Here is a 111079-nt window from a genome sequence, read left to right on the forward strand (position 1 = left end):
TGAGTCAAATCAGCTAGGGTGAAAATTGGGTTATTGATGTTGTTTACTTATTCATTCATTCAAATATTTGCTGAATTCATTCATTCAGCAAATATTTAAATAGACTGTTATTTGCCCGACACTGTTCTGGATTCTAGGAATTGAGGAAAGAGACAAGATACCTATTCTCTTGAAGCTCACATTTTATTTTATTTTTTATTTTTTTAGGTCCATTTTATTTATTTTTTTACATTTTTTTATTGATTAAGTTATTACATATGTGTCCTTATCCTCATGTTATCCACCATCTCCCCCACTCATGCCCTCACCCCCCTGTTGTCTGTGTCCATTGGTTAGGCCTATATGCTTGCATATAAGTCCTTTGGTTGATCTCTCCCCCTTACCCACAACCTCCCCTACCTTCCCTCTGAGGTTTGATGGTCTGATTGATGTGAAGCTCACATTTTAATTGGGGGATGAGGAAGATGACAATAAATTTGAAAAAAATAAATACAAATTTCAAATACAGGTATAGCATGGAATTATGGCAGGTTCAGTTCAAAGACCATCTCAATAAAACAAGTATTGCAATAAAGCAAGTCATAATCTTTTTGCTGGTAGAGGCTCCTGCCTTCATTTGTATGTATAAACACACACACACACACACACACAACACACAACATCTGTGAAGATCAATAAACGGAGGTATGCCTGTGGTGGTAGGGGCCAAGAAAAAAGAATGGTAAAAAAGGACGAGGTATAAAGAGTGACAGTCGCCGAAACCGGTTTGGCTCAGTGGATAGAGCGTTGGCCTGCGGATTGAAGGGTCCCGGGTTCGATTCCGGTCAAAGGCATGTACCTGGGTTGCGGGCACATCCCCAGTGGGAGATGTGCAGGAGGCAGCTGGTCGATGTTTCTCTCTCATCGATGTTTCTAACTCTCTATCTCTCTCCCTTCCTCTCTGTAAAAAATCAATAAAATATAAAAAAAAAAAAAAAAAAAGAGTGACAGTCAGGGGGTGGCTACTATAGATTAAATGATGAGTGAATACTTTTTTAAAAAGGTGATATCTGAGCTGAGCTGCAAGGAATGAGAGGAAACCTGTCATGTGAAGATCTGGGAAGAGAGTGTGCCAAGCAGAGGAACAGCAAGTACAGATTGTGAGGTGAGGTCATGCGCTTCGAGCTACCGAGGGAAGACCAGCATGACCAGAACATAGTGATCAAAGAGAGTAATGGGACATAAGGGCAGACACATTGGCAGGAGGCCAGCTTATATGGAGACCAGATCATCTAGTGCCTTGTGGACAGTGGCAAGGAGTGTGAATTTTATAGGTGCAATGAGAAACGATCAGAGTATGTTCAAGCAGAGAAAGGGTAAGGTGTGATTTCTATGATAAAAGAAGCACTTTGGCTGCTATGTGGAGAATTATGAAAACAGATTGATGTGTTAGAAAGTGATTGCAGCATCTCAGGCAAGAGCATATAATGGCCTGAAGTAGAGTGTATCTGTGAAAGAGATAAATGGATGAATTCAGAATACATTTTGGAAGCAAAAGGTAAATGACTTACTGTTGGGTAAGGGAAGGAAATTAAGGATGACTCCTGGATTTTTGGACTAAACAACTTGGAGGAAATTGGGTGGAGTGGAGGTTTGGGAAGTTAAAATTTTTCTTTAATTAAAAAATATTATTGTGGTAAAAGACACATAATGTGAATTTTATCATCTTAACAAGTGTACATTCAGGGGCATTAAGTATATTTGCATTGTTGTACAGTCATCACCACCATCTAGAACTCTTCATCTTGCAAAACTGAAACTGTACCCATTGAACAATAATAACTGCGCATTTTTATCTTCTCCCAGCCCCTAGCAATCATCCTTCTGTTTTCTGTTTCATTGAATTTTACCACTCTAGGTACCTTATATAACTGGGATCATACAGTACTTGTCCTTTTGTGACTGGTTTATTTCACAGCATAATGTCCTCAAGGTTCATCTGTGCTATAGCAAATGTCAGAATTTTCCTTCCTTTTTCACACTGAATAATATTCCACTGTATCTATATGTCACAGTTTGTTTATCCATTCATTTGTTGATGGACACTGGGTTGTTGTGGATAATGTTGCTATGGATATGAGTGTAAAATATTTCTTCAAGGCCCTGCTTTCAATTCTTTTGGGTACTTCTCAGAAGAATTGCTGGGTCATATGGTAATTCTATGTTTAATTTTTTGAGGAACTGCCATACTATTTTCTACTGGGACTGTACCATTTTATATTTCCAACAACAGTGCACAAAGTTTTCTGTTTTTCCAGATCCTCACTAGCACTTGTTCTTTTCTATGTTTTTAATAGTAGCCATCCTAATAAGTGTGAGGTGCTATCTCATTTTAGTTTTAATATATATTTCCCTAATGATAGTGATGTTAATTTCATGTGTTTATTGGCAATTTGTATATTTTCTTTGGAGAAATGCCTATTCAAGTCCTTTGCTCATTTTAAACTCAAGTCGTTTAGTTGTTATTGAGTTGTAGGAGCTCTTTATTCTAGACATTAAGCCCATCAGCTATATGAATTGCAAATATTTTCTCCCATTCCATGGGTTCCTTTTCATCCTATTGATTGTGTGTCCTTTTATGTGCAGAAGTTTTAAATTTTCATGCAGTTCAATTTATCTATTTTTTCTTTTGTTGCCTGTGTAAAAGTTTTATTTAAAACATAAAAATAAACATATTTAAATATATTATATTTTAAAGTTACTTTAAAATATAAATTTGGAGACAGCTGGATATATTTTAAATTTGGAGACTGACGGTCATAGGAGAGGTCAGATAAAATATAAATTAGGGAGTTATCCACGTGTGGATGAAAAAGGGTTCACGTACTAAACCTGACAAGATCAGGGAGGCCTGCATGGTGGGCCTTAAAAAGTCAGAGACTGAAAGTAATTACATAGGATGGTCTGAACATAAAAATTCCTAACTAAAAGCAGGCCTGTAGCTTCCTTGACAAAGGTCAGTCTTTACCTTAAGTGAGTCTGTCTATTGTCTTTATAAAAAAGATATTAATAATTTTATATTGTTAAAATAATATTTTGAATTATTACACTATTTATTAAAACTGTTTCTTTTTAATTTTTTAAAATGATGCCACTAGAAATCTTAAAATTACACTATGTTGGTCGCATTATATCTACCGGACAATGCTAGTGGTTAACACTAATGTGAGACTACCTGGTAATAAGGGGTGGTGGGTCATAGCCTACAATGGAGGGAAGTAACAGGCTCTAATAGGCCTACCCAGTACCCACCAGTGTAAAAGAAGTAAGTGTCTCTCCATTTTACTTTTACCCAATCCCAGAGATTTCCCTGCTTTGCTTTTTCTCTCCTCTCTAATCTACCATCAGTGTGTCTCACGTAACCCTCCTTATGTCTTCTCCTTTGAATCTAATGTATAAAATAAGCTGCAAAACTGCCGTTCACCAGAGCATTTTCTTAATCTGTTGAGATTTTGCTTCTTAGCAATTGTCAGTTTGGCTCAAATAAACTCATAAAAATCTCTACAGGTTTGGATGTTTCTTATGATCGATACACATAGGGATGGTATTTATAGCCACGGAGTGAATGAAATCACCCACCCAAGAGAGAAGATCTATAGGAACTAGGTCTCCCTGTGGGATGGAGTCATTTTAGAGTTAAGATTCCTGCCGAAACCGGTTTGGCTCAGTGGATGGAGCGTCGGCCTGCGGACTGAAGGGTCCCAGGTTCGATTCCGGTCAAGGGCATGTACCTGGGTTGCGGGCACATCCCCAGTGGGAGATGTGCAGGAGGCAGCTGATCGATGTTTCTCTCTCATCGATGTTTCTGGCTCTCTATTTCTCTCCCTTCCTCTCTGTAAAAAATCAATAAAATATATTTTAAAAAAAAGATTCCATAGGAAGATATCAAGAAGCTTTGACTGAGTTAACTTTGTGTAATATAAGTTATTGATGTTCTTCTGAGGTAGGTGCTAGGTTCAGGTGGAAATTAGAAAGCCCTGGGCAAGTATTAAACCTGCTTGCTTTTGTATTATTACAATAGCATTAACAATAACCCATGGCATCAGTGAATCCTCACAACAGCTCTATGAGGTACAAATTTGTATTGTCCTCACTTTACAGATAAGAAACAAAAGAGAAGTTTAATAATTTACCCAGTTGCTATAGTTAATATATGGCAGGTCCAAATTACAAATCTAGTTGGTCTGCCTCCAGGCCTTCACTCTTAACTATTAATGCTATATCTCATTATCCTGAAAAATGAAGTCTAGCCCTTGGCCCTTACCCACTGACTACATTTGGTCTCCTTGGGTTTCATATCACTATAGTCACATCTTTGTGGTGGTGAATGGTCCAAGACAGATGGTACTGATCCTGTCACCTTACCAGTGATGGCGAACCTTTTGAGCTCGGCGTGTCAGCATTTTGAAAAACCCTAACTTAACTCTGGTGCCATGTCACATATAGAAATTTTTTGATATTTGCAACCATAGTAAAACAAAGACTTATATTTTTGATATTTATTTTATATATTTAAATGCCATGTAACAAAGAAAAATCAACCAAAAAAATGAGTTCGTGTCATAGGTTCGCCACCATTGCCTCAGGCTGACCTAAAGTCTTTTTTTTGAGCACTGGGTTTTAACACTGTGCCAAGTTCTCATACACCCCCAAAAAAGGAAAAGAAGGTAGATGGACATAGCATACTAGGATCAACAGAAGTTGTCATGTGTTTTATTCCCTTTCTTCTTCAATCTAGACACTATGGTCTTTTGCTTCAGTCAATCTCAGTTCCTCCATTGTCTTGTCATTCTGCTCACCTGGACTGCAAAGCCCCAAATCCAGCCATTAGTGCATATCATTCCTACCCTGGGACACTAGAGAAAACCACACAACCATGTGAATTGGTTTCTCTGCAAATTTACATTTCCAATCATGGCTGTACCCTCAACCCACTTGACTCTGCCAACCCACATGTTTCTCCAACCGTAACGATCCCCCTTCTCTCCTATATCTTAATTCAACAGCTTTGATTGAGAGTGAAGAGTAAAATGGTTTGGCTTATCTTGGGTTGAGATTTTGCAAGATGAGTAAACAAAAGGATGAGGGTAGTGGTGTGAGTGAATTGAAGAGATCTTGAGGTATAGACTGGAAGGTAAAGGAAAGGATGTCAAGGTCAGAGCTGAAGGATCAGGAGGAAAGTAAATGGTCCTGGAATGAGATGGTTATTGTGACTGATGAGGCCATTTAGGGTGTGTCCTTGGCAGGAAGGAGTTGAAATACAGGTTAAGGTCAAATACTATGAGACTGAGGTGTAAGATTACTTAGCCTTCTGAGCACAAAAGGCATCACTACCCCTGGCTGGGTTCCAGAGAGCTCATAGAATGTGGACAAGCAACTGGGCAGATTGTTGGTAATAGCAACCAGAAAGCAGTGTAAACCTCAAAGGAGGCATTTTGTAGATGTGAAGCTGAAGGAATTATGGTTTGGAAACAGGAAAATGCTGAGACCTTACCTGGCCCTGAAGTTCATAGAAAGTGATAAATGAACAGCCTCTATTTGAGAGACAGGAAGAACCACGAGGGAAGTGGAGTGGTGGGGAAGCCAGATCTCTGTCAAGGCCAGGATGTAGAGAGAGCAACCAGGACTATACTTGCAGAAGGAGAACTGTTTGTCCACAGTGGAATGGGTTTTCACTGTAGCAGGGAAAGCAACCGTAGGAGGGTGAGATGGTGGGCTATGCAGGGACAGAGAATTTGACTTCAAGAAGGATTATATTTGCCATGTTGGAGAAGGATGGTCTCAAGGTCCTCAAAACTGGATTTAAGACTTCTCTGTGTTCAGAGGCATTGGGTGATAGTTCAAATCCTCATAATATTTTGCAATCCATTCAGTGGCCTATTAAATATATAAACTCAATGTTAAGGTAATTTGCCTCAGCAAAGCAAGTTTGGCTTGGTCCCAATCAGGGTAGAGGTGACTGCTGCTCAAGTTGTGTGGAGGAGGAGAGCTATAAACATACCCGGGCCCTAAAGAAAATGACTTGACCTGAGTTTCAGCTCCACATTGCTCAACCCCAAGTGGGAGGCATTGAGCTAGTTGCTGTGGCCACAGTAAGAGTTTATCATCTGGCCAGACTGAGCCCACTAAGAGCAGGAACTTTGCATTTTCCATAATCTTCATGTTTGCTTTCCAAGACCTCACACTTAGTTGACACGCAATAAAAGTTTTTATTTTTATAACATCTTTATGATTATAAAAGTAATTTGTGTTATTTGTGAAACATTTTTAAGATTGCAAAGAGTTTTATTTAAAAATAAACTTACATTTAAATATATAAATACTTTAAAGTTATTTTAAAATATAAATTTGGAGACAGCTGGATATATGAGAGTGAAGGTCATAGGAGAGATCAGCATAAAATATAAATTAGGGAGTTATCCACGTGTGGATGAAAAACGGTTCACCTACTAAATCTGACAAGATTAGGGAGGTCTGCATGGTGGGCCTTAAAAAGTCAGAGACTGAAAGAAACAACATAAGATGGGCTGAACATTAAAAATTCCTAACTAAAAGCAGGCCTGTAGCTTCCTTGACAAAGGTCAATCTTTACCTTAAGCGAGCCTGTCTATTGTCTTTTAAAAAAGATATTAATAATTTTATATTGTTAAAATAATATTTTGAATTATTACACTATTTATTAAAACTGTTTCTTTTTTTTAATGATGCCACTGGAAACCTTAAAATTACACTATGTGGGTTGCATTATATCTGTGATAAACATCTATGTGCATAAATATTTCTTTTATCTCTGATGATTTCCCAGTGGTAGAATTAATACCTCAAAAAACTCCAGCATTTTAAGGCTCTGAAAACACTTTGCCAATTTGTTTTCTAGAAAATAATAAAATAATTTACATTCCCATCAGAAGAATATGAGAGTGCATTTAATCATACTCTCATCAATATTAAATACTTTCATTTTGTTTATTATTATTTTTAAAATTTATTTGTTATTTTTTAAATCCTTTAAAAATCTTTATTGAATACTTTCACTTTGTAACCTTTGCAATGTAGTAGTTGAAAAATGGCATCACATTGTCACTTCAATTAATATGTTTCTGGTTACTTGTGAAGCAGAACACTTTTTTGTATGTTTATTGACCAATGTTTTCTTGTTTGAAAACTAATTTTGGTCCCTTTAACTATAATAATGAAAATATAATACATTTGTTCATTTTTTTCAACAAATATTTATTGATCATCTACTATGTGCCAACCAAGGTTCTAACTCCTGAGGATACAGAAGTGGTCTTCATGGACTGTGAGGAAGCACTTGGATGAGGAAGGAGAAGGACAATAAACAAAATGAAGAAGTAAATAGGATGTCAGAGGGTAATAAGAACTATGGAGAAAATTGAAGCAGGGATGGGTAAGGTCAGGACAGAGGGCTAAAGGGATACAATCTTCTATTTATATTAAAGCCTAAGTAACTGTTAGGACCAAATGTCCAGAAAGACCAGTCAACCAGTCGCTATGATGTGCACTGACCATCAGGGGGCAGACGCTCAACACAGGAGCTGCCCCCTGGTGGTCAGTGCGCTCCCACAGCAAACTTCCCATGGCTGGCTGGCGGCATTGGCAGCTGGTGTCTGTTCCTTCTGTGCCTGACCATCATCTTTGGCCCTGGAGTGGGATGAAGAACCACAGTTGGGTGGCAGTGGATCCCTTTCCCGGGGGACAGGGGCTGGGAGCCAACCTCCCTCGCCCTGTCCCGCCCCCTGGCCGGCAGGCCCGGATCGGCCTGGCCTTGATCAGCCCTGATCGCCGGCCAGGCCTAGGGACCCCACCTGTGCACAAATTCATGCACCGGGCCTCTAGTTTAAAATAGAGTGGTCAGGTAAGGGTTAATTAAGCAGGTGACACTTGAGCAAAGACATAAAGGAAGTAAAAGAGCAAGCTTTGCCGATACCAAGGAAGAGCACAGAGTGGGGGCACAGAGAGTAGGGCCCTATAAGCCAGGCGAGCATTCATTCTACCCATTCAGGATCATGGCATGTCTCTATTCAAGTCTTAATAAAATGGAATAATTTCTTCATTTAGGTTTTATATATTTCTTAGTAAGGTTATTTCTAGGTATTTTATATTTTTATGATTATTATGAACAGAACCTGTTTCTCCCCCCCTCCACCCCCACACACATATTTTCTAGCTGGTTATTTCTAGTACATAAAAGTGGAAACTTTTTATATGCCTCCACTTAACCTGAATCTATTAAATATAAGAATTTTTAGTTAATTGTCTTGCATTTTAAAAAATAGAACATTGCCCTAGCTGGTTTGGTTCAGTGGATAGAGCATCGGCCTGCATACTCATGGGTCCCAGGTTCAATTCTGGCCAAGGGCACATGCCCAGGTTGTGGGCTCGATCCCCACAGTGGGTGACATGCAGGAGGCAGCCAATCAATGATTCTCTCTCATCATTGATGTTTCTATCTCTCTAGCTCTCTCCCTTCCTCTCTGAAATCAATAAAAATGTATTTTTTTTAAAAAAGCCAGTAGTAAAAAAAAAAAAAAAAATAGAGCATCATTATATGCTCCTCAATATTGGTAATTTTGTCTACTTTCTACCAGTTTAACTTCTTATCTACATTTTATACTATGACTACAGTTACTAAAACTTACTAAAAAATGTACAAGAGTTGCTAAAAACCTATATCCATAAAATTCCTGTTAATGGCATGCCCCTAGTGTTTCACTCTAACATGTAGTGCAATACTGCATGTTAGAGTACTCAGTCAGTCAATCTGAGGTTGATATTCATAAGCAAGGGCAGGAACTTGCTTTATAGACCTAACTTTAAAAGTAGTTTTTATAAATCAGGAATTTGTCTTGAATTTAACCAAATACAATTTTGGCATATATTGATCACCTTGGTCTTTGAACTACCAAAGACATAACTAATTGAGTACTTGTCTTTTTATAAACAGATTTTTAAAAGTCATCTCTGGGGGCGGGGGGGGGGGAAGGGGAGGAAAATGGGAGATATCTGTAGTACTATCAACAATAAAATATATATTTTAAAAAGTCATCTCTTCCTATATAATAAAAAGCTAATATGCAAATTGTTCCCATGGGCAGGAATTTGACTGACCAGGAGATGTGCGCTGACCACCAGGGGGTGGCGCAGAACATGGCAGGCATTGGCGATGCAGTGCTGGCAGTAGGCGGCAGTGGAAACGCTGCCCGCCCCAATGGGTCCAGGACTGCGGCAGGATGGTGGAGCAGGTGAGCGGGTGGTGCCAGGCCAAGGCAGGTGCGAGTGGGGGCCCCGGTTGCCCCACAGATGGGCCCTGATTGCTGGCCAGGCCTAGGGACTCTACCCGTGCATGAATTTAGTACATTGGGCCTCTAGTAAAATATAAAGCACCCATACAAACAGCAATAATTATCACATCCTTACTTTTTGTATTTAGAAAAAGCTTTAAGAGCATTTTACATTTAGGTGTTTAAATATTCAAATATCTATGTATCAAACATAACATTTTTTTTTTTTTACCAAGCTAGAGTTATAAAGTATTTTAATTAAAATAAATATTTACCAAAAGATAAGCAGGCAAGGTCCCCAGCTCCCAGAGGCTAATGGCCATATGGGGGTGGAGTGGAACCCCACAGAGTGAGGGTAACAAGTACCAGGAGAGCACAGCAGAGTGAACAGTCACTGCTGGTGGGAATAAAGCTCAAGGAGAGCTCCTTAGGAGTCAGCATGACCTCCTCTCTGTGGGACAGGCCGCCTCGTACCCGGCAGGGAAGGTGGAATGGCCATCAGACAGGCTGTATCAACAGGGAAATAAAAGCAGGATAAAGCTGCTCACCTGTATCCCCAAAGACAAAGCATAAGCTATTCTAAGATATTTCAGTGGATTTTAGGTAACAGTCAAAATGCAGAAGCAGTGTGTCAGTAGGATATAAAATATGTGTTAGGAATATGGCAGTCTAGAGAACAAATTCTGAGCCTATCAGAAAAGTTCAAGATAAGGATTTCAAAACAATAAGTGTATCAGGATGTTACATCAAAGCTTCTTTTGAAAAATGTTCAGACAGCCCGGGCCGGCGTGACTCAGTGGTTGAGCGTCGGTCAACCTCTGTATGAACCAGGAGATGACAGTTCAATTCCTGGTCAGTGTACATGCCTGGGGTTGCAGGCCCCATCCCCGGTTGGGGTTGTGCAGAAGGCAGCCCATCATCATCGTCACTGATGTTTCTATTGCTCTCTTGCTCTCTGAAGTCAATAAAGATACATTTAAAAAAGAAAAACGTTTAGATAGTGAAAGTTAACATTCGGGGATAATCATTTTGAGGATGATGCCACCAAGCAGCACATTACAAATTAGTAGCTGCCTATTTCCACGCACACACCACGGCCTTGGGTGTACTAAAGGGTCATCAGTAGCTCGTCACCATGCTGCCCTTAGAGAAGCCACCATCAATGAAAGCATGCTGCCCCAAGTCTCCATGACTAACTGCTTGCTGTGCTATCATCTCCAACTAAACCACGGTGCCACATAGAGCTGACATTTATTTTCTGAACTTATGGTAGCTTTTATCTTTCACGCCGCTCATTCATGGAGCAGAGGTTCCGCGATTGCCGATCAGAAGCACCCTGGGTGGAGTGGATGCAGCTGCACACTGTGCTTGGGAAGGTGTATTGAAGGAAAGAACTGTTTTAAAAGCTTCCTAGATGGTTGTCTTGGACTGCCTTCTTCCTAGGTGCTGACCCCTCTTGGCTGTGGGGCACACAAACCATCTCTACCGATCTGTTCTGCGGTTTTCATGATTCTCTGTTTACCAGTAAAATATCTCTTAAGCCAGTCTTAGGACATAGAAGGTTTAGTCATGTGCTCAAAGAGAGCACAAAAGTGGATCTTTTAATAGTTTGTGAGCTGTAGCCCCTGCATTGTAGCTGGGAACTGCTCTGATTCCCTTCTTAAAAGCCAACAGGTGCCCAGCCGCTGTGGCTCAGTGGTTGAGCGTCGACCTATGAACCAGGAAGTCATGGTTTGATTCTTGGTCAAAGCACAGGTTGTGAGCCTGATCCCCAGTAGGGGCGTGCAGGAGGCAGCCAATCAGTGATTCTCTCTCATCATTGATGTTTCTATCTCTCTATCTCTCTCTCTCTCTCCCTCTCTCCCTTCCTCTCTGAAATCAATAACAGTAATAATAATAATTAAAAAAATAGGAGCCAGGCTATTTGATCTCTTGCAAACACTGTTAATCCTCTTAAAGGAGTGTATAAAATTTTCTGGCTAGGAATGCTGCATATAGTCATTTGATTATAGCAGTATATGAATTCACTGTAGAAAGGACTGTAATTTTGAATGTGCCGGTTCACTTACACACACACACACACACACACACGCATGCACGCACGCGCGCGCTGTTGTTACCTGACAGTGTGTGAATACAATGACACTTTATTTGGATGACAGTCGTATGTTTGGAAATGAGTGTTAATCTTTATGTGTATTATCTAGTCCTTAACCAACACATTTTCAAACAACCTTACAAACCCATTTCGCTGGACTCATTAGTAAGGTGGACTCTATAGAAATGGTTAGTTTTTTTTAAAAAGGAGATGATCTGGAAGAGTCCAGAATTTGCTACATGACAAGCATTTCTCAACAGCAGGGCCCGTTTGGTTACAGTCAGTCCATTTCATCAGGAAAAGCTTTGGTTTCTTCAGGGTCTTATGTCTCTGTTTTTCAGTTCACCGAGTGGGGTAGAAATTTTTATCAGAATGAAGTTATTAGAACTTTGGGGTTTTCTTCATTGTTCATTGAATCTCTTGTTTTTTTCCCAGACCTGAACCTGAAAATAAGATGCATGCTAAAGAAAATTAAATATTCACAACTCTCTTCTTCACAATTCTAAATCGACACTGGAAAACATTTCTTCAATGAACAAGTAATGATTGTAACTCTAATTAGAACCTAGAGCTAATACTTTATTATTTTGAATACTTGGAGTCATTTTCTTAATTAAACATAAGCGAAACCCAGAATTTACACTCTTTTCATTTCCCTGAGGGAAGGATAGATTGGTAAGAATGAAGTTCTCGTGAGTTAAAGTTGATATTGAACTGGTTGTATCACTACAAGAAAATAGCTTATCAAAAATATGCACCTTTTACTATGTGTTCTGTCAGAGATCAGAATCCATTCACATGACAAAGACTTATCTTTATCATGGCCAGGCACTGAAACACGTTATCTCATATAACCTTACTATACTGAAGCTTAGTGAAAATTAAGTTTACCCCAAATTAAATTTCCCCAAATTTTTGCAGTAGATGTGGGATTTGAAGCCAGGCAGTCTCGTTCTAGAATCTAAATGTCTCCTACCAAACCACTTACCTTTTAAATGTTTGCCAATCTGTGATATCATAGAAATATTATATATATATATATATATATATATATATATATATATGCCACTGAAATGTCCTTTTCTGTAAACTGCTTGTTCATGACTTCTGCTAAGTTTTCCTACTGAGTTGTTTGTCTTTTCCCCTACGAATCACTAAGAGCGTTTGTATATTAGGTATACCAGCCCTGGGTTTGTGTTGCATGTTGCAAATATTTTCCTTCTGCCTTGTTGACCTTTGTCTTTGTTTATGGTTTCTTTTTTGCTGTGCCAACAATTTCTAAAATTACATAATTAGATATATCAATCTTTTCCTTTATGGCTCTTTGCTTTTCAGATTATGCTCAGAAAGGCCTTCTCAAAAGTAATAGAAATATTTTTCTTCCAGCATGTTTATGATTTTACATTTTTAGGCCTCAACTTTCACTCTTTCTGGAATTTATATGGATGCATTTTGAAGTAGGACTCAAGTTTTTATTTATCCAAAATGGCTAGCTGAATGTTCTAATATATTTTACTTAATAATCTAACTTTTCCCCACTGCTTTTGAATTGCTACTTTTTATCATATATAGAATTCTCATATTTTCTTTCTTTTTAAAAAAAATATATTTTATTGATTTTTTACAGCGAGGAAGGGAGAGGGATAAAGAGTTAGAAACATTGATGAGAGAGAAACATCAATCAATTGCCTCCTGCACACCCCCTATTGGGGATGTGCCCGCAACCAAGGTACATGCCCTTGACCGGAATCGAACCTGGGACCTTTCAGTCTGCAGGCCGACGCTCTATCCACTGAGCCAAACCGGTTAGGGCTCTCATATTTTCTTGGGTTTAATTCAAACTCTATTCATTGATTTCTATTCCTATACCATTAGCACACTGTTTTCACTACCAGTGTTTAATAATACACTTTATTATATGATAGCGTTACTCTCCCTAGCCATTCTTGCATATTTATTCTTTCTGAGATATTTTTATATCATTTTTTAAAGTTCCACTTACCATTTCACTTTCTGCATCTCCTCTAAGGACTCTGGTAGAGTCATTCCAAAACTTTCAGGGAAAAACAGGGTGATGATTCCAATCAGGATAGTCAGGCTGCCCATGAGGATGTAGGGCAGAACTTGGTTGTAAGCACCTGTAAGGCACGGGACATAGTTAGAAAAAGGAATTCTCCAGAAGCTCTCGAGCATCATTTTGTAAAGGTGGCAAACACTGCTTGACAGCAGTTATAAACTGGAACATTTTCTGAAGTTAAAAAGTATGCAAAATGCACCATTTGTTTTGCATTATCAGAAGGTCTTTCATGTCAACTGCTATTCTCTAAGCTGCTATATAATCATGTATGACAGATGTTCCTTTGGTAGAAATATTTGCCTAGCAAAGTTCTCCTCTGAAGGCGGAGGTAACTGGAGAAGAGGGAAAGGGAGGACATGAAGGGGAAAGAGGTTGACCAGCATGCTGCAGGTACAGGTACTGGCTATCATGATCGGTGTGACCTTTGCTTTGACCCAAACCAGTAGGCTGCAGTGGAAAGCTAGGTCCACGGAGTCATGAGACTTGGGAAAAAAAATCTAAGTAATATGTTCAATCCAATTAAAAAAAAATAAATGTTAGGCACCGCGAAAGCAGTGCTTTGGTTTCTTTTCTTTTTTCTTTTTTGGGCAGCATTTATAAGTCGTGGTTTTATAAGTAAGTGGAAGAACCATTTCATCTCTCCTTTATACAATGTCACTCAGGAAAATAACAGATCCTTATTTTGCTTCCCATTTGCATAGAGAGATTATAGAGGAACAACACACCCAAGAATTTTATTTGACAAAAAAACAACCCAAAACATTAATCTTGAAACTGTTCTGAGGCCTATGTGTCTCTCCTCAGTACAGTCCTTAATGAGGATTAGGCTTGGAGAACCAGATCTTGCATCCATTGAACATCCCACTAAAGTGCCTCTGAGGTGTTATTTCAGCTTGAGAAACTTGGTTACATAAAAACTAAAATTTTCTGCATTGCAAAAAGTATTATAAAGTAAAAATGTAAATGATAAACTAGGAAAAATATTTACAACATATATACAAAGGGCTATTTTTTTTCAATTACAAAGACCTCTCACAAATCAAAGATAAAATGTTGAAAAAAAATATTAAAAAGATGGGCAAAAGACATGAACAGTCAGGTCACTAAAAAATAAATAGAAGGTCAATAAATATATAAAAAATGCTCAACCTCACTCTAATTAAAGAAATGAAAGCAACAATGATGTCCACTTTTCACATAACAGATTATCAATGATTAAAGAATTGGATAATCCCATTGCTGGTGAGGATGCAGAGAAATAGGCATGTATTGATAGTTGGATTGTAAATGGGTACAATATTTAGATGTCAATTTGGCAATATCTGTAAAATTTTTAAATTGTTCCAGCAATCCATGAATCCAAATATACACAATCAAACCAATAAAGGGTGTAGGACACAGGGAAATGTTCATTGCAGTAATAACAAAAACCTGGACATGGCTTAAATGTCCATCTGTTAAACCTAGTTACACAGATTATGTATATGTGTACATTGGAAGATTAGGTACTAACGAAAAAGAAGGTAAAAGAACTGTGTATACCAATAAAGATAGTCTGATACAATGTTAAGTTAAACAAGTTGTAAAACTATATATATACAGAATATCTGAAGGGCTACTCACCAAACTGTTAATATTAATTACTTATAGGGGTGTGATTTAGGGGACTGAGAAAAAAGAGATAAACTTGTACTTTTTTCAGTACTCTCTATGCAATGAAAATATATTACTTGTATATTTAAAAAAAGAACAGATCAATAAGCTATGTCTCACCAAGGTACACGAAGTAGGGAGCGATGATGCTGCCCACTCTGGAGGCCATGGAGGTGATCCCCACAGCCATGTTTCTGACCATGGTGGGATAGAGCTCTGCAGTGAAGACGTACAGCATAGAGAAAGCAGAGGTGACCCCGAATTTCCCTAACATCACCAGGCCAATGGACAAGAAGTTGTAATCTGGAAAAGAGACCTAGTGTAAACAGAGGTGCTTTAGAAGTGATATGTTCTCAACTTGGTTGCTTTTATGGTTCTCTTTGCTTGAAGGAGCATGTTTTTCACATTGTAGAGATATTCCCCAAATAACACTTTCTATTCAAATAATTGACATGGACAAAGATGGAGAGTGAGGGGTTGCCTTGTGCTTGGCTCTACTATTAGTATAGATCAGCGGTCGGCAAACTGCAGCTCGCGAGCCACATGCAGCTCTTTGGCCCCTTGAGTGTGGCTCTTCCACAAAATGCCGACTTCTGCACATGGGCCACAAAGTTTCAATCGCACTGTACGTGCGCGCCCGCACGTGGTATTTTGTGGAAGAGCCACACTCAAGGGGCCAAAGAGCCGCATGTGGCTCACAAGCTGCAGTTTGCTGACCACTGGATCATTTACACATTCAGTGACCTTTGTCCACTTTTACTCGTTACAGCACTTTCATGGTAAGTCATTAGCATGTTAATATAGTTAAGTTTAATCTTCAATGAGAAGAACCAATGCTTTCTATCCTGTTTAGTATTATTAAGAAATACATATTCCTTTTTAAAAATATATTTTTTTTATTGATTTCAGAGAGGAAGGGAGAGGGAGAGAGATAGAAACATCAATGATGAGAGAGAATCACTGATTGGCTGCCTCCTGCACGCCCCCTACTGGGGGATTGAGCCTGCAACCTGGGCATGTACCCTGACCAGGAATCGAACAGTGACCTCCTGGTTTATAGTTCGACGCTCAACCACTGAGCCATGCCATCTGGGCAAGAAATACATATTTCTATGTATAATACTAGGTATCAATAATCTATTGCCTTAACAATTTAATAGTATGAGAATGTTAGACATAAGGGGAAAGGAAGCATATGTCCCTTTGTGTGCTCTTTATTTTTAATTTAACATTTTTATTGTAAGTATTACATATGTCTCCTTTTCCCCCCTTGACCTCTCCCCGGCCACTCCCATCCCCCAGCACATGCGCTCACCCTCCCACTGTCTGTGTCCACTGGTTATGCTTATGTGCATGCATACAAATCCTTTGGTTGATCTTTCACCCTCCCCGCTTCCACCCTCCCCTGCCTACCCTCTGAGGTTTGACGGCCTGTTCGATGCTTCTATATCTCTGGATCTGTTTTTGTTTATCAGTTTATGTTGTTCTGTGTGCTCTCTATCTAAAATGTTACAGACCCTAAAAATCACTGAATTTATACTGGAACTAGCATGAACTACTAACTGTTACACTTGAGTACACACCTTAAGTAAAGGTTAGAAAATACCAAAAAAATTGGGAATCAGGATTGTGTCTTCAAGAAAGAGGTTAAAGGGGTTAGGTGAAGGTTTCCATGACAGGGATGACCGGGAGCATTGTTTTTCCTTTTCAGGTAATGATTTCCAACTCTCCAAGCTGACTCATCTATTTGAGGGGTGTTGTTCTGAACATGGGAAATTACAAAATTAGCTATCATTTGTCTAATTGACTTATGAATGGTATATGATGGGAAGGATACATAAACAGGGAGCAGTGACCAATAATTAGCCCAAATCAAGGTGTAGGTCTTTTCTGTTAAGCTGTTACTATTGGTTAACTTCTTACCTGCAGGTACCAGTTGAATTAAGAGAAGCACGCCTCCTCCGAAGAACAGCACCCCAGCTATGATATACCGCCTGGGCAGGGTTCGCAGGAGCAGCCAGGCTGTGACGTAAGCTGGAACTTCGATCAGGGCAGAGAGGAAACAGTTCAGGTAGGCATCTCCATGTAAATTAGGAGAGTTGAGAGACAGAGCGAAGTAACCGACCGAGGTTAGCATCCTAAAAGACAGCAGACACAACAAAAGTGATAAAAGGATGGTATGACTCACTCTAAACTTTCATAATGGTCAAGAAATTGTCTAGATTCTGTTTTCCTATATGTAGCCACTATAGGCTATTTAAAAGTAAACACATTAAAATTAAATAAAATCAGCCCTGACCGGTTTGGTTCAGTGGATAGAGCACTGGACCACAGACTGAAGGGTCTCAGGTTCGATTCTGGACAAGGGCACATACCTTGGTTGCCGTCTAGATTCCCAGCCCTGGTCAGGGTGCATGCAGGAGGTAATCTATTGATGTGTCTCTCTCACATCGATGCTTCTCTCTCTCTCTGTCTCTCCACTCTCTCTAAAAATCAATGGAGGAATATCTTCGGGTAAGGATTAACAACAACAATAAAAAAATTTAAAAGAAAAAAATCAAAGACTCAGTTCCTCCATCGCACTAGCCACACTTCAATTGCTTAATAGCCACATGTGGCTAGTGGCTACTATAGTGGACAACACAGATAAAACCATTTTCATCACTGCAAAAAATTCTATTGGACAGCACAAGTCTAGATATACCAGTACACGACAACACCTACCCTGGTCTAGTTAATTTTATATTTCAATATTTCCTGAACAGTTTGTACATCTTCATTCCCTTAGAGCTATTGTTTGAAGAAAGAATGTATGTCATGTCAGTGAACATAAAATCCAGACTTCATTCTTACCAAAAAACAAGAAGGAAAAGGAGAAACATAGGTAATACTGTGGGATCTACTTATAGTAAATTCCAAAGGTTTAGTAAAACTCACTTTAGGGAAAGAATGGAGACCCATAATGCTTCAGAGTATTACAAAGTGCACACCATATATCCTGTCATTACAGTTAACGTCCACGGAAAACCTTCTCTGTGGAAAAATCACTGCCCTATGCAGAAGTTTGCTTATTATTCACATGAATGAAAGCAAAGGATATCTGAAGAAACTTTTCAGGACACTGTTAGAGATTTTTAAACCTACTTTATTAGGTTGGGTAGCACAAGGGCTATTCCAAAATACAACAAAAATTAAACTTGATTGCTCTAGGAATCCTGATTTTCACATTTGGTAATAAGAGCAGCTTAGATAAAAACCAGTGACTATGCTGACAGGTGTGAACTAAGGAGGCCTACAGTGAGGGAGGAAAGCCAGGTGCCTGGACACATTTGCTTAATTCAGTCATAAGCTCTGTCATCGGTTTCCTCGAACTGCAAAACGGGATGGCCCTAAAAATAGACTAGCTGCAGTCTGAACCTACTAGCTATGACAATCATCTTTCTTTCTGTTGCCATCATGGGATAGGCATGTTTTTTTTTCTTCTTCCTCATTTCTTGGCAGATCTATTATTAAAACTAGTCTACAAAGTCAATTCATTATTTCGATGCCTTAAAATCTCTCGGTATCCTGCTGGTGTGGCTCAATGGTTGAACGTCGATCTATGAATCAGGAGATCACAGTTTGATTCCCTGTTAGGGCACATGCCCAGGGTTGTGGGTTGATCCCCAGTGTGGGGCATGCAGGAAGAAGCCAATCAATGATTCTCTCTCATTATTAATGTTTCTGTCTCTCTCGCCCCCTCCCTTCCTCTTTGAAGTCAATTTAAAAATATATATATATATAAAAGAATTTTTAAAAAATCACTTGGTAGTTTGCAATTGGCAGGTATAAAAAGCTTGTCAAAACCTTAATCTGGGCCCTTGCCAGGTGGCTCAGTTGGTTGGCACATTGTCCTGTACACCAAAAGGTTTTGGGTTCAATACCCAGTCAGGGCGTGTACTTAGTTTGCAGATTCGATCCCCAGTCGGGGCCCATAAGTTTCTCTCTCTCTTTCTCTCCACACCACTCCATCCCCCCTCTCTAAAATCAATAAACATACACTCCAGTGAGGACTATTTAAAAACAAAAACAAACTCCAATCTAGGCAGTAGGGGATTCAGGTTATTCTAATCTCCCTGTTCAATTGCCAGTATAGCTTCAGGAAGTAGGAGCTGAATTAGAATCTTGGCTTCAGGCACCAAGGACATCATTAGCCTTAATCCCAATGGAGGGACCCTTTCCCCGTGGGCCACAGTGCAGCAGACTTTATTGTTCCCTGTGACTTATTTTTTTTAGTATCCAGTTCCATGAATTGAATTGAGGCATCTCCAAATAACTTAAAATTTTACTAGTGGCCCAGTGCACGAATTCGTGCACATTGAAAGGAAATTAATTAGAGAAATATTTTAATATCGCCATTCGCCCTTTCTCTATAATAGAAGTGTCAATGAAATTCACAATCAACAACAGACCGAAACACACACGTGCGATTGGTGCCAGTAAGAGCTTTCTATGTATCGCTACACAGGCGAGTCAACTTAGCCTTTTATAGGTATAGAATAAACTTGCTTAATTAGACCTCCTTTTTGATTTAGTTAAACTTTTCCAGCCCAGTGAAGCACCCCAACTTCTCTTTCAGGTGTCAGCAACACAGCAGTAAATATCAACACGAAGCAGATTATTATTGTAGATCACACAGGGAGAACAAAAGATAAAATATTTAACTGCAGCAGTGTTTGACTATATTCTGTGCAGTGAGAAAACCTGAAGTCATTTTCAAGCTCCACCATTTTTTAATTCTTTTCAGTTTGGTCAAGTTTCTAAGCTTTCTAAATCTCTGTTTTCTGGCTAATGAAAAGAAAATAGTATTCCACCGAGTCTCCTATCTACCTACTCCAGGACTTCTGTGAGGATCAAATGAGATGAGGCACAGGAAAATGCTTCACAGACATTTTGTTAAAGTGTAAAATGTTTGCACCTGGCTATAAAGCAAGTCATGTTCCTGGGCTGAAGAAACTGCAAGGAGGCTAGTTGCTAGGGAGAGGAAGCTGGGCATTGCTACGTGACGTCATTACCCGGCACCCACAGCCACTGTTTCCAGGCTGGGCTGTGGGCTGCATTTTGCGCCATGAGGTCTGCTGCGATTTGGTGGGCTGTTGCTCTGGGGTGGTGGTGGGGCCTGTGTCCCACTTGGGAGAAGCCAAGTATTGCTTTGTGGGCTCCAGGTCTGTGGTGCTGTTTCTCTGTAAATGGCCAGTGTGCATCACGGCAGCTCCTGCATTGAGCATCTGCCCCCTGGTGGTCAGTGCATGTCATTGTGACCAGTTGGACGGTCAGACACTTAGCATATTAGCCTTTTATATATATAGATCATATTTATTTTGTCTCACGAAGACCCAGGCCTTGTCCTGATGTTCCCCTGAATTAAAGAAAATTAGTCGTATACTTATGTGCTGTATATCACACTTCCAGATCACTTATTACTTACCATAGCAGTATAGACATAATGGTTATTGTGGCAATATTTCTTGTCCTGAACAGGTCCAGAATAAAAACTTTCTCCTGCTTCAGGGGTCTTAGCTCCTGTAGCTAAAATAATGCAAATAACCATGAGATTAAGAGCTAGTGAGGAAGTATCTTTGGCCATGACAGCATGGGAAAAACTTATGCACTTTACCTTGAATATGCTTAGAAATCAGGAATTCTCGGGGAATAAGAGCATGTACATATATGACGCTTTATTCTAACACAAATATTTGTGGCTAATTTAAGACAGAAGCCTTTAACATATATAACATTGGCTCCACTGTCTCTTATAGAAAGCCTAACTGCTAGCACAGCCATTCCTTGCCTCATGCCAATCACTATGGGCACCTGAGTCACACTGAGTTGTGATCCTTGCATTGGTAGGGCTATATGTCTTGAGGTCCCTGTCTGCTTTTTATACTTTCCTTGTTGAGTTCTCTGAGTCAGAACAGACTTGAACAGATTTGAGTTAACTGTGGGACCTTGGAAAAGTTACTATTTATCCTTTCTCAGCCCCCATTTACTTCTCTGTAAAATAGGATGCCCCCAAAAACTGTATACACACTTTGAACAATTAATTCCAATGGGTTAAATCTGAAAAGAAAGAAATATCAATTGAGCTATCAGCTGTTAAGTGTGTATACATTTTGGAGGGACACTATATATATATACATATTCCCCACAATATATATATAGAGTTGAGAAGATTAAATATAGCTTAACATATACCTGAACTATGTAAATGCCCAATACATTTTAAATGTTAACATTATTACTGCGCCATTGAGAAGATGCTAGCTGTCAGTGGTGAGTGGTAATTTCTTACTGCTGTCAATGGGCTCCCCTCCTTTACTTAAACAACAACAACTTTATTGTTGAAAGATTACATATGTCCTCCCCTTCCCCCCATTGACTCCTTCTAGCCTGCCCCTGCCCCTTACCCCAGGCCTTCACCACACTATAGTCTGTGTCCATGGGCGATGCATATACGTTCTTTGGTTAATCTCTTCCCACTCACCCATCCCCACCTACCCTCTGAGCCCTCTTTTACTTTTAATTTACTGATGTTAATTTGCTATGAGTTAGGAATCCAGATAACCAAGCTTATTAGCATTCAAACTAAAAAGTTACAAGGCTCTGGGGTGGAGAATCTCTGTGGGATAAAGTGCAAGGACTTTATGGTGTGTGTACAGTGAGGCTGAGGAAGGAGGTTCAATAATAAAAGAAGTGAGGGTGCCAGCCGCCTTTGTAGCTGGTGTTCCCCAGATATTAGCATCCTTCTCTCAGGAATAATCAGACGCCTCCTCATGCAGCTCACAGGCATATTACCTTGTTTCTTCTATGCTACTTGGAGCATGCTGCTCTGTTACGACCACAAAGCAAAGCCCCTGCATCTCTGAAGGGAACCTGGAGGGCTCTGGGAGTAGTGCTATGCACAGGTGGGACCTGTGAGTCAGGCCTATGCTGACATTTGGTGCTTCCACAGGGCCCTTGTGAAAATGCAGATTGCTGGATCCCACCTGAACCTGCTTAATTACACACTCTTTCTTGGGGGCGGTGGGTGGCAGATGCCTGGGAATCTGAATTTTAAGGTCCCTTGAGTGATTGTGATAGGCAGCCACATTCGGAAACTTCAGGATAAGAACATTCTTATATCCAGTGCTCATGCTTGGCCTGTGGGAAGCCACCAAAATGCCTTTGGACCAGGCACCAAGCAAGTTGGAGATGCTTCAGAAAGGAAATCCGAGAAGCTTGAGATTGCTTTCCAAATGATACTACTTTTCATTCTTTCCTGTCCAAGTTAACACCACTGCTCCTCGTATCAGGTAAAAAAGCCCAGGTAAGTGCATGCACTTTTGCACTGGAGACACCGAGTGAGACTTCTAGCTGTGGACCCTGGGAAAATTACTTAACTTCTCTGTACCTCGGTTTCCTCTCTCGAGAAACAGGCATATGGCTAGCATGAGCATCTGGCAGATTTGCCATCACCATCCCGAGCAGGCTGCACTTGCTGGCACAGGGCTCTGCAGATCCTCCTAAAGAAGATTCTACCTGGGAGGTGAGCAGGGGCGGTGACTGGGCCTTGAGAAAGCACAAGCCCCCTTCCCCTCCATGGGCCCAACCAGTTCAGGTCCAATGTGCCTCACGGCAGGAAGAAAGGCAAGCATTTAGGAGCCAGTGGTTCCGGATTGCGAGAGGGATGTCCGACTGCCGGTTTAGGCCCGATCCTGCTGTGGGATCGGGGCTAAACCGGCAGTCGGACATATCCCGAGGGGTCCCAGATTGTGAGAGGGTGCAGGCTGGGCTGAGGGACCCCCTCCGCTCAATGCATGAATTTCGTGCACTGGGCCTCTAGTATATATATAATATATATTCACCAGTATGTAGCTGCATCAATGGTATGGAGCAATACCAATAAAAAGTTGGAGATGAACTTGCAAAAAGGAAGGGAACTAATGTTTAGTTAACACTTGTTTATGCTAAGCAGTTTACATATATTATTGCATTTAATTCACTCACAGCTCTTTATAGTGGGTTTTATCTCAGAATTTAATCATCGTTGTGTCTCTAAGGCCTTGGACAGAGCCTGGTACCTGGTGGGCACTCAAAATACATTGAATTAAATTAAATTCCATTAAGATCAAGAATGCGTGACTGACCCCAAGAGAAAACATCTGCAAATGCTTACCTCCACAGGATCAAAAATCACTGCCGGGACCGCTACATTGTTCATTTTTGCAGCTTTTTGGATGATATCTTCAGCCTCTCTAAATCTTCTCTGGGATATCAGCCACCGCGGAGATTCAGGAATAAACCTAGAATTCATTTTTAATGGTTTATACTTTTTCACAAAGGCAGGGTTTGACACTATTAACCATAAGTTGATCCCCAAATAATTTTTATTTTGTAAAATTCTAGTTTGTTTGTTTTAAAGCTGAGGCCTCATAATATTTCCATTGGTTATAGGAATAAATAAAAGCGCTTTCACATTTCAAAGTTCTGAGCAAATCACAAGACTGATCATCAGTTGTATTTGAAGCCAGGAGCAGTGCGAGGTGTAACATTAACTGTGCAGGGGTTTAAGCCAGGGTAGCTGGAGACGGCCATCGAAAACTTAATAGCCAAGTGTGGCTCTTAAAAGGAAACACAGCCCAGTGTCGCTCAGTGTGTCTGTGCCTAGGAGACTTCCTGGAGCCCCAGCTGGTGCTGCGCTCAAGTCTATGTGTTAAGACGGGCACCTGTGCTCCTCGGGCACTTCCTGTCCTCAGTGGAGAAGGTGGGTGCCCTGACTCCTCCTGTGGGCTGTCCTCCTCACCTTCAACAGAGCCCCGGGTCAGCGATCCCCCAAACCAGATTTGGGGAGACAGCCAATGTTGTCTTTTTTTTAATGTCTAGAAAGTTAATTTTAAAAATTATACAATCTTCCTACATTTTAATTGATGGTCAAACACAGTTGACTTCTTTCCTAATTTTTCTATTTTTTCTTTTTCTATTTATTTTTATCATGCACATATTTATTTATATTTTAACATTCCTTCCCAGTTTTTATTTCTTAGGATTCCTTAGCCATTCTTCTGCCGGCTCTTGTTTTCCTTACCTATTCATCAGTACTTAGTTATACTAGAAAGTAAATTACGTGTAGCAGATACAGAGGCCTCCTATACTTAAATGGGCCCCTCCAAAGCCTCAAGAGGAATGACCTCAGAGCAAAAGACAACTGATCAAATAGCCAACCCCAGCTCCCTGTCCCAGCCTCCCAGCACAATGGCTGAAAACTGAACCCAGTTTGCATTTTTCAGAAGATGCCCTTACGTGGTCCCCGTTGCAACCATGATGATGTCAGGTCACTGACCTTCAGTAATTAGAGCTGGGCTGTCCAGTACAGTAGCCACTAACCACACGCAGCTCTTGAGCTAGTGTGACTGAGGAAATGAATTTTAATTTCATTTACTTTTAATCAATTTTAATTTAAAAAGCAGCCTGTGGCGAGTGACTCCTGTCTTAGTGCAGAATGAGGGGTCTTACTACACAGTCACAGTGTACATCAGGGCACTTTGGCTTCTGGGCAGTATCTTTCCCCAACCAGGTTGTTCTAAAAATATCCCATCTTTCTTACTACAGGCCCTGAGGGCCATCATTGGCCTCAGGTTCCTAATGTGTAGGCAGCTGGATATTGCAAAGCTTTCCCCACGTTGCATCTATGGGCTCCCTCCCCACCCTCTATCACATACTTCATTTAAACTTGTGGGCAAGCCTTTTAAAGGGAACTTGGGGCATAAAAAAATCCCCAAGCCACCTGCAATGACTCTGTTCCCCTCCCATTTCCAGCCACGCATTCAGGCTGACTGCAACCCCTACTACTGAACTGCCATGGGTTTTGGTGTACGAAGAGTCAAGTCTAGCTGATCACTTATAAAGTCAGTGGAGCACCACGCGAGGTTGTACACGATAGTCTCTCTGTAGTTTTAATTCACAATGAACAGGGGAGGGGGTTGCTGGAGAGTCTGTGTCCCTCACTGACGGGTGGCAGAGAGCCCGGCAGCCCGAAGCATCCCCACACCATCCCAGCCCAGCGTTCCAGCATCGTAAGGACAAGATGTTCAGAACAAAGTGATTTTGTTTTTGTAGGAAGATGGTAAGACTATTGTTTTAACCTTGCAGGACCAGCATGCAGCTTGTTAGTGCTGGCCCTGGACGGCGTCGGTGTGGGGCAGTGCTGGCCCTGAACAGTGTGCCCATAGCCAGGAGCACTCCCGGACCAGCCAGTGAGCAGCAGAAGATAGGACTCTCCTTAGGGCAAGAGTGAGGCTGCTCCTCATGGGATGGGCCTTCTCAGCTGGAAACTCAAGGGGCTGACCTATCAGAGTTATTCCTTGCTGTGCTGTTTGGTTCTGAGGGAAAGATCCAAGTCCCACAAATTAAAATCCCTACTAATCTCTTAGTTAATCAGAACCCTTCTATTTTTATTCTCTCTCTCTCTCTCTCTCTCTTTCTCTCTCTCTCTCTCCTTTGAGAGAAGTATATAGTTATAAGTTTGCTTATAACATTTTTAAAAGTACTGGTCTCTTATGCCAAAAGGATGAGAGCCAGGGAACATAAATTATTAAAATCATTCATCTGAAGAGGCAGAAAATAACCTATGAATAATCTTGTCTTGTATCTTCAGAGAGCACTGGGTCACCAAAAGCATTTACACTAGATTCAGTTAGCAAGGAGTTGTGGGTAGAGGGTGTGATGATGATGATGATGGTGACTCCTCTTCCAGAAAATGGCCCTTGCTTTCCTCGGAGGCAGAGCTGTGCAGATGATGGTCTGCCCTTATTCACCATAAGCTTTCCTAATCATCAGACTGGGTTCCAGAGGAAACCTCCAAATCAGAATAGTAGCTAACCTTTCACACACTGTCTCTCACATTCCAGGGAAAGAAGGGGGAAAAGGTGCTCTCTCCCCCCATGCACACCCATGCCAAAAATTTACACTGGTAAACCATAGAGTTTTAGAGGTCATAAGGAGATAGTAGCTTGGAGTGGGTCCAACCTGAGCCATCTGGTTCAACAAGGCCAATATGTGCTACCTATCAGCCTCTATGGCTGCACAACACTTGCAAGATAACGGACTTCCAGGCACCTCTCCAGGCAGCGTGTCCACAGGACAGGGCAACCAGGAGGGCTAGTCTAAATTGTGAGTTCCAAAAAGTGATCAAAGGAGCATTCACTGTGTGCAAGTAGGTAGGACTCAAACAGTTTGATAAAAACAGTCACTGCTGGGATATTTGTTGTTGCTGTTGTTAATCTTCATCTGAGGATATTTTCCCATTGATTTTTAGAGAGAGTGGAAGGAGAGAGGGGGTGACATTGATGTGAGAGACACACACATCAGTTGCCTCCTGCACATGCCTCAACTGAACCCGGGGATCCAACCTGCAACCGAGGTACCTGCCCTTGACTGGGAACCAAACCGGAAACCCTTCGGTGCATGGGCCATTGCTCTAACCACTGAACTACACTGACCAGGGCACTGCCGGGAGATTTGATTTCGATGTCCTGAAACCAAACAAAAAAGGAGAGAGAGGGAGAGGGAGAGGGAGAGGGAGAGAGAGAGAGAGGGGGGGGGGGGGGGGAGGGAGAGAGAGAGCCAGGCCCAGCGATGGAAGAAATCCCTTTTCCTCTTGCTTAAAGGTGAAAAACCAAAGAAATGGGGAATCCCCAAAAAGAGGGTGTGGCTGGGACCAGATTCCCTTTTTCTTAATCTGCTCTCTCACCTGAAATCTCCCACGGAACCATAGAGGGAAAACCTAGGATTAGTGATTTTGTGATTGTGTGTTTCCCATACTCATGTGTCAAAATGGGGTTGGCGGGTTGAGGGAGGAGAGAAGAGGTCATTTCTCTGACAACTCACTAAAGGGAAGTAATTCTCTTGCCTTTCTAGATAAAGCAGATAAATAGGCACTCCTTAGATCAGTGATGGCGAACCTATGACATGCTTGTCAGAGGTGACACGCGAACTCATTTTTTTGGTTGATTTTTTTTTGTTGTTAAATGGCATTTAAATATATAAAATAAATATAAAAAATATAAGTCTTTGTTTTACTATGGTTGCAAATATCAAAAAATTTCTATATGTGACACGGCACCAGAGTTAAGTTAGGGTTTTTCAAAATGCTGACACGCCGAGCTCAAAAGGTTCGCCATCACTGCCTTAGATGCTGGAGGACAGAAACTACATTAGTTGAGTCCATAGGGAGAAAGAGAGCTCCTAGAGAAAAGTGTCAAAACACCTGGGGTGGGAAGGGCGGTGGAGTTCTAAACAACAAAACCCAACAAGACCATCTCCACAAATAAAAACCACCACCAACAGCAGACAAGACTGGGGAGGGGCAAAGGCTGGATTTCCTGAGAAGGTGCTTCGTGGGACAGAGGAGAATTAAACCCCAGCACACAGACCCACCCGGCCAGTCTCTGGGCTTTGAGGCCCAGCCTCAGCCAGCTCCAGTGAGATCACACCGGGGTCAGCACCAGGCTCTCAGCTCCAGGCTGTGCTGGCCAGCAGCAGGGGGCTGTCTGGGGCTGAGCCACACTCACCACCATAGCGGGACGCACAGCAGCCCCGGCACGGTCAGCGCCAGCAGCAGCATCCGCCAGTCTCTGATGAAGTAAGCAAACAGTGGCAGCAGCATGTAGCCAACTGCAAAAAATGTGCACACTCCTAACGTAGAGAATATAATACGAACTGACTTGCCAAGAATTTCTGTTCCTGTTCAAAACAAGGGAGGAATATTAGCATTTTAACTCACTTTAATATTTGCTTTATACATCATTACCTGGCAGTTAGAGTCAAACTGTAGTCACTTACAGAAGGGAAAAGGCGTTTGTTTCATAGCCCAGGGCAGGAGTGGTCAGGGTGGAGGAAGGTGGGAAGTGACTTGAGACTTATCACCTTATGGAAAGCTAAGTTTTCATTTTAAAAGAGCCATAGATTTTTTTTTTTTATAAAGATCATTTCATGTCTTAGAAATAGCAAACCCAGCCCCAAGAGGTAACCTCTTCTGGGAATGCCACATTTCCAAAACCAGAGCCCCAGGGTGAGGAGCAAGAGGTGGTCCAGGAGACAGTGGGGGCTCTTTTGAGGCGCTTTGCGGGGGCACCGTGCCTTGAGCCTTTCCCACTGTTCTCCACCGCACAGACACAGGCACTGGAGAGCTCAGTCACTGAGTGGTGCTCGGACACTCAGCCTCCCGCAAGCCCTGAGAAGTGATACACGGGATCCAGCTGGCTCTGGAATGTGCACAGAACAGGCCCCGGAGCCAGGGGCTAGTTCCTCTGCAGCCACATTGTGCCCAGGGATCAGCCCCAGGCAGACACAGGCCGTTTAGACCAGGAAAGAAAGAAGGCGCAGTTCTGCTGGCCCAGCAGACAGCGGCCCTGGAGCTGGCCACACATGCAGGGAACTCCACTGAGCTTTCCCAGAACAGCACAAAGACCCAAGACTGCTTGGTGTTGGGCCCTGTTTTGGGAAAGGACATGCAGGTGGCTGTTGGGTCCTGCTCTGCTCAGAGCCACAATGGCTGGCGTGGCACCAGTTCTCCCAGAGACGCCGCCCGCCCTTTAGAATCCAAGAACAAGCTCCCTCTGTTGTCCCGAAGCTCCAGGCCCTCTCCACAGAGTCCACTCGTGGTCCCCAGGGGCGGAGATCTGGCCAATGGCAAGCGCTCCGCCTTTTGTTTGAGGTCTTTCCACCACTACACAGAAGTAGCCCGGAAAATACAAAATAGACCATTCAAACATCATTCAGGTTTGGCGTTCAAGACAGGTTTTCTCAACCATGTTTAAATGCCCTAATCACAGACTAAGGAATAAGGGACTAATTACAAAGAAGTAGTAAAATTACTGATTTCCCATGCCTTCCTGTTCCAGCCCCTGCCCCACTTCTTCCTTACTCAGCCTGACTGAGCCATACGCCTCTGAGGCTCCCTCTGAAACAGCCATTTCTAAAACCAGACTGATAGACATGGCCAGTACTGCGTGCCTCTCTCATCCTAGAGCCTGTGGACAAGAGACCCAACCACCCAGGCATTTCTCAGCCTCTAAATTCATTTCCAAGGATCGGGCCTGACCATTTTGAGGATCATGAATGTTATTTCCAGATCTTTTCTTACCGCATTAATGAACTTCCTACCACTCCATAGGAAGACTGCCCATGCCATGGTTTCTAAACACTTTGCCTGTGATTATCATGACATAGAAATGAATGGGGGGTGTTTTATTCCTGAGCAGAGATTCAGAAGTGAAGTGGCAGAGGATTTGATTGCGGAGAACAGAAAATGCACAGGACCATGTGAGAAATCTTGTAGACTCATGAGGCCAAGGGAGCTCCCTCATAGTTCCATGCCCCTGATCAGAGAGAGAAGTTATACCACTAGATTCCTGGATCATCTCCCTCTCTAAGTTTGGGTCCCAGGCCAGAACAGAGTTGTTCTGACTTTGCTGAGTAACCATGGGGGACAGATGCTTCGTAAATCCACCTCTTTGCCTTTCTGTGCATGGAGCAATGTGGATGGCATGAACCTGAATACTTGCTTGTTAGCACGACCTTCTGCTCTCTGACTTTTAGATAATCACCTTCCTAAACCATCACCATCATCACCATCATCATCATCTTCATAGCTAGCATTTTTTTTTGAGTAGGCACTTTGTGTCAGGTTCCAGATTAAGTGTTAACCTGTATTATCTTTTTGAATCTTCACAATAATTATAGAAGAATATTACTTCTATCTTATAATGTAATCTGCTGAGACTTAAAGAGTTGGAATACATTGCCTAACTTCACACATATGTAATAAATGGGGCAGCCAGGATTTAAGTCTGGTCTGTTTTTTTTTATAAATATATATTTTTATTGATTTCAGAGAGAGGAACTGAGAGGGAGAGAGGGATAGAAACATCAATCAAGAGACAGAATCACTGATTGGCTGCCTCCTGCATGCCCCCTGTTGGGGATCAAGCCCACAACTTGGGCATGTGCCCTGACCAGGAATTGAACTGTGACCTCTTGGCTCATAGGTCAACACTCAACCACTGAGCAACACTGACCGGGCAAGTCTGGTCTGTTTGACCTATGGGTAACGTCTAGAAAAAAATAATCTGGGGACAGAGCCTAGGCCCTATCGAGCAGACCTTCAACTGAGATTCTGGAGGAGACACACGTGGGTGAGGCCATATCTCCTTTCAGAAGGGAGGATTTGCATTTTATTTGCCTGGGCTGGTCTTTGAACCAGCTGGAGACCAGTTGGTCTTGGTCTGGTAGGGCCTCTGAGTGCCTCTCAGGAGTAAAACTCTGACATCTAAGCTAAAGAGGCATTTCGGCCAGAATGTTTGCCCACTGATTGCCACCACCAACTATCTGAGCACTCTCTCCAAGAAGGAGGGACTCAGAGAGGGCCAGCCTCGCTTCCACACTGATCGGGGCCTTTCTGTGGTAGTCAATCACGGATCCAGTCAGGCACTACTGAATCCATTCCCTGTGGAGGCAAGACCTGCCCCTCCATGAATGACCAACAGAGGCCTGCCGCTGACACCAGGCCAAGAAACAAGACCATGGTGCAGTCGCCAGGATATGAGGTAGGACCCAGGAGTTCCTGGGCTCCTTGATGCTCATTTGTTATTCAAGTGACTCACAGTCCTACTTTATGAAGTTAATTACTATGGGAACTGAGATAACGTATGTAAAGTGACTTGTAGAGTGTCTGGCATATGGTAGGTGCTCAAGAACATAATTCCTTAATTCTGGTCAAACAGTTGAAATGTGCTAGGTGTTAGGGGAATGATGGGAAGTACAGTGCCTTTGACCAAGAGACCCAATGGAAGGCAGCAAAACCTCTCTTTGCTCCCCAGAAAATACTCAGAAGTCTCTTCAAATTAACAATATTCTCCTGCTCAGGGCCTCCTATCTCCCCTCAATGAACCTTCACAGATCATTCTAGTTACAAGTAACCTTTCCTGTCTCTGCGTATACCCATAAAAGTTACCTGCACCCCCCACTCCTGCCTCACCCATGATGACCCATGTCCTTAGTAATAACTGTATTCTCAGCCTCTGCCAACCAGATGTGAACTCTTTGAAAACAGGAGTGAGTCCTTGCTTCTTCCCTCACATAGTGCAGTGCAAACAAGGGGTGTCAGCAAATTTCTGCATCTTTTTAAATGTATTTCTACCCCATTTCATCCCTTGAAGATTTTGAATGTAATAAAATGATGATATCATTAAAATAATAAATAAAGGGTAAAAGTTATGTCCTAGAGTAAAGTATAAAAATTTGCAACTGGTCACTTTGGAAAACAGTCTGTCAGTTCCTTAAATGGTTAAACATATATTACCATAAGACCCAGCAATTCCACTCCTAGGTACATACTGTAGAGTACTGAAAACATATCCACAAAAATATCATACTTGAATGTTCATAGCACATCCTATATAATAAAAGCCTAATATGCAAATTGTCCCCTCTACCAGAGTTCAACCGGGAGTTTGACTGGGAGTTCGACCAGGGGGCGGGCCAGCCGTCCAAGCATGGGAAGGGAGGCCCCAGCTGGCAGCTGGCAGCCCCTAGGGACCCTACCCGTGCACGAATTTTGTGCACTGGGCCTATAGTTATTCATAACAGCCCGAAAGTGGAAACAACCCAGATGTCCATCCACTCATGAATGGATGAACAGTATGTGGAATGTTCTTACAATGGAATATTGGTTCATGCTACAACATGGACCAACCCTGAAAATGTTAAGTGAAGGACTTCATCACAAAGGCCACATATTATAGGAATCCATTTCTCAGAAATGTCCAGAATAGACAAATCCATATAGACAGAAAGTACATTAGTGGCTGTAGGTGCTGGGGAAAGAGGGGAATGGGGAGTGGCTGCTAATGGGTACAGGGTGTGTTTCAGGGTTGATGAAGCATTCTGGAGTTAAATAGAGTTGATAGTTGTACAACATTGTAAGTATACCAATAACCACTGAGTGATAAACTGTAAAGGAGTATTATGGTATACAAATTATATCTCAATTTAAAAACATTTAAAAATATGTGACTGATAAAGGCTGCATAATTGGTATAGTTAAATTTCAATTTTTCCTGAGCTTTCTGGTAGCCAAAATAATAAAGGAAGATGCAATCAGTTGCATACTTATCAAAGGAACTATCAGAGCTTTAAATAGTTCAACATATTGGAACAAGTACTGCATAGGAGGTTGATGTTAGGAGTACTGGGAAAATATTAAAATTAATGGATCATTCCAGACAGGAGGCAGTTACGTGTGTGAAATAAATTTAAGCAGCTAGTTATGAGGGATGCCGCTGGCATTTTACCCACAAGGCTGTGGACTAGTTGAAGGCATTATTTCTGGGAAACAGTAATAGGTTGTAACAGCAGCTGGAGTGTGGGGAGGGTCAGTGTCCTTTGTCCTGAGTGGTCATTTCCTCCTAAACCAGCCCCATTCCTCCTCTCCAGGGGTAGCCCCTTTATGTTCCCTTGGGTAGCACTGCTCTTCTCGCAGTGACTCTGGCAGGCTTCTTAAAAAGCAGAGCAAGGAGATCCACTTCTGCACCACTTAGAGAATGGGAGTAATTCAGCTCCTTGAATTAATGTTACTGTGAAGACTCTTAAAACTGGAGATCATCACCGGAGAGTCTTGCCAACTCTTCTTTAGAGCCAGAGGGCAAAGTGAAGGCCTAGACAGAACTGGTGAGCCCAGACTCCAAGCTTTGCTTTATTTTAAAGCAAAGAAACTCACCATGTTAGCCCTGAAACGCCAGAGGGAGCTGCTGTGCTGCGGGTAAGCCAATGCCCTGTACTGACTGGTCCTGTCACCTCACCACACCCCAGGTGCTGAGGAGGGAGCCCGCAGGTTCCAGGGTCAGGTTGGTTTTCAGTGACTCTCTTAAGAAGGTTCAGACCTGAGAACCCAACACAAAGTGTCTCGTACAAGGACACAAAGTCAGCAGCTTCCCACAGAGCACAGCTGAGTAAAATTACAGCCAGGGAGGCTTGCGAGCACCCTACAACAGCCCCAGGCCCAGGCCGATGCTGCACCCAGCGTCCTGCCTGCTGATCCTGGCTGGTACATCTAGGCTCTGACTGATCTTCCTTCCCCCTGGCCCTCTCCCTCTTCTCAGCATGGGCAGCAGGGAGGGGAGTAGGTTGTAGTGTCAGGGCCAGCTGGGCGGGCTTCCTTGCAGGACACGTAGGGTGGGCTGCCCCGGCCTCATCCGGTCATACAGGGAAGGCTCCCTGGCCCCCGGAAGCACCCGGTGCCACTGGAAAGGCGGATCTCACTGCTGGCCACTCAGCAGAACCTGGCACAAACCCCACCTGGCTCCCAATCCCAATAACAGGGCTTCCCTGGCTTCACCACAATTCTCTGCCTTCTACTTCTGATGGTCCTTTGTGTCCTCCTGCCAGGGTGTGCTGGCCTCTGGCCGAGCTCTCTGTTTTGAGGAAGCCTGTTTAGTCTATGGTCCAAGCAGAGTCATACATTGGGCTTCTCAGATACTGGGAAGGTCACCACAAGGAAGACAGATTCTGGGGAATTTAGACAATGAGAAGGATAGACTTTGCTGTGCTCCAAAACCCTGTGTCCTTGGGGCCCATCAGACAATTTCGGCCCCAAATTCCTCCAATCTCTGGTTTCCAGCATCATTGTCCTGAAGGTCTTTGTCCCTTATACAAATGACTTTCTTAAAAAACAAACAAACAAACAAAACAAAAAAACCACTTGCTCCTCTCTTTCCCCCTACAGGGAAGAGAGAGGCCCCCTTCCTGCTGGAGCCGGTGAAGAGGGTGCTATCTACCAGGTCCATGTGGCTTCAACATGCCCTCCCCTCCTCCCCTATCTAGACACCGAGGCTGGGCCCATGGCAAGGGCTCTTCACAAATGATTAAAGGAGTGGAATTTGCATGATTCCATCTTGGCAACCCGACAAAGGGTGTACACATCCTCAACTAAGAAAACACAGCACCTCCAAATCCAATGACTCATCCACACTCAAAAGGGATTAGAATCATCTTAGCAGATCGACTTTTGAGATAAGAAGCATTGTGGTGCACTGCTAATAATTACACTGTGACAATAGGGATAAACTGGGATAGCAGTGAGCCCACAATGATATATTATCACACTAGACATGGCATTTGGTGTCTGTTGTTCCAGAGGTGTCCCCTCCTCTCACCTGTTCAGAGAGCAGGTGGGCTCAGAGAGCCTGTTAGGGACCCTCACGCCTGTGGAGTCCCTGATCAACCTGCGTGGAGCTCACCTCACTTCCTCCCAGGAAAAGCTGGTGAGGGCCCTGGGGACCTTCTCGTGGCCTTCAGCTTGCAGCCTCATATTCCAAAAGCAAGGCAGCTGCTCAGAGACAGGACTACTATCAGCAACCAGGCTGGTCCTGCGCACAGCTGATACCAGTATGCTCTAGGGGGAGAGCCAATCTGCTCAACGGTGGCGGGCTGGCACTGAACTCCGGTCTGATATGTGCCTCTCCCACCTGTGTACTGGCCACACCAACTCTCCTAAGTCCCTCCATGGGCTATGCACAGCTACCAGGAACACTTTTTTGCCCTGACCCAAGCAGAAGTCTCAAGCTTCCACAGCTCAGATCACAGAAATCCCTCCCCCTATGCCCCCCCCCCCCCCGCCCCACTTTATGCCTCTCTCAAGCCCTGTGCTCCTGAAATGTGTCTCAGTTATTATGTAGCTGGTTCCCACCAACCTGAACTCTTAGTTGCCACATTTCAGGACCCGGCACAGCGCTGGCTCCCTGTGAGCGCCTGCCTTGTCCATGTCTGATCAAAGAGCCTGTGGCTACAGGCCCCCCACCCCCACATCCCAAGCTGATCCCATTTTGGAAGCACAGCTCATAGGCTGATGTGCTTCCTTCTGCGCTGGATAAGAGCACTCCCCGTGCCCTTTTCCATACCCGCCTCTTCCCGGGCCTCTCAGAGGGGTAGCAGGAGGAGCCCCGAGGGTCAGAAGCCATTCCTACCTAGAATGAAGGCGACCACATAGTTGGAGATCTGGCCCATGCCGACAATGACAAATAACACGGTGAACATCTCCCAGTTGGTGGAGAAAATCTGCAGGAAGCTGAAGGCAGTCTGCACAGCCATGGTTGCAAAGAGGATGCTCTTCCTGCCAAACCTGTAGAGGACAGCACAGCACAAAACATGGCCCGGGCAGGTCACGGAGGCCCTGCAACTCGGGCGTGTGGGAAGCACCGAGTCAGGCCCTGCTGTAGACTTCATTCTGGGGGAGGGGGTTAGGACAGACTTTTCTCTCTGCCATCCACATCCTCTCAGGTGCCTCCTTGGTGAGGTCTCAGGCATCCATCTGCCCAGGAGTTACCTTGTGAGAGTCTAAGCCTCCTGCGGAACCTCCACATTTCAAAAGCACAGAGCAACTCATGCAAGGACCACGTGGAAATCACTTGAGAATGAGCCACAGGTAGAAGCTGCCACCACATTTCTAGAAGGTAGGTACAGCACAGACAGCAGGCACATCTCATATCAGCAACACAGGACCTCTCTGTGTCCAGAACCAAGACTCCCTCTATGGCAGCTGTCTTCAACCTTGGCTGCACTTGGAATCGCCTTCAAAAAATGCTGGAGCCTGCACCCGCCTCCCGAGATTCTTTTGTCTGGGATGCAGTTTGGACATTGGGATTTAAACGATTTTTCCGAGTGAGTCTAATGTGCAACCAAAATCGTGAACCACTGCTCTGTGGGAAGTGTAGCCTCCAGGAACGTTCATTAGTGACCCTGTAGTTGGCTTAAATCTTAATTTCACATTTTGGTAGTGACCGATGGGAGAAATGGATCACAGATGTTAGCAGAACAGTCTCCCACCCCATTTTCCAAACTCAGGTCTCAGGCTGTTGAGCTCGGGGTCCCATTCGGCTTTGCAGGAGGCACAGCCCCCTCTCTGGGAGTCTTCCCAATGGCCATTTAGCATTCCCACCTTCCTGCTCTATCCCCACAGAACATTCGGGGGTCAGTGGGCATTTCCCCTGGAGCTGTGATGCCTTCTCCTCAAGACTGTGAGCTGGAGATCAGCTCTGTGGCCCCCGTGCCTGGTCAGGGCCCGGTCCACAGCAGAGGTGGTGCACATTAGCGAGCAGTTGCTCACTGCCTGGCCCTGACTCTGGCTGACGGCTGTTTTCGGATAGATCATGTCATCCAAGAGTTAGGGATGGGGTGGGAGGAGTGGTGATGACAGTGTACCTTTTTAAAAATAATATAATTTTTTACTGATTTCTGAGAGGAAGGGAGAGGGAGAGGGAGAGGGAGATAGAAACATCAATGATGAGAGAGAATCATTGATTAGCTGCCTCCTGCATGTCCTCCACTGGGGATTGAGCCCACAACCCAGGCATGTGCCCTGACTGGGAATGGAACCATGGCCTCCTGGTTCATAGGTTGACGCTCAACCACTGAGCCACACCGGCCGGGCAGCAGCGCACCTTTTTTGAAGAGTTTGGTAATTTGAGGATCCACTTCCCAGTGGGTCCCGGAAAGGGGCTGGGTGTAGGAAGAATAGGAGGCATCATGGCTGCTCCTGTCACGGACTTGTTGGCCTGAGGGGCCTCCTTTCTCTGGGTGGAAACACCTTGCATTCAGTTCATTCCCAAGACAAACAGGGATTGACAAGGGGCCCTATCCCACCTTTCCTCCTAGCCCCCTTACCTGTCTGACAGCTGTCCGGAAAAGAAGGAGCCAAGGAGCACGCCCACGAAGAACAGGGATGTGGTGAGCGGCGTCTTCCAGTCTTCCTTACACACCAGGTTCCACTGCCGGGGAAACAGCATGAGGTGTGAGCCCGCTTCCCAGCGGCCCAGCCCCAGCCCAGCTCCGGGGGACAGCAGCACAGCAGCCAAGGGCAGGCTGGCCATTGTGCAGAGGACCCTGGGGTGGGCTCCAGACTCCTTTTTACTGGGGCAAGTCACTGTCCTCCCTGAGAGCCCCCTTCCCTTCTGAAAGGGAGTGTGATGCCCTGGCTCTGCTGGCATCACACAGTGAGGGTGAGCTGGTGACCCTCAGCCGCACAGTGGCATGAAGCAGAGGTGGCATGTCTACTTCAGGAGGCATGTCTGCACCACGGAGGGACGGTGTCAGAGCGCGGAGCGAAGGTGTTAGAAACTCCTGAGGGGCGGGGCAGGGGGCATGGTCACTTGGTCCAGGTATAAAGTTTCCTCGGCCTTGTTGAAAGTGCAAGTGGTCCCAGGGGGTCTGTGATTACATGCGCTGAGGAGACTCCTCCGGAGAACCCTGTGCTCCCTGGTCCGTTCACACCAGAAGCCTGGACCGGGCCCCACTGGGCCAGAGGGGATGTAGCCTATCTCCCATCTACAGTCCTCCACCCTCCTTCCCACCCAGCCTTCCCAGAAGTGGGGCCCTCCCATTCCCCAGGTCCCCGGGGCTGCTGCAGCCTTAACAAGTCTCTGCTGGTTGATCGATACCATGAGGGTTTCAGCCAGCGTTCCAGTTCCTCCCAGCTCTTGACTTAAGTCAAGCCAGCAAGATCTCAAGGGAGGTTGCACAAATTTCAACATGTGTTCAATGAACTTTCATTTATTTAAAAAACAAGCAGGTGCCAATGAGTATTTGGGGGCTGTGGGTCAGGAGGTTGTTGTGTGTGGCCAGATGATTGGTCTAGAGCAGTGATTTTCAAGGAGTGTGCCACAGCACACCAGAGTGCCACAAGAATCTTTAAAACATGCAATACCTGACTATTTAGTCAGGGGCACTGACCTCCTTTCCTGTAGATTGTCGAATGAAAAAATAGCAATAGCCAACATAACAACAGCCATCTAGTGTGAATGAATCAAAATGACACCGATTTTTTTGGTCAGATTGGCACAAAACATATATTTTTGGGTGTGCTGCAGACTTTCAGTAACCAGTGTGTGTGTGCCTCGAGATGGAAAAGGTTGAAAATCGCTGGTCCAGAGCAGAGCCCCTGCTTCCCATCCCACCACCACCCCAGCTCCACTTGCTGGTGGTGATGCTTCGTGACAGTCTCAAAGCAATTCAGTTCTTAATGCTCACAACTTCCCTAAAATAGCTTTAAAAATGAATTCACATATTTCTGTCACACATCATTCTGCAGCAGAGAGAGGTGTGTGTAAGAACAATTCCCCCCCAAAAAAGTGTCACACAAAAAGCCAAGGGAATTGGGGCAAAGAGAAAGCACAGGGGAGGAAGGGCTGCAAAATACCCAAGCTGAGGGGAGACTGACCACCTGCTGCCCTGCCCAGGGTCCTTCCTACTTGCTAGGGAGGCCCTGAAATCGGGCTCTGAGCATCCCAGCCGCTCAGCGCTCAGGACCGCAGTGCACACGGTGATAGACTCGTTCTGCAGAAGCTCCTGAGTACCGAGACCTGAGAGAAGTCTCTCCTAGACACTTTCTTCCACAAAGGCGTCACTCTGTGATGGTGAGGGTAACGTCCTTGAGAGCACCCTTGTCCTAAAGACAACAGCAAGATTCATGAGGCTGCCTTTCCTGGTGCCCATGATGCTGGCCACGGGAGGGACATCCAAGCACAGCTCTGCAGAAGAAACACAATGTGGCCCAGGAACTCAGCTCTCTACCCTCAGTCACAATCCCAGGAGAAGTCCTGAGACCACACCCACAGTAGGGTTGCTTCACCTCGGGTCCCTGAATGGGCTTCATGGGAAAGGTCACAAACCCTCCAAAATTATATGGCCAGGTTCATGGGCCTGGGCAAAGGATGGGAAAAGGTAGACAGGATATGCACCTGAATTGATGGCCACCCACTTCCAAAACTCACTGGCCAAAGTGTCAAAAAAGAGCTTGGATCTGTTCCAACACACAGCAAGATAAGCAATTGAGATTTCAAAGCCTTATGATGTGGAGTGTGACCCATTTTGCAGAAGAGTAAACTGAGGCGCTGAGACTGGGTTTTGTCTGAAGTCATAGCAAGTAAAAGGGCATGTGAGTGACCAACTCAGGTCTCTACAACCTTGTATGCATCTCCTGCTTTGAACATGAATTCCGAAGGCTGGATAGAATGAACTTCCATCCCATACACTTCGGCAAGGAATGTGACAGGAGGACTAGGGGCAGGAGGCCTCCACCACAGCCTTCAGCCTTGGACTGAGCCAAGATCTCCAGCTTGGTAGGAGTCTTAATGTGTCCATGATCAATCATCACCATTCCATCTGCAGTGGAGCAGAAAAGCTCTTCTGAAGATACTGTGGTCTCTCTCCTTTGTGATTTTTTTGAACTTTTTCTGTCAGGACTTTGCCTTAGATGAGGGGAGATAAGATTTAGAGACATCAAAGAAAGAAGAAGGCTGTCAGGTATGGAGCTAGGCCTCGCATGAGCAAAGGTTGTGGGAAGGACTGCCTACCTAATTTGCAGGCCCCACACAAACTGCAAATGCAGGAACCCCCTTGTTAAAAAATGATTAAGAATTTCAAGACGTCAATATCAGAACATTAAAACCAAGCCTGGGCCCTTTGTGACTGCACAGGTTGCATGCCCACGAAGTCAGCTTAGTAGTGGGTCGATTTGGTCTCTTTGGGGAATGGAGCAGGGCAAGGGGTTCTGAATTGGAGTCCTGGGAAGGGTGAGCAATGACCAGCTCTCCATCATTCTCCTATTGGAGGCCATGCAGCCATGGCTGTAGGTCCCCCTTCCCTCCTTGAAGAAGGGCTCAAGAAGCCCTGTCAATATCATGCTACACAGGAGGTGGCCGTGTGTGCACAGCAGCCACTTGCTCCAGGCCCATGCAGGCTGCTATCTACCTTTATTTTTTTTATTTTTTAATATATTTTATTGATTTTAGAGAGGAAGGGAGAGGGAGAGATAGAAATGTCAATGATGAGAATCATTGGTTGGCTGCCTCCTGCATGCCACCTACTGGGGATCGAGCCCGCAACCCAGGCACGTGACTTTGGCTGGAATCGAACCTGAGACCCTTCAGTCCACAGGCTGACGCTCTATCCATTGAGCCAAACCGGGTAGGGCATGCCATCTACCTTTAGAGAGCCTGCTCATACCCAGCAGAGAAAGGCAGCTGGACCTCAGTGCTACCGGGGTGCGGCAGGGGGGGGGGGGGGGGGGGCGGGCCTCCAGGGCCGGATCTTCTCTTGGGGAGTTGCTGTATCCAAGGAGTCTTCTAGAAAAGCTGCAAAGGGCCTGGTAATAGGACAAAGGATTGGCAAAGTTCCAGCTGGGGCTCACGGGGCTGCAGTCTAGTAAATCAGCTGTTAGTCTAAAGAGGAGTCCTTTTCTCCACGGGGCTATTCCTGGGGAGTTCAGGTCATGTCTGTCCCAGACCCTTGGGGCTTGAGGGGTGTGTCTTGGAGTCTCACTAGCCAGGGCCCCAAGGAACTCTCTGTGCTTAACAGTGACATGACAGGCTCAGTGGGAGACAGTCTTTTCCTTGATGGGACAGACCTGTGCCTTGGTCTCTCACAGATCTACACAACATGCTCAGAGGCGGATGGCCTGGTGAGTAGCTAGCTGGCAATCCTCTGGACTTGTGCTTTGAGGTCAAACACTAACATTTCTGAAACATAACCCCCACACCCCCACACACATCCCCTGGAGGGAGAGAGTGGAATGCAGGAACCAACTGGCCCAAGATGTGCAGAGTAGGGGCACTGGATGTGTCCTCCCAGCGTTACTATGTCCGTCTCATCCTCAGGGGCTCAGACCAAGATTTCCCCAACAAAGCAGAGTGAGTTCCATGTAGCTGGACCAGCTAGCCTTCGGTTCTGCTTTAAGAAATAAAAACCCAGGTCACCAGGTAAAAGGGGACAGGAGGTCACTCTTGCCATAGAAGAATGTGCCTCTCATCCCTCCCAGCAGTAATAACGGGAATGGCAACTACAGTGTATTGAGTGCTAACTGTGTGCATTGTATTATCTCATGGATCTCAAAGCTGCCATGTGAAATGGGTACTCTCTTTATCCCCATTTACAAATGAGGAAATGAAGGCACAGAGCACTGAAGTGACCAGCCCATGTTCTAGTGGATTGGTAAAGGAAATTGCTTAATCATTTATCCAACCGTCATTGAACACCTGCTCTTGGCCAGACTCTGTGTGGGGTACAAAACAGACATGGTTTCTGCCTCCACAAAGCTCAAGGTCAAGCATACTTTATAGGACAGATCATGTGCGTGCATTAGCCCAGCTGTCCTGGGCCACTGTGCCCTTGCTCTCTGGCTAGAGCAGAAAAGAGGCCCCCCTTCCTCTATCTCCTCCAGATGGACAGAGTTCTAAAACCTGAACCTATCCATATAATTATTTGAGATAACTAATGCTTGCACAAGGCTAGGCACATGATGGATGCTTAACAAACTGTGGATGAACAAATGCTGAACAATTAGGAGCCATGGAAAACGAGTTTGGAAAATGTGTGGTGTCACACTTTGTCCTTTGAAAATCATCCTCAACCTTGAACTCTCCAAGTAGCCAAAGTTTTCGCACATATCAAGGCATAAAGGACCATAAAGAACTGCAGAGAAATGAGAACTCGGGAAGGCAGCCTGACGTTGAGCAGCGTGCACAGGCTCTCTTGGGTTCTGTCACATGTCGCTATGCGGCTTTGGGCTGCTCATTCACACCCATCAGCCTGCTTTTTCATCGTCAAAGAGGAGCTGTAATACTCCTTCCTAGGGATACTGTGAGCATTTGACAAGAAATGTAAGTAGAGTGTCTGACATATTACAGGCCTTCCTAAATGGCAGTTCCCTTTCTACTAACCTCACACCTTTGTCCTAAGCAAAACCATGACTTAGAACAAACAGCATGAATGAATAAGCAAAGCAGTTTACACTTAAACCTGACTAAGCAAAAGAGATTCTCAGAAACAAGAACTTTGTATTCAATGACCAAAAGGCTTTTACCATAAGGCATAAAATCCCTTTATAAATGGACTTCAATCTTAGAGATGAGTATACATGAAAATCTGACATTAATCCACTTAAGAGTGAAAAATATATTTCGGTCACATCCTCTTATAGTTATTTTTCAATCCAGGGAAAATAGGAAGTAGTAATTAGTTAATAATAGAATATACATCCCCCCAATTTCTTCCTTATAACTTAGTTGCTATTTAAAGCTGAAAATTTCTTGACTGTTGGGGAAAAAGAAGCTGGATAGTTAATTATTTTTGTTTATAACAGCTATATTGAGATACAATTTACACGCCATAAAATTCACTCTTTTAATGTGTACAGTTCAGTGGTTCTAGTATATTATTCACAGAGTTGTGCAACCATCAGCACTATCTAATTTTAAAATGTTTTTACCACTCCTGAAAGAAACCCTATGCCCATTAGCAGTCAATTCCCATTCTCTTCCCCCAGGACCTGGCAACCACTAATATGCTGTCTGTCTCTATGGATTTTCCTATTTTGGATATTTAATGTAAATGGAATAATACAATATGTGGCCCTTAATGACTGATTTTTCCCCCCCACGAAGCATGTTTTCAAGATTCACCCATGTTGTAGCATGTGTCAGTGCTCCATCCCTTTTTATGGTTGAATAATACACCATTGTATGGAAATACCATATATTATTTAACCATTCATAGGTTGATAGACATTTGGGTTGTTTTTGGCTACTATGAATAATGCTGCTATGAACTTTTGTGTACACAGCAGCATTATTCTGCTCTATCACCACAGTCTCCCTATTCCTACCAACATTTGTTACTGTATGTCTTTTTAATTATAACTATTCCAATGGTGTTAAGAAGTATCTCATTGTGGTTCTGATTTGCATTTCCCTAATGACTAATAATATTGAGCATCTTTTGTGTTGAATCTGTAGATCAACTTGGAGAGTGTTGCCATCTTAACAACATTAAGTCTTCTGCTTCATATTGGCCTATCACAAGAACATGAGACGTCATTCCATTTATTTAGGTCTTGACTTTCTTTCAAACATGCTTTGTAGTTTTCAGAGCATGTTTTGCATTTTAAAAAAATGTATTCCTGGAGAACTTCTTTTAATATTTATTGTAAGGAAGTACTGCTAGCAAAAAATTATCTCAGTTTTTGTGTATCTGGGAATATCTTTATTGCATTTTCTTTTTAAAAAATATTTGTATTAATTTCAGAGAGGAAGGAAGAGGGGAAGAGAGATAGAAACATCAATGATGAGAGAGAATCATTGATTGGCTGTCTCCTGCATGCTCTCCACTGGGGATTGAGCCCACAACCTAGGCATATACCTTTGACCGGAATCAAACTAGGACCTTTCAGTCCGCAGGCCAACGCTCTAGCCACTAAGCCAAACTGGCCAGGGCTCTTTATTTCATTTTCAAAAGAAGTGTTGCTAGAGATAAGATTCTTGGTTGACATATTCAGCACTGTGAATATGTAATCCCACTGCCTTTTGGCCTCCATTGTTTTTGATAAGTCAAACGTAAATATTATTGGAGTCCCCTTGTATATGAAGTCATATTTTTCTTGCTGCTTTAAAATTTTTCCATTTGTGTTTGATGTTCAGCAGTTTACCATGATATGTCTGTGTGTGGAACTTTTTTGTTTTTTCTACTTGGACTTTGCTGAGCTCTGACCTATGTAGATTAATGTTTCTCATAAAATTTGGAAAGTTTCAGCCATTATTTCTTTGACTAGATTTTTTTCTGTTTTTCTCTTCTTTCTTTCTAGTATTCCCGTTATGCATATGTTGGTGTGCTTAATGGCGTTCCATTTTCTCTATGACTCTGTTCATTTTTTCTTCATTCCTTTTTCTCTCTTTTTTTTTGGATTGCATATTTACTATTGTTCTACCTTCAAGTTTGCTGATTCTTTCTTCTGCCTGTTCATATGTACAATTAAAGCTCTCTACTGAATTTTAATTTCAGTTACTATATATTTCAACTCCAGAACTTTCACGTAATTTTTATATGTAAATTTAATTTTGTCTTAATTAGTATTCTACATTTGATGAGACATTGTCATCATACCTTCTTTTACTTTTTTTAAGTATGCTGCTTTGAAGTCTTTATTAATATGATATCTGGGCCCTTTTATTCAGTTTCTGTTGCCTGCTTTTTCTGCTATGTGTCGGTGATATTTTCCTGTTTCTTTGCATGTCTTCTAATTTTCTTCTGTTTCAAATTGGACATGTTAGGAGATATATTATGGAAACTCTGAGCATTGAACCCCACCCACACCCTAGGGAGGCTTGTCTTTATCTGCCTGTTGATTTATTGCGTAACTTGGCTGGACCCTAAGTGATGTCTGGCTCCCTTTCAGTGTGAAGCCTCTGATGTTGCTCTTCAGAGGGCACAGTGTCGGGCCCGTGCACAGACAGTCACCCTGGGATGGCAATGGCTTTAGCAGGGCTCTTTTGACTGTCTCTTTCCCTGATTTTTCTATTACGCTGTCTGCCTCTGCTGATATCAGACCCAGCTGATCGTGTTATTGTTTTTAATAATCCCCTAGCACATAAATTATCCCACCGTCTAGTTCGATTAATTCAAATCCCTTTGCAGGAGTAGTTTTTGAGGTTTGTTCGGACTCTAGGAGGGATGTTCTGAGCGGTTTCTTTTTCTGGTTGCCACTGGCAAACTAGCTGACCTGTGGGTCAGCTTGTTGCTCTAATGGAGCTGCCATCCTCCTCTTCTTGATCACCACAGTCTACTTTGTTTTCAACATCACTCTGCGTCTTCAACTCCTGCACACTTTCAAATGAAGTTCTTTTCTGTAGGGACAGCTTCAGAGCTCTCTGTTCTAATGGGACTACCTTTCAGAGGGCAAAAACCTCTGAGCTCCAGCTCCAGAGCTGAGGGCAGAGAAAGCAGCCCTCAGAGTGACACCCCTACTTTATGAGTTGGACTCTGGGTGGGGGTTATAGCCTCTGTCTTTTCGGCTTGCTTCTCTCACCATGGAACCTCCACCCTACAAACAAGCTGGGACAAGAGTCCCAATAGTCTTGGCTTATGTAACCTGTGGTAGAGCTGCCACCATATCAGTAGGAACTGATTAGAAGAGGGGATCCCCCCAATCTCCTGGCTGCATTCACCAGAAATTAAACCTCTGCGACTTGGAGTTCAGGAAGTTGAGGTGGGCTAAACCTTAAAATGTTCTCAGTATCTTTTTCCCCCCTTCATATTAGAGGTAAAGAAAAAAATCAACCACAGGTGGAGAGGCCTCAGTGAAGAGTTCTATGGTCATCAGAGGCTCACCCCAAGTGAAAGACCCAGGGAGTTTGAGTGGGATGGTGGGGATGGGATTGGAGAACCCGAGGGAAGGAGAAGGGGTACTCAGGGACCTGGCTCTCTTCTTGCATCCTGGCATGGAATCCATCACAGCTCTACCAGGCTCCACTCTGGGAATGTGAGCAAATGGTGTGGGGTCTGTACCACTGTGGACCTTCCCTACAGTCCGGCAAACACAGAGCAGGAACCACTAGCCTTGGGCTGTCTATGCCAGTTGCTAGGGCATGTGAGTCAATCCTGCCTTTCCCCAGAGCCTCCATTCTCTCTGTACCATCTCTGCTCCAAATGGTATCCTTGCTTAAAACTACACCGAGGTTTCTGATAACAAGGCAGGCCTGTACTAGCCTTGAATATAAATTGATTTGGCCAATCACAAGGGACAAATTATAGTCCTTGCAGAGGCCCAAGGCATCTGCAGCTCCTCTGATCAGCCCTGCCAAAGCCTTGTTTTTTTGACAACCAACCTCTTGGACTCTGTGTGAGAGTTCTGCTGCCCACCAGGAGGGATGGACAAAGTCTGTTTATCCAGAAAGTTGGCAGGAGGTGTAGGTGAGGCAGTTTCTGGACAAAGGCACGCTCTGAGATCCTGGTGGCCATTGTCTGGAGGAACATAGCTGAGAGGCCACAGGCAAACTGTTTAGGGTGAGACAGTTATAAACAAACAGGGAAGCACATTCGGGCCAGAGCTAGGGAAATGCCCCTGAGTCTCCTTTATTTGTTCTCTGGCAAGACCTTTCTGAAGCACTGACTGGAAATAAAAGTCTTTCCAGCTGGTGTTGGCTAGAGGCAGAGGTCCCCACACCTTACCCCCTTTGGAATGTACCAAAGGGCAGGTCTGAGTGTGAACTTGGTTATATTCAGGCTATCCTGAGAACCAAGCTGTCAGTCTCCATACTGGCCAGCAGTATGCCAAGGCAGCCGACAGGCTTGATGGAAAGAAAATAGCCTAAACCTGCCTACTGCTCAAACTCTGCAACTTTGCCAGAGCCCAGCCAGGCCCAGCCAAGCCCCAGGAGAGGCACATGCCTGCGTGTTGCCATATGCGCTCGCTCCCACATACTGATCAGACAGATGCCAGGTCAGTCTGTCTAATTGTTCCCTTCTTTGCTGCTCCCAATGCCTCCCTTAAGTGTTATCTTAGCAGAGATGAGGCCACTGTGTTTCAACCTCCTAACTTTGGACTGTGGGGGGGAAATCAGCGTGTCCTGTTCTGTCCATCCATGCCCTGACCCCAGGTCCCAGGAAAGATGCACAAGGCTACTGCCTCCAAAGGCCCAGGCCCTTTGCTGGAGATTCTTTCATGCTTAAAGGCATGACTACCAGCAGCTCCACCCACGGGTTTCTAGAGGAAGCACCCAGCTGCTAGAAAGGCTAAAAGTTTGTCTGGTGAAGAAGCAACCCTGTCTCAGGCCATTGGTGGCTTGCCACAGAAGGCTGGTCCTGCCCCGGGCGGTGGCTCAGTAGGGTCAGAGTCATCCCATACACCAAAACAGTTGCGGGTTCAATTCCCAGTCAGGGCACATATCTAGGTTAAGGGTTCAATACCCTGTTGGGTACATATGGGAGGCAACCAATCAATGTTTCTCTCTCACAGTGATGTTTCTCTCTTGCTCCTTTCCTCTCTCTCTAAAAAAAAAAAAAAAAGAAGAAGAAGAAGGCTGGTCCTTACCAAAAGGTTCTCTCAGGGCCTCTGGAGCACAGGGCCTGGAAGTGGTACCTGACTCAGAGGTGACTGCATCGTTTTCCAAGCCCATGGACTGAATGGGGTCAAGACTACCTGATGCTCCATGGGAAAAGAGGACGTGTGTGAGGCAGAGGCCAGCCCATGCTTAGGCCCTGGCCAGAAGCTAGGCTCACCCCTACTGCTCAGCCTGAGGCCCTTCAGATGAATCGAGGCCCCCTGGAGAGCAGGGAATGGGCTGCCCTCCCTGCTCCTTCAGCCTCAGGGCTGGAGGCTTCTGAGCTTCCTACACACACAGGGCCTTTGCTCTGTGGAGTCCATGACACTGAAGGGCCACAGAGAGGGCCATGCCCAGGGAGGCTGGTCCCCCCACTGCAGTAGGTCTCAGTGAGAAGCATCCATCATCAGCCGGTCTGGGATGTTTGGGGTCCCTTCCTTCCCCGACAGAAGTGTCAGTCCCAACCTGTTGGGCCAGATTCCACTCGTTCCTGTTCCTGCTCCTGTTCTGTGGTGGCTGGCACTCCTTCTCCCTGGGCCAAGCACTGGCTTCTCTAGCCCCAACTCCGGAGACAGACGAAGGGCCCTGCCCTGACTTTTCCATTCGTTATCCTTAAAGTGAAAAATGATTTGGTTCATACTGGCACAACTGAAGCAACAGAATAAATAAGGATAGTATTAGATTATAACTCATGAAACAAAATAAGGATGTGTGAGTCTGTACGGATATAAAGTAATAATTGTATAAATAAATAAATGGGAGTGAAGAAGAAGCTCTTCTTTGCAGAATTCCAATTGATAAATTGGAAAGAATGTAGACGATGCAAAAATCACCACTAGGCAAATGCCACAGAAATAGTTGTTTTAGTTGGAGAAACAGGATATTTGTATAGCCTCAAAGTATCACCCCCCAAGATATTCATTAATGATAAAGGGGGAAAAATAGTGGCCTTACAATGGAGAAACCAAGCAGACACCAACTTAAACAAGTGATCAAGGTCAACATCACCAGTAATAAGCCATATCGATACTATGTGCCTGCTGGTATGATGCCCCCAGGACACATCACTTCTATGGTATTCTTGTCAAAAACTCAGAAACTCAATTTCATCGTGAGACAAATTACACAAATCCCAAAGCAAGGAGACTCATAACAAGCGTCAAGATCAAGGTAAGGAAAGACTGAGCAACTATCACAGATGGGAGGAGACCAAGGAGACATGACAACCAAATACAATGTAAAATCCTGGATTGGATCCTAACACAGAAAAAGGACACGAGTGGAAAAACTGGTGAAATTAGAACAAGGTCTGAAATTCAGTTAATAATATTGTAACCAATGTTAACTTCCTGGTTTTAATAAATAAATTACGGTTATATAACTTGTGACCATTAGGGAAAGCTGGGTGAAGGGTGTATGGGAATTCTCTGTGCTATTTTCACAACTTTTCTCTAAATCAAAAATTACTTCAAAATAAAGTTTAATAAAATGTGATTCTTAGTTACTGCACAGGACGAATAAATTGGACTTCACAAACAGCCCCTGAGGAAGGAAACTACCGTATATACATATACACACAAAGACAGATGCACGTATGTACCACATTTCATTTACCCATTCATCCGCTGATGGACACTTGAGTTACTTCCATTTTTGGCTATTGTGAATAATTCTGCTATGAACATGGGTGTACAGATATCTCTTTTAAGACTGTGCTTTCAATTATTTTGTATTATACCAAGAAGTGGTATTGTTGGATCATATGGTAATTCTATTTTTAATTTTTTGAAGAACTGCTATACTGTTTTTCATAGTGCCTGCACCACTTTACATTCCCGCTAAAGTGCACAAGGACTCCAATTTCTCCACATCCTTGCCAACACTTACTTTCCTGTGTGTGTGTGTGTGTGTGTGTATGTGTGTGTGATTTAAATAACGGTCATCCTAGTGGGTATGAGATGATATCTCATTGTGGTTTTGATTTGCATCTGTATTTCCCTAACAATTAGTGAGGTTGAGCACCTTTTCATACACCTGTAGCCCTTTTGTAGATAAGGAAAAAGAGGCTTTGAGCAGTGAATGTAACATGCTGAAGTTAGCCAGGTGGTTAGCGGTGGGGTCAGAACCGACGCTGCAGTCAGACTCCAGACTCCTCCTGTGCCACCAATTCTCTGGGGAGAGCCACCACCACCCCCAGCTGCCACCCTGGGGCTTCTCCCACCTTCCTCCCAACCACCAGTGCCCATTTGCCTTTTACCTGACTCCCACCACCCAAAAAGGAAGCAAGGAGGGGAAAAACCAAATCCTGGTGTGTGTGTGTGTGTGTGTGTGTGTGTGTGTGTGTGTGTGTGATGAAGAGCATTCACAGGCCCCCTCTCTGTAAGCAGGGCACAACAGGGTAGCTATGTACTTGGAGGCCAGCAGCTACCCACCCCTGACACCTGAGGGGAACAAAACCAGCAAGGAAGGGAAAAGAGACTGATCAACACAGCTGCCAGGGAGGAGACAGCAGCCAGCTGGGCCAGCTGCAGCTTAGCTGCTGACGACGCTTCCAGGAACTGAGGTGGGATGAACTGGCCTCCAGTCTTAGGTGCCCCTGGGCCAGGCTGTAGGCAGGGCATGGGCAAGCACTAGGAGGCCCGGTTAGGGGATCCAAGAAATATGGCCACCTTAGGGTCTAAGGTAGGCATGGCACCAATGCCAGTGGGAATCTGAGGTGGCCCACAGGCTGAGCCCACTTTCCGTGGGTCCTGTAGATGTTGCAGCCACCACTCCTGGCTGGCCACCAGTCTCTGCCAAAGCAACTCCCACAGCTTCCTCACGAATCTTCTTGCTTTTTATAGCAGCTAGAGTGAGCTCTTTCTGAAAACACAAATCTGGCCATGTTACCCCTTGCTTAGAACCCTCACTGTTCTTGGAATAAAGTCGATTCCTCTGCGTTCCTACCAGGCCCACCAGGAACTAGCCTCACCTGCTGGGCGTTTCTAGCCTCACCTGCCATCCTCTGAGCTCCAGGCACCCTGATCTATAGCATTCCATCCCAGGATCTGCCACGTTCTTTGCCTGGATAAGTCCTGCTCATATTTCCAGACTTTGCTCAAATTTTATCCCCCCTCCTTGGAGTACTTCCTCACTCTGTTATCTCCACAGAGAGGGTAATATATCTGCCCCAGGTCACAGAGCAAGCCAGTCAGGATTTGAATTCAGGCTCCAGAACTCCATTGACGTTAGCCCTCTCTGTAACATGGCCAGTATGCCCCAGGGGCATCTGGCCTCTGAGATGTTTGCAGCCTAGCGCCCAGCTCAAAGCCAGCGGTGGTGTCTGATGGTTGTCCTATTGCCCATTGTGCTGAAGGAAGGGGAGAGCAGAGGCCACCCTCAAGTTTTTCTTGGGAGGAACACAGAGCAGAGGAGGGTCCAGAAGCTGGGGAGTCCGACCTGCCCAACCAATAGCAGGAAACGATTCTGTGAGGATACCCTTCTCAGAAGGACGCGTGCCCTGACCCAGCATCTCCTGGCCCTTACCCAGGGCAAAGCAGGAAATGCAGGGGGCGAAGCTGTGTGTATCCCGACTTCTGAAACTCGGAAAACCTGCCACCAAATCACTTAGGATGTTAAGGGGCTAATGGCATAAGCTGGAGCCCCCATCCACCACCGGGCCCTATGCTCAGAGGGGTCTCGGTGTGTCTGTCTCTTCTTAAGGGCCTTGGGGCCATGGTCATTGCCTCCTCTGATCCCTGCACCCAGCAGGCATCAGGAGGACCTCTGCTCCTTTCCGCAGAAACTGGAGCCCAAGCCTCACCTTCCGCACGTGAGAGCAGTAGGCCCCGGATGCTTCCAGAAGTCCGTGGCCACCAGCAGGCAGACCTGCCCATTTGTGTCTGCACTTGAGCTCAGCAGCGTCCCCTACACACCCCTCCTGCCTGTACAGAACCTGACTCAGCCTGTACATCTGGGGAGCCTGGGGCTGAGCCTCTCTAGGGCAGCATCTAGGCTCTTGAGAAACAACTTCAACTGTTGTGCAACTCTAAAAGGAGAAGACAGTTGGCCATAACACTCCCTGCTCCATCCCCTCCATACGGGACCGAAAGATCAAGAATGAGCTTAACGTGAGTTCGGTGCTCTTCGGCCGCACTCCTATGTTGGAAGCATAACCCAGTGGTGGGACAGCCAGCGTGGGGGAGCCTCGAAGGGGACTGCCACGGATAGAGGGTTGCTCACACACCCACCTCGGTCACGATGGTGGACAGGTAGACGTCCTGGCTGAACTCCCAGCCATCCAGGCAGTCCTCCTGCTCCAGCTGCTCCAGGTCCACGTCGCGCCCCGGCTCCAGCCCGAGCGCCGAGAAGTTGGCGATCGCGGCGAGCCGGTAGCGCCGGCAGTTGTGGGGCACCTGGCGGCCGTCCTGCAGCCGGAGCGGGGCACTGTGGTTGCGCCAGGCGCTGCTCAGGTTCGCGGAGTCCGGCACCCGGCAGCGGTGCTCGGGGGTCCCCGCCAGGAACACGATGGACATGCCGTTGAAGCCGTTGGGGATGATGCTGGCGCTGAGCAGGAAGAAGATGAGGCGCTGGAAGAGCCCCCACTCGCCCAGGAAGGCGGTCACCTCGTCGTAGTCCCGCATGCTCCCCGCCGCGGCTCGGCCGCTTGCAGCGCGCGGTGACGACAGGAGCGCTCTCCGGAGGGCGCCGCGCGGCCGAGGGCGTTCCCCGGGGGTGTCGGCACGTTCTGGGGGCGGCCGGCTGCGGAAAGGGGGACGCGCGACCCGGGCCGGTTCCCGGGAAACCTGCTGCGGGATCTGGACGCCAAGCTGGAAGCCACCGTAGAAACTCGGGACCACACCCCCATCCCGCCTGGGGCTGGGGCTGGGGAGGGCCGGGCGGCCGGGCCCGCTGGGGTGGGGCTTCCGGGCCGGCTCCGCCTCGAGTCCCCGCTCCGAACGCCGGCCACCCCGCAGTGCGGAGCAACCTACCCGGCCTCCGAGCTGGGCCCGCGGGAGAGAGCGGGCGACAGGGAGGAGCCGCGGCTGGAGAACAAAGTCTTGGAGAGGTCGGCTCTCGGCCCTCCCGGTCGGCGTCTGCCCCTCGCCCGGGGCGGTCCCTTCCAGTCCCGAGTCTGAGCTCCGCTGGCCTCACGCGGACGCCAGTCCGGGGGGTCGGTGCGCCGGGAGACGCGTGCGGCGCGGCGACAGCGCGCACTCTCCTCGGGCACGCACGCCGCGCCCGCGGCCGGCGCCAGCTGACGGGGCGCGCACTCGCCAGCCGTCCCGGGAGGGCTGGATTCGGTCCCCGGCGGCGGCATCCGGAGCGGCGGGCGCTCTCGGAAAGCCAGGAGCCTCACCTTGAAAAAAGGGAAACAGGCCCAGGGCCCGGAAGGGACGGGCAAGGTCACACTGCGTCAGAGATAGGCTGGGACGAAGGGAGGTGGGGGCAGGGGTCGTGCCAGGGTCCTGCGTGGGCCCTAGAGGATTCAACAGGAAGCCTGGCCCAGGTGAGGGCCCTTCATGGAGACGCAGCTGTCACCGCTCCTGGATTCTCATTTGGATCCCGTCCCTCTCTCCACACCCCGCAGGGCTCTTTATGGGGTGGCTGCCAGAGCCATCTGGACTGGAAGGCCTCCCGTTGGCAGAAGGGACCGCCCCCAGTCCAGGAACTGGGAGGGAGGAAGGGAGGAGGAGGAGACCCAGTTTGGCGCCTAGACCTAACGGGGAACCAGAGCTGGGACAACAGTCTGCTCAGGGTCCAGGCCTAAGGCCCCGCTGCTAGCCTGGGGCTGCTGTCAGAGTCCTGGGGTTCACCAGGCAGATGAAGTTGACAGGCTGAAGGACCTGTCAAAGTGGAGATTTTGTACAAGTGTGTTTGCTTCTCCAGCCCCTGCTTACCAGGCTGAGGGACATTTCTGTCTCATGTTTTGGAGACTCCAGTCTTACCCCTCCTCTTAGCCTGGCTTCCCACCTCATTGACACCTCAGTTTCCTTGTTGGAATAAGACCGTATGTCCTGATGTGCCAGGACAGCGCTGATTTATGCCTAGTAATCCAGTGAAATTATTAATAGCCCTTCCCTTCACGTGTAAAGGTGTTCTTCTTTGAAATATATATATCACACCCTCGAATTCAATGTCATTTTGTTATGTTGATGAGGAAAAAATAATCAATTTTCAGCCTGGGCCACGTCTGTGTGATGTCTTCACATCTACCCATGTCTGCGTGAGTTTTCTCCAGGTCCTTTGGTTTCCTCCCACATCCCAAAAATGTGCATGTAAGGTTAATTCACCTGTTTCCATCATCCCAGTATGAGTGATTGTGCATGTGTGTGTGTGTGTGTGTGTGTGTGTGTGTGTGTGAGAGAGAGAGAGAGAGAGAGAGAGAGAGACCCTGTGATGGAAGGGTGTCCTGTCCAGGGTGGGTTCTGGCCTTGCATTCTGAGCTTCTGGGATAGTCTCTGGCCACCTATGATTCTGAACTGGAAGAAGCAGATTGGAAAATAATCTTACTTGTTTTTAATTTTTCTTAAGTGTATGTATAGCTGACATTTACTTAAATGTTTACTATTAGAAGTGTTTTGGGGTCTTTATTTAGAAGTTTGGTGATGTTTTTTGTGGCCCGAAATATGTCATGGGAACTTAACTCTTGTTTATATCAATTAGCCTATGGTAAAATTGGTTTCTTTATAGGTTGTTTTCCTTAAAGTTGAAGTTTCCAGGAACCTATCGGTGACATAAAGTGAATACTTACTGTAATGTGGTCACTATCTTACTCAGCTCAGATTTCATCCTCTCCTCTTCCCACAGTAAAAGAGCAAAGCTTGAGACAAGAACTTATGTGGAGGTATTTTATTTTGAGTGGTAACCTGGGGAAAGGAGTGAGGGACTAAGGGAGAGCAAATAGAGAAGGAGGGAAGCCCAACACAAGACTGTGTAACTGAGCTGGTCACTGGCCATGGCCAGGAACCATGACAGTGCTGTGCTGAGACATATTGGAGTTAGAGGCCAAAGGAAAAAATTAGCAATACTGATCCTATCTTTACTTAAGATTTTAATATTTTGTTTATATGGATTTTTATACTGATTTTGATTTTTTTAAAAAATATATTAAAATATAATTAACTTGATTATTTAATTTCTCTGTGCCCCCTTAAATTTTGCACCTGAGGCAATGCCTCACTCATTTCACTTGCCTTAGCCTTGTCCCAATTCTCCTTGCTGTGGGTGACTGGGATTCAATCCCACTGGGACCTTATAAGAGCTATTTAGAATGAGGAGGTATTTGTTTCCTAGTTCTGGCTCCCTTGGTCAACTCCCTTGCACTTTTCCAGGTTGCACAGGTGTGAGAGATGAACAGTATTATTCAACTAAACTATTTGCCATTGCCTATGAGTATATGTAGATCCATATCTTGAACCATTTTGCCCTCCATAAAAAATGAATGTCTAAGTGCACTACTTACAGCTGGGCCCATTGGGAAGATTTCCCTCAACCATTGTCCTTTAGGGCCACCCCTAGGTGGGGCTGTGTTGCAGTAACAATCCATTTTTTGGCTCATATCAAACTGACCCATCTGTGAGGCAGGCCTGAGTGTTTTCCCCCCACCAGTTGGTTATAGAGAACAATCCCACAAGACTGTCGTTTCAAGTTAAAGGAGAAGTGTTCGTATAGCTAAGATAAGTGGCGTAGGAGTTAGAGCCACCTGTTCATTAACTTACATGAGTCTTATGGACCTGCTCAGTCCTGATCCTGACTCTACCATTTGTTTCTGCCATAAGGTGGATTGCTGATGTGCCTGCTTAATCTTATGACTGGATAGAATCTGGTAATACCCAACTCATACTGGATATCTCTAGTTTCATAGACCCTTGATGTCCCATTGCCACAGCCGCTTTTCAAAAGGCAAAAAGCTCTCTGCTGTACAAGGCATGACCTTGCTCTGGAACCTTAGAGATCTGTACTGAAACTCTTTTTTTAGGATTAATGGGAGACTCTGTCCAGCATCTTGTCACCACAAACACCTCTAGCACCATCCTTCTGCTGGGGCATATGGAACAGATAGTAGAACCTGGCACTATATTCGGACATACTGTAGAGCTCTCTTGCTCTGGGCTTCACTGACCCCCAACAAAGGGTCAGTGTAATATTCCCACCAAGCTTTATGTCTTCTTACTGGTGGAGGGTACAGGGTACAACAACTTGTCTTTACCTTACAGGGGATGAACTGGCATGCTCTTGACTACTGGATCCCCAGTAACCTAACCAATTTGCTTCAAAATAATATGAGATGGAAGAAGCGAGCAAGCATATAGATACAATAAGATTGGCTATGATGGTGGTTCTAGGGGTTCATTTTACCAGTGTGTCTGCTTTTACATACATTTAACTCAGCCCAGAATAAAAAGGTAAGAAAAAACTTCACCAGTAGAGCAGGCCCTGAATCTTCATACTGCCCCACCACCCCCATCCCCAACTTTTGGCATGAAGTATCTTATTGATGGCAAATTAGCATGATGCCACCAATACAGTGAACCATCACGATGTTCTATGGACTACAAAGACAATCAAAGTCACTAAAAACTATGCTGTGAAAGAGAGCAGGAGAATTCACATGGCCCAGGAGCAAGAACGTACTGCTATTTATCTCACATAAAAGCAAAGTTTTTTTTGCTATTGTTTATCTTCACCCGAAGATATTTTTCCCATTGATTTTTAGAGAGAGTGGAAGGGAGACTCTCACATCTATTGGTTGAATCCTGCACACACCCCAACAGTGTGGGGACTGGGCAGGAATTGAACCTGCAACCCAGGTACATGCCCTTGATGGGAAACAACTGGAGATGCTTGGTGGATGGGCGGATGCTCCAACCACTGAGCATACCAGCCAGGGCAAAACAAACAGGTTTTGGTTCCCCATCATGAAGATTATCGAGAAGAAAAAATCCTTGATATTGGAGCTAATCTTCACAATTCCTCCCAGGACTCCCAGGATATAGTTTTACTTGTGAGTTAATAAATTGGTAAAAAATGTGAGGGTATTAGAGCCTCCCATTTGGCCCTTCCTACCATAATGGCCCTTCTTTAATGAGACAGGGGGTAATGCTAGGGTCTTGCCAGCTGCTAAGTGTATCTGTCTCACTTAGGGATCAGGAGCTACAGTGTGAATCTTTCTTTTTTGCTTTTTCTTTTCTTTTTCTTCTCTTTTTGAGAGAGAGAGAGAGAGAAACATTGATGTGAGAAACATCAATCAGTTGCCTCCCATATGCACCCCAACAGAGGATGGAACCCACAGCATGGGTATGTGCCCTGACCAGGAATCGAACCTGCCACCTTTTGTTGTACGGGATGATGCTCCAACCAACTGAGCCACACCAGCCAGGGCTACAGTGTGAATTTTTAGACCTATTAGCCCAGCTTACACAAGAACTCATTTACCACCTGGCTTTCATGAGCCTCCAGTCTAACTGGGAGAACATGATGGTGTTTCCCATCCTCTGGCATCAATGCCAACTCATATCCTGAATCCAACAGCACTTGAAAGGCCTGGGTCTTTCTCTTTCTTCAGGACATAGTTACTCTGGTAAAAGGCCACTGTTATGGACTGAATTGTGTCCCCTCAAATTCATATGCTGAAGCCCTAACCCTCAAACTAATAGTTATTTGCAGATGGGGCCTTTGGGAAATAATTTGGCTTTGATGAGATTGTGAGAGTGGGGCCCTCATGATGGGATTAGTGTCCTTATAAGAACAGACACCAGGGAGCTTGCAGAAAGGTAGCTATCTACAAGCCAAAAAGAAGATTCTCTCCAGGAACTGAATCAGCTGGCAACTTGATCTTGGACTATCCAGCCTCCAAAATTGTGAGAAGTAAACTTCTATTGTTCAAGCCACCCAGTTTGTGATATTTTGTTATGGCAGCCTGAGCAGATTAAGATAGCCACAGATACCTTGGTTCTCAACCTGTGAGTAGTGACCCCTGAAAATACATCCTGCATACCAGATATTTACATTACGATTCATAACAGTAGCAAAATTACAGTTATGAAGTAGCAACGAAAATAATTTTATGGTTGGGGGTCACCACAACATGAGGAACTCTATTAAAGGGTCTCGGCATTAGGAAGGCTGAGAACCACTGCATGGGGAAATAATTATCATATACTAGAGGCCTGGTGCACAAAATTCGTGCATGGGTCGGGTCCCTAGGCCTGGCTAGAGATCAGGGCCGATCTGTGGGGCAACCAGCAGGGCAATCCGTGGTGGTGGTGGGGCCCTGCTGGCACCTGACTAGGCTGGCTGTCACTGCACTCGCCAGCCCCGCCCCCTGCCAGTCACTTCCCTCTGCTTCCCCCGCCCCCCCGTTGGCACCCTTCTTGGCTGGCCTGGGGCCTGTGGGCTGGGGGCAGCTCCTGCATTGAGCATCTTCCCCCTGGTGGTCAATGTGCGTCATAGCTATTGGTCATTTGATCGGTCGATTTGCATATTAGGCTTTTATTATATAGGATACTTTGGGTAGTATAGGAGGATTCTTCCTTATGGGGACTTGGCCTCCTTTTCCATCAATAGGCTCAGGGCCTGTGGAGTGGCCTGGATCTGAGAAGTTTATGAAGAAATACTCGCCAAACCAGTTTGGCTCAGTGGATAGAGCATCGGCCTGCGGACTGAAAGGTCCCAGGTTCGATTCCGGTCAAGGGCATGTACCTTGGTTGCAGGCACATCCCCCAGTAGGAGATGTGCAGGAGGCAGCTGGTCGATGTTTCTCTCTCATCGATGTTTCTAACTCTCTATCCCTCTCCCTTCCTCTCTGTAAAAAAATCAATAAAAATATATTTAAGAAAAAAAAAAGAAATACTATTTTCCCCTGGGATAGCTGACCTCAGGCTTCTGCTTACTCACTCCTGATTTTGGGGGGTAAGATTGTTATACAAGTAACACACAGCCACCTGCACGTTATTCACTCTTAGGAACACCATGGTCTATTAGCCAGCACTACTGACCCACTGTGATCCACCCGACCTCTGTTGATTCAGTGTCACCATCCAGCCTCTGCTATTCTAGAGTCCTACCATCTCCGCTGACACTAAGCATCCTTTACCTGTGCATTTTGTATTGCCTCAGTGAAGGGAGTGTCCTCTGGACCTGTCTCTGGAATATAAATTGGTGATAGGTTCTCTGGTCTAGGATGATAAATACAATTTAACGTTCTTACTCCCTTGAGGCTTCTGACTCCTTTGAGACTCTGTCAAGAAAGTCTGGCATCACCACCTCATTTCTGCAGGCCATAATGGTATCCAAGTTTCAAAGAGTCATGTCAGAAGTATATGAAGATGGTTTTATGTATCCTCGCTTGGATGTTTTTCCTAGAATAACGAGAGTGCTCCAAGGTTAATAAATACCCACACATTACCCCTCTTCCTACCTGTCACTTTTTCAATGTGTGTGATATTTCCTGGTAGGTCAGGAACTGTATCTCTGCATTAGGCTGTGCTGAGGCCTAACCCTTGGAGGTACTGGTCTAGAGGCAATGAGGGGAGATAGGAGAGCACCTTAAGGGGGATAAGCAGCGTTTTTGGAGCCACTTGCCTCAGGAGGAGTCTTGGCAGGGACTCCAGGCAAGCGGGAGAGATCTGCCACTGCCTTGAAGGTTTAGGGGAATTATCACATCTACCCAATGTCCCTATTCTGTGTTCCAGGGTTCTATGTATTTCCTATCAGGGCCATGACTTTGTCATAGGAGAGCCATCAAAGCTGTGCACGCAACCCTTTTTTGGTGTCTCTCCTACCCTTTCAATTAAATCAACTAAATCCTGGGCTTGATTTCTAGCGCAATCTGCCCTGTGGCTGCAGAAGATTGGGGGATGGAGGCCTCCTGTCTTACACAGTGTGCCTTGAGTTTATAGTTGGTTGCTGATCAATGATTCTCTCTCATCATTGATGTTTCTATCTCCCTCTCTCTCCCTCTCCCTTCCACTCTCTGAAATCAATTAAAAATATTTAAAATAAAATAAAAATGTTTGTTTTCAGTCATTGCTAAATGCCCCCTGGGGGGTAAAATCACCCCTATTAATAAACACTGACACAAGGCAATGTTTTAGTTTCACTGGCATCACAGTGTAATCTAGCATGGGTAAGAGTTTTGGTAACTGCCTGCCAGAGATGATTATCATCCCATTTACCAACAGTAATGGGGTCCTTAGCTCTGTTGGAAAGGTTAATGGTCCCATTCTAGAATCCCTTTTTTGTAAGTGTGCCTTCTAAACAGCTTCTATTTAGGAATAGCTCTAGGAAAACATGAGTAAAGGTCTGAGGAGGAAAGCAACTACATGGGTACAGCTCAGGGTTGTTTACAGCTGCGGGAAATCAGGAGACTGTGTCTCAGAAATGTCTGTCTAAGGTTCAGAAGTAGGAACATTTATTCAAAGGTGTCTATCCCTCACTGGTCCAGGTGTGCCCCATTGGGTAGTAACTCCCCCCACTTCCAGACTGCACATGCGTGAGTGCTGAGCAGGTGTCTGTAGGTGTCCCATGCCTCAGTGTCCGGAAGTCTGGGAGCAGAAAGTGAGAATTAAACAGAGCAGCTGAGGTTGGGACACCTCGGAGGAGCAGTGTCTGGAGTAAATAGCCCGGAGGCTCTGAGGCCATGAGTCATATGCCTGTCATCCTACTCAAATAGGACCTGGGAGGACCAGGCTGTGCTGCCCCTCACTGGGTGCTGCCCAGGTGCCGGAGGAAGGCAGGACCCTGGCAGCCTTATCCATGTGTTCAACTCCTGCTTCTGCTTGTTCTAGCTAAGAGGGCCTGGAGTCAACTGTGTGTGTGGGAGGCGGGGGCAGGAGGGGAGTGTACAGGCCACCTCCTGGCACCGGAACCATCCAATCCAGTCCTGAGACTTGCCCATGTGAGCCAGAAAGCAGTGGTGGGGAAAGGCACAGGGATGAGGGTTGGAAAGGTTGGCAGAGGTGCAACCACCCCTGACCTCAAAAATCCTTAATTGTTAAATGGCTTTAGATTTCACTCTGAGGCAATGGAAGTCCGAAGGAAAACCTGATGCCATTTCTGTTTTTAGAAAGATCCCTCTGGTGGCCCAAGTTGAGAATGCAGAGGAGGAAGCTAGGGTGGAAGCAGACACCAGGGAGGAGACTTGTCAGAGTCCAAGAGGCTGATGGTGGTCCTGGGCGATCCATCTGGCAGATGGCTTCCAGAGCTGTTAAGGAGGTGGCAAGGACAGGTCATGATGACCAACTAGATGTGGGCTGAGGGAGGGGAAGAAGGCAGGGAAGATGCCAAACTTGGGGAACTGGATGGTGAGTGGTTGGTGTGTTTTTCCTCTGAGATGGGAGCATAGGAGTAAGAGTAGGTTGGAGAGAAGATGATGAGGTGGGTATGGGATGTTTTGAGTTTGAGGTGTATTGGGAACATCCAAGTAGAGAGGCCCAGTCAGTCAGAGGTCTGTGTTGGAGGCCTCGGGCATAGCTCTTGGAGGCTGAGGTCTCCAGAGAGCAGAGCCAGTCAGGGTTTTTGGTCAGAAGCAGGGATGCTGGACATCCGCTGGGATTATCAGGAATCTGTTGTGGAGGTGGTTCTAGGTACTGGGAAGTTCACAAACCAAAGTGGAGTCCTAGCAGGGCAAGATCCAGCCCTTGGCTGGGCCAAGGTGGCCTCTGATCTCTGTCCTTCCAGACCAAAGCCAGGGGACTGGATGAGACTACTAAAGGAGGGCAGGGGCAGTTTGGAAAGAGGCCCAAACAACCCCAGCCTCTCTAGAGAATGAGCATTTGAAGAGGAAATGAGGAGCTGGGCCAGAGCCTGAAGGAGGCTGGTGCTCGGGGACCATCAGGAGACTGGACAGGAGCAGGGGCTGAGAAGGCACAGCATGATGTAGGAGGACAGGTCTGAAGGGTAAGAGACTACCCCCAACCAGGGCAAGCTCCAGCAATCAGAGAGCGCTCTGGGGGCTGGGAGGGGGCCGCTCCAGACAGGCTATTTCCTTCTCTCTCTCTCTCTCTCTCTCTCTCTCTCTCTCTCTCTCTCTCTCATAGGAACCACTGAGAAGTTGGTGAACAACCAGGATAGCCATTTAGCAGAGATTATGCCCTGACCTCAGGAACAAGTCAAGCAGGCATAGGGATGGGTTCATGCAGGCCAGAGTTTATAATCGAGAATTGTGGGTTCTAGCCTTGTCTTCACTCTGATCCAAAGTTTCAGGGATCACCTTGATTCAGCCCAGCTTCCACATTCCATTCCCCATAGAGGGCTGGGAACCCAGCCCTGTGCGCGGGGTTGGTGAGACTGAGCCTCGCACTCTGGGCTGTTCTGGGGACCTTGCCAAGCAGAGACAGGTTAGCACCCTTCAGAGTGGCCTGGGCAGAGTCCCCAGGTCGTTCAGGGCTGGCAGTGTTCTCCAGGGAAGACGGGTTGTCCTGGGTGCCCTTGCTATTGACGTTAGCTAACTAGCGTGTGACTTTGGCAAGTGTTTCAACTTGTCTGAGCTCACCCATGAAATGGGGATAATAATTGTATTTCCTTTCAGGTTGATGTGAGGGTTACAGGAGGGTAACATCAGTTCACCAAGGATGTGGAGCTGAAGGCCTGGGACACATTCGCTCCTGTTACAGTTATTAACCAACTTGTATCTCTTACTCTGAGTCTGTGGCTGTGCTCTGGCTCCCATGAAAATGTGCCTGAGAACTGCCGAGTGTCCCAGAATGCCCTGGAGAACCGCCCAGTGTCCTCCCACTGCTGCCTTTGTCGGCGAGCAAGCTGCTGAGTGGTGCTTTGGCCTCTGGGCTTGGCTTACCCGGGTCTTACTGAGGAGACAGACCTGCTCACAGGGGTGGTCAGTTGGGTTTCTAAGCCCTCACGGCTGAGGACAACCCCAGGAACAGGTAAAGCCTCTGGCAGCCGCTCCTGGGATTTCTAGTCTTTACCTTCAGTCACAGATGGTTCATCTCAGACAGGAGCAAAGATGAAATTTGGTTTCTGTAGGGACCCAAATCGTTTCCCACTGGTGGTAGTAGGGGCATGGGAGGACAGTCCTTGCTTATTAGAGAGACCCCTGAACTACCCTCAGCCCTTTTTACACTTCCACCTCCATTTAGCGGTGCTGCGGAATGTTGTGTGGGAAAATGGCAAATCGTGAAATTAGCCAGAGTTGTGAAGAGTATGGGACCCAAGGATAGGAAGCTGTTACCTTGGGTAAGAATAAGGTCCAGATTCAGCTGGAGTACAGATAAGCTAGGCAGGGAGACCCAGAGGCAGAGGAGCAGGCAGGACGCTCTCAGGTGGGCAGAGGGACTCTCTGGGCCCTCAGTGCAACCCACAACACACCTCCACCACCACCCGCCCCGCCCCCCCCCCCCCCCCCCCCCCCCCCCCCCCCGCCAGCTGCTCATGGGCTGTGAGCCCAGGGGCAGGCTATTGTGCCCACTAGAGGGCCTGGGTCTTCGGCCAGGAAGGGAGGGGGGCTGCCATGAAGCAGCCTCTAGCATTGTCCTGCCCTCACCCCTTTCCTTGGTTCTCAAGGAGGAAGGTGGGGCAATAAAAGTGTCACACAGAGAACTAAAAGGAAGGACTCAGTTTTCTAAGCTCCTTGTGAGGACAAGGAAGGCTGCAAGAGTCTGGAAGAGAGCTTGACGAAGCTGAACCTGCAGGTCAGTGTGACCAGAATTGTGGGAACATGAGACAGAGCTGTCAGCCGAGGTCAGCAGGGGCTGCACGTCATGGGGCCTGTGGGCAGGGCTGGGAGTTTAGACTTTGTCCTGAGAGCAATGGTGAGCCAGGAGTTTTAATAGCTGGGAGTGACATAATCAGAATTGCATTTTTAAAAGTTCCCTTTGCTGTTGTGTGGGATGGGACTGAGGAGCCAGGCAGGAGCCAGGAAGGCCGGGCAGGAGGCTATTACAGCACCCAGGCCGGAGAGTGTGGAGGCCTGGAGCTCTGGAGGGAGTGGGCCAGTTAGGGATTAGTGAGGGGTGAATGTACTCATGCCTACTAATTGGTCTCCCTGCGTCCACCTTTGCCCCTTACAGTCGATTCTCCATAGAGCAGCCCCAGGGATCCTGGTTAAAACATAAAAGTGCAGGTCATGCCACTCCTCTGGCTTCTCATCGCAGAGTAAAATCCAAAGTCTTTCCTGTGGCTTACAAGGTCAACATGGTCAGCCTTCCTGTCCCCACATCTCTCTGACCTCATCTACTACTCCCGGCCACCTCACTTCCACCACCCGGCCATTTCTTCACTGTTCTTAGGACAAACAAGCACGTGCCTCCTCTCCCAGCCCTACCCAGGGCTTTAGTACTTCCTGCTCCGTCTGCCTGGACTGCAATTTCCTCTTTACCATCTCAGGTCTCTGCTCAAATGTCACGGTATCTGTGAGGTCTTTCTAAATTCCTCACACGAAGGGATCACTTCTTGTCTACTGTAATGGGCTATTTATTTCCTTTATGGCACCGCCTATAATCTGTATTTATATGTTTGTCCAAAATGTTTTCCTAGTAGGGAGCACAATGCCTGGAATGTAGTAGATTCTTAGTAAATAACTAATTGAATGAGTGAGTTGAGCTTGAGGGTGTAGGTGGGAGATAGTTGCCCTCAAGGCCTTACCTCCCTTTGAGGGTTTAGGCAGTATGCCCATTGAAACCAGGAGGGCAAAGAGAGGAAGAAGGTGGTGGGAGGCAGGGAGGCCCAGGTTGTGTGTGTGTGGGTGGGTGGGTGGGTGGGTGCGCGCGCGCCCAACACCAGATAGGGAAGGAGGGGATGGAGTGGAGGGCATGTGGATGGGAACTACTAACTCTGCCAAGGCTTTGCTGTGGGATGGAGACAGTGGAGCTGGGCCTTGAGGAGTGAGTAGGAGTTTGTTGGATGGAGAAGAAAAAGTAAAGGCATTTGGAGCTTGAGAGAAGGTCTGAGGTGTATGAAAAGGCAGGATGGCTCAAACAATGAACTGTCTGGTAAGCAGAGAAAGTGAGATCAATCAAGAGTTCGGCAACAGGAAGTCAGAGTTTTCAAATGCTAGGCCTATAATTGATCAATCAGATGCTCTATCCTCAGGGCCCTGGGGGCCATGAAGGGGTCCATGAAGCAAGGGAGTGCGAGAATACTCCAGCTGCCCTGAAATGGGTCCCAGAAATGCTTAAGAGGCAGAACCCCAGACAGAATGATGGGTAGGATGGGCTGCTGGGGGGAGGGTGTAGTAGAGGTTAATGTCCAAGTCTAGTTTGAAGGCTCCGGGGGTGAGGGCTTGAGAGAGGAGCAGGTTTGGGGACAATAATGAGAGTTGGGCCTGGGCCAGGTGGGCTGGCGCACTCTGAGTTGGGGACCCTGGGTCACAGAGATATTGTCCCACAGGACGTTGGCCCAAGATGTTTACGTTCGCCACCTTTGGGCTCAGTCAGGGCCCCTGGGCAGAGTCGTGAACAGGGAGAGGAGCGATCAGCCCGCAGTTCTGGGCGCCACTCCTCTTCGCTCCTGCCTCCCCCGCCCCTCACCCGGATGCCTGCCTAAGAAGGGCTTCTCTGGGTGCTGCACCCTGTGGGGGTGCAGCCCTTGTTCTTGGAGGTGCCGATGGTGCCCAGGCAGCTCAAGGACCCTTCAATTTGGGTGGCAGACCCTGAGGGGAGAGGGGGAGATGGCGCGTCCGGGGATTAAGCGGAGTGCCGGCGGCTGGTGGATGTACAGCGGCGAGTGAGCGTGGGGCTGTGGGTGGCAGTCTCTGCGGTTTGAGTCCGAGAGCCAGGTGGAGGCCTGTGCCTGTATTTTTCCACCGGTTCCTGCGCCTAATTGCTTCCCTGGCTCCCCGGGCTGCCTGTCATCCCCTCCATTCCCGCCTCTGACCGGGTGGGGCCCTAACGTAGTTTGCAGGCACCGCGGGGCGGGGAGGGGCGCGCAGACGCTCCCACACGCTCCCGACCCGGCCGAAGCCGCCGGAGGGCGTGGGTACGTGCGCGCGCGCTCAGCGCCGGGGCGGGGCCCTCCGTCCGCTCCAGGCGGGGCCTCGCTGCGCGCTGACGGCTGGGGAGCAGGAGGGCAAGGGGTTGGGGTGGGGCCGCGGTTGTCTGCAGGCCCAGGGCCCAGGCGCTCTTCTCGTCTCACTTCTCAAGGACACTCGCCCAGTGGCCTGGTCTGTGCTCCCGTAGGGAGGGGAAGGGCGGCAGGAGGAGCTGTTGGAAGGAGTCCTAGGAGCACAGAGCAACAGGAAGAAAACGGAAGTCAACACTAGGAGAAGGCGTTCTGGGCACCTGGATAGAATGGACAGTGAGCGCAGATCCTAGTGCAGTATTCCGTGGGAGAAAAGGGCGCAGCGGCAGTTCTCAGCAAGGGAGCCTCCAGATTCAGGGCAACCCCAGCCACGGTTTAGAGGTTTGTTTACTTGTTTTTTCCAGAGCCTGAAACACTGAATCTAAACCTCTGACTATTGAAAATGTGCAAGAATAGCCTGGAAGTGTTTGTAAACGAAGAACAAGGAGGAGAGATGGGCATATTCAACTCTAAAATGATAGTAATCAAACCAATATGATTTTGTCACAAGAATAGGAGAATAGATCAGTGGGAGTAACAAAGATTCTTACAAAAATATGTAAAGTTCCTTCCTATAATTAAGAAGTTAAATAGCCCTAGCCTGTTTGACCCAATGGATAGAGCGTCAGCCTGCAGACAGAAGGGTCCCAGATTCGATTCTGATCAATGGCACATGCCCGGGTTGAGAGCTCGATCCCCAGTAGGGGGCGTGCAGGAGGCAGCCGATCAGTGATTCTCTCTCATCATCATTGATGTTTCTATATATATCTTCTCTCCCCTCTGAAATAAAAAAAATAATGATAATAAAAGTTAAATAGCCCTGGCCAGTGTAGCTCAGTAGTCAGGTCATCAACCTGCGTGCGCATCGAAGGCTCAGGGGTTCGATTCCTGGTTAAGGGCAGGTACCTGGGTTGCAGGTTTGATCCCTGGTCCTGGTCGAGAAGGCAACTAATCCATGTGTCTCTCTCACATCAATGTTTCTCTCTCTCTCTCTCTCTCTCTTTTTCTCTCATTTCTCTCTCTCCCCCTCCCTACCCCCTACCTCCCTTCCACTCTCTAAAAATCAATGGAAAAAATATCCTTGGGTGAGGATTAACAAAACAAAAAAGAAGTTAAACCTCAGTAAAAAGAGTAAAAGGGTTTACCGGCAGTGGTTCTCAACCTTCCTAATGCCACGACCCTTTAGTGCAGTTCCTCATGTTGTGGTGACCCCCAACCATAAAATTACTTTCGTTGCTACTTCATAACTGTAATTTTGCTGCTGTTATGAATCATAATGTAAATATCTGATATGCAGGATGTATTTTCAGGGGTCGCGACCCACAGGTTAAGAACCGCTGGTTTAGAGCATTTCCCCCCAAGAACTCTTGGAGAAGACCATTCTGCTCCCCACTGTTTGCTCAGCACCCACAAACACAATATATATTTGAGTGAATGCTCATCACTGGTCATCAGAGAAATGCAACTTAAAGCAACTACATATCGCATGTTACTTAGATTGGCCAAAAAAAAAAAAAAAAGTCCTGTGTTGGCAAGAGTGCAAGGAAAAGAGTACTGCTCTGTGCTGATGGTGAGAGTGTGAATTGATAAGACTTTTGTGGTTTGCAATAGTACAACATTGACAACAGCACAAACGCATATTATTCGGGTTCACTACATGAAACGGGACTGAAAAAACAAGGCTGCTTCTAGTCCGGAGCAAGCTAAGGAGAAGGGAGTTGCACACGACCCGGAATCCAGGAGCAGCCACAGTTCCCCGGTTCTGGTAGCATTAATATTTTTTAAACGTGAGAGTCTCTACCGGGATGCATGCTACCGAGCTGCGAAAAGATCGAGGCTGCTGCGCGCACACTGTAACAACAACTGGCCTCTGAATTGGGTGTTTACTCTCAACTTCGGAGAGGTTGAAGGGTGCGGCCCTAGGCGAGTGTTCTAAAATCTCCGCCCTTCTTCACCACCTCCCCACTGAGCGCGCCCCCTGGTGGTGAGAGAGGGGAAGGGAGAGTAGAAAAGGGAGAAAGGGAGAAACACCAGAAGGGAGATTTCTGAGAATGCAGGGAGACAGATTCTCTCCCCTAGTCATACACCCCGAGGGGCAATCCTCCTCTGGCTGCTAGGGGTGCCCGCGCTCATGCCGGTGGCAAGACCGGGCCTTTCCTGTTTGTGCTCGCCTCTGCCACACCTTTGCACACACAGTTCCTCACACTGTACTGCTCTTGCCTCAGTTCTCAGTTGACACCTTCCCTGACTCCACAAAGGTCAGATCCCTTGGTATGACGTCACCTTACGGCACCCCAGGCCTCATTCGCCTCCCTTTGAACAGAACTTGTGACTCATGTCTGCCATCCATCCAGGCTGCAGCCTCCTGGGACAGCACAGTGCCTGTCTTGCTCTCCATTGCAACCAGTGCCCAGGACATTCTTGGATTCTGAACAGCTGGCACTCGGGAGCCATGGCCTGCACTGGAGGGAGGTAGGCGAAGGCACTGACATGGTCGAGGCCCAGCAGAGAGAGTTTATTAGAGAGGCAGGGGCAGACGCATATTTACACGGGCCGCAAGGGGCATTAAAAGAAGCAGAGGTGGGGGGGGGGGGGGGGGTTACAGGATCGGCTCAGACGAGTTCCACCTTGGCATTGGGGTACACTGCCACCACGTCATAGCCCTCCGGAGGCTTGACGCGCGCCTTGGCGTGGTTCTCGCAGTACAGCCGCTCATCCAGAAAGAAGTAACCGCGCTGCTTGAGGTTCAGGCCGCAGTCGCTGCACATGAAGCACTCGGGGTGGTACAGCTTGTCCCGCGCCTTGACGATGGTACCCCTGATGGGAGGCCGGCAGAGGGCAGCATTGGGAGACGGGTTCTGGAGCCCGCCGGGTCCAGGGCGTGGGGCGCGGCAGGGGAGAACTGGGGTCGAGGTGGGGCAGGCAGGGGCTGATACTCACACGATGCCGTGGCCGCAGCGCGTGCACTCCGGCAGCCCCTTCAGGCCACTCAGCGGGGCTCCCAGCTTGCCGGCCGTGGGCTTCAGGTTCCGGGGGCTGCCAGGTCCCTGCCGCTCCCCTGAAAGCCCGAGCGCAGGTGGCAAGAGCCAGGTGCGGAGGGGCGGAGGTAAAAAAAAAAAAAAAAAAAAAAAAAAAAAGGGAAAAACTTCACTTCTGTGGGGTGTGGGGCTGAGCCCTTGAGCCCGGCTTTCGGGAACCCCGGCACACAGACTGGGAATGGGGTGGGGGAGCTCGGGGCAAGGGCGGTGCCAGGGATGGCGTAGGGAGGGGTCGATCCCCGAACACCAGGAGTGGGGAGGCAGATGGGGGAAGGGCTGGCGTCTTACCGCCCTCGCCAGCCTCCAGCATGCCCTGCAGGTAGCGGAAGGAACCTGACTGCTTGGGCTCCGCGGGCGCGAGGGGCTCGGCAGGTTCCTGCAGCATCCGGTACACCTCGGAGCCCCTGTGGGCTCCGCAGTCGCGGCTCCGCGGGAGGCCTCTGCCTGGGTCAGTGCTGGGCAAAAGAGATGCAGTGCCAACCTTCACTCTGCCTGCTCAGAGGTTTGGTGAAAGTTTCATGGTCAGTGTGCAAGCAAGCTGAGATCCGAGCATCAAGTATCAGGGTCAGGATGGAACCTGGTGAGATTTGAGGGGTCAGGGCTTAAGATGGGATCTAGGTGTGGCTGCAAAAACCACGTGTCCAGTCCTACCTGTGGGGTGGAGACACATGCATGGTGCTCATCTGGGCCAGTAAGGTGGCCTCACTGCTGCTGCCATTGTGAGGGACTGAGAGGAGAGGTGACTGCCCATAAGGAGATCCCAGGTCTGGCCTGCCATCTTCTGGACCAATCCCTGTGGCTGAGGGCCGCCTGCTGGTCATTGGACTGCCATCCTAGGAGAGAGAGAGGTCTGAGGTACTGGGAGACCCTCTGGGGTAGGGTCTCTGGCCACTCCTAGTACAGCTACCCCCTCCGCTATGCCAGGATTTCTTGGATGCTGGCTGGCTATCCCTGCTCTGGCATCTCTGGGTGATGGTGCCCAGCCAGGGAGGGAGTCTGTGGGGGAAGGGCTGAGCCTTAGGCCTGGTTCAGTCCCCCATCCCCCAACCCCGAAATGAGAAATGCCTGTAGGAAGTCAACACAAAACCCTGCAGACCGGAGACTCAGACTTGGCTCATGAACCCTGTGGTGGTTCTGACCACCAGTGCCCGTGAGGGATGGCGTTGGGGTAGGGGCATCCTAGGAAACTCTTTTGAGGCCAGTGTGTGTGGCTTCCTCGTTGAGGTGGTCCTGGTGCCAAACCTTCCTACTTGCCAGAACTGTCCCGGATACTGGATGGGTCCATGGCTAGAAACAAAAACGGAACTTCTGTCCTTTAGCCAGGAAGGGTCACCAATCACTGTGTGCCCAAGGACCTTTGGGGAGGAAGGCTGAGGTTTACATGTGCCATTGTGAGGTCAGCTTCCTCTAGGCTTGTACCTCTGCTCCCATTTCCTGCTTCCCAGGCTAAAAGGATGGCCTTCTGTAGGCACAGCAGATGAGGGGCAGAGGCAGGGCCAGGGTTCAAGCCTCCCCAGCCCACTACGCCACGGCCAGGCTGATGTCCATGGCTGAAACATGTTGGGGAGCAGTGCCCTGAACATGCCTCCTCAGCCCCTGAGGAGTCTTCCTGTGGGTGTGGGTCTGAATGGGGTCTGGGAATCTCTGTCTCTGCAGAGTCCAAGGTTGTGCTGCCCCAGCTGCAGGCAAACATGCCCACAGCAATGTGAACACAGGCACACACACTCTGGCAAGTGCGTGTGCATGAAGACAACACACACCAGCCAATCCACCTACACTACCTAGTCACACACACTGAGTCACATATATACACAGAGCCAGTGCTGGTCACCCTGGGGAGGATGATGGTGGCCTCTTGGCTGGAATGAGGTTGGTGGCCAGAGCAGCCTGGCTGTAGGGTGGGGCCATGAAGGCGGTCTCAGCCTCAGCCTGGAAGGTGACATTTAAATATCCCCTTTGCTCTACAGCAGTGGTTGCCAACCTTTCGGACCTCACGGACCATCAGTGGTCTGTGGACCACCAGTTGGCGACCACTGCTCTACAGTCTGGACGGGCACACTAGGTGGGGAGGAAAGGACGCCTAACTTGGGGGGAATGAGTCCAAGCCAGAACTCAGGCTGCCTCCAGCGTTGGGGCACAGTTGAGCTTGCAGGGTTCTGCCTGACTGCCCCTGCTTTCTGCAGGCTCTGAGCTGGGCAGGAGCTTGGGTAATGAATGGTGGACCAGCAGCTGAATGGGGGTGATACCACCACATCCCCTACCCCAACAGAGAAAGCAGAGGTGCACAGGTGGGCCCCCATCAAGAAGGCAAGAGCAGCAGGAAAACACTTGTCCCCATTGGCCCAACAAGAGCCCTGGGAAACCTGAGCACTCTCATATATGCATGTCTGCTGGGCAAGCAGGCGGGCAAGGCTGGCCTGGTACAGAGGAGGCTTCAACAGGAAGGGGAAGTCAGAGGGACCTGGAGGAAGGACCCCCACTCACCCCCACCCTGCAGGTGTGAGTCTATTGCAGGGTCACCAGAGCCACTACTCCTCCACAGCCACCCATGCAGCAGCCGCTCTGGGTCTGAACTCGGTGGGTAGGGCACCCATGGTGACCTTGGTCCTAGCTCTACCACTCATTCACTGAGCAAGTCACTTCACCTTTGAACCTCTGTTTCTTCATCTGTGAAATGGAGCATGTGATGATCTCTATATCACACGTTCCTTGTGGGGATAAAATGAGACAGTTGCATACAAAGCACTTAGCATAGTGCCTGCCACACAGCAAACGCCCATTGGGTAAATAGGTGTCATGGGCATTCCTGAGCCCCATTCCTGGGCTGCTCCTCTCTGTGTGGTGGTGCACTGGTACGTGCTTGCACTCTGAGTGCCTGCTAGCTGCTGATCCGGTTGTTGAAGCCTTGGTTGGGTTAGTGAGCAGAATGGGGGAAACTGTCTCCCACATGACTGGTCAAAATGTGGGACACGCAGTTTGGACGGAGGTAGGTGCTGAGTCCAGATGGGTAGATGGCACCTTCCAGAATCCAAGCTCCAGCTCTCTGCCAGTCTGGAGAGAACAGGATGAGTGTGCAAGGGCTGCCTGCTCCATCACGCTTGCCTTAACCCAGGGGTTCTCAACCTGTGGGTCGCGACCCCTTTGGCGGTCGAACGACCCTTTCACAGGGGTCGCCTAAGACCATCCTGCATATCAGATATTTACATTACGATTCATAACAGTAGCAACATTACAGTTATGAAGTAGCAACGAAAATAATTTTATGGTTGGGTCACAACATGAGGAACTGTATTTAAAGGGCCAGAAGATTGAGAACCACTGCCTTAACCCATCACCTGGTTCTCAGCTTAAATGCCACCCTCTCCAGGCGACCTTTCCTTATCACCATCCTTCCTCCGCTCTGGGCTGTACCAAGTGCCTCCTGCGTTCCCATGTGAGGCCTGAGAGGAGAGTCGCCTATAACCCTACATGGAAGGTGGGCCTGAAGCTCCTGTTGGCCCTGCCGCATCCCTCGAGGGCGTGCGTGCCAGGGTAGCTAGTGCTGGTCTTAGGGCCAACTGTGGTTTTCTCCTCCTCTGAGGGCTCCAGCTGGGCCCACCCTCCTCCCCTGGAGGCAGAGGGTGGGGACAGTGTGGGACAATGGGCCCTGTGTCTGTGTTACTGAGGATACAGTCCTGCAGGGATGGGGTGGGGGTGTTTCTTTCGCCACCCATGGAGCTCATGACCTTTTAAGTACAAAAGGCGGGCAGCAGCTGAGGGGCTGCCCTGTTGCTTGTGGAAAATCCCTTCACTTCCAGCCTCAGCAGCCTGGTCCTCAAAGAGGTCAGTGAGGGACAGTGTGGGGTGATTAGGATGGTCAGCTGTATCTGCTTACGATGCCTGGGAACTAAGGCCAAGAAGGCCTGGGTTCTGGGCCCAGCCCTCAGAACCCCAGGTCCACGGGCCCTGAGCCTCTCCTGGAGACTGAACAGAGCAAGCTCAGGCCCCTTTGTCCTATCCATTCTGGCACGAGCCTCACACATGAGTGGGAGGCCTGTGATATGCTGCTCCCCTCTGCCTGGCCCAAGTGTGGTTGATTTGTCTGTCTCTCCCCTCCCTCCCTCTTCCCCAGCTGCCATGAGCCTCGGGTTCATGGGCCTACCAGAGCAAGCTTCTGAGACACAGGTGTGGCCACGAGTCTGCAAGAACAGCGGAAGTCCAGGAGAGAGGACACCAAGAGCCTCTTTGTTACGCTGCCCCATCCCCTCCCCGCTCACCTCTCCCCTCCCACTTCCTCTCTGATCTCTTGACAGAGTCACATGGACTCCTTAGACCCCTGGCTTCTGCCATCCCAGAACTGCTACATGTCTCGCCCCTTCTAGAACAGGCACCCCCTGGCATGTGGTAAGCATGTGGCCTCGGGGATGCCAGCAAAGGCAAGGTGGGGGCTGGGATAGATGGTGAGGGAGAGGCCACAGTAGACCCTTGCCTCCGGTACAGCAAAGCCTCCATGGCAAGAGTGGACACAAGAACCCAGAAAGGTTATGGCCCCACAGTTCTGAGACCATCACATACCAGTGCAGTCTCCACCTTGCCCAACTATGTGGCACAGAGATGTTGAGCTGGGTGGGGGTGTTTTATACTGTAGTCTTGCCAACTGGGTGCCTCTCAAGCCCATGGCAAAAAGAGGTTGTAGAACAGCCTGGCCCCCCTCACACTCCTTGAGGACAGCACCATGGCTGTGACTCTTGTCATACGTGAAGAGGTGACTGAGCAGGTAGGCCTTTAGCCGGAAGTCTGCTAGATGCAATCCCAGGGTGGCCAGGAGAAAATTTCAGCCTTGGATAGGGCACGGAAGTACCTTACATTCAAAGGTCAGCCCTATGGCCTGAGGTTGGCTCTGGCCAGGTGATTACTCAAGGCCAGGATGAAATACAAAAATGCCCCATGCCTGCGGTCAGCCCACAGCCTGAGGTTGTCCCCACTCTGTCCCCAAGCCTGGTGACTTCCTCCTGGTCTGGCATCACTGGGCACCAGGGTGAAACCCAGCTGGGTGGGTGGTAGCCCTGAGCCAAGGCCTGGCCCAGTCCCTCCCCACCACAGACACCTTAGTCCCAGAATCCAGGACTGCCTGGAGTACAAACAGAATCCCCAACAGGTGCCCATTAGCTGGGGAGCCCAGGATGGGGCATGGGCATGGCCCAGAGAAGCCTTCTGCTTCAGTCTGGCCTGGGGATCTGAGAGCCTTGGTGAGGACATCCAATGCAGTTAGACCTGTGGGCCAGGCCTGGCCCCTCTTCCTGGGCTTGCTCTGAGTCTTTACATACCTGGGTCTCGGGATCGATGTGGATCCTGTGTGCCTGAGCCTTGCTATCCTCTGGGGCACTGGGCCAGCTCCTGCCTTCAGGCCTGTGGCAGGAATCAGGATGGTCAGATATATCTGCTTACTATGCCTGGGAACTAAGACCAAGAAGGCCTGGGTTCTGGGCCCAGAGCCACGCAGGACCAGGCCTGACACCCTGTTCGGAGAAGGAAATTACCCCAGTGCTTTTCCCGGCACCAGAGTGGTGGCTGTTGTGGCAAGGAGACATGACTCTAGATTTGCCACCCACCTGGGATGGGGCTGTGTGTCCCTTCCCTACCAGCTGCTCCATCTCTCTTTGGTCTGATTCCTAGAGAGGGAGCTACATAAATAAGCTCAGCAAAAAGAGGGCCACCTCCCAACAGAGTGAGCCAGGCCTCACACATCAATCAGCCGGGAGCTCATCCACTCAGCCCTCTTCTGTCTGCAGTCTCTGGCCGGGCCTGGGGGTCAGGCATCCATGGGCTCTGGGGGAGGTGGAATGGAGGCTGAGGGATGTGCCTCCCTCCTGCTGATGCCGGCAGAGTCATCACCAATGTCTGCCCAGCCCAGATGGGAAACAGGCCATTAGGAAATTCCTGCTTCACCATAGAAACCAAAAGCCAAACACCACTCAGGAGGGAAAAAAACATCATTAACCTGACACAAGCAGGGCAGACAGGCCTGGAGGCTACTGGCCTGGGGCCCAGTCCTACCACTCAGTAGCCCTGTGGGAAGGCAGGCCAGGGGTGCATGGACTTTGGACTGGCTGGTGGGTAAGAAGTGAGGCTAGTTAGACCAAAGGGGAATAATGTCTCCACTCTACCCCAAAAGCCTCTTGGGGGTTCTACTTTGCATCCACTTCCTGGGGTTTCTTGAGGTCCTGGGCCAGCAGCTCAATCCTACCTCTCTCCCCACTCACAGACCTATAGACCGCAGCCACTCTGCACTTCCTCGCCTTTGCCTGGTCAAAGAACTGGGGCCTCTGCACTATCCCCAGTCCTCACCTTTGCCTTTGTCCATTCCTTTGCCTCCTGCAAACTACCTCTCTCCCCCACAGCTGTCCGGAGGTCTGTGACACCAACCTCTGCTGCCCAGGGCAACGCCATGACTACTGGCATCTGGCTCCAGCCCTCTCAGCCAGGCTACCTAGTGACTGCCCCTACTCACAGCTCTCACTGTGGCCTCCACCCACTGAGAACTCTGGGGATACACCAAGGACACCCCATGTGGCATCTGCCTTGTACTTCCCTGAAGTTCTGCCCAGAAGAGAAGTACAAGTCTGAAGTCTGAAGGTCAGAGAGCACCAAAGTCCCAGAGCCCTGAGGGTGGCTCAAGAAATCAGATCAGAATGAAGGGCTTCTTCATGTGTCAACCTGCATCTCCACACCTTCACTTCAGGCTGGGGAGGTGACTCCATCTGCCATCTTTAAGCAAAGTGACAGCCAAAAGGTGGGCTGTGCAAAAGCATCTTGTACTGCACATAATGGGTAACAGAGTCCCCACCAAAGGCCCCAGGGTTGGAGCTGATGCCAGGAAAGTCATGGATCTACAGAGCATGCCCAGAAAGTGGGGGTTAGCTTGAATGGTTAGACACCTGGCTCTGAGCTCCAGACAAAATAAGCACAGCAGGGAAACTGGGCATTTATTTCACTTCTCATAGAGAAGTCTGTGGAAGATAAAAGCCCTCTGTACACAAGAGGCCAGGTAGGGAAGCTGGACTGGGTAGAGCCCATGTTGGGGAGGGGGGCCCTTGGGGTCCAAGCATAGCATAGGTCCTGGCAGGAGAGAGAGCACAGTCAGGGGTCTTACAGGTGAGAAGGTGCCCAGGAGAAGAGATGGTGGCCCAGAGAATTATCAGGGCCTCTGTGTATCGATCCCCCAGAATCTGCATGTGTGATGATTGAGGATAGGGTGTCTGAGGACTGGACCCTAGGTTTTCACCCTGACCGAGCAGACTTGGTACATCATCATCACTCAAACCCAGGATCACAAGACAGTCCCCATTCTGGAGTCGAGGAAGCTCAGGGCTCTGAGATTAAATCACTTGGTGGAAGACAGCAGTTGCCAAGTGCAGAGCTGGGACGGGAATTGTGATAGTAGAGACTGTGCTCGCACCTGCTCCATGACCAGGCAGCATTTGGGGACTGAAACGCCCAGAGTGGAACAGGTCAGTGGACTCTGGGCTCCATCCATGCCTGGCTTGGAACAAATGACCAGGGAAGGAAGGAAGGCAGGAAGGGGGCCCTCCACCCTGCCCCCATCCCGCCACCCTGCCTGACATCATTGCCTCTGGGAACCTCCTGACTCAGGCCTGCTGTGAGCCTCCCCCCCCCTCCCACCCCCTACCCCAGCCCCAACACCACCAGGGCTTCCCTTATTCAGCCAGAAGAGTCAAGCGAGAGGTGAGTCAGGGCCCAGGAACCCAGCCAAGTGGGGTGTCCTCAGAGGCCACTCGTGGGCAGAGCAGTGCTGATGTTTCCCCGGGCCAGCCTGTACCTCCGTCTGGGAGAGGGTGATGAATGTGATCCTGCTTTATGGAGAAGGAAGCCCAGGAGCACAAGGTCATCTGGGATACCTAAGATCCCAGAGTCTGGATGAGGACCAGCTCCGCTGAACTCCCAGGCTGGGGCTCTGCACTGTGGGCCAGGAGGAGTGCACAAGGTCTGGACTTACATCTGGACCCACTTAGCACGGAGAGCATAGCCAGGGGCCCTGACCCCAATCTGGACCTGGGCCAGACACAAATGGGGGCTACTGCAGAAGCCTTCCCACCATGTTTAATGGATCAACCCCCTCCTGCCATCGCTAAGACATGGCTAGCTGTATTGTGGTTTGGGGAGGCTTCTCCCAGGCATGTCCACAGGGGGTCATGGAAAGTCCCTGTTATCAGTGAATGTGGCCGAGCTCAGCAGTTATGTCTGACTTCACTGGATCCAGGCAAGACGGGGGGCAGGGAGATCTCAGTCAACCATGACCCAGCCGACTGTTATCAGAACTGAGCAAAGACCCAGGGCCTGAGCATGGCATGGGACGCCCTAGGTAGACCTTTCATCCTAGACCATCTATAGGCCACAGATGGGGCTTAGTGACTGCCAGTCCTCCCCTCATGAGGCTGTATAACATGACATAGGCCTTGGCATCCAGATGTAACAAGGGCAGAGGCATGGACCACAGTGGGGAGCTGGGACACAGCAGGTATGGGGCTGGTAGGAGTGGTCAGCAGCCAAGTAGGCATGGAGTTTCTGGGAGTGAGAGAGACCAGAGGTCAAATTTTACTTCCCAACTCCCTGGCTGTGGGACTTGAAGCACCCTCTAGTCTTTCTTCCTTTTGAAAAAAAAAAATATTTTTATTGATTTCAGAGAGGAAGGGAGAGGGAGCGAGAGATAGAAACATCAATGATGAGAAAGAATCATTGATTGGTTGCCTCCTGCAAGCCCCACACTGGAAATCAAGCTCACAACCCAGGCATGTGCCCTGACTGGGAATAGAACTGTGACTTCCTGGTCCATAGGTTGACACTCAACCATTGAGCTACACTGGCCAGGTACCCTCTACTCTTTCTGAGTTTCAGTTGTCTCATCTGTAGAGTGGGGCCTATATTAGGTTTTACTTTATCAAGTTGATTCAGGATTAAAGGAGGTGTTGGACAAGTAACCTCTTTGGTCATTAAGCTGGTCACTTAGGGGCGAGGAAAGGACTGAAGTCACCCCTCTGGAGGCTACCCAAGGTCTTATTTCAGCCCTGATGTTGAGCTGCTTCCCTTTGTCCTAAGTTCCCAACACAAGTCCAGCCCCTCGTTAAAGGGGGCTTCTGTTTTTTAAGTCATCGCCATATCCAGTGCCTGCCAGGCCCCTGTGAAAGCACTACTCCTTAGGTCTGGGGTGCCTGGGAGCTAAAGCTGAGAGGCTGTGAGGCCCAGCACACCCAGGATGCTGGCCACCATAACTTATCCTCCCCTGAGGTCACCCCCCTCCCAATTATCCTGGCCCAGCCTTCCCTGTGCATACCTGCTCACGGAGAGCGTGAGGTGGTCGTGGCAGCCCTTGATGCGGTTCTGCGCCTCCAGGTGTGTCATGAGCTCTGTACTCTCACCATTGATGGCCTGAATCAGGTCCCCAGGGCACAGGGCAGCCAGTGCAGCCTTGCTGCCAGCATGGACCTGTGGGTGGACAAGTCGGATGGCTGGGCATTTGTCACTGTGTGGCCTTGTGTAGCCTCTGCTGTGAACACCCCAATTCCAGCACCTGGAGGCCTGGTAGGGTGTTAGGGCATATGCGAGGGGCTTCCTCTGGGCTGGGACAAGCGGGACGTTACTCCTGCAGCCTGCACATGTGCCCAAGGATATGCAAGGGACACACAGGGATGCATATGCTCCTAGATACATACAAAGCATGGACATTTCACAAATCACGCCACCCAGCCAGATCGCATAGCAACCCCTTGACCGACAGTCAAACCCTTAGTGACCTTGGCTCCCTTCCTGTTTCCTCTTGTGCCCACCCCACATTCACCTCCACCCACCCACACTCTATCTAGGTCATCGGAATGTCCAGGGGGTACTCATGGGCACCAGGTGTCTCTCACCTCCACGCTTCCGCAGATGCTGTTCTCTACCTGGAACATTCTTTCCTTTGATCCCAAGTCCTAATGACCAGCCTACTCCTCCTCATCCTTCAGGTCTCAGCAGAGAGGCTGTGTCCCCTGGGAGCCTCTCCTCTGGGCTCCCACCGTACCCTGTACATCCCCTGTACCACTTTGCTCCCTTAACATTGCTGGTGCCTCCCTCTAGGTCTGGGTCATCACCTCCCCAGGTATGCCCAGGGCCATCTACTTCCAGTTCGCAGCCTGCATTCCTGGGTTACAATTTTAGCCCCACTTCCCTGCAGGACAAGCACTCACTCAGGCCTCCCCAGTGTCACTACTGACCCCAGAGGGTCAAGTGGTATCCACAGCTTACAATGCTGGTCCCCTGATGAGGGCTACTTGAGGCTGGGGACAGGCTCGCCAGGAAGCCTGAGTGGGCAGCCTAGGAAGACCTTCACCCGTCCCCAGTCCTGGCACAGCCTTTGGAAATAAACGCGAGGCACCCTCATTCTTACCTAGTCCCTCCTGGGTGCTCTGCTGCACCTCCTGAGCTGCCAGTCACCCTGTTCCTATTGGTGGGGGTGGGGGCTTCTGGAAACCTGGCTAGGTTCAGCTTCGCTAGTGCTCAGTAGTGAGTGGACAACGCTGAGGTGCTGGCAGCTCCTTGGCTGGAGTCCTGGTGTGGGCACTGCCCGAGCTGACCTACCCTGCAATAGGCTGCCCTGAGGAATGTTCTGGAGCATGACACCCGCAGCCACCTGCCACCATTAATGTTCACTCATAAGGTCTTGGTACTTGCACAGGCCTGTCCTCCATCCCCCCCGTCCCGAAGGCCCTGCTCGGGCCCCCTCTCCTCACGGATACCTCCTCTGTGACATGGCCTAGGCTCAGCGCTTCACCCATAACTAGCTCTTGGCACCCTCTCAAGCACCTGGTGAGACGGAGGCATTGTCATCCCTACTTACAGACAAAGAAAGAGAGGCTCAGGGGGAGGGGCGCCTCACCCAGGCCCCACACTGAAGAGGAGTCTTCTTCCTCAGGGGGATGGCTGCAGGATGACTCAGCCAGCACAAGGGTGCGTTCAGGCCCCCGTGGGTGGGGGAAGTTCTCGAAAGCAGAGGTGGCTGGAACTCCTGCCAGCTCCACTAGCCCGGAGAGTTCTGGTCAGAGAGGCGGGAGGCCAGGAAATGGTGACTCTCCCCACTGACTTTCCATGCATTGTCTCATTAATCCATTTGCTGGGTGAGATAACCGAGGTCGGAGAAGAAAAGAAGGGCACTCAATTGGTAAGTGGGAGTTAGGATTCCAATCCCGGTCAACTGCTCTTCCAAGTCCTATGTTCATAACTACTGTGTGTTTTTCTGCAAAAAGGGAGATTGTCCCAGGTAGAAGGATCAGCGTGTATAAAGGCTCATTTGGGAGCGAGAGTAAAAATAAAAGCAGGCTTGTGGCTGAAACATCATTCATGAGAAGAGAGTAGAAGAGATGAAGTCGGAAAAGGAGCTGGGGCCAGACCTGTGGGCCTTGTAGGCCCAGGTGAGAATCTGGCATTTCTCCTAGGTGGATGGGAACCACGGAGGGTTCTAAGCAGCGAAATCACAGGACAGAGTTGAACTCAAGCCGATCCCTCTGGCTGCAGAGTGAAGGATAAACAGACAGAAGGGAGGGAGAGGGGAGCAGTGAGTCAGCTGGGAGGCTGGGACACGAACCAGCCCCTTTACCTGTAGCGGCTACTACCTCCCCAGCCCCTGCTCCACTCCACCCAGCCTAGAGGCTGGGACGGGCGTGGAGCCAGAGATCAGGTGCCATATTTTCCAAACAGTCCCAGCCAGCTCCAGAAAGGCCTGGATTCCTGTCCCTGCTCTGCTTCTCAGGGTACCACACCTTAGCCTCTCGGAGCCTCAGTGTCCCCATCAATAATGTAAGGCTAGAGGGAGTTCTTCTAAGGGCTGCTGTGAGAACGAACTATTTGAGACCATCAGGGCGAAAACCTCCCATGGGGCGTCGGGCACACAGTGATGCTCATTCCCAGCACCAGTTGCCGGGGAGCTGGGACCAACACCCTTCAGGGTGTGGCCTGGAACACTGTGGATGCACCCAAGCCAGCAATCACTGCAGTTTGTGAGGAAGGAGCCCTGGACAATGTTCTCTGAGACTTTGTGAGCTAAGGTTGCAAGGTCCCAGCTCTGCCAAGCTGCCAGCCTCCTTCCTGTCTGAGTGTAGCTGTCCCTTCTGGGTGGGAGAGGCCCTGGAAGCACGAGAGGGTTGGGTCTTGAACCCCCGGGGTGAGGACACTCCCATTTATCCTCAGTGTCTGCAAACCTGCCCTTGAGGTATCTGCTGGGCAAGCTGTGGCCTGTGCCTCCCCAGCCCCATAAATCTCCCCAGATCCCACCCAAACCCAGGCTCAGCCATCCTGGCTCCTCAGGCCTGAGCGGCTGCCATGTGACTTTGGGGGACAAGGGGGGTTTCTTCCAGGCAAACCATCTCCCAGCCTGCCTGCCTGCCTGCCAGGGGCCTGCATCACTGTCAGCTCCAAACAAGGCCGCTGCTGCCGCTGCTGCCGCCGCTGTGACGTGTGGAGGCCTTTCCTTGTAGGCAGCCAGCCGCGTGGGCAACAGATGTCTCTGCTCCCTGCCGCCTGTGGCCGTCAGCCGCCGCCACTGAGCCTGTCAGCAGCCTCACACCCAGGATGCCTGGCCCACCGGCTAGTCTAGCGCCCCCACCAGCCCACCTCTGTGGACACACAGCATGACATACACAGGCAGACACAGATGCTCACCCCCCTCCCCCAGCAGGGCTCCCTCAGGAAAGTGGGAGATGAAAGGCTCCCGGATATGTAGCCGGCCTACCTCACTCAGCCCCAGGGACCTGGTGGTGTGGGGTGAGGGCAGATGTGGGAGGCCTCCCAGGACAGCTGGGCCTGCCTGTCACCCTGGCCCCCAGAAGTGGGATTCCATGATTCCACACTCCACCGGGTGCCCACCCCGCTCCCAAGAACTGGAAAGAAGTGTCTGAAAGTCCAGCCAGCTTGGTCCAGCCCCCATGGCGAGAGGTGGCAGGAGGGTGGGGGAAGGTGATTCTCAGTTTCCCTGACACAGGCCCCTGAAAGGCCAAAGCAGCTGTGCGGGAGCAAGGGGTGACTCTCAGATGCCCTCCGCTCCTTCCCTCCAGACTGGGAGCCCCCAAGGGCAGGGCCTGGGCTCTCTCCTCTTCTGTCCCTTAGGCTGGGACCCCCAGGGGCTGAGTCTGAGTCCCCTCTTCGGGCCCTTCAAACTACGGTGCCCCAAGGCTGGGTCAGGATCCCATCTCCCCCAGGATGGGCACCCCCTCTGATAGGGCTCGAGTCCTCTCCTCTGCTTCTCTGTCCTCAAATTAGCCGCAGGGCAGCCCGGGGTTGTGCTCCCTACCCTCCCTCCTCTGACCTGAGCCTGGGGCAGAGCGTGGTCCTGGAATCTTGAGAAACTGGGCTGAGGCTAACCCAGCCCCTTGCCTTGAGGGGAGAGGTCTCACAAGCCTAGAGTCAAGTCTCTCTTTTTCCTGGAAACCAAAGATTCCTCCTGTGTCTTCCCCTTAGGTCACCCGAGGTCACCGATGAGAGACTGCCCCAAACCAGTGTGGGGGAGCTTTCTCTCTTCAGATTCAGGGAGGACCCCAGCTCAGCTGGCAGGGACCTTTGATAAGGGGAGGGAACTCTCAATCATTTTGCTCCAAATCTTTAGGTTGGGTTCAGTCTAAGCAGGGTTGCCGAGCTTCTGTAGATCTGTCCAAACCCCTGGCCCGCGACTGCGGTCCTTCCTTGGCCTGCAGCGAGCCCCCCAACGAGGCCAGCAGGAAGGCTGATGTGTGAACTCGTGGGGTGTTCCTCCAAGGGACAGGCAGGCAGGCCCAGCAGAAGGGAGGAAAAGGGGTTGGGGCGACACTGCCCAGCCGGGAAGCCTCCGCTATATGCTGCGGGTCGCCCAGGCCAACCCTTCGCCTTCGAGCCTCAGGAACGTCGGGGATCCGGGTCCCGGGTGGATCGCGAGGACCAAGTCTCGGATCCAGGACCGCCCCGCTGCCCCGTGCCCACCGGACTCACCCGCGAGATGGTGAGGGGCGCGCTGAAGTCCCGGCCGCCCACCAGGCGGAAGCCCCAGGGCGAAGGCCCGCGCAGGGTCACGGAGTGGGGCATCGCTGGCGGGAGCCGCAGCCGGAGCCGAGCGGACACTGAGGATCGCCGCCGCCGCCGCCGCCGCCGCCGCCGGGACGCCGCGCCCCGCCCCCGGCCCGCCCGGCCCGGACCCCGCTCCGCCCGGCCCCCGCCCCCGCTCCCCGCGCTCCCGGATTGGCCCCGCCGCGGCCACGACCCTCCCACTTCAGGGGGCTCTGAAGACCCGCCCTCAGCCCACGCCGCCGGCCGCCTCGCACCCCCTCCGGGTTCCCGGAGACCCCGGGACTGGGACGGCTCCGACGTCCGGGATCCTGCCCCGGCTTGCGCTGCGCGGGCCGCGGACCCGAGCCCGGCCGCGGGAGCTCCGGCACAGGCCCTTTGAAGTCGCTCCTATGGGGCGGCGCCCAGCCGGGGAGGGATGGAGGGGGGGGGGGCAGGTGGGGGATGGGGCCGCGCCTTGCTCAGTAACCTCCTCCAGGTTCTGGCCGCCAAGCCTGCGCCCCCACCCCTCGGTGCGCCAGTCCTCAGAACAGCGAGCACTCTTGGGGAGCCCTGGGCCTGAGCAGGCCTCGGTCAGGGACACAGACCCAGCATGACAGCCCGCACTGCCGAGTGTGGGGGCGGGAGCAGAAAGGTGCCCAGCCTAGTTCCTGGAGGCCAGGAAGGCTGTCTGGATGAGGGGACCCTGACTCGAGTCTTGTCTTGCCATTCAGGTGTCACTGCTTCCCCGGGCACTGAGCCTTCTCCTGCAGTTCTCTCCCCTCCTCCTTTGCAAGGAGCTTCGTTTCCACCAGGTTCCTGGAAAAGGAGCAGCCAGGATGACTGGGGTAGCAGCTGTCCCACAAGCGGGGGAGTGGACTACCTTCACTTGGGGCCCTTGCCGGCCCTCTCTCCACTCTCAGCCATGCACTCCAGGACATCCTTGAACAGCCTTTGCAGGCGCCATGGCGTGGCCGTCTGGCTCTGCTGGTTGCATCCGGGCAGCAGTGTTTGCTTCTCCAGACTCTGAGGCGGTCCCTAGTTTAGTCATTTTTGGACAACCCGGTGTCCCCTCGTCGCCAAGTTCTGGTCAGGGCTCTGTCCTCAGGAGGCTAAGAGGCTGTGGCCTGAGATGTGCCTGGGCGTCACAAACACCCCCAGGAGAACTGCTGCTGGAGAGGCACAAGCCTAGGGTGGTCTAAGGAAAGCAGCACCCTTTGGGGTGGAACATGGATGCCTCTCTGGGAGATGGGGTGCCGCTGTCTGTTGAGCTTGCAGAGAAACATGAGTGGTGTGTGTAGCAGTGGTGTGTGTGTGAGTGTGTGTGTGCGCGGGGGGTGTCCACACCCACAGAGCATCAGCCATTAGGCACTCAATACTGTGAGGTGGAGCAGGTTCCCAGGGCCCACATGGACAGAGTGGAAGGGGCAGCAGGAGAGTTGGTCTCTGGATGGTCTCTCAGAGGCTCTTAGGCCAGAGGCCGCTTAGGACTTGGACCTCACTGAATGACTTGGAGAGTGGGGCAACCACCCCTATCACCGACTGAGGGCTAGGTGCACGGCCTGACGGTAGTCAGAGACTCCGCATCTGGACCCAAGAGCATTGTGAATGTAGATGGCACAGAGCTTTGCTGGGTGGGAGAGGGACCTCAAGAGTCTGTGGAAGTTCCTACCCAAGGCATCCCATAGTGGATACCTGAAACTCCTCCTTAGACATTGCTTCCTAGGGACTGCCAAACCCCCCCACCCCCCTCAAATCCTTTCATTGTTTTCTTCTTTACTTCCATTTGAGAGTGTATATCATCCCCTTCCAGGAGTGGTCCTCCTGAATATGAGTTTCCTAGCCCCTCCCTCAGCATCTGGGCATTTAGTCCATCTCCAAAGGCTTGTCTCAAAGGGTAGCAGATGGGGGAGGGGTGGCAATGACTCTTCTAGGATCTGATACATGAACTTTCCCATCTCATTGCACAGTTTCTGAGGCAGTTCCAGGGTCCAGGGCCCCCACAGTAGGCTGTTGATGACATCTGTACTTAAGAGGATATCAGAGGCCCACTTCTGATAGGCCTAGGTGGGCTGTATTCCTGGAGACTAGCCCTTCTTAGGGGCCACACTGTGAGCTCACTCCTGAGGTACCCTACATCCAACCCATCCCCAGTACTTTCTCAGGAAGCCCTCAGAATTTTCTTTTCACTCTTAATGGCCTTGTTCCTAGGGGATCGCTATGTTGCTGAATCTCTATTATGCTGGGACACTAAGTCATAGGCAGTTACAGGGCCTGGGAGCCCTCTCCAAGGTGGAGATAGTGGTAGCTGGGTCATGTCTCACCTTTGCCCTCGTGGCCTTCACTTGCTCACTGCACATCCCTCCAGGCATCTGTGCTTTTGGGTATAACCAGACTGCTCATCTCATGCATTCTTTATCCACTCAACAAATATGTATTGAGTACTTTCTGTATGCCACGGCCTATGCTGGAATCAAGAGATCTGTGGGGGCATGGGCCGTGACTATCTTATTTATGTATGTTTCCCCGGCACCCAACAGAGAGCCTGGCACACAGAAGGTATTAAAAAACATTTGCTACTAACAATATTATCACTACTATGGGAATTCTTATCTCAGCTCACCCCTTGGCCACAGCCCAGAGAAAGGCAGGGAGGGCATGAGGAGGCCAAGGACAGGGAAGACTTTAGCTTTGCTGCCTTGGAGACCACACCCAGTGGCCCTGTCCTTCAGGAGAGCCCCAAGTGTATCAGGGCACTGTGCCCAGGTACTCTGTGCCCGGCCAAGTCTGTCCAAGGTCAGAAGAAACCACAGTGCGTTTTCCTCAATGGGCTGGCAAATTCCAGCAGAAGCAGATGCCCTTGGGAGGTGGCCTTGAGGCTGAGCCTGGGGAAGGAGAGGGAAGGGCGGATAGGAACAACCTTAGGTTGAGGTTAAGGCCAACTCAGTGGACTGCCCAGCCTTCGGTGGGGGGTGGGGTGAAGTTGATGGAGCAGCCCTTGAGAATACCTTCCTGTGAGGTGCTAGGGGCTGGCCAGGGAACTCAGACCCTGACCTGCCCTGCCCTGGCACAGTGGCCAAAAATCTCTGGGTGGAGTCTGCCCCATTTAGGGTCAACTACTAGGGGCCTCCTTGAAGGCCCAGCTCTTTCCTCCTGGACAATAGCCTGGATTCCAAGGGGATTGGAATCCTTGATGGGCTTCCCTCTTCATGGGATGCCCAGTCCAATGCAGGCTCCCAGAGGGCAGCAATAGAAGAATCTGAGAAGCCCCCATTATTGTGTTGCCTGTCTAACCCAGCTCCAGGTCCCAGGGCCTCTGGCCACTCAGGAACCTGCTCTCCAAGAGGCCTGCTGGTCAAGGCTAAGAGCCTGTGAATCTGTGGGATGGAGGGATCGGGGGCAGGGCTGGATGGGGCAGCCTTCTACAGGGCTAGGACTTGGCCCTACAGTGACAGGGAGCCAAGGCGGGTCCCAGGTAGTGTTTGAGGGGCTCTGAAAGGCAATCAGGGGCATGGACACCAAACCACATCCAAAAGGAAGGTGTGGGGTGCTGCAGCCTGTGAGGCAGGTTGAGGGCTGATGCCCCACATATCCTGGGATGACAGTCAGTCAAGGAGGTAACAAAGCTGGCTTTTGAGCTGCGTGTGTGCAACAGAACACACAAGGGAGGGTGTGCCTATAACAAAGGGAGTTTCCAGGCTCTAGTTTTGTGCCATTTGATCCCTCAACAAACATTTATTGAGTGCCTGCTGTGTGTCTAGCCTAGACCTGATGGACGAGCATTGGAATTGTGGTGGAGACTCCCCACACTGCCGCTGCCTTGCTTCTTCTGGGGACTGAGAGGCCAGAGGATCTAGAGCAGCGGTTCTCAACCTGTGGGTCGCGACCCCTTTGGGGGTCGAACGATCCTTTCACAAACCACCGGAAAACACATATATAATTACATATTGTTTTTGTGATTAATCACTATGCTTTAATTATGTTCAATTTGTAACAATGAAAATACATCCTGCATATCAATTCATAACAGTAGCAAAATTACAGTTATGAAGTAGCAACGAAAATAATTGTATGGTTGGGGGTCACCACCACATGAGGAACTGCATTAAAGGGTCGAGGCATTAGGAAGGTTGAGAACCACTGCTCTAGAGGGAGGCAGTCTCTGAGGGTCCCAACAGGGACAAAGCTGATTGTGACAAATGGAGCCTAGTTACTGGCCCTGAGCCAAATTCCAGGGCCAACACAAACACAGAACCAATTCCCACCAGGAAACTGCGCCTTCGGGAGGACGAGTGACCACCCCAAGCTCACATAGCTTTTAAGCGGTTGATCTAAGATTCTAAACAATGTTAGACCTTGTGTTGGTGACTTTATACTCTGCCCCTTGCACCAGGAACTAGACATGTCTCAGTCATCTGCAATCCCCAACAGCACCCCTGTCAGACCTGCTTTGCCGCTGTTTTCACAGAGGAAACCTGTCTGCGCTGGGACCCAACAAAGGGACTGCCAGACAGCAGGGTGGAGGCTGGTTTACCCAGCTGCGCCCCAGGAAGCCCTGGCCCTGAGGCCTGAGGGTGGGGGGTGTTGGGAGGAGTGGCATCTCACACAAGGGGGTAGGCAGCAGGCAGGTGAGAGACAAAGGAGGCTCATCCTAGTCCAGGCAGGGAAGTGACAGAACAGGCGGCCCATGTGATCAAGTGCTGTGGGACTGGGGGCTCAAGAGGCAGCTTTCACTGGCACTATGATCTCCCCATACCTCAATGGTACCCCCATCCTTACCCTCCCTCCTACTTCTCTTTCAGGCCAGAGGGTGTAGGCCAAGCATGTCAAACTCAAAGGCTAACACGGGCAAAATAAACAAAGTTTAAGTTTATGTGGGCCACAAAAAAACAAAAGCTTCAATTTTCATAGAAACGTAGGTTTATTTCGATAGAGACATGCTGAATACAAAGGGCTGAAATAAATGAGTCATCGTTAACATAAAATAATAGAACATTTCAATAAAAATTAGTATTTTTTCTTGAACATTAACTTATCAGACACTGAACAACTGCACAAATTAATAAGCGTAACACAAATAAACCTATTTTTCTTGTTCTCTGAAAGCGAAGTATTTCCTGTTGTGCACACCAAATAAGTCAGTAGAAGACTAATGACATGACAATCAGCTGCTAAAATATTCGCTGCTAGTATTAGTGGAGAGAAATGGTGCACCTGTGTGTAAGGCACGTAAGGAACATTAATGCAACACGATTATAGTAATCAGTTATTAGCAAACATTGTAGTTCGTTATTAATAATGATGTATAACAGGATATTGTAAAAATTAAGTTAGGGAGTTTTTATGAAAACATTTCTTACATACCATTATATTGGCTGGGCCACAAAAGTATTGGTTGTGGGCCGCATGTGGCCCACGGGCCACAAGTTTGACATGCTTGGTGTAGGCATCCTGCTCTAGGTCACTCAGCCTCCTGTAGCCCCCAAATAGAAGTCCAACCCATTGGTTCTCAGGTTTCCAGCTTCCCCTGATAGTTGAGTTCTAGCAGCCAGCCACGCTGGTCCCTATGTAGAGAAGGTGCCTCGTTTTGCAAATCACTCCTCCAGGTAGAGAAGCAAAGGGATCAGGGAGCAACTGGACTATGTGCTCATTCGGTGCCTTGGACACTCACAGTCCTGGCCTGACCATCGCCATGCTCTGGGTCAAGCAGGGGACAGAACCCTGCTCTTCTCGGCCCCGGGAGAGAAAAGTCTGTAGGTGCAGTTAAGGCTCTACCAAAAGCAGAGGGTTGATGAAGAGGAAACAAGCATTGGATGCAGCACAGGAATCCAATTACCAAGGCTCCTCAGACACATGGCTAATCGTCTATCAGCTTGGGACTGACTCCTGGCACAGCTTAGCCCTGCCCCAGGCCACCTATCTAGAGATACCTACATTTAGCAGCGGCCTGGCAAGGACACTCTTGTCTCCTGGCAGAGGAGCCCTTTCCTCTTCCTGACACCAGACTGACATCCAGGGCCACTCAGAGGGCTGGAGAAATCTAGGCCATTTCCATATTTCTAGGTTCTCAATAAAATGCAAATGGAGGAAATGTGAAAATAGTGTTTTAAGAATTATAGCATATGCACCAAAAACAAGCAAACATCAAACAATCTGATTAAAAATTGAGCAGAGATCCTGAATAGACACTTCTCCAAAGAGGACATACAGATGGACAATAGACATATGTAAAGATGCTCAACATCACTAATCATCAGAGAAATGCAAATTAAAACTATCATAAAATATCACCTCACACCTGTCAGAATGGCTGTCATCAATAATTCAACAAACAGCCCTGACTGGTGTGGCTCAGTGGATAGAGCATCGGCCTGCGGACTCAAGGGTCCCGGGTTCGATTCCGGTCAAGGGCATGTACCTGGGTTGTGGGCACATCCCCAGTAGGGGGTGTGCAGGAGGCAGCTGATCGATGTTTCTCTCTCATTGGTGTTTCTATCTCTCTGTCCCTCTCCCTTCCTCTCTGTAAAAAATCAATAAAATATATATAAAAAAATAATTGAACAAACAACAAGTATTGGCAAGGATGTGGAGAAAAGGGAACCCTCGTACTGTTGGTGAGACTACAGATTGGTGCAACCACTATAGAAAGCAGTATGGAGTCACCTCAAAAAATTCAAAATAAAACTGCCTTATGACCCAGTGATTCCACACCTGGAGATACAGCCAAAGAAGCCTGAAACACTCATTTGAAAGAATATATGCATTTTGTTCATTAAAGCATTATCTACAATAGCCAAGATATGGAAGCAGCCCAAGTGCCCATCAGTAGATGAGTGGATAAAAAAGTGGAGAGGAATATATATATATATATAGACATATTACTCAGCCATAAAAAAGAATGAAATCTTATTATTTGAGACAGCATGGACGGACCTAGAGGGCATAATGCTAAGTGAAATAAGTCTGTCAGAGAAATACAAATACCATATGATATGTGGAATGTAAAGAACAAAAGAACTGAACAAACAAAACTGAAACAGACTTATAAATACAGAGAACACACTGATGGTTTCCAGAAAGAAGTAGGGGTTGGGGGATTGGGTGAAAAAGGTGAACGGGTTAAGAAGTACAGATTGGTAGTTATAAAATAGTCACAGGGATGTTCAGTGCAGCATAGGGAATATAGTGAAGAATATTGTAATAACTATGTATGGTGCCAGGTGGGAACAGGAAATATTGGGAGGAGCACTTTGTGAAGCACATGATTGACCACTGTGCTGTACACCTGAAACTAATACAAAATAATACTGAATGTAAACTGCAAAAATAAAGATATTTATTTTAAATAAAAGGATATGAATCTGTGTTATGCAGTTTTCTTTTTTCATATATGAAGCCCTTTTTGAAGTTGTATTACTTTTTCATTTTGTAGGAGAAAAGCACTGAAGCATTGGCTCAGACATATCTAGGCTTGAATTTCTAGTCCATCACTGTATGAACTTGACACATACCATTTCTAGCCTGTTTCCTCAGTGAGATAATTCAGATAATACTAACTACTGGAATTGGTATAGTAAGTCACAGCACCAAATAAATACCCACTGGTTTCTTAGAAATAGTAGCTATTATGATAATGGTTCATTCATACAACAATATTAAAGGGTCGTTTAAAAACCAAGCACTATTTAAGGTACAGAGAATAGGGCCAATTTCATGGAATCCTAGTGTTTGTGGAGACTATAGTCTTTTAAATTGTTGGTATTCAGGTTGAGTGGAGCCAGCAAAAATAGACAAAAGTTTGTTTGAAGATCATTGGTTATCCCCTTAGCTTCCTTATGTTTCCCGACAAAATGCCCTAATAAGATCATATAATCCCAACCTCTCTCACCTGGTAACATCAACATTAAGTGATGGTGTAGTCATTCCCCTGAATAGAGAACACCTTAGGGCGGGAGGGAGAGGAACATGTAGCTGTCGGTGGAATAGTGGGTTATTTATTATCTTAGTGTGGAGTGGTTGTTATTGTTGCTGTCAGTGTTGTAGTTGTTGTTTTCTAACCGTTTTGCCTGTTTGTGTTTAAAGTGGTAGTTATACCATGCTGACGTTCTGCTTTGGAAAAAGTATTTTCAATACTTATACCATTTTCATAAGTAGATAACTATCTCCCTACACCTATTGGCTTGGTAGGGCAATAGAGCCAAAGCTGTTTCCTCTCATTGACTATTAGTATACAGCTCAATCTGCTGTTTTTAGTCTTCCATAGCAGAAGGGTAAGTGTGCAAAAAGCTGGAAAGTGTATTCTTTGGCAAGTAAGGAAAACAGAGGTTTAAATGCCCAATTTCCAAAAGAATCCTATATAATAAAAACCCAGCAACTGTAATGGTAGAATAACCATAATGACCAGAGACCAGATGACCATGGCCCCTTGCCCCGACCAGTCCCACCCCCCAATAGGGACTCCCCCGATTGGGAGGGGGGCCAGATGGCAAGCCACCCCTACCCCCTGGTCCTGGCCAGCCCTGCCCCCTAGTTGGGACCCCCACCCTGATTGGGGGTGTGACCAGCCTGCAAACCACCCGCAGCCCCTTGCCCTGGCAGGCCCCACCCCCCAGCAGGGCCCCCACCCTGATCTGGGGCCCTCACCCATGCACCAGGCCTCTATCCTATATAATAAAAGGGTAATATGCAAATTGAGCCTAATGGGACAGCTTGACCAGTCACAATGAGGCACAGTGACCACCTCTTGGTCCCTTTCCCCCTCTGGCAGGCTTCAATTGCCCGATGGTGAACGGGGATGGGTGGTGGCAGGGGGCAGGGCCAGCTGTCGGCAGCCGGGGAAGATGGCCCTGATCACAGGCCAGGCCTAGGGACAGTACCGGTGCACAAATTTCGTGCGCCGGGCCTCTAGTCTCATTATCATTGATTGAAATTGTACGAAATTTTATTTAGTAAAGAAGTGTCTGGGAACAGTCTGGAGCTAAATATGACATGTACATAAATTTTAAGTGAATTAAACTTTTAAGTATACAAAAGAAGGTTTGATAAAGTATATAATAAAAAACAACTCACATATTAAATGTATTTTTCCCTGAATGGTGTTACTCTGTGTTTTTTACTTTTTATATACCTTTATGCCTTTATATATTTTCCAGGGTCACATTCCAACAACAATAAAGCATGCACAATCTTTATAATGAGAAAAAGATTGTAAAAAGAAACAAAAGTAATATATACATGACATCTTTATTTTTAGAAATTACTTTAAATTAATTTTATATGAGCCTTTTCAAAAAAAATGTGCGCCCTTAAGGTCGGCTCAGAAACAGGCTGGGAATCAATCACCTGCTCTAGTTTCCCAAACTTCCCTCATTTGTACTGTTATATTGTCCATCAGTGAGCTAAATACAAGAGACCTTAACAAGCCAGCTAATTAGGAGTCTTCATTACTGTCAGCAGGCCCAGAGGGAGATGTCTCCCAAATTTCTGAACAAAAACATGGAGGAAGCTTTCCCTATTTATATCTTTCCCAGTCCTTTGTCTCCCAAATATGGGGGTTCTGGACCTTCTGCAGATTTTACAAAGAGCTCTGTGTAAGTTATTTTTGCAGGCAGCTTGTAACCTTGAGCACATAACTAATAAACACCTGGCATGAGAGTATGGGAGTAGTATCAGCCCCTTATGTCAGATAGCTAGCCTGCAAGATCAGACAGCTAAGTTTATCAGCTCTATTATTCAAGCTAAAAAGCAACATTAATTTACAGAACAAGGCACTGTCTAAAAAATAACAGAGTTGATTACATAGAACAAGGGATCATTTAAAAACAGCAGAGGGTTTTAAACAGTAATTTTACAAAATAAAGATTATCATGCTTCAGTACATCAACTTCATGCTTTTTTGCCAAAATCTGTGTATGACCTTTGTCATATATATTTTAAATCTTCTCTTTTTTTACTTCAAAATATTGAAAATGAAATAGTATATCCCAATCCCACCTGGAAAATGGTGATAATTTTCCATGGGAAAAGGAAAGCATAAAATAAATAGAATTAACATAATAACATTAAATTCCAGCCAAATACCATTTCTCATTCAAAGGTTCTGATCCTGAGGTTTGATTCCTTTTTGTTTAAAAAGGAAGTTTACCAAGATCTCGAGGGGGTTAAAGATAACCCAGCATCACACTGTGAGTTTCTCTTTGTAACAACTAGAAATGCTAAATTAGACTTGAAAAGTGTGCATCTATATTAATCTTGAGGCCCTTGCACGCTGCCTGGGTGAATTGTCGTCCTCTCTTGCCCTCTGGCTGGGTGAATGGAATTCCTCCCTTCCACACTGGCTGGGTTGGGCCGTCCACTGTCCAGTATTGTAAACATTTATATCGGTTTCACTTGTGTTCTTTTGATTCACTGCTTGTCGGTGTTTGATGTACAGCATAGGAATTTTAAGAAAAATCTGAAGACTCTTCTAGCCACCCCCTGCCAGCCCTGGCTGTGGTCAGAGGAAGAAGCTGGGATCCCCTCATAAGGCTGCCTAGCTTGAAGACAGCTTTTTTTTTTTTTTTTTTTTTTTTTTTTTTTTTTTTAATATATTTTATTGATTTTTTACAGAGAGGAAGGGAGAGAGATAGAGAGTTAGAAACATCGATGAGAGAGAAACATCGACCAGCTGCCTCCTGCACATCTCCCACTGGGGATGTGCCCGCAACCCAGGTATATGCCCTTGACCGGAATCGAACCTGGGACCTTTCAGTCCGCAGGCCGACGCTCTATCCACTGAGCCAAACCGGTTTCGGCGAAGACAGCTTTCATTGATTGTCCCCCCTGGGGCTCCACCACAGCTGCTGGTGCTGCTGGCGCTTCTGGTGCTGTGGGTGGCGGGGGAGGGCTGAGCTCAGAGTGTCAGTCCTTAATTCTAGACTGCGTCAGGGAGTTGGGCCATGCTTCCCTGCTGGCTTCCTCTCTTGGGTGCTGGCTGGGTGAGAGTGGTCATTCTCACCTGCAGTCTGATTGGGTGCTCCTTGCATGCTGCCTGGGAGAGTGGGCATATTTGACCCATTCTGGCCTGAATCTGCCCTCCACCTCAAGCCTTCAGCACACTATTATCTGTGTCTATGGGTTATGCATAGGCCTGAGTATTGAACAATGTTTGTCATACATATACAAAATATATAGCCTTCAAAGATTTAAAGTCTGGGCTTTCTGGCCCTTCTCCTCAGGATGGACCGCCACAGAATCCCACTCTGCTTGAATTTCTCACTGGTGTGGAATAGGCCTCTGTCCTCTGCCTCTGAGGGATCATGGGGACAATGAGATTGGGAGAGGCAGCGAAGCTTCCTCAGGAGTCCCATTAGCATAAGGCTGTCTCCAGCCTGTCCTCCCAGACCATTTACCCAGCCACCTCTTTTCTATCTCTTATGGCCACCCTCTCCCCTGCAGCACTAGCTCCTTTAGTCACCGATTGGTCTTGGTGAAGTACCCTGCCCAGTGGTGCCCAGCACTGCCCAGTGGTGCCTTCGTGGCTGAGTCACAGGTTGGCAGGGACTATTTAGACTGACCTCACCTCCGGACCTGGCTGTGGAACATCCCGGCCATGGCCACCTGGTGTGAGCTGGCCGCCTGTGTTGCTGGGAGAGTGGAACAGAGCTGTGCCACCAGAGTGTAGCAGCTGCCAGCTGGCCCTGGGTCTGGGAATCCAGGTGCAGGGGGCCACAGGGATTAGAGCAGAAAGAGCCAGATCCAGGCCTGTGGGGAAAAATGGGCTGGAGTAGGGCCCATGAGTCAGCCGCATGTCCTGGGTGGCTATTTTCTTGGCCTCCAAGAATCTTCCAAATTCTTTCTCACTTACTTTCCATTCCAAGGCCAGGACCATAGCTGTGCAGACCAAGTGCTGGGGGTTGAACTTCACACACCCACATTTCTCATACCCACCCACAATGGCAAGAGCATGGGTGTGACATGAGCCCCACTGAGAGGATTCCTGATCGGATTGTGTGCTGCCTATGAGGTCACCCTATTTGTGGGAAGGTGGACTTTCCTAAGGATCAGGAGGGGACACACCCTTCCACATGAGAAGCCAGGATTGCTCCAACAGAATGTATAATGAGGACTTTTGTGTGCTGAGAGTTAAACAAGGATTGTCTCATCTCAGGGAAGAGAAAGGGGAAATGGTGGATCTGGACTAGAGATGCATTGGGATGGGCTCTGCCCAGAACTCTGGGACCAGCAGGCCCCGAGAAGTAGTTGTGTCTAGGATTAAGACAAGCTGACCACAAAGAGCTGCGATCCTGGGCATTAAAACATGAAGCATCGTTGGCCCAGAGGAGGAGCACAAACATTCTTCCTCAGAGAACCGTGACGTTCCAGAGCGAGAGGGTTGGAGAGCTTCCACATCCCAGTGAAGATCTGTTTATTATCCTAACACCAAGACAACCTCTGCAAAGAAAATGGCAGGTCCATCTAATTTGTGAATATGATAAATTTACTTCCACATTATGTTAAAACTAGTGGCCCTGTGCACAAAATTCATGCAAGGGGGTGGGGTTTCCTCAGCCCAGCCTACACCCTCTCCAATCGGGGACCCCTTGGGGATCAGGCCTAAACCGACAGTCGGATATCCCTCTGGCAATCTGGGACCACTGGCTCCTAACCGCTCACCTGCCTGCCTGCCTGATCTCCCCTAACTGCCCTCCCCTGCCGGCCTGATCTCGCCCCCAACTGCTCTAAAATTCCCACTAATGTCAGGATCCAAACAATGTCCCTTTCACTAGTATTGTGCAGTGTTGCTCTGGAGGTCCTAACTGGGACAATAAAGGGAGAAGAAAAAAAAGGATAAGTAGATGAAATAAGTATAATAAGTAATAGAAAGAGTCAAAACGATCATTATTGGCAGATGATATTGTTATTGTGCCTCCAGAAAATCCAGGAACGTCCAGAAAACCTCCATGCAGATTCCTAGAGCTCCTTCTCCATGAAGCTCCCTCATCTTTGATACCCTGCCCCACCTCAGCATCCTCTATCTCTGATCTCTGTTTCTTCCTCCCAGTGAGACCTTTGCTTGGTTTGGGTTTCACTTCCCTCTGCCATAGTTTTGAAAGTGCACCGGACAAAGGACTTTACTGAATATGGACTTCACCTTGTGTATTTCCTTTCTGTCAAGGATGAAAGCTATTTTATGCCCAATGCCTGTAATCAGTTGCTATAAATCTTTTATCTAGTTTTACTATTGCTTGTGGTGGGGAAGTAAGTTTATGACCAATTCCTCAGTCATGATTGGAATCCAATAAAAGTTTAAAAGGAAAAAAGGACAGGAAAACAAGGAGCCCTAACTCAGGATGTGGATCTGATGCTTCACATGCCCAAGAATCTAAGCTTTAGCTGAAAGTAGCTGGGCCAGTTGGGCCTACCCACCCTCCTTCTAATTTGCCATTAGAATTGGACTGAAACAAAACAAAACAAAACTAAACCACACACAACAGCACTTCCAGTTCTAGTTATGATGGCAGGTTATATCAGACTAATCCTCCTGCAAAAATAAAACAACCTATAAAAATTGGACAAAATATATAAAACAACTATTTGAGAGCATTGGAGAACAACTGATACAGGTAAGAATGGAAGGATTATGATCCCTGAGGAAAGGGAATAGCCTGTAGTGAGCTCCACATTTACCCTGACTTCTTCCTGGGGACATTCCTCACATTGTTATATGAGGGAATAAGGACCAAGAAGAAAGCATCCATCTTAATAGACTGAGGATAGAGGGGTTGAAGTTCAGGGATGCCAAAGAAGCTGGAACTTGGGGAGGAGGGGCAATTATAGAAAGAGGAAACAACAGAGAAGGAGCCCGATGATTGTATACACATTCCTCTGAATTTATTGGCCTAATTATAAACAGCAACTTGGAGACTAAAGAACTGAGCAGAGATTTTAGCAGTTACAAAGTGCTTGGGAGACAAATTGGAATTCAAATCTTGCTAAGGTGGAGAGGCCTTGGTAAATAGCAGTATTTTTAGCTGAGTCCTAAAGAGTCACACCCTAGGAGAGAGGGCCACATCTTGGAAATGAGTTATACGCTAGGACAAAACCCCCGAGCTACACTAGCTAAAATACAGCATAAAACCAAGCCTCCACAGGAGGAAGGGGATCTATCAGCATCCTGCCTGCCAGAAGACAACTTAATTCTATTTTTTCTGGATGAAGATAACGTCACCTAGAGCTTTACCAATTTTCACCAAATGTGTTTTATTCAATATAAAATTACTAGTGACCCAGTGCATGAATTTGTGCACATTGAAAGGAAATTAATTAAAAGAAAGATTTGTGCGGTAATTACGTTACTGCAAAAAAATTACATGTCAAAATAGTATATATAATATATAGTATTATAAAATTAAAATACAAAATATTTTAATATCACCATTCATTCTATATAATAGAAGTGTCAGAGATGAAAGAAAATTAGTAAAATGTATATGAAAATAATATATAAATTGATTAAAAATAACAACATGATATAAAAACAACATTGATAAAAACAATGACTGATAAATTGATTAATAAACAACAACACGATATAACAACAACAAAGACATGATATAAAAATAACAAAAACATGATATAAAAACAACATTGATAAAAACAATGACTAATAAATTGATTAAACTTATTCTAATATCTCCCTGTACACCACATTAAGAGTAAAAACACTTTTAGAGTGCTTGACTAATTTCCTTTGTGATGAAGTTTTACAATTTTAACTTTAACATCACACACTCTTCATATAACTGACCATGTCCGAAAACGGGTTCAGGTAGGAATATTTCTACTCTGTCTAGAGTTTTTCCTTGTGATTTATTAATAATCATTGCAAATGCTGGCATCATGGGAAACTGTCTTCGAATTAATTTAAATAGGAGGCCAGTGTCAGACGGGGACAAATCAATTCTTGGAATCAGAACAACCTCTCCTTCTGCAGATACTGTTAATGCTTCAGCTTCTATTATGTTAGGTCGCAATCTTTTGGCAATCTAATACCATTACAAAGACTCCATTTACTATTAAGATTTCTCAGTAGTATGATGATTGCACTTACTTTCAATTTTAATTTATGACACGGCATTCCCGAAGGAGTAATACTATTAAGATATTCTATAGGAAAATTTCCCTTTTCAGCATCATCCGTTGAATCCATGTACCAGCTGGTTGGTCACATGCTATTGGCGCCAGTGAGAGCTTTATATATGTCAACATTTATTTTTAAACTAGAGGCCCGGTGCACGAAATTCGTTTCCTCGGGGGGTCCCTCAGCCCAGCCTCTGCCCTCTCGCAGTCTGGGAGCCCTCAGGGGATGTCTGACTGATGGCTTAGGCCCACTCCCCTAAGCCGCCAGTCGGACATCCTTAGCACTGCTATGGAGGTGGGAGAGGCTCCCGCCACTGCTGCTGTGCTCTCCAGCTATGAGCCCAGCTTCTGGCTGAGCGGTGCTCCCCCTGTGGGTGCGTGCTGACCACCAGGGGGCAGCTCCTTCATTAAGTGTCTGCCCCCTGCTGGTCAGTACGCATCATAGCAACTGTTTGTTCCGCCGTTTGATCGATTTGTGTATTAGCCTTTTATTATATAGGATTGCCAGTGCCCGTCATATGTACTAGCCGGTTGGTTGGACAGTTGGATGGATGTATGGTCGATCACTTAGCCTTTTATACTAGTATATATAGATGAGACATGCTAAAAACCAGGACCAGCCCTGGCCGGTGTGGCTCAGGTGGCTCAGTTGGTTGAGCATTGTCCCATGTACCAAGAGGTCGCCAATTCCATTTCCAGTCAGTGCACATCTTCAGTTGCAGGCTCAATCCCCAGTAGGGGGCATGCAGGAGGCAGCCGATCAATGGTTCTTTCTCATGGATGTTTCTATCTCTCCCTCTCCCTCTCTCTTCTTGTCTCTCTCTAAAAATTAATAAAAAACATATTTGTCTGGAAATGGCCCAAGTACCCATTAGTAGATGAGTAGAAAAAAAGCTATGGTACATTTATACCATAGAATACTATGCAGCAGTAAAAAAAAAAAAAAAAAAAAAAAAAAAAAAAAAAAAAAAAAAATCTCTTACCTTTAAAAAAAATAATTATTAATTTATTGATTTCAGAGAGGGAGAGAGAGATAGAAACATTAATAATGAGAAAGAATCATTGATTGAATATCTCCTGCACACCCTCTACTGGGGATTGAGTCCACAATTTGGGCATGTGCCCTTGACTGGAATCAACCCTGGAACCCTTCGGTCCACAGGCCAATGCTCTATCTACTAAGCCAAACCAGCTAGGGCTCTTTTACCTTTTGAGACAGCATGGAGGGATCTGGAGAGTATTATGCTAAGCGAAATAAGCCAGTCAGAGAAAGACAAGTATCACATGATTTCATTCATATGTGGAATCTAATGAACAAAATAAACTGATGGACAAAATAGATCTAGAGACATAAAAGCATGGAACAGATTGCAGAATCTCATAGGGAAGGTGGGGAATGGGTGGGTGAGTGGGAGGTAATCAACCAAAGAATTTGTATGCATATATGCATAACCCCTGGACACAGACAATAGTGTGGTGAAGGCCTGGGGCTGGGGGCAGGGGCTGGCTAGAAGGGGTCATTGCGGGGAGGAAAGGGGAACATATGCAATACTTTCAGCAATAAAAATAAATTTAAAAAAACTGATGAACAAAATAAAAAAACACACACATATTTTAAAAAAATAGTACCAAATGGCTGAAAATCAAGATAAAAGACAAATAATAAAAGTAGGCTCACCGATGTTTCAGAAATAAGGGACTTCAAAGAATTATAATTAAAACGAGAGGCCTGTGTTGCACGAAGATATTCATGCAATAGGTCTCCCCTTCCCTTGGCTGCTGGCACCGGTTTGCCTCTGGCACCAGGGACCCAGGCCTTCGCTCTGGCCGGGCTCTGCCATCAGGCTTCACTTCACCACTTGGAGCCTATGTATGCAAATTAATAGCCATCTTTGTTGGGTTAATTTGCATACTCTCCTGATTGGTTAGCATAGTGAAGGTATGGTCAATTTACATGTTTGTCTATTATTAGGTAAGATATTTAAGAAAATGGAGGAATAGGACTAAATAGCTGAGTAAAGTAAAGTTGGAGAACTTAAAAATAAAGTTATAATATATAAAAAAGAATAAAATTGACATATAGAACTGAAAAAAATATATTGTATGAAATGAAGAACTCATAATATATGTTTAATAACAGAATGGACATAGCAGAAGATGGAATAAGTTAACTATAAACTTAACTACAATACCCAGATGAAATAAAAGAACAAAAAGAGGAGAGAATAAGACATGTGAGACACTGTCAAACAGCCTAATGTTTGTATAATTGGCATCCCAGAAAGAGATGATACAAAAACAAAACAACAAAACAGGGCAATGTTGGAAGAGGTTATAGCAAAGAATTTTCCAAAACCAATAAAAGATATCAATCCACATTAAAAAAGCTAAAAAACAAACAACAAAAAACACACACTCTCACGTAAGATAAATAAAAAGAGAACTACATGTAAGCACTTCATAGTCAAACTTCTGAAAAAACAAATAAAAACTCTTAAAAGTAGTCAGAGGAGGGATTAACAGTCATGTTATCTTTATAAGACTGTCAACTCTCTTTTCAAAAGAAATGATGGAATGACATCTTCAAGTTACAGAAAGAAGAAAACTACCAACATAGAATTCTTTACTCAGCAAAAATATTCTTCAAAATGAAGGCAAAATAAAGACATTTCTGACAAACTAAGGCTGAATTTGTCACCAGTAGAACTTCACTATAAAAAGTACTAAAGGAAAATAATCCCATATAAAAACATGGAATTATAGGAAGAAATGAATAACATCAAAAAGGGTAAATATGTGAGTAAAATAAATAATTATTGACTGCATAGAATGACAATCTATTATTTCACAATAATACATTGTAAAGTTTATAATATATGCAAAATTTAAAATATACAATGACAATAGCACAAAAGGTGGAAGGGATTAAATGGAGTTCATCTGTTGTAAATGTCGTGCATTGTTCAGGCAATTATGAAAGTTCTAATTTAATATATTGACTCTAGTAAGTTAAGTTTACATATTAAGGGAAAACTTCTAAGCAATTAAAAAAGAATGCCTAAATAAAAAGTTAATAGAGAAGAAAATTGCAGAACAAACATATATTCAGTCTCTTGATTTAAAACAAAGGCACTACTACATTTCAGTGAGGTAAGGATGGTTTTTTCAAGAAGTAGTTCTGGATCAAGTGGATATACATGTGAACCTTGATTCCTCATTACATTATGCACAATAATTAATGTGAGCTGGATCGTAGACCTAACTATGAAAGCTAAAACAATAAAAGTTCTTAAGAGACCATGGAAAAATATTTTTATGACCTTTGGATAGACAAAGCTTTCTTAAACGGGACATAGAAAACACTAACCAAAAAACAAAAGATTGATATATTGGATTTATAAAAATTTTAACTTTTGTTCATCAAAAGACACTAGTGAAGAAATGAAAAGTCACGTCTGAGAGGAAATCCAACACAAGATTTATATCCAGAATATATATAATCTACAAATTGGTAAGAAAAATGCAGAAAACCCAGTAGAAAAGTGGGCTACCACAGACCTCCAAGTGACTTAGCCATTACCTCTCCCAGGTTTTCTCCTTCTACCTCACAGACTCCCAAGAGTAGCCATGGCTGATTTCTCGGGGAGAACCACTCACCGTCCACTCAGCAATGAGAAGCCTCTTCTGCAGTCTCCCTCAGCCCCTAGGCTTTACTGTCAGTTTCCTTATCTGTGTCCCTGCTCCCCTCTCTTCCCCCACCCTCCAAAATATCCCATAAGCTCCATGGGGGAAGAATTTTTGTCTGACTTATCTCTGTGTCTGTGTCCTGGGTACTAGGCCTGAGCAAAGAGGGGGTGTCAGCAAATGCTTATGGACTGACTGAACATGAGCAAGTGGGGGTATAGAGTGTAGAGGGCTTCAGAGGCCTTGAGCTGAGTGATCCAGTGTGGAAGCTCTTCTAGGGCAGATGGCCTGGCTGCCCCTCAGCATGGCCAGGGGGGGTCAAAGGTAGTCCCAAGGCCAGACAAGTCGCTGAGCCAGGCTCTCCAGTAGGCCTCGGGCAACTTCCCCAAAGTCCACTTCCTCTCTCCAGCTGATCTGTTCTTGATACTGCCAATTGGTTAAACCCAATCAGAAGTCACAGGGTAGGAGATCCTGTTGATGTCATCCATACAGGTCGGCAGCCAGGGACACAGAGTGGAATGAGGAGAAGGTGGGGGGATCTGAAGGGACAAGCAGAAGCCATCCAGCACAGATGATGTCTGTCAAGTGTTAGGTCACACCTGGCGCAAGGAGAGTGCTCCACACATTAGCTGCCCAATCACAGAAGCAGCTCGGAGCAGCAGGGAAACCCAGATGAGGACTGCTTGTTCCTGCTCCTCTGATCTCTCTCTTTAAGGGGTTCATCTCAACAGGAGCCAGGATATTCTAGGTATCCTGGGTCCGGTCGATGGCCTTCTCCATCTCCTGACCTAACTTCACTGCATGCTACCCCTTTGTTAGTAAGGCTGCAAACCAACCTACCTGGCTATGAAGGGCCCTGTCACCCAAGGCTGAGTAATGGGTTTGGGACCCTCCCACTACAGGTCCCAGCATTGAGTCATTCCCTAGCGCCTGGTAAACACCCCTATCTGCCTCAGTTGCTCATGCTTAAGAATTCTAGGCAAAGGTCCCAGCTAACCCTTAGCAAGTTGGAGGGGTAGCCCACAGGATCAGTTCCTGAGGGGCTCGTTCAGCAAGACCAGGACTGGTCCTCTAACAGGGTGTTCCACAATGGGCTCTATGCGCCCTCTGCTGGCCACATCATTTTTGCAGATGCAGGTTAGCAGGACCAGAACAGCAGCAGAATTCCCCAAAGTGTTCTCAGTCTTTCCCGTGGGAGCAGTATTAACTGATGGGGTCCCGGCATGGACTGTAGAGAAAATCCCAAGTATTGATGAGGCCTGGCCTAGAGCTGTTGGGTGACTGTTGGAGTGAGAGGGCACTGCTTGCCCTGAAGGTTGCTGCTGTACAGTAGGGTCTGATGGCCCAGCCACTGTGGGAAAGCCACCCCTCCATCTTAGCTATCTGGGTCATTCACTCTTCAGGCAGGGAGAAACCCTGTCCAAGCCATCCCTGCTTTCCTGAGGCCCTAATTCCTGCAGATGATGGAGATGGACACTTTCCTGATATCAAACTTCAACTGGCTGGTTCAGGGTCAGGGATAAGGTCAGATTCTGGTTCAAAGCAACATCAGAGTTTCTGATTCAGAGTCATGGTTAAGGGCAGAGCCAGAATATAGAGCACAGACTCTCCTCCTCCTCATGTGAGAAGCCAAGTTGCACAAGATCATGCATGCACACACATCTCTGAGTGCATGTGTACATGTGTGCGCCCATGAGCACGTGTGTGTGTGTGTGAGTGTGAGTGTGCCTGTGTGTCGATGTGTAAGGACTCTCCCAACAAAGGCTTGTCAAGTTGTTTTGTCTTTCAGGCACTAGAGGCACAGTGATCATTAAGCTTCTCACAGGTTCATGCAAAACCTGGAAACAGAAAAACATTTAGAAAACTACAAAAAAGAAAACATAAATACTAAATGTTAGCAGATGTAACCTTATATCATTATATTAGAACCATGTTCTTACTGGGTAAATATAAGATGCACTTAGACAGGACGTGGGTTCGTTGGGATGTGTCTGATGTGGTGTGAGGTAGTCAGGGCCTCTAGAAGAATGAGGGCCCTGGCCTCCCCGGGGTGGGTCAGAGTCCTGGGCAGTGTCCCACAGGGACAGAGGACAGGGCTCACCAGCAAGTTTGAATGATGGTGTCTACTCAAGGGACTCGGGGAGTCAGAGCCACAACCAGAGCTGATACAGGCAGACTAGTTGAAGGCAGGAGAGAGCCCACAAGAGGGGTTGGGGCCCTTGAAGCAGGTACACGCAGGCCTCAACCACCCAGGTGACAGGCTCCTGTGATTATGTGGAGGTAGTGATTTTGTACAAATAAGCAAGGGATACCCCCTTTTTAATTCATTTTATTTTCATCTACTGGCAAGTTGTTGTAATGAATATGCAAATCTTCAATGTCTGTGATAAGAATGGAACCCACAGTTTGTGCAGTAAAGAATTTACACACCTTGATTGGGCTAGGGCCACTCATGGACAGATTGACTGACACCCGTCTCACTCCAAAAAGGATACAAGGTGACTTACAAACATGTATCCTATAGCAAGAGGAAGTGCATCGGGCAGCTAATGTGGGCAATGAGGCACAGGGAGAAGAAGGGTGGTGTTAATGCCAAGACCATCATTACAGAGGTGGTTACCTTGTAGTGGAAGGAGTCTGGCAATTAAGGAAACCAGACGTTGTGATTAGGATTCCATGTCAGTCTGGAACCCTGAAGCGTGCTGGTGTGTTCTCTGGGGGTAGCCACATTGCATTGTGGGGGCTGCCACTCATTGCCTTCAGCAGGGCCTGCTCAGGGGCGACAGGGCTTAGGGCAAAGACCCCATTCTGGGTGAGGAGGAGGGCCTCATCTTGAAGAGGGAGTGCAGAATGGGGAGCAAAGTATTCAATGACTATTTATTGAAGGAGAATGAATGAATGGACATAGTCCTTCCTCTTTATTAATTCTTAAACCTACTCAGTTCTCTCAGTATGCATTATCATTCCCCAGTTCAGGTCACCATCTGCTTTCTTTCTTTTTTTAAATTAACCCTCACCTGAGAATATTTTTTCCATTGATTTTTAGAAAGAGTGGATGGGAGAGAGGAAGGGGTGGGGGGAGAGAAAAACATCAATGTGAAAGAGACACATCAATTGGTTACCTCCCAACCCACCCCCTACTGGGTCCAGGGATTGAACCTACAACCCAGGTGCGTGCCCTTGACCAGGAATCGAACCATTCAGTGTGCGGGCTGACGTTCTAACCACTGAGAAATGCTGGCCAGCGCACCATCAGCTTTCATCTCCAGTGGTTCTCAACCTTCTGGCCCTTTAAATACAGTTCCTCATGTTGTGACCCAACCATAACATTATTTTCGTTGCTACTTCATAACTGTAATGTTGCTACTGTCATGAATCGTAATGTAAATATCTGATATGCAGGATGGTCTTAGGCAACCCCTGTGAAAGGGTCGTTCGACCGCCAAAGGGGTCGCGACCCACAGGTTGAGAACCGCTGGTCTAGACTCTGCAGCAGCCCCTTCCCACCCACCTCCAGGATCTGCCCCTCCTTCTCCCCCAACCCCTGCAGTAGGCAGCCTGGGTGCTCTTCCTAAATCCCAAATCAGTTCCTGCTCCTCCCTGATCTTAACTCTGTTATTTTATTTTAATCCTCACCAGAGGATATTTTTTCCATTGATTTTTAGAGAGTGGAAGAGAGAGGGAAAGACAGAAAGAAATGTCGATGTGAGAGAAACACAACAATTGGTTGCCTCCTGCACACACCCTGAGTAGGGCCTGGGCTGGAGAGGAGCCTGCAACCAATGTACATACCCTTGACCACAATTGAACCCAGTACCCTTCCATCCATAGGCCGATGCTCTATTCACTGAGCCAAATCAGCTAGGGCATTTAAAATATATATATATATAGTCCCTTGGCCTGGCCTGTGGGATTGGGCCGAAACTGGCTCTCGACATCCCAGGCAGGGGGACCCCCACCAGTGCACGATTGGGGCCTGGGAGGGACGTGGGGGGCATTGGCCAACCGGAGAGGGACCACGGGAGGGCTTCATGGCGTGTCCGGTCTGTCTCACTCAGTCCTGATTGGCCAGATCCCAGCAGCAAGCTAACCTACTGGTCGGAACACCTGCCCCCTGGTGGTCTGTGCACATCATAGCCAGAGGTTGAGTAACCTTAGCATATCGTTAGCATATTACACTTTGATTAGCTGAATGGATGACAGGACACTTAGTATATTAGGCTTTTATTTTATAGGATATAATATATATATATATTTGATTTCAGAGAGGAAGGGAGAGGGAGGGAGAGAGAGGAACATCAATGATGAGAGAGAATCATTGATCAGCTGCCTCTTGCACGACCCCTACTGGGGATTGAGTCTGCAACCTGGCATGTGCCCTTGACCAGAATCGAACCTGGGACCCTTCAATCCTCAGGCCGACACTCTATCCATTGAGCCAAACTGTCTAGGGCTCTGACCTTAACTCTGGAGTGCTGCTTGCTACCCTCACCATCATACTTAAACCCCTTTTTGTGGCCCATGAGGTCTCAGGTGATCTTCCCCTAAGACCTCTGCAGCCTCACCTCTCATTTCTTCCCTCTCGTCTACTTCTACTGGCTTCCTGACATGTTGATAAGGCCTGGAAAAATAGTCAAACCACTGAACTTCCAACCTTTTAAACAGTAGCTAAGTCAGATGTCCAATAGCTATCCCCGACTATCACCTCGCCCACACCCATTTCTAATCCCCACCCAGCCTCAATTTGGGTTCAAGGCTGGGGAAAGAGGGAAGGGCAGGGGGTACAGAGGGCTTATATATTGTAGTAATAATAATTTTAAAAAGTATGCTTTACACTCTGTGCATCAAAATATCAAGATTTGTAAGTACCATACCTAACTATCTTCTGTCCCTTTGGGCATTTGCACTAGTCTAGATGTTTCTTGCCCAAGACAGAAGGCAGGAGGGTAGGGTGATAAGGGAAGCCAAAGTCTAGGCCCCCTGTGTCGACCATGAGGGCCTGTCCTGGACCTGATGGGTAATTATAGCCCCTAAAGGCCCTGCTCTCCACCCTGTAATGACAGCCCAGCTTGTGCTGGCTCAGCTGACTTAGCTGCAGGGGCCCATGGGAGAGGCAGCTGAGAGGGGACTTGTAGTCATTCTGTGGGGCCGGCTCACCTTTGGCACGCACCAAATATGTGTGTGTGGCGGGGGGCAGTCTCTGAGAACACACTTGGCCAGTTCAGGGCTGTCCCCACAGGCTCCTAGAGATGTTACCAGATTCTCTTTTCCTTCGGGGGGGGGGGGGGGGGGGGGCTGGGGGAAGGGGGGAGGGGGACGGAGGGGGCGGGGAGGGGGGCGCACCAGGCTCTAATTCTGAAGCAGTAGGGCCACCACTAGGTGGCTCCACTCAAGCTGCACCTCCTGCCCTCTGCCGTCTGCCTGGAGTCAAAGCTCTGGGTCAACTGGGACACACCTAACTTTTCTTCAGTCCCTAATGGGAGGAACTTGGATGGGAGGGTTGGTCCCTTAGTCCAGTGAATGGCTATGTGCAGAATGTGCTGATGGGTATAGACCAGTGGTTCTCAACCTTCCTAATGCCGCGTCCCTTTAATACAGTTCCTCATGTTGTGGTGACCCCCAACCATAAAATTATTTTCGTTGCTACTTCATAACTGTAATTTTGCTACTGTTATGAATTGTAACGAAAATATCTGATATGCAGGATGTATTTTCATTGTTACAAATTGAACATAATTAAAGCATAGTGATTAATCACAAAAACAATATGTAATTATATATGTGTTTTCCGATGGTCTTAGGCGACCCCTGTGAAAGGGTCGTTTGACCCCCAAAGGGGTCGCGACCCACAGGTTGAGAACCGCTGGTATAGATGGTGTCAACATACACAATTCTCTCTGTGTGGCATTGGCTAATCCTGGGGACTCTGCTCTGGGGAATTCCATGGAGGGACCAGGCCTCCGACTGCTATAGTGGTTGCCAGGGCCTACAAGAGTCATCAGCAGTCAGGCCTCAGTGCCAAGCAGCGGAGTCTGCCCCTCTCCCCTCCCCGAGGGAGGGATCACAGGTGAATGGGGAAGGCAGGGGTCGGGCAGGCCGAGGAGACCTCTGTTTAAAGGGAAGGCCTGCACCCACCTGCCCTTCCATTCATTCAGTGCCTTTCCACCCAGTGCAGATATTTTTTGCCATCTGCTCAGAAGAGTCACTGGGTCCTTCCCTCGGGATGGAGGTGATAGGGGGACAAGTCTGGCCTGTTTTGAGGAGCCATTGGCCAGTGATGGCACTTAGGGACAGCATGAAAGCAGGGCTTCATTTGCTATGCTCTTAGCCATGCTAGGGTCAAAGGTGGCCCTGCATACTTGAGCTGGAGGAGGTGCTCTAGGATTGGGACTAGACAGGTAGCGCCTCCTACCAGTAGCCTTTCCCTCCCTGGACAAGGTTGCTGTGTGGATCTCTGTTCTCCTGTTAGTTTTCCCCACTAGATAGAGCTTCTTTGACATTCATGGACCCCAAATCCCCACCAGGGCCTCAATTGTCCCCAGCAAATGTTTGTGGAATGAATATGAATGAACACAGTAGAGTGATTACCAGAAGGGAGTGTGGCTTTGTTTACACAATGGATTTGGGGAAAAGGAGTGTAACATGGCTGTTCAAGGTGGCTGTTTATTCATTCAGTGACATTCAACTGGTGTGTTTAGTGAGGTCTGCTGGAGGCCACAGTAGTAAGGGGTGTTCATGCATTCATTCATTTCTTCCTTCCTTCCTTTCTTCCTTTCTTCCTGCCTTCCTTCCCTCTTTCCTTCCTTCATATATTTTTGTTTCCCACTCCCTGTTGAGGTGCTGGGTACCAGGCCCCATGCTAGAGCTGGAGACACAGAGGCAGCTCCCCTCCCTGGGAAGAGAAAGTGGTGAAGGAAGTAGATATGGATGGGACCAGGTAGCCTGCATGAAATTCATCCATGAGGAGCTATGGGGTCTGTGTGGGAACCTGGCTTAGGCTGGGCCCACAGAAGGCTTTCAGAGGAAACAAGCTTTTGGGAGAGAAGTGTTCTAGGCAGGAAGAATGACATGGAAGGCCAAGGAACATTGAAGTGCCCAGGCTGCTGGAGCATCGAGTTTGAGGTTGCACAGGATAAGAGAGGCCATCAGGGCTGGATAAAGGGGATTGATAGCCTTGGTGAGATCTGTGTCCATTCTGGGGGCAGGGACACCTTTGAGGGGTTCTATATATGGAGATGACATGATCAGAAGCACACTGTTAACATAGCACTCTGTCTGTGGAGCGCAGAAAGGATAGAGGGAGTTCAGTCGAAGCTGTGGGCAAGGTGGATAACCCAGGTGAGAGATGGTGGTGTCCTGAATTTAGGCTGTGCCTGCAGGAATGGAAAGCAGTAAATGGACTGAGATCCTCCAGGGAAGAGCTACAATAGGGGAATGTGGTGGGGGAGAAGATGGAAATGACTGTGAGATGTTGATTTCATTTCCCGAGGTAAGGGAAACGTTTGGGTGGCGTGGAGTAGGATATGGGGAGATAATGAGGTTGCCTATTGAGTGGCCACAGAGAAAGGTTATGTGGGTCTGCAATGGGCCTGGGCTGGAGATTCATAACTGAGAGTCATGGATTTATAGGGGTCCAGTAGCCTGTGTGGGGGAATGTCAAGTATAGTGTGTTGAATTATGGCCCCTAAAAAGATATGCCCATGTCCTAATACCTAGTCTCTGTGAATGTGACCTTATTTGGAAAAAGGGACTTAGCAGATATAATTAAGTGAAGGATCATGTGATGAGATTATTCTCATTACCCCATGGGCCCTAAATCCAATGAAAAGTATCTTTATAAGAGAAGAGGGGGTGCAGACACTGAGGAATGGATGGAGTCCAGGACTCTGAGGCCCTGTGGAGGCCTTAGTCAGACCTTTGACAACTGGTGTGTGGAACGAGGCATTAAGAGGACACCCATCCCTCCATGCAGGCAGCAAATATTTATTTGTGGTAGGGGCTGAGGATATGATGATGGACAAAACCACATATAACTTATGTACTCCTGCAGCTCCCAGGCCAGTGGTGGTGGTGGTAGTGGGGTAAATATTAATCAATCATTCACCTACATAAACTGTGGCAAGCTTACAAAGCACACAGGGCATAAGCGGCTGTTCTAGGAGGTTCTGATCTGGTCAGGAAAGTGAGGAAAATCCCTTTGAAGGGATCAGAGGATTCAATTGGGAAGGAGAGGAAAGTTTCTAGACAGAAAGAACAGTATAGTCAAGGCCTGGGAGTGGGTGGGGAAGAATGGCCATTACAGGGACTGGAGGAAGGACAGTGTAGCTAGAGAAGTGGGCAAGGGCCAACCACTTTTAGGGTTGTTCAAAAGGACGGTGCAGTTTACTAAGCTGAGAGTAATGGGTTCAAGTCTGCATTTTGAGGACATCCCTGTTACAGCAGTGTGGAGGGGAGGGGGGAGGAAACAATAATGGAGGAGGGTGGGCAGCTAAGAAACTGTTACAATCATCTAAATGAGAGAGGATGGGCAGAAATGGATGGATTAGAGAGACATAATTTAGGCGGTAGGATTGAATGGATGTGGTTTATAGAAGGATAGGGTCTAGGGATGAGGCAGAAGGCATGACTCCCAGGCTCCTGGTTAGGTAACCAATGGGAGGGGCGTGGCTCCATCAGTGAAGCAGGGAATATGAGAGGTGTGGAGGGGCAGGGGAGAGAACATGAACCCAGTGTTGGACACTTTGCGATTGAGGTGCCTGGGGACACTCAAGTGGAGATATAGACCCTGAAGTCAGTTATATGAGTCTGGAGCTCAGGAGTCAGGGCAAGGGTAGAGAGACATTGTGTCACCTGTGTATAGGGAGAAATTATAGACAGAGAAGAGGAAAAGAGAGCCCTGTAGGCCTGAGCGTTGAGGAACCCCCTCCTTTACTGACTAATGGGGAGAAGTGGAGAGGAGGATGCGCTTGGGGGGTGGGGGGCGGGTAAGAAGCCTGGGCAGAGGTGGCCAGAGAGGATGGTGGGAACCAGGGGGACATGAGTGTTCCAGGGAGGCAGTGGTCAGACGTTGCTGGCATGTCAGACACCACTGGTGTCTTTGACAGATGAGGACTTAAGAGTAGCCATTGAATTCAGGGGCTTGTAGGTTACAGAGAATGTTCTGAGACCTGGTTTGGCGTGGTGAGGGGCTGAGGGATGGGAGGGAGGTGAGGATGAGGAGACAAAGGGCTCTTTCAGAGAAATTGCTGTGATTGAGGAGAGAGACACTGCAGCAGTTGGTGGGTTTGAATGAGGTTTTTTTTCCCCCATAGCACAGGCTTGAACATATTTATAGGTCAAGGGAAGGATCCAGTTGAGAGAGGGAGCAAGATCCTCAGGGCAAGCTCCCGAGAAGGCGAGGATGGGAGGATCTGGGCAGAGGGAGGGTGGCCTACCAGGATGCAGCAGACGCAGGAAGGTTTCTGTTTGGCTGTAGCTGAGCTCTGGCAAGCGGCTGACTCAGGCCAGAACAGCGCTCGTTCTGTGTTTTATGCGCCGTTGTGTCTATTTGTGTGTGTGCCCGTGCCTTCCCCAGACCTGGGCTGCCAGCTTGGACAGTGTGTCACAGGGAACATCCCCACGGCGCCTGGGCAAAGGCGGGCCCCTCCCACTCTGGGCGAGCTCCCTGATGAGATTCTCAGATGGGTTTCCCCTCATTCATGAAGGGGAAGGTTTATAGAGCAGGCGTGGGAACCAGGGCCTCCTCCGGCTCAGGCTGAGGTTTGCTGCCTCCCTGCCTTCATTCCCTCCCGGACTGGACAGACTGAAGGAGGCCTATCCACTGTTTTTGGCCTGTGTAGTAGGGAAGGGTTTGCGCAAACCGAGGGCTGGCCCCAGTGTACCCACACCCGCCCTCCTTCCCCACTAACCCATCACCTACACATAAATCAGGAGGAGTGCCTACCCCAGGAGCGGGGGACAGTCTGAATCCCTTCGGAGCATGGCCCTGGGGGTGGGCACCAGGTCCCTGGTCTTCTTCGGGGCCTTCTCCCCTGGTCTGTCCCCTCCCCTGATACCCTGCTCCCCCGGCCCCAGGTGACATTCCCACC

General features: G+C 47.8%; 2 protein-coding genes across 5 annotated transcripts; both read right to left on the minus strand.

Annotated features, from left to right (window-relative positions):
• Positions 1 to 11475: 11475 nt before the first annotated feature.
• On the minus strand, positions 11476 to 52669 carry SLC22A4 (solute carrier family 22 member 4). Of its 2 annotated transcripts, none has more exons than XR_011471528.1 (10): positions 51342 to 52669; positions 36908 to 37011; positions 35212 to 35366; positions 27760 to 27931; positions 23367 to 23493; positions 20640 to 20740; positions 17096 to 17310; positions 15293 to 15488; positions 13445 to 13580; positions 11476 to 11885 (listed from the first exon to the last, which is right to left on the minus strand). XR_011471528.1 is itself a non-coding variant. In XM_070415035.1 (10 exons), exons 1-10 carry the CDS (start codon positions 51732 to 51734, stop codon positions 11810 to 11812), a joined length of 1662 nt encoding a protein of 553 aa, XP_070271136.1. In that variant the 5' UTR covers positions 51735 to 52001; the 3' UTR covers positions 11476 to 11809. The 2 variants fall into 2 exon arrangements, 1 of the variants encoding a protein (XP_070271136.1); XM_070415035.1 differs by having other exon boundaries at positions 15293 to 15475; positions 51342 to 52001.
• Positions 52670 to 67614: 14945 nt separating this feature from the next.
• PDLIM4 (PDZ and LIM domain 4) lies at positions 67615 to 82268 on the minus strand. Of its 3 annotated transcripts, XM_070417175.1 has the most exons (8): positions 82137 to 82158; positions 79021 to 79293; positions 77479 to 77630; positions 73454 to 73535; positions 68799 to 68980; positions 68436 to 68602; positions 68050 to 68167; positions 67615 to 67926 (listed from the first exon to the last, which is right to left on the minus strand). In XM_070417175.1, exons 3-8 carry the CDS (start codon positions 77544 to 77546, stop codon positions 67722 to 67724), a joined length of 822 nt encoding a protein of 273 aa, XP_070273276.1. In that variant the 5' UTR covers positions 77547 to 77630; positions 79021 to 79293; positions 82137 to 82158; the 3' UTR covers positions 67615 to 67721. The 3 variants fall into 3 exon arrangements, with proteins under 3 accessions (XP_070273276.1, XP_070273275.1, XP_070273277.1); XM_070417174.1 differs by lacking the exon at positions 79021 to 79293 and having other exon boundaries at positions 82137 to 82268; XM_070417176.1 differs by lacking the exons at positions 68050 to 68167; positions 79021 to 79293 and having other exon boundaries at positions 67772 to 67926; positions 82137 to 82268.
• Positions 82269 to 111079: the final 28811 nt, after the last annotated feature.

The sequence above is a fragment of the Myotis yumanensis genome, unplaced genomic scaffold, assembly GCF_028538775.1.
Source record: "Myotis yumanensis isolate MYYU_CA2020_CCGP unplaced genomic scaffold, mMyoYum1.0.hap1 SCAF_5, whole genome shotgun sequence".
Taxonomy (NCBI): Eukaryota; Metazoa; Chordata; class Mammalia; order Chiroptera; family Vespertilionidae; genus Myotis; species Myotis yumanensis.

What these genes read in the sequence shown, in the direction of transcription:
- SLC22A4 (XM_070415035.1), bottom strand. Translation starts at nt 51,734, where the DNA reads ATGCGGGACTACGACGAGGTGACCGCCTTCCTGGGCGAGTGGGGGCTC. An exon ending in TCCGGACAGCTGTCAGACAG is followed by an intron (nt 35,367 to 36,907) that starts GTAAGGGGGCTA and finishes TGTCCTCTACAG; the next exon opens with GTTTGGCAGGAAGAGCATCC. An exon ending in TCCCTACTTCGTGTACCTTG is followed by an intron (nt 13,581 to 15,292) that starts GTGAGACATAGC and finishes CGTGCCTTACAG; the next exon opens with GTGCTTACAACCAAGTTCTG.
- PDLIM4 (XM_070417174.1), bottom strand. Translation starts at nt 82,229, where the DNA reads ATGCCCCACTCCGTGACCCTGCGCGGGCCTTCGCCCTGGGGCTTCCGC. An exon ending in CGCCCCTCACCATCTCGCGG is followed by an intron (nt 77,631 to 82,136) that starts GTGAGTCCGGTG and finishes GTCCACCCACAG; the next exon opens with GTCCATGCTGGCAGCAAGGC. An exon ending in CATGTGTCTCCACCCCACAG is followed by an intron (nt 68,603 to 68,798) that starts GTAGGACTGGAC and finishes TCTTTTGCCCAG; the next exon opens with CACTGACCCAGGCAGAGGCC.